Source organism: Bos indicus, chromosome 13 (assembly GCF_029378745.1).
Source record: "Bos indicus isolate NIAB-ARS_2022 breed Sahiwal x Tharparkar chromosome 13, NIAB-ARS_B.indTharparkar_mat_pri_1.0, whole genome shotgun sequence".
Classification (NCBI taxonomy): domain Eukaryota; kingdom Metazoa; phylum Chordata; class Mammalia; order Artiodactyla; family Bovidae; genus Bos; species Bos indicus.
The window spans coordinates 64589229-64717117 of NC_091772.1; the positions used below are offsets into that span (position 1 = coordinate 64589229).

Below are 127889 nucleotides of genomic sequence, written 5' to 3' on the forward strand. Positions count from 1 at the left end.
TTGTGAGAAGTTTCCTACCCTACTCATTGCTTCACACTTAATAGGGCTCCTCCCCAGCCCCACGCACATCTTCAGTCCTTTCTTGTCCTGAAAACACCTGCTCTCCTAACTCCTACCCAATTTCCCTCCATTTCTTCTCATCAAGAGCACCACCCAAGATTTCACAACTGTTGCCATAACCTGCTCCCAGAAGTCTTGACCCTGGAACAGTATAAAGCACTTAAGCTTCACCCACTTACTCCCAGCCCCTAGGCTCTGCAACCTGCTGCATTAAGAGGCTCCTCCTTAGGGAAGCTGCCCGCTCCCAATCCCCCCAACTCCCCCCCACCAGCCCCACTTCAGGCTTCACCTGCCACGCTGATTCCTGCTCTTCTTACCACAGCCCCCACCCCACCCGCATCACTGTGAATGCTTTCTCCCCCACCCACCCCAGGCCCTGGTCTACCTTCATCTCATTCCTGGGAACACATCCAATTTCATAATTTCAAGTGTCCCAAAGTCCTTGGCCCTGAGGCCTTAACCACCCCCACCCTGAGATCCAAGCCTGCCCTATGCCCTCGCCCTCCTGTGGCATCTTCCACAGCCCAACTCCCCTGCTAACATTCGCACCAAAGCAGCGGGGTGGGGCTCAGAAGACACAGAGGCTGTGAGCTTCACTCTGTGATTTCTCCTCAGTAGACCTCCCTGGCCTGTCTCATAGGATAATGTAATTAGCACTTGAAAAAAACAAACCCACAACAAAGAGGATTCTTCAAGTTCCCCTTTTCTGCCAGACATCTCCCCGCTCCCAGGAAAGCTCTGGAAGGCTCCTCTTCAGGCTCCAGTTCAGTCAGGCATGAAGTCCTGACAATTTTATTCTATGCACCTTTGGAGTTTGAACTCCTTTAAATTTCTACCATTGCCCCCAGGCCCTCAAGCCAAGATGGCCGGAATCCTTGCTGACTATGTCCATGCACCCTGCACACGGCTGTGCATCCTCACTCCCACCAGGTCACAGTCCAGACGCAGTTACCAGGCTTTGATTCGTGGACTCACCTGGATCTCTGCAACCTTTTCTTCCCTTAACCACCAACTCAGTTGGCCCACTCAGTCTGAAAGTTTCCAGCCCTATGCCACAGATGCTCGCTTCCTGTTTTCCTTTCCACCTACCTAAACCTTGCCCATCCTTTACATCCCAACTCCTTTCAAGGCTTTTCTGACTCTGGAGCCTGAACCCTGTACTGACTTTCCCCGTTAATACGCCCGCAGTAACCCAAGAAGCTGGAATACCACTCTAGGTTTCCTTTTGCTTTTCAACGGAGCACAACTGGCCTTCCCCATGCCATGTTCCTTTTCTAGAACTCAAAGCATTGCACTTGAGTGTCAGACCGCCTGAGTCCACATGCAGGATGAATTCGGACCTCTCCAAGCTGCAGTCCTCCTCAGCAGTTAAGACGAGCTTATAGGTAATACTTACCTCACAGAATTGTCAGAGGATCAAATGAGATACTAAGTGAAAATACCAAGCAGCATCTGGCACAGAACACGAAAAATACTGGCTGAAGGGTGGGCTGGGCTTTAATCATAGTTTGATGTAAGAAAGCAATACTTGCAATGTTTAAATTTTTAGGCAATACTGAAAGCTTAGGGGAACTATTTGCTACACTGTTCAGGGTTTCTCATTTAAAAACCCTACACTGTTCTCTGAGATTAAGGAAAACATTTGTTTTTTCTGATTAATAAGCGTAATTCCTTTTATGTGACAGTGGGAACTATACAATCTTCGGCCGGCCTCACTTCTGCTGTTGGCTTCTAGGGAGCCCAGAGCAAGGTTTGTTTCTTTTTAAATTATTTTTGGTTGTGCTTGGTCTTCACTGCTGCACGCAGACTTCCCCTGGTTACATGACTTGGGTTGCTCATTGTTGGCGGTACCCAGGCTTCTCACTGAGGTGGCTCCTCTTATCGCAGAACACGGACTCTAGAACACAGGCTCAGTAGTTGTGACACACAGGCTTAAGTTGCCCACCGCATGTGGGAACTTCACAGATCAGGGATCAAACCCGTGTCTCCTGCATTGGCAGGCGGATTCTTAACCACTGGACAACCAGGAAGTCCCAGAGGAAGGTTTTATCCTCAACTGCAGGTTTCCTCACTGACCTGCGGGAGGCAGTGTTGGGTGGGAAGAGAGCGAGAGCCCCGGGGCTGAAGATGAGGGCTGGGTAGCCTTCCAGGCCTCTCTGAGCCATAGTCCCCTCACTTGCGTAAACAGGAGAAAGACCAGGAAGAGGAGAATACCTATTTAACAGGACTGCTTGAGACAACTGATAGACTGCCCCAAAAGTCATGTGTTAACATGATTTTTTTCCCCTCCCAATACTTGTATCTTATCTTTTAAACTTTGTTTTGCAGTTTTTACACCTGTTATCTCTTAATCTGCTGTTATCTTTTCTGGAAGTATGCAAAAGTGTTAAGTCACTCAGTCGTGTCTGACTCTTTATGACCCTATAGACTGTAGTCCGCCAGGCTCTTCTGTCCATGGAATTCTCCAAGCAAGAATACTGGAATTGGTTGCCATTCCCTTCCTCAAGGAATCTTCCCAACCCAGGTCTGGAAGTATACAGAATACAAGTAAAAGACAAAATTATTCCTAGAGAGCAATATCCCTGATGGCAAGAAACCACCTCTCTCACTTGTTCTGTATAACAATCTGCAATAGAAAAGCATTTAGCTATAGAAAGAATGTTTGGCTTTCATTCTTATTTGAAGGCCAAGGGAGGCACTTCATACTGAACTGTTAAAATAAGCTGAACTGTAGTACAGACTGAGAACAGTCCAGAAAGGGGCTCCTGTTTGGTGATTTAGTCATTGATTCCTTCTTTCATTTATCAAAGATCACCCTGATGCCTACTAAGGTCCAGGCATGCTGCTGGATGCTGGAGAAACAAAGCGGACTGATCCAAACACCAGCACCCACTCTCAAGGGGCTCACAGTGCAGGGTGGAGGGTGGGTATGTAAAAAAATAGTTCCACTGGAGGATACTGCCTGGGGTGGACAGGAGAGGTGGCATGGGGATATGTGGATTTCTATACACAGAAGAGGGGAGAGGATTCCAGGCAGAGAAAACATACAGGGTTGCCCCAAGTGGTTCAGTTTGCTCAGAGAAGAAATGGGCTGCTGCTGCTGCTGCTAAGACACTTCAGTCGTGTCCAACTCTGTGCGACCCCATAGACAGCAGCCCACCAGGCTCCCCCGTCCCTGGGATTCTCCAGGCAAGAACACTGGAGTGGGTTGCCATTTCCTTCTCCAATGCATGAAAGTGAAAAGTGAAAGTGAAGTTGCTCAGTTGTGTCCGACTCTTAGCAACCCCATGGACTACAGCCCACCAGGCTCTTCCATCCATGGGGTTTTCCAGGCTAGAGTACTGGAGTGGGGTGAAATGGGCTAGAGACTCACAAAAATAAGAAGAGCCTGGCAGCCTCCAAGATGCCCATGGCCAGGAAGCGAGGGCTTTGGAAACATCACAGACGTGACAGATCGACATGGCTTTTTGAAACATGGCTCTGAATTACAAGTTGCAGTGTTTAATGATTACTCATCTTGTGGATACAGGACTTGGCCCTGCAGGTGGAGACCATCTGCTGCTGGAGGCATTCACAGAGGGCCCGTATGGACACAGGCCAACAGGGATGTTGAGAAAGGGAGTCCAGTTGTGGACCAGGGCTGAACTAAATGACCACTAATGTTCCTTCCAAATCAGAGATTCCATGATTCTAAAGCAAGCCCGGTAGCTGAACCGGGGCTGTGGGCTGGGCTCTGTGGTTAGGGAGCTGCCCTGGGCAGCAAATGGGTTAAGGCTCAAATAACTTTTATATATAAATTAATGTGTAGAGTTGGGAGCCAAAATCTGTTCCATTAATTTTTCCATCCATTCCAGGAGCAGTTAGGTACACACAGTAAAGTTTATTTTGGTGCATGGTATACTTCACTCCATTAAAAATAAATTAATCAGCAAATTCCTGCCTGGCTCGGCTCTGGTTTATGTAAATAGTGCCCAGCTGTAATGAGTTACAAGGTGTTATTATCTCACACACACAGAGGAGGCTTCACTCTGGAGCTCCGTGTGCAACAAAAGCATCTTAAATAAACTCAGAGAAGGCCGTTTGATTTGTAATGTTTTCACAGAAGTGGGATATACCTCATCCATATAGAGTTTCTTTATATGACTCATTTTATAGCAAGTTAAATGAAGGAAGTTTGATGGGGGTGGGGGGAGGGAGGGACAATATGGTTCTCCACCCCCTTCTTCAATTTAAAGAAAATCCCCCCAAAGATGACCCACACTCAGGGGGAGGAGACTAGTCCTCAGGGGCTCAGACCACGAGGGCTCTGCAGCACGTGCTCCGGAAGCTAGGAAGCGGGTGGTAGGCTGAGCACGGAGCGGGGTACTGGGGTGGTGCGATGAAGCCAGGAAGCATTCTCTTCCCCCCAGTATCTCATGTAAGGGGAGCCAAGGGAGGAAAGACAGCATGACTCTACCCCAGTCCAGTGGGGGCCTTGTGTGACAAAGGGAACTGTCTTGAGGCCTCAGGATGTGACAAGCCCCCTGGCCAGACAGGCCTCCTGGGTCCCCGAGGACGGGGTCAGCAGGAAAGAACAGTGACATTTCTGTGAACTGGAGACAGAAGCAGCGGCAGAGACCCCACCCCACCCGAACTTCCCTTGCTCCTGTCTCTGAGCTGGCACTGCTTCTCAACTCATGGCCTCTGCCACCTCAGGTGTGTTTCTAAAAAACCTGGGAATAAAGAAGAACCATGGCAGAGAGACGTCTCTGGGTCTTTTAATGGCCAACTCAAGCCCATGGCTCAAAGCTGGAGGACAGTGTGTGGTTACCCAGCCTGATTCAGCAGCATTACTCACTGCTTCTAGGCCACGGTGGGTCCTTGGGGGGAGGCAGCTGTCCCCTATCGAACCTACCCCCTTTCCCTTCTGTGGTCAGTTACACGGTTTCTGGAGGGCACTTGGGGAGCGTGTGAGGGAGCTCCTGCTCAGGGCTTCTCTTGAGGGAGAGGACGCCTTAGAAGGGCTACGGGTTCTCTCAGCACTGTACCCCACCCTATCAGACTCCTGGGCGTACTAAGAGGAAAACCAACACAAATGGGGCCAGGTATTTGACAGATGCTGTTCAAAGGTCAGTTCAGGCCACTTCCTGCAGGATCCTGAGCCAAACAGGCACCTCTCTTCTGGCAGTTCCTCAAAGCTAGCTGGCCAGCTGTTCGGAGGGACCAGCCCATCAAAGACCCTCGTCGTTATAAGTTGGGGAATGAGGCTTCAGGATGCTCTGAGGATTCTTCTCCACTAGAGGGCGCCAGCTCACCTCCCCTGTCAGAAGCAGATCCTCACCATTCATGGAGTCCAGGTACTGTATCTGCAACCAGACGAGAAAGTCACAAGAGCAGGACAGACATGAGGCGGCGCGTGAGGTGGTGGAAGGAACGAGCCTCCCAAAGGAGAGGACAGGGTTGGGGCAGGAGGGGCTTCTGACTATCCCAGCTCCCGAGCCCAGGGATCGGGGGAGGTCTCTGATTGCCCAGATTATTTCATTTAAGGGGGTTTGAAGAAACAAGTCATTAAGGAAGCTTTCTCAGGCCTTAGGGAATTCCCCGCTGTACTTCTGAATGGACACATGTCTGACACACAAGCACTGACTTTCTGAACTGCAAGGACTTTCCATGGAGTGTGTGCTGGGGGAGACATGTCCTTGGTGTGTTTGTGTATGTGTCTGTTAATTTCTCTTGTCTGAGAAAGGGGCCCATAAATAGTGATGTGTGTGTGTGTGTGTCTGTTAATTTAAGTTCCCTTGTCTGAGAAAGGGACACATAAATAGTGATGTGTACCCCACAGGTCTTAATAAGCACACCGCTAGTTTGTTCTTTAGTTGCAAAGTTGTGTCCAACTCTTTCGTGACCCCATGGACTGCAGCCCACCAGGTTCCTCTGTCCATGGGATTTCCCAGGCAAGAATACTAGAGTGGGTTGCCATTTCTTCCTCCAAAGGATCTTCTCGACCCAGGGATTGAACCCACATCTCCTGCATTGCCAGGCAGATTCTTTACCACTGAGCCACCAGGGAAGTCAGTAACTGCTAGTTACTGGAACTTAAAAGGATGCTTCTACTCTCCTCGAGTAGGCTCTCACCGCAGGGTTAGTGGGCGCCAGCTTCACCCCTCTAGGATGGCTCAGGGGGGGTTATCCCCCTGAACAATGTGGAGATGGGACACTGACAGAGAACATGTACAGCTGCAGGGAGGGGTGGTCGGGCAGTTGGCAAGAGGCAGGGGCTCTAACGAGTGGCCAGGCCTTGGGTGATAGAGGCCTCCTCTGGAAGGATTCCCAAGCTCCTCCTAGTAAGGAGAAGAGAAATGCTTTACAGGAGACAGGCAAACTCCAGGGCAAGAGCTGGATCAGGGCAGGAGTCAGCACTGGATTCAAAAGATGAGGTTCCACTGTGGAGGTGAGAAGGCAACTGGGGGGCAAGGAGAGGTGGCAGGAGTCAGGAACCTCACCTTTGCCTCAGATCCAACTCCCTATCCCAAGAGACCCTCCACTCCTGCTGCTTCGTTTTTAGCCTTCGGACCCTCGTGCTCACCCTGTCATATATACCTCACGCCTGGATCTCCAATCTCCAGATCTGCTCTGCTGTCTTCCAGGGCAAGAGATCAACCGACACTGTTATCTTCCCTAAAACCCACTCTTCTTTTCAATTACTCCATTCTGTCCTTAATGCCACCACTTTGCCCATCTCCTGGGTAGAAACTCTCAATTTAATCTCTGATTGGGTCTCGGGTGATCTACCAACTGGCATCACGGCCAGGACCAGCCTCCTGGTCTTCCCTGATTCACTCGCTCAGACTTAGTCCCTCCTTTCTTCAGCCTTCCACAGCACTCTGTTCCTGCCTGCATACATCACAGACTGACTTATTCCAGGGGAGCCTTGTGCCTGACTGGCTTGTCAAATCATGAGCTGGATCCTTGAGGGCAGGACTGGGTCTTAGTAATTTCTGCGCTCTCAACAGAGTGGCTGGCACAATAGGTGCTCAAAAGCTTTGCTGACAGAACTGGGTCCCCACCAAAGCTCACTGCTTGCCCAAGAGTTCCTTCACTGCTTTCCTACTGCCTGCCTCTCATCTGGGCACCAGGGGACTTCTTACGGGGGCACTGGTGTGGCAGTCCCTTCCTTCAGGGCCCTCAGAGAGGTCCCAGCTGTGCCCTTGCTGTGGCCCCTGGCACAAGCCCACCACAGCCAATGGAAAAGTTGGGCTGGTCTCTCAGAAAACATAGCATTTGCTTTGCCAATTGCTGCTCCTGTCTGAGGGCGGGTCCAGTCAACAGTGTGAGCCTCAGAGTTCTCTGTGGGTGGGGTCCTCTGGCCACACTGCCTTCTTCCCGGCTCTGGCAGATCTGAAGAACGGTCAAACAGAAGTCCTGGCTTCTGGGGTTCTCTACCCTCTGGGTCTGAAGAGCCCTAGTATGTAGTTTTTCCAGTAATCACCCAGCTGGCCCTGTCTTCTCCTCGGAGCCAGAGCCTGGCCTTCCCTTTCCTGGCTGTTGGAGGCTTGAAGGCCATGGACACAGGTGAATAAGGGAATGACTGTGAGGTGAGGCCCCTTCAGGTCCAGGAGCCAGGCCTACAAAGCAAAGGTGTGACTCATGGGACAGGCTGAGCTGGTGAGCTGTCTGGAGCAGCTGAGCCTCTAGTGGCCGTATGAATCACCCAGCTGTGCAGCCTGACTCACTGGACGACCCTGGAAAAGCCTACATGTGCCTCTTGCCTGCCACTCAGCTCCCTCGTCCCTAACATATGGATTTCTCATCAATACAGAATTAGGGGGGCAGAGAGAACAGGAGTGAATTCTCCCTGGGCTCAAGGAAAACTGTGTAGTTAAGCAGTCCTCACTCGAGAGCTCTCTCTTAGAAGCTTTGAGAGCCCTGGGCAGCCAGAGGAGTGAGGGATGAAGCGGGGGGACCCTGCTTGACGACAGGTAGCAGCACCCAGTGGGGAAAGGATCATGGGATGCTGCCTGGAGCCCAATCCTGCTAGAAGCCAGGGGTTCAAAGTGGGTAACCCAGGGGAGCTGCTCTGCACCCCGTGCTGTGGCCTTACAAGTGGACTGTGTGCGCCCAGGATCCAGCATAGCACTGGCACACGGCAGACAGCCGAGTGTGCAGTGAATCAACAACTGCAGGTTTATGAAAGCAGCAGGCCACTCTGCCCTTGTTCTTCTGTTCCTACTCCCCGCCCCCTGACCTAGCTCATGACTGGATCCAAAGAAGGGGCTCTTTTTTTTCTGGGGAGGGGGTCAGTGAAGTAGAAAAGGAGAGCTTTATTGCTTTGCCAGGCAAAGAGAGACACATCAGGCTTCTGCCTCGAAAACCTCTGTGTCTCCCAGAAGGTGCTCTTTGTCTATGCCCGCTGCTGATGTGATTTGGTTAGAACTCCCTCACACTGGAGTCTGGGAACTCAACCTCTCATGACCCTCTGAACTCCAGCAGCCACAGACCTCAGGAAGGGCCCTGGAGGGGAGGCCCTGGAGGGGCTGCTCACCTGTTTCCTCACATACTCTACCAACAATTCAAGTTGTCGAGGGTCTTCGCATTTCTGGTTGAAGAAGGTTCTCCAGAGGGCGGCCGCCAGCCCACGGTCATCTGAAAGGATCCCCTGGAACACACAGCACAACTGGTCTTTTGGGGCGAACGGCAGAGCCAGGAGACAGAAGCTGGGGATATCGTGAAGATGCGGGCAACCCTAGGATCAGCTCAGAGGACGTGACACAGAAACAGGGCAAGTGCGTGGCAGAGCTGGGAGGGGTCTGAGAGGGCATGTGGCCTGCCCCCTTCATTCAATAGAGGAGGAAAGTGGGACCCAGAGGAGCCAAGCGGCTGGATAAAAAGGTGGAAGCAGAGATGTGGTCATGTCTGATGGGCCGTCCTGGCCACAGCTGCCTACAGCATCGCCAGGCCCAGCCAACACCCGAGAGGAGAGATGGGAGCAGCAGTAGTTCTGGTGCCGTCCACAAGGAATGGGGTCAGCATATTGTGAGTGTATACTTTCTCTTAAGAATAGAGTGTTACGTGTTTTGCTCTCCTGGTCCAAGGACACACATCTGAACAGCAACTAGGTCTTTGGGGATGGGAGCCTGGCACCTTGGCCTCACTGTCACCCAGCTTTGGGGTGGCCCGGCCTCCTCCAAAGCAGAGGAACAGGCTGTCCGGCAGGACTGCCATGGGCCACAGGGGAGTGCTCAGAACCTGTGTGTGCCTACCATCGGCTGTCCTGGCACAGCAGAAAGCACACTGTTGGGAAGCCCAAATATCACAGAGGCCTGCATCATGGACTAGGGCCATGTTCTAGCTTAGAGCTCTGAGGAAGGAGAGGGGAGGGTCCTGCTTCCTGGGCAAGGGTGACTGAGGGACAGGCCCTGAGGAGCTGTTCTGTCCAGGTGCTAAGGCAGCATGTGGAACCAGAGGAAGTGCTGACTGGGCCTTGGAAGTCAGCTAGAAGGCCAGATCATGTCCTGGCCCTGTCAGTTCCCAGCTCAGAGATGGTGGGCAATTTACTAAACCCAAGTCTCAACTTTCCCATCTGTTAAATAGAGACTAAAATTGCTGCCCTACTTATAGCATCTTTGAATTATAAGACAGAACATAAAGGCATTTTGTGAAGTGTGATATGAAGATTAGGCTTTGACATGGAGCTGTGAACAGAACTGAAACAACAGTGGGATCTGGGGACTGGACTGCCTGAATTCAAATGGCAGCTCCGTCACTCGGCAGCTGTGTGTCCTTTGGAAAGCCACTAGCCCTTCCTGAGCCCTGGTTTCTCATAACCTGAATGAGCCAAGTAACACCTGTGCCACAGAGTTGTGAGAATTAAGAGACAATGGTCATGGAAGGCTCTGTAAGCGGTAAGGACACTACACAAAGGGCCAGGATCACATATTCGAGGTCCTGCTGTGGTCAGGCCCCCGGGGCACTATGGTGCCTGAGGTTTGGCTTTAGGGCTGGGGCCAGGAAGGGCTGGGGCCAGTAGCGGGTACAGGCAGTTTGAAGGAAAAACTGTTCACCTGTCTCAAATGCCCCCTTGCTAAACACCCCCCACAATTCCACAGCTTAAGAGACTGTCCTGGCACAATGGCTGAGTCGGGAAAACCAGCTTCTTCCGGCATATGGGGGACAGGAGCCAAGAACAAGCTCGGGCACATCACCGTTCTCCAAGCTATTTGCTAACACAACAGCCTGCCTGTGTCTGAAGTGCCCTGGGCACATGCCGGAGTGCTGCTGGCAGCAACTCATATGTGCTACATGAGAGGGAACAGGAGTGGGAGCGAGTATTATGAGGACTTAGAAAACGAGCCCAGAGCACAGGACAGCAAAAGCCCTGGGAGCCAGGGCCTGCCACAGACAGGCAGCCTCGGCGATGGGTGAGATGGCTGGGAAGGGGCAAATCTATAATCAACTACGAGGAACAGGATGATTCAGACTCAGGTTAACAATGATAGCAATGTGACTGGTTCAGACTGTCAAGAGCTTCTTGCCACACCTGGCTCTGATGACCAGGTGGAAACTGTATGCCGGGAAGAAATTGTTACCCTGGCTGGGAAGATAAGTGCGCTCAGAGGTTCTCGAGCGAAAGTGGTTAATGTGAGGTCACGGGATGGTGCTGACCAGCTCGAGTCAGGATATGGTGGCTGGCACAGAGCAGGAGCACAATACAAGAGGCTGAATAGATCAGTGAGCCCCACTTCAGCCCTCTTCCCACCACAATGCTAGTAAGCTGAAGACAAATGGGAGACTGGTCTGAGGGAGGAAGCAGGAAAAAAATGGGTGCCTAGAAGGCAAAAATTAGTTTGCCTAACAGTTTTTCCACAGTCTACTAGAATAGTGACTTGTTTTCCCTCACGACACAAAAAAAGCATCCTTCCAGAAACTGAGATGCCTAGGTCTAGAGGAACTGAGAGGAAGCCAACAAACTCTGGCCCTGGAGGACCCTGGAAGTAGACTGTGGCCCAGAGGAGGAGCGGAGAATAGGAGAATAGTATTTACTATTTACTGGGCACAGAGTTTCCATTTGGGAAGATAAGAGAAAATCCTGGAGATGGCTAGTGGTCATGGCTGCTCAAACGTGAATATACTCAATGCCACTAAAATGTACACTTTAAAATGGTAAATTTTATGTTATGTAAATTTTGCAATAAAAAATGAGACAGATCTAAATGTCATTAGGTAGGACATCCAAGATATACTGCGCAGTTAAAAAAAGCAAGTTACAGAATGGTGAGCGTAGTATAACTTTCATTTGCATAAAGAAAACAAATCCATAGGTGCTTGTGTATGTACAGGTAACAACTGTAAGGACACCCAATAAACTATTAACAAGGTTTTCCTCTGGGACAGGGAGCTGGGCAGGCGAGAAAAGGGGCCTTCTATTTTCTATTTCAACCATTTAGGCAGAGTTTCATGAATTTTTAAATGAGTGCGTACTGCTTTTATAACTGAAGCCCCCAAAAGCGTGTGACTTGTCTGGCAGACCGTGCTGCTGATGTGGGCATGCCTTCCTCTCTCTGGAGCATCTGGGGCTGAGATATTGACCGACCTGCCTGTGTCCCTCCATCCAGCACCCCACAGGCACTCAATAAACGCCAGCTAGTTGAATGATCTGGCCATACTACGTAGTGCGTGCTTTCTCAAGTACCAGGCAAACTGCTGGGCGCGCTCATTCTGGTTGCTGAGTCAATGAAGGTGAGGAAATAGTAAAATACTAAGTAAAACAGTAAAATAATGGCAGGCAGTGACGACGGCCCCTGAAGCTTCTTTCAGAAGTTCTCATCGACAGCCTTTGTTGGGGGAGGTCACTGTTCTGTCCAAGGCTTGGTAAACCATCTTACCTCATCATATCCTAAGATTGCGGCATAGAAGTTATTTGTCATAAGCATCATGTTCTTCTTCAGGATATAGGGATTAACCTACAGAAACAAAATGGCAAAAACAAAAGTATAAAAGAAAGGAAAAAAACCATAAAGTATGATTTTTGGCTCCTGACTGACACGGACAGCAGAACCAAGAAAGAAGGCCCCTGACAGGTCAAACTCCCACCCCATCCTCCTATTTCCCTGCTCTGTCAGGATTCTCCCCAATTTGACAACTTCTTTTAGACTTTGGTCCCGAATTATACAAAGCAGTACTCAGTTTTATGAACTAAGCCCCAACTACATGTCAGGCTCTGTGCTGGATCCTATGAACACAAAGAAAAAGAAACGGCTTCTTGACTGGAGAAGCACATTGTCTAGTAAAAACAGACCTGTATTAATAAAAAAAAAAAAAAAAACACACTGCAACACGTTACCTCCAATTCTATCCCCAAAGTGGGGAGCGATAAGTAAACTTTAGTACAAATGGTCTCTGCTTGGGGCGGGGGTGGTGGTGCTGCCGCGAAGTTCTCTAAGGAGGCGATGTTTAACTGGACCTCAGAGGAAGAGTAGTCTGACGAGAGAGCTGGGGGGTAGGAAAGAGGACATTCGAGACACAGGGCATAAGCTGTACAAGGTGCAGGGGCAGGAAAGAAAATGAGGGAGGGCGAATGGGCAGGAACAGCAAGGAGTCTGATGCAGCAAAAGCACAAAGGAAGTGGCCAGAGGTGGGGAGAGGGGGAGAGAGGCCGGGCTGTGAGCGGGATGCTGAGGGGAAAGGCGAGCCCCTGAGGCTGTGAGGAGGACGGGCACAAAGGAAGTGGCCAGAGGTGGGGAGAGGGGGGAGAGAGGCCGGGCTGCGAGTGGGATGCTGAGGGGAAAGGCAGGTGGGGAGAGGGGGGAGAGAGGCCGGGCTGTGAGCGGGATGCTGAGGGGAAAGGCAGGTGGGGAGAGGGGGGAGAGAGGCCGGGCTGTGAGTGGGATGCTGAGGGGAAAGGCAGGTGGGAAGAGGAGGGAGAGAGGCCGGGCTGTGAGTGGGATGCTGAGGGGAAAGGCAGGTGGGAAGAGGAGGGAGAGAGGCCGGGCTGTGAGTGGGATGCTGAGGGGAAAGGCAGGTGGGGAGAGGAGGGAGAGAGGCCGGGCTGTGAGTGGGATGCTGAGGGGAAAGGCAGGTGGGGAGAGGAGGGAGAGAGGCCGGGCCGTGAGTGGGATGCTGAGGGGAAAGGCGAGCCCCTGAGGCTGTGAGGAGGACGGGAGAACAGGATGCGCTGAACTAGTGAGACTGTTCATGTGAACGGACTGCTCCAGAAACGCAATGTCAGTGAGACTGTGGAGCCTCAGGTAGAACTCCTCTCAGGGAACAGCCAGGTGAGCCTGAGGAACCCAGAGTGCAGTTCACGAAACCTCTTAAACAGGATAAAACTTTGACTCTGGGAATCTGACCTCCAGGAATATGCTTAGGGAAAGGGGTCCATGTTTCATTCCTCTCTGGCATCCCAGCAGAAAACTTGGTGTCAAACGTAATACATAGAAAGGGCTCGTTGACTATTTAAATGGACAAGTTTCAGAAACAACCCTGTCATTTGGAATTTTATATGGAGAATAAGGTTTGTGCTTAACAACTGTGACCGTTGCCCACCATCATCTTCTCCATTTACTGAGCACCTGTTATGGGCCATGTGCTTTACGGACATCATCTCTTCTGCCACTGGAGCTCAGAGAGGTAGATGTGCTATCATCATGCCTTTATAGACACAGAAAACTGAGACTCAGATAGGTGAGGTGACGTGCTCTAGATCCCACAGCAAAGTAGTGATGAAGTATCCAGGTCAGTCTGAATCCCAAGTCCATGTGCCTGACATTCCACCAGGTTCCTGCCTCCGGGAAGATGATTTTATTTTGGGTCATAAATCAAATACTGAATGATTTCATCCTGTGGTTTATCACTAGTCTCTGAAGAAGGGCAGAAAGGAGTACTGAAAGGATCTGGAGTTAGTCAGAAAACCTGGGTTCAAGTCATAATTCTGCTGTATACCTAGGATGCGATCTTGGGCAAGTCAAGCAACCTATCTATGTCCTTGTCTTTGAAATGCCCTACACAGAGGACTGGTTTGTAGAGCAAATGAATTAGCATGTACTTCATTCATCTGTTCACTCATTCATTTATTCCACGATGTATGCTGAAAGCCTTGGTAAGCTGCAAAGTGCTCTGCAAATGCAAGGAATTATGAGTAATTCCTTCTGGTTTGTTTATATAAAACTAAAACCAGCTCCAATACTTTATAGTCATGGACAGTTTTCAAAAAGAGAGAGAGAGAATTGTGAGACTCAAGACTGGAAAATGTGAGACTGGACGCAGCCAGTGGTGCAACCCATGACCTTTCCCACCCCACCTTCACCCAGGCCAAAACAGCCGTCCGTCTTTTGTGTTCCCAGAGCTCTCTGTCCACACTTCTCCTGGAGACACACCTGTCCCCTAGGGCACCAACCTGTCCCACTAGTTTTCGAGCAGCCCAAAGGCCATGAGGAACTCCGTCTGATGAATCTCAACACCCCCGACACCTAGGCTAGTGCCTGGCCAGAGCAGGGTTTAGGGCTGGCATGCTGAGGACTAAATCCTCACAAGGCCTGAGTGCCACACAGAGTGTGTTCTATCCAGTCACATCCTTCTGTCTGCTTCCCTTTATTGCTCCTGAGTACCTTCCGTGTTTCAGAGATTTCAGAACTGCTGAACTTCTTACTGTGCCATCTTCCACTATGGGCTAAGGCAGAATCAAGAAACAGGCCAGAGCTTGAGTTACTTCCTTCTGCAAGGAGATGGTGGGACTACAATCCATCCTCCTGCTGAGGGGCTCCTCTCCCTCCTCCCGTATGAGTCATTCTAACTGTGCAAGAACCAGAGTGGGACACCCCTGAGGGTCCAGTGGTTAAGACTTTACCTTCCAATGCAGGGGGTGCAGGTTTGATCCCCGGTTAGGGAGCTAAGATCCCACAAGCCTCGCAGCCAGAAACCAAAACATAAAACAGAAGCCAATGTTGTAACAAAGTAAATAAAGACTTTAAAAATGGTCCACATCAAAAAAAATCTTAAAAAAAAAAAAGAATCAGGGCCACAAGGGATGATGTCAGAGATGTCGAGCACAAAGGCAGCAAATGTCCGAGGTAAACATTCACTGACCTGCTCAGCAGAGCTGGCTTGTGTGCTACATCAAACCAGTCAGCTTTAGAGCTGGAAGGGCCCTCAGACGTCACCTTGCTCATCCCTTTGAGGAAATGGTGAACTGAGACCCCAAAGGGGAAGGGACGCCGCCCCCCAAGTACCACATCAACTTAGTCTCAGAGCCAAGATTAGAACTAATTTCACCATGTGCAAGGCATTTCCAGAGATCACCAACACATTAACATGCAAATTTCAATTCCTGCTTTCCAATAAGGCTCATTTACATACAGCATCCTTTCTCCTCTTGGGATGCACCTGAGTTCTGGCCCACTATTGCCCAGAAGGAATGGAGAGGAGCAGTCCAATTCCTTATAAGCAAGGATCCTCTACCTCCTGGTTCTCTATTCTAACTCTGGTGACCTATAAGCTGCCTTTCCCCTCACCTCCAGCTGAGAGGTGGCAAGCTGCCATAGCTAGGAATGGTTTTTAGATCTCATCACTGAAGCAGGATTAGATCATGAAAGGGGCCCTTCCTGGAAGAGGGTGGAAGCTCCATCAACGCAGACACATGATCTGCAGGCAACAGGTGAGGGTAAGTGACAGCAGCTTCCTGAACTACTGGACTCGCCCTTCAGGGCCCTTCTAACCAGCCTAGCAGCCCAAGGGGGCTGGGTATTCCCTCTGGTGAATCTCCGCTGAGGCTTCCCAGGTGGCTCGGCAGTGATGACTCCGCCTGCCAACGCAGATGTGGGTTCAATCCCTGGGTCGGGAAGATTCCCTGGAGAAGGCAATAGCAACCCACTCCAGTATTCTTGCCTGGAGAATTCCATGGAGAGAGGAGCCTGGCGGGCTACAGTCCATGGGGTCACAGAGAGTCAGACCTGACTGAGCAACTGAGCACAGACAACACACAGGACCTCTGCTGGGATCTTATTCCCTCACTTAAGCTTTTGTCTGCTGGTGTGCAGGTCCTCACTGCCAGATAATTCCATATGGAGCACCCTGCCCATGAATACATAGACAAATCAGATGAGAAACTCTCCCCAGCTAATGCTGGGCTGTTCTCTTATTAAACGCTTCTCCTTTCCATAATGCTTTGCTTTTTTATAAAAACCCATACATATAGCACCACCACAAGGAAAAGGTTCCTTTTATATCAGTTACTCATATTTTCCCATTTATTTAAGCTATTAAAATTCATGCAGATATTTTATAAGCCATCAGGATTTGGTGACTGCTATTACTGAATGTTTAATAATAAACGAAACAGAAGAAATCAGAGGGTTAAATGATGACTGCAATTCCTGTAATGACTTAATTAAATTTTTATTGAGTACATAAACTATGATGTCACTTCTAGCCAACCATGGGTCTGCTTTCCTAGCATGTCACAGGGTGGGAGCACTCGATAGGAGGCTAGGCTAAATGAGCAGCAAGTCTCAGCTGAAATGGGGAGGGGAGCGAGGCTCATGTAACACACTCAATAAATTATCCGTTCATTTTTAAACAAAGTCCATGAGTTATAATATATTTGCCGTGCACTTTTTATGACATAATAAAAACGTTACCTTAAGGATTACTTAACACATACTACAAATGTTACAGCAGAGGCAGGCACAAGGGGCAAAGAAAACAAACACGCGCGGGCCAGGGACGGGCTGGAGTCTGCGTCCCGGGGGGCAGCACAGTGCATTAAAAAGGCAGTGCAAAAATGGTGGGGGGCGCGGGGGACAGGAGTTCAGGGCTACTAATCAGCAGATTAATGAATGAGACAACCAACAGGGAGCACAAGTAGAGCAATAATGAATCTTGCAAGGCACATGCTTAATTAATGTAGTATTCTCAAGGAGGAATACTTGCTTTAAAGAGATGCCAGTTCGTCTGAGGCCAGTTTGCTGCCCTCTTTCCCCTTTTCCCTGTCGCTACTCTTAAAGACATTTATGTGGCTCCTTAATGGAGGAACTGATGATGGAGGGACTGATGGAAGATCAAGTTGAAACTCTTCCGTGAGCTCTGTAAGGTTCCTAGTGTTCCTAGTTCTTGGTCGTCTTTCCTGCCTCACCTCCTCCCGTCTCCCTACTTCTATCTCACCCTCTGTCAGAGTAAACGATGTGCAATTTCCACAAACATGTCATGTTCTCTCCTGGGTCTCAAGCATACTGCTGCCAGGAATCCTCCTTTCTTTATCCACAGGGATGCTAAGTCCTTCTTATCCTCTAAGACTTAGCTTACAAATGATGTCTTCTAAAAAGCCTCCTCTCTCCCCAGTCTACAGGTGCCACAAAAGTGTCTCAGAAACAGTCCCCATAATTCACTATTTACCACGTGCCAAGAACCACGCTAAGAGCTTCATACACATAAGCTCACTAAATCTTTCCCAGTGACTGAGATAGGTGCTATTAACTATCCCCACTTTAGAGAAGAGGAAACTGTTATCTGGGAAGGTTAAGGTTATACAGCTAGGAAATAGTGGGTCAGGATTAGAATACAGGGCAGTTCGACTTCGATGCTTACCTATGCTGGAACAAACACCATAAACAATGTGGCTGCCCTTCCATGTGGCCTGCGTCTCAGGTTATCAGTGGAGGCAGGGCTAAAAGCTCCTACGTGTGGGCGTTGTGTGTGTGCTCAGTCACTTGGTTGTGTCCGACTCTGCAACCCCATGGAGTGTAGCCTGCTGGGCTCCTCTTGTCCACTGAATTTTTCAACCAAAATACTGGAGCAGGTTTGCCATTTTAAATCCTCTTCCAGAGGATCTTCTTGCCCCAGGGATAAATCCCATGTCTCGTGTCTCCTGCACTGTCAAGCAAGTTCTTTACCACCAGTGCCGCTATGGTTGTGGGTAAAAACAACTCAGATATTCCCAATTACAAAGGTAGCTAGGAGTGGGCTACCAGATGGGTGATCAGTGGCCAATTACTAATATTAAAACATCAGACGTCTCCAGTAAAAGCTAAGCCCCATTCCTGGGTAAACTGGGGACAAAGGTATAATTATGGTGCAGGAGAAGAGAATGAAAGAAAGTCAGCAAGGGCAACACAAGAACTGATGAGCGTGAAGGTAATAATAAACGTTAAGGCTACTGAGGCAAAGCTGCTAACAGGAGCAGGCTAATAAGAATTTATTAGAATGAAAGAATGATAAAGGGTGCCTAGAACTGCTGACTGAAGCATAAGTATCAAATTCAATGTAAGGCTATAATGCAGCACAAAAGATAGCGAGTCAAGTCTCAGTTGTCTTTCTAGGGATTAGTAATGACAACACCAACACTGCAATGTCAACACCACAGGCTATAGTTATTGCGTGGCAACAGGCTAATGTGCACCGAACATCAGCCAGTGTAATGTTAGAAATGAGTTCACTGTGCAGTATTATGAGAAATACACAGCAACAGTGAAAACAGAAGGGCGCATGGAGAGACCAAATACACGTGTGCATGTAACTCACTTGCATTATAAATGAAAGGTCTACCGAAGATCTTTTAGCAAGGATCACAAAACCCAACAAATACAACTCTGTGTGTTGTGTGTGCATTCAGTAGGTCCAGGGAAAACTGTGTTAAGACCAAGAAGAAAAGGAAAAATCATAAAAGATGGACATTTTCTTTTCCTTTTTTTTAAAGAAAATGTGAACATTTGAGTATAACATGTGCCAGTTGTGATGAAAAACCAACTTAAACATGGCATGAGATAATCCTTACATCTCATCTTAATAAATAATTTCAAACGTTTAATGCACAAAGAGAAGCTTGCTACACTGAAATGCCTTTAAAAATATTTTTCCTTATTATTTATTTGTATGTTTTGAAAGTCCCAGTTTTACTGCTTGGGATCTGAATACTCAAGATCTGTATAGCTTGATAATGTTCTAAAAAACAAAGCTGTGAATTTCTCAATATGAAATTCTGAATGGTTACAAAGTACAGGAGCCTTTTCCTCAGGCTTGGAAAACAGCAAAGCAAGAGATGGCTGTCTGTGGAAGTTAGTCATTTACTCTCTTGACAAGGCATTCAAACACATCCGCAAGCCCGTAATCACCCTGAAAAGAAGCTGATGGGGTACAGTAAGGTCCTGGGAAGATCAAACTATCACGCCAAGTTAATTTTCTTCCATGTCAAGACATACAAGGTGAGAGGGAGATAGCCATAATCTCTAATTTCTGAAGTTTCTGAACACATCTCATGCATATTGATAGCGGTATCAACACCGGCTTCAAAGAGTGGCTCTTTTAACAACAGCACTGATAGCACGACATCCTAAAGGAAACAATTCGGGGGCGGGGTGGGCCCTCTCTGTACTGCTCATAATTATGATAGTGGAGGCAGCAATGATGAACATACATCACATTCGATTTGACAATGTTTCCATGTGTATGATCTTATTTGCGCCTCACAACCATAATAACCTTGCCCTCCAAGATCTCATAGACTGATTGTTGTCCTGAATCTATAAACAAGGAAACAGAAGCTCAAAGATGTTAAGTAACTTGCCCCAAAGTCACACCCTGCTTTTGTGTTAGCAGTCAGGGCTGGAACTTTTATCTCAGACAGCTGGTACCTAAATCTAGCGTCTTCTCTCCAGTTATCACACCTTTCTGTATCTGATGAGTCATATCGGAAATGGAGAATCACATAAGCAAAAAGCTCCAACTGCTAATTTCAGTACTTTGGAAAACAAAAGTAAAATGGAAATGACTCTGAAGTGTTGAAAAATCATCTTAGAAACAAGACGAGACTCAACAAGGTCAAATGCACAGTAGCACATCTAGGACAAAATAACAGGATGAAGGAGGGTCTGACTATGGAGTCATAATTAAGACCCAGAGCAAATTCCTGATCATGAGCTGAGAAGTGTGATAGGGATAATCATAACTGAATATATCAAAAGAAATGCAGTCTGCAAAGCTCCGAAAGTTTTCCTTCCTCTATTATTGTAATAGTCAAGTCTTTTGTTTTAGCTACAGTACTTAAGAATAAACATGAGGAAACCAGATAAATATCAGTGAAGAATGTCAGATAGGAATGATCACACTGCGTTGGCACCGGTCACAAGGCAGGACAGTCGATTCTATGGCCAACAGAAATACTCAAGAGGCTATTCCGCAGGTTGGCCTCATGGCTTATATCATCAGCCTCAATGGATCAGCGGATCCTGAAGTATCTGATACTACCTGAATGGACATCACTCATTCTTTCTGTATCCCTTCCCTGGGGCCTTCCTACTCCTCTCCCACTCCATGAGCTAGTAGGCCGCTGATCCCAGAACTTTGTTTCCTCATCACAGACAGAGACGGGCCCAGAATCTAAGCTAATCTAATCAGACTGTTGTTTCTGTCTAGAAACATCCAAAGATAAAAAGACAGCTAAAGCTGGACCATCCCAAAGAGGATACTAACTCCCTATTGCTAACACTAGGATCCCTGACTCCCTTGTATGTTTCCTACCTGAGGCGGTCCTTAAACTGTCCTTTCCATCCTATGAGCCTTAGTTAGCCCCCAGTAATCCCTTGCTTGTTTAAATTAGCTGTGGTCTCTGTTGCGTGCTCATTCATCAACTCAATGAAACCTCTCCATAATAATACCATTAGCTAACATTTGCTGAATGCTTGCCATGTGCCAGCAACTGTATTAAAAACTTTGTATGCGTTATTTCTTTAATCTTCACAATAATCCTAAAAAGGGGGTGTTACTGTCCCCACTTTATAGAAAAAAATTACTGTTTTCTGTTAATATTTTTATCAGGAAGACTTACTGTATTATTTTAATAATCTGTTTACAAGTTGTCCCCCTACCCATTCATTGCCTTAGACTGCAAACTCCCTGAGGGCAAAGATGGCCACACTGCTCAGCACATGTCTCTAAAATGAATCAGTATAGTACTTCCTGTCATGATTACCTCTTATATTATTGATGCCCAGGCACTTTACCAATCTTAAGATGATTTCCTGAGTACGAAGATTTGGGAAGGCGTTGAACAACTCTGATACATGCTGCTGCTGCTTTCGTGGTTTTCAAACACAATTCTACTCTAGCTTGAGGACGTCCAACTCCTGTTCTTTCAGTCTGTTTTCACATCACCTCTGAAACGCCATACCTCTCTCAAAGCAATCTCTTCCACTGAAACAAGTTTCAAGACCACTTTTAGTTCTATTACTATCATCTGCTTGAATCAAAATGCATACACAAACAGTTTGAAGTAAAAAGGAGTTTGTGATTGAAATTCAGAGAAAGAATTTTGTGGTTACCAGGGTAAGAAAACATCAAGTGGGCGACTGAAGTTTTTTCTTCTCATGCTAACAAGATAAAGCTGATTAACTCTGTGATGTGAACAGATTAAACATTAACAGGCCTTTGATCCCTACCTGCTCTATCACAAGTGCTATAGAAGAGTAATTCGGAAACTTTCGAAGAAGTGCTTTTCTGCTTATGTTTCCAAATTGAAGAAAGGACTTATGCTCTGCAAACAAGTGCTAACGCATTGGTTTTCTGTCATTAAATACAAGATTTGGAAAGTGAAAACTGTTTAATTTTTCAGTGGTCACTGATGGCCAATAAGCAAGTTAAAACCAGTTATCAAGACAATTATCTAAAGCATAAACAAAGGATAATTCCATTTACACCTACTAGGATGGCTATAATTTTTTAAAAAGAAAAATAACAAGCATTGATGAGGATGCAGGAAAATGTGAACTTTCATGCATTACTGGTGGGAATGTAAAATGGTACAGGTGTTATGCAAAATAGTTTGGTGATTTCTCAAAAGGTTAAACATAGAACTACCCTATGACTCAGTAATTCCACTCCTCACTATATATCCAAAAGAACTAAGACTTGAGACTGCAACAGATATTTGTATACCAATGTTTGTATCAACATTATTTACACTAGCTACACTATTTACATTATTTACAACAGATGGAAACAAAGTGTTTATCAACAGATGAATGGATAGACAAAAAGGGTATACACCTACAATGGAATATTACTCAGACATAAAAAGGAATAAAATTTTGATATACGCTATAATATGGATGAATCTTGTTTTTTTCTTTTTAATTTCTTTATTTTAGTTGGAGGCTAATTACTTTATAATTTTGTAGTGGTTTTTGCCATACAGTGATATGAATCAGCCATGGGTTTACATGTGTTCCCCATCCTGAACCCCCCTCTCACCTCCCTCCCAATCCCATCCCTCTGTGTCATCCCAGTGCACCAGCCCTGAGCACCCTGTCTCAGGCATCAAACCTGGACTGGAGATCTGTTTCATATATGATAATATACATGTTTAAATGCTTTTCTCTCAGATCATCCCAACCTCGCCTTCTCCCACAGAGTCTAAAAGACTGTTCTATACATCTGTGTCTCTTTTGCTGTCTTGCATATAGGGTTATCATTACCATCTTTCTAAATTCCATATATATGTGTTAGTATACTGTATTGGTGTTTTTCTGTCTGGCTTACTTCACTCTGTATAATAGGCTCCAGTTTCAATGGACGAACCTTGAAAACATCATGCCTAGTGAAATAAATCAGACACAGAAGGACAAATAATGTATCATTCCCCCATAGGAGGTACCCAAGACAGGGAAATTCATAGAGACAGAAAGTAGAACAGAGGTTACCACAACCTGGGCAGAGTGGAAATGGGGGACTTCCTTAATGGGCATGGAGTTTTTACTAGGAATGATGAAGAAATTTGTGGTGATGGTTACCCAACATTGTGACTGTATTTAATGCCAATAAATTGTATACCTATGAGTGGTTAAAATGACCACAATAAAAGATAACTCCAAGTGGTTCTTCCCACACAAGTATTTCAATCTGTGACTTAACCATGTATATGTATTTATTAAAACCTCTCAGGGTATTTCTCGATTCTGAGCTGTAGTGTCATGAAGCAATTTATATTCCTTGCTAGACCATAAGCTGTCTGAATGCAGAATTCTTCATCGCCTTCAACATGTTTGTTAAGTATATACTGAGTGCCTATCATATTTTAGGCATGCTGGGTGTATAAGATGAAACCAGGTAAAACCCAGTACCTGTCCTCAAGAAATCTGTAATCTTATGTGACAACAAATGACTGGAACAGCATACCATAGGTTAAAAATGGCAATGGTGAGTCTGGGGACTCAAAGGCTTCAGAGATGAAATAATATTTATTACACTGGGTATTAAAGCATGAAGAGGGATCTGTACTTTTCAGACCAAAAGAATAGCATGTGTAAAGTCACAGAGAGCTGAACAACTACAGCATCCTCAGAGGAAAATCTATAACAAAGAGCTCATGATGGGAAGAAGAAGGCAGAGCTGGAAAGGCAGTTTATGTCTGACTGCAGATGGCCCTGAATGCCACATGAAGAAAAGACAAAGAAGAGTTCTAAGCACAGGGAAGCTGCATGGAGAGGTCTGTTGTTATTGTTGTTTTATTGAAGTATAGTTGATTTACAAAGCTGTGTTAGTTTCAGGTGTACAGCAAAGTGACTCGTACATATATAAATATGGATAATTATATTTAATTCTTTTTCTGATTCTTTTTCCATTTTACGTTATTATAAGATATTGAATATAGTTCCCTGTGCTATTGGATAGATTGGGGTTTCCTTGTTCTTTTTGTGTTTTTAATTAATTTGTTCTTATTTTTGGCTGCACTTCGTCTTTGTTGTGCGTGGGCTTTCTCTAGCTGCAGGGAGTGGCGGCTACTCTTCATTGCGGTGCACGGGCTTCTCCTTGCAGTTGCTTCACTTGTGGCGGAGCATGGGCTCTAGGTGGTCAGGCTTCAGTAGTTGCAGCTTGGGGGCTCAGTACTTGTGGCACACAAGGCATGTGACATGTTCCTGCACCAGGGATCGAAACAGTGTCCCCTGCGCCTGGCAGGCAGATTCTTAACCACTGGACCACCAGGGAAGCCCCTGCGTAGATTTGTTTTTGAGAAGTAACCTGGCAAGTACAAACCATATACCTGGGGAAGGGTTGGAGGCAGGAATACCAGGAGGCTGCTGCACTGGCTCAGGTGAAAGTTGGTAAGAAACTGAATTAATGTAAGTGACAAAAGGAATAAAGAGGAAAAAGTCCAGCAAGATCAACAGGATTTGATTATCAAGTGAATGTGGAGCAGAAGGTGAGACTTGCACAGAATCAGACCTCACTGAGTGCCAGCTGAGAAAAAGAATGCAACTGTTACATGCAATCCTCGGCTGCTGACTTGCTGACCCTGGCGGCACTAAGCACAGACAACCAGTCTTGCAGGGTTTTAGCAGTCACGGTGCCCTCAACGTCTCTTATGTTGGGGTAATGGAAAATCTTACTTGGACAAGATGTAATACGAGCAAGATGTGTATTTAGCTTGAGCCTGCAGGCGTCTCCAATGGAGCAGCAGTATAGCACACCAGGGCCGAGGAGCCCGGGCCCCTTTCTCTCACTAATCTGTTCACTATGGGTCAGTGATTGTCATTCTTCTGGGTTCTCTGCATTCTACCTGAAACCATGAGATCTGATTTGAGTCAGCAAGAAGATATGGACACATGGGGTTTCCAGAGACACTTGCAGGCTCCCAATTGCCCCTTGGACCTCATGACTGCCATCTGTAAGTGCAGAAAAGCTGCAGGCACAACTTAGCTTTTTTAATGTTCTTCTATTAAATTTAGGCAGACTGGAGACAGTGGAAAACCAGAGGATGCTTGTTCCCCCCTTCAATGCTGGCCATCTCAAGTGCATAGACATACAAGCCAAACAGCTGAAGATGGATACTTAAAAAGTTCAAGAGCTCTTTGCTAACAGAGCCTGGGCACTCTTCACTTGCCCTGGGTGCTGAGGATCTAAACAAATAGAGGACCTAAAGGCAACACTGGGCTCACAGGCCCCAGCCAGAGTCTGTTCCCACTCAGCGACTCCAAGACAGACATCATGTTACCTGGACCACAATGGTTTTTCAGAAGATCCAAAATCTAGTCCCTTCCTGATATTGAGATTCCTATCCCTTTTATCAGTCATGAATTCTCCTTCTATGCAGGAATGGGGAACGAAAGAGACAGGCAACCCTAATTAACTGAATCATACATGTTAACTGGTGACCCAAGCAGGGCAGAGGAAGTCAGACCAAAGTCCACAGCCCCAAACAGAAAAGTGGACATTTCCATTGTTCTGTTTGGATCACAGAATGCTTATCTGTCACTGTTTTTTCCTTACTGCTTACTGTTCAGCACCATACAACTTCCAAAATACTGACTCGGTGGTAATCTGAGAAAGAAGTTGTTCCCTGTTGTAGAGATGAGGAAACAAAGGCTCAGAGAGGTCAGATGACTTGCCTAATTATCGCTCAGCTCATAAACGCTCAAGATATTCACAGAAACAAGGTGTTCTGACTCCTAGTCCAACATTTTTTTAAGGCTCAAAACAGATGTGCTGTTCAGCTGGTAGCTTATAGAACCTTGACTCCCTGGTGGCTCAGATGGTAAAGTGTCTGTCTACAATGCAGGAGACCCGGGTTCGATCCCTGGGTTGGGAAAATCCCCTGGAGAAGGAAATGGCAATCCACTCCAGGACTATTGCCTGGAAAATCCCATGGACAGAGGAGCCTGGTAGGCTACAGTCCATGGGGTCGCAAAGAGTCAGACATGACTGAGCGAATAATTTCATTAATTTCAGGAGTATCTTGGGAATGGCTGAGCCTGGATTCTGAGGAGGAGTGATATGATTAATCATGCTCGAGTAATGAGGGATCCATGGGTGAGGCAAAGAATGACGTCCAAATACCCCCTGACAATGGAAGGACACTTAGCCTTATAAGCTCTGCAACCCCATCTCTTAAGGTAATTCTTTTTCCTTTTTCCCATACAACATTCTTAAAAGGATAGGCATTTTATAAAAGAAAAACAAATGCTGGAATGCTATTATCTGTTTAAGAGATGCTCTCTCTCTAGTATTCAAGCCCCACTCAAACCTAAGAAATGCTCTGAAGTCTAAGTAAATTCTGGGCCCAAAAGCTCCATTTCCCTCCTTGTGACTCAGAAAGACAGATCTCTGAGTCTCTGTTTTTCCATTCAAACTATGCAAAATTGCCTTTTTTCTTTTTAGATTATTGCATGAGAAAAAAAAAATGCTTAACAGTTAAGTAATAAAGTTTATAGCATCAAACACCTATCTCAGTCCCAGGCACTGTTCAGAGAGTCTCCTGTGTGTTGACTTGTTCACCCTCCACACTGCTGGAAGGTGAGGCAGGTAACACAGCTACTCCTATTCTACAGAGAGAAAACGGAGGCACACAGATTAAGACCGTGCCCAGGGACACATAGCAGGCAGGACCTGAGCCCAAGCGCTCTCCAAGTCTATGGCACTGCCTTGGACAGGAGGTGACAAGCCCGACCCACTCCGCCATGAGCCCAGGGCCTGACAGTCTCCGTCCCTCCGTTCAGCACTGGGGGCTGCCTAGCTTCCTGCACCATCCTGTCAGCACGCTCAACCCTGCCCTGGGCCAGCTTCTCTAGGTAAAGTCTGTGGCAAAAACAGAACATAAGGCAACAAAAACCAGGTGAACTCTATCTTACTTGTTTATCTATTGAGTTTGGGAATTAACCTATGAAAGATTCAACTTCATTTCTCTTCTTGGCAGAGACTAGATTGTAAACCCTGTAAGTTCATTTCTCTATAATATACTCTCTACCAACAGCATTTAGAGATTAGCATGTGGTTAAAGACCAAATAAATGAATGAGTGGATAAATGAATACTACGTGAAAACAATCCTTAACAGAGCCATACAAATTAATAATGTTGCTGGACCTCAAGGAAAAAAAAATTCAACTATACCTTCATCATTCAATAAATGTATATTTGTGCTAACCATGTACCAAGCACTGTTCTAGGAGCTGAGGTGACAGCAATAAATAAGACACGATTTCTGAACTCCTGGAGCTGACATTCTAGGAAGGGAGGAGGGCTCACAATAAGCACAACAAAACACACAGGATGCTAGATAGTAATTTAGTGCTATTACTCCAATCCTGTCATTCAAGATCCCTAAGATGAGAAGTGCCTGTGTGTGGTGTACAGATATGGGGATGGGCTGGGAGCCTGCTGTTGCTAACAGCTGGCCAGCAGTGATGTGAAGAACTACTCAAGGACAGAACCAGGGATGTTTGATGGAAACTCCACTGTAAATTCCTGGAAGATAAGGCCATGTGGTCCCAACACAGAGCAGGCACTGAGAGAACACCTGATGGTGCAGGGGATCTGGGCACTGTAGGAAGGGAGATTGGGAAGCCCCAGGCCTCCATGTGTATCACTCTGCTCTGCAACCCTGCCAGATGAGAAGGGGTCAGGGGAGTAGCTGAGGAAAATGTATCAAGAAAATGTGATTCAGAATATACTTTACCTAGCACAGATATCTCAATACACTTGTTAGTTTTTAAAAGGATTATCTTTACTTCAGTCTTTTCTTCCCCTTGAAGCCCCTTACCATGCAACAAAATTACTTGTTAAATTAAATCAAATCAAGAAGCATTTCCTGTATACTTATAATGTGCCATGCTCTGCACTGCCCACTAAGGAGGTTACTCAAGGATGCCCATGATCCTAGTACTTAAAAAATTTATAGGGCTTCCCAGGTGGTCCAGTGGTTACGAATCCGTCTGCCAATGCAGGGGACATGTGTCTTCCCTGGTCCAGGAAGATCCCACATGCCCTGGAGCAATTAAGCCCATGGGTCACAATTACTGGAGCCCTACAAAGCCTAGAAACCATGCTCTACAATGAGAGAAGCCACAGCAATGAGAGCCCACACAACAATGAAGACCCAGTGCAGCCAAAAACAAATAAATAAGTAAACTTAAAAAAGGAAAAGGAATTTATAGTCACACTGGTAGAATAAGACACAAATGTAAATCTGGATGAATTAGGAAAGAGTCAGGCGAAGACAGGAAGAGACTGGAAGAAAAGTGGGGCAGGCAGGAAAGAGAAAAATGATGGTGAATCACAAGGGGCCTGAAGACAGGTTGAGGGGTGCGGTGCACATCTAGCAGGCCCTGCGGGGCCACTGGGTGTTGCTGTGTGATGAGTATTTGGCGTAAGTAGCGTTTAGGGAGATGAACTAGGCTGTTAATTGATTTGCAGGATGGATCTGAGGTGAAGAGAGTCGAGAGGCGGGGAACCAGTGAAGCTGCTGACAGTGAATTTAGGTGAGTGTAAGGCAACTGAAGTCTGGCTAGTGGTTGTTTTTAAGAAGCACTCCTTGTAGTTCTTCCTGCCCCTTTGAGCAGATGTCACGGTTGTAACACATATTGCGAACATTCAAAATCAGCTCAATAGATTGCAATCGACATGGAGAAAGTTATTATGGAGAAAGAAGTCCCTGAATGAGTTAGGAAGACTTGGGTAAGTTCATTCACTCATCCACTAACATCTGATAAAGGCCTATTACGTGCAAGGCACTGCCCTGCACATAGGAACACTGACCTTAAAAGAATAACCAATGAGGTCTGTAAGATAGGAAGACAAAAATGGAGGGAGTATATGGTAGTTCTAGGGATGGTAAAGGTAGCAGGATTATGGCAAAGGTGACAGGATGATGTAATGAAAAGAGCAACCGAGGGAATCAGCAGTGAGTTTTAATCTCTGCCCTGCTACTAATATGTGACACTGAACAAGCCATTTTCCTGGCCAGGACTAAGTATCCTCAATTTGAAAAGGCTGAATTGGGATTATCCCTGTGGTTGACAAGCATCTAGGAGATTGCCAGTCACTGAACCTGCACAAAATATAATCAGTGACTGCTTTGCAAATCTGATCAGCTAGCGCTAGTCCTGATTGGGGCTTCCTACCCCCAGCTAGAGCAGCCTGGACTTCCTTTACACAGTTCCTGAAGCAGGGTGGGGCGGGGGGTCATTGCCAAGTGGGATTCTTCTGACATCCACATTTACCCACTGCTTCAGACCAGACGACTCTAGCATGTCTGAAACCCACATTTGTTCTCAAACCACTCTGGTCTCTCATGAGCCTTTGAGTTGAGGCTATTAAGAACAGGGCCAGTTCTTTCAGGGTTACAGGGCAAGAGAGGCTTAGCAAACACACAGGAGTTGTAGCAAACTACCATTCATTCTTGTAAATTCTCCCCTGGGTTGAAAAATTCTTATCTCACAGATTTTTTTCCCCCAAGCTGGAAAGATCTTTAGAAATGAATTGGTCCAGGGACTCTTGCTGATGGTTCAGTGGCTAATAAGACTCTACACTCCCAATGCAATGGGCCCAGGTTCGATCCTTGGTTAGGGAACTAGATCCCACACACGACAACTAAGCGTTCACATGCCATAACCAATATCCTGCATGTCGCAACTAAGACCTGGTGCAGCCAAACAAGTAAATAAAATAAGTACTAAAGACAAAAGAAAAGAAATATCCTGGTCCAAGTTCTGCATCTGCTAACTAATGGTAGAACCAAGTTTAGTTCCCTGCTCTTCTAGCTCCAAGACTAGTGAATGGTTTTTCCCCTCTCCCATCCCGTTTCCTCTAGAGAGAGGATCCTCTCTGCTAGGCAACTCAGCTGGGGACCTAAAGTAGAGCAGATGATAAACATCTTCTGTCTTTGAAAGAAAAGAGGTACAGCCATAAATGTGCTCACAATCCCCCAAAAAACAGAGTTCATGTGAAAACTGAAGAATTTTAGCAAAAGGGCACAGGAGGCAAAGGAATGGGAGTGGGGGAGACACTTAGAATACCACTGAGCTCTTAATGGGAATGGTCTCCTACTTGCCCTGTAACCAGGTACAAACCACAAGCCCGCTGATTCTTAACCCCAGAGGCTGAACTACTCCAGGCCCAGAAAAAGGGCAACACACACAGTTTACACCTTTTATTATTCTGATAGAAATTTCTCCCCTGGGAGCAGAGAGGGGTCAAAAGTCCAAAACCAAAATTATATATAAGTTACAGCAAAAAAGCATTACAGCAGACAGTTATTATTATTATTTTTAAAAAGCCTCAGTGAACAGAGCAGAATAGGAGGTGTTAGAAAACTCACTCCAAGTAATTTATTCGCTGGGAACCACAAAGGGCTTTCCCAAGAACAGCAAAAACACCATTAATTTCCCCACTACCTTCCTTTCAAAGGACTCCAAACACTTCACACATATCGCTTTAAATTGTCCTCAAAGGCTCCAAAATAAGGGGTTACTATTTCCCCAGGTTCAAATGGAGAAACTAAAACAATCATGCCGGCCCTGTCTGTTCAAGACATCCTAATAGATTCAGCTAGCAGTGACTGAGTGTCTGCTATGCCCGTGACCCAAGCCAAGCAAACATGTGATACAAAGACAAAAGATACGATCTCTATCCTCCAGCAATCAGAACCCAGTGGGGCGTGACAGGTATGTACACAAATCCTCATGAAATAAGGCAGCCCATGCCAGGTGCTGTAGAAAAGGTCCCAACACAGTGCCTTTATCCTATCAAGTCATTAAAATATGCCAAGTACTGTGCTAAGTCTTTACCAGATCATACTGTTTAAATCACACACTGTGTGGTGAACAGAGAAAGAAATGCAAGGTAAAGAGACTTTCTCAGGGTCTCAAGGCCACACTACGGTTGAGCAGGAATTAGCACCCAGGTCTGTCTGGCTCCAAAGCCCATGTGATGGGAGGTAACTGCTTGGGAAAATGGTTTCTGGACAGTTAAGCACAAAGTGCCCATACCTTACAGGGGGAGAGCAGGACACAGGGGCCCTCACGAGGCTGTTAGGAAAAGACCTGTTTCCTCTGCCCGAAATTGCATGTGCACGTACTCCTCTGGATTCTCCATCATAGGCACTGCTCTTGTGGGTCAAGAAGCCAAAGGCAGTGTTTTCCAAAAGGGAAAAGAGCTCACTGAACCAAGGACTGCAAGGTCCTGAGCACTTCGTCTTCTGTTGGTGGGCACTGAAAGCTGATCTGGGCTAGAGGGTGCGGGATCCCTGGCTGGCTGTGACAGAAAGTCTACAGCCTGTGGGAGCAGGGCGTGGTGGTTGTGGTACCCATGCCAGCGGAGCATCCTTTACTCGGAGCTGCAGTGGAACTCCTGGAGAAGGAGCCCCCTGCTGGAGGTCCCTGGAGAAGGGCCTGGCCTGGAGACAGCTCGGCAGAGCTCACCTGGTAGGGGTAACCTCTGCCTCTTCTGCCAAGGCTCCAATGTGGAGGCCAAGGAACAAGGTGTCAGATTTCGAGGAAGAAAAGCTTAGGGACAGCAGGCTACTGTCCCCAGCCCAGACAGGTTACAAAGAGCATCACCAGCCCTGGGGAGCCCCTGGGTCTCAGCAAGGGCCAGGCTAATATATAGCTCTATTTTAAGCCCCCAGGACACAAAGCAGATGGGGGAAGAAGAAGGTCCTCCAAACTCTGGGAGCAAAGTTGGACCTGGACCTCAGGAAGCCCAGTCACCAGCCTAGCAGTCTTCCCATCTCATGTGGGATCCTTCTGCAGTTATTTTCAAATCTTAATTTCAACCTAACAAGACAACAACAACAACAAAAATCCTTTGATCGATAACAGTAAAAGAAAAGAGTTAAGTAACAAAGTGTGTGTGAGAGAAAGGGGATAATGAACAATTATATCAAAATATCCAAATAAGGGAAGTGCTATACTTTCTGGCAGCCACGGCAACAGGAAAGCGGGATTGTTACACCCTTCTCATTGTTAAATAAAGGGAGGCACAGAAGTTCATCAGGGCAGAGAAAGTTCTTAATTGTCAATGCAGAGAGGCTCATATATACACAAGTGAATGTGTATCTGCACACGCACACGTATGCAGATTACACCATTTCTCTTTCCAACAGGAACGGGGCAAATGGCTCTCCAGAGTCCAGCTGCCGCTCTGACGCCACACCACCACTGCATGCAATGAAGCACTTCAACAGTTAAAACATTTTTGTGCCAATATTTTAAGAGTGCAGAAGGTTCCAAATTACATGTAAAATAAACAATGCCAGACTGTGAAAACTCTTGGCTGCAACGTTCTCTGATGTTAACAAGAGTTTCTTTATTACTGTAACCTTTCAGAAGTGAATAAAAATTATTTCTCTGCCCTAGTTTTGCCCTCCAGTAAAAAGGAAGAGAACAGTGACCATGGAAAGAGCTGTACAATGACCTCTCCTGAAGGCTAGGAGGCTGGGAAGGGGGCAGCTTAAAACACAAAGCCTTCCATATATGTGTTTCTAGTCAAAGGTGAGAAATTTAGTTTGTGCTATGCTGATCATATTGTAAAATTTTATGCTCCTAACATTTTTATGTAGCTAAAACCCTTAGGGGGATGAAAGGGCATTTTCAAGAGCAAACTAAGCTGGTATGATGGAGAAAACCCAAATCTTGATCAAAGTTCCTTACCCACTCAGTGAATCTCCTGACTCAGAAATTGAGTCTGAAGTGCTCTTAGAAAAAAGGGAAGAAGACCTATAGGTGGTCAGGACTTAGACAAAATATGTTCTTCTGCAGGCCATTGAGTTGGTGAGTCTATGGATACTGGACACACAGAAGGATCTCAAAACGGAGCTAGTCTGAACAGTCTGTTTTCACCACTTCAGGAAAAGAAGGAAAAAAACCATCTAACAAAGGCAAACATGCTCTTGTCCTCTCACACCACTCTACCTTTACCTGTACCATTGCTCTAACCAAAATGTTCTTGTCTAGCAAACACTCATCCGAAAAAATACAATGCAAACGTCATCTACCCAGACTTTTCTACTCTGGGCAGAGCAATTTTAAAATATCATCATCTCTTAACATTGTAATCACCTGTTTATATGTTGGTCTTCTCCAACTAGACTGGGGATTCAGGGACAATATCTTTGTCATCTTTCTATCTCCAGTGCCTAGCATAGTACCTGGAAGCTAGCAGACCACAATAAAATGGATGGATGGATGGGTAAAACTTTGTTTGTGTCTGGGAACAGAAATCAGACAGAGAATGATGAACTGCTAAAAAAACAGAACATAAGCTCTGGGATTTAACACAAGGCTAGCTTTTCAGACTTTCACAGAGTTGCAAATGTTAAGTCTGGAAGAGAATTTAGAAATCATCTAGCCCTCCTCCCCAGAGAGGTGAGGTGATCTGACGTACTCAAGCTCACCCACAGAATAGCCGGGCAGGCCAGAACTCCTTCTATTATACCACACCATCCTTTCTCTTTACTGTCAAAAACTGTAGGTATAAATATTTATTTGGCAATTAGATCAGAAATATGATTAAGATTACAGGTTATGAGAATATTACTTCATTATGAACAAATGAACAATGTCACTCTAGGAACTCAAATAACTTGATATGAAATACAATACCTGAGTTGCTCAAAAAGCTAAACATAGCATACCGTATGACCCAGCAATTCCACTCTTAGGTATATACCCAAGTGAACTGAAAACATATGTTCAGTTACATGAATGTTCACAGCAGCATTATTCAAATAAGCCAAAAGTGGCAACAGCCCAAATGCCAATCCACTGATGAATGGATAATAAAATGTGGTATATCCATACAACAGATTATCCATAAAAATTAATGAACTACTGAAACATGCTGCAACATGGATGAACCATTGAAACATTATGCTAAGTAAAAGCCACTAGACACAAAAGACCACATATTATATGATTCCATTTATATGGAATGCCTAGAATAGGTCAGTCCATAGAGACAGAAAGCAGTGGTTGCCAAGGGCTGAGAAAAAGGAGAGTAACTGCTAACAGGCACAGGGTTTCTTTTTGAAGTGATGAAAATATCCTGGAATTAGACACTGGTGATGGTTGCATAACATTGTGAATTTACTAAAAAAAACACATTCAAAATGGTGAATTTTATGATATATGAATTATTATTATATCTCCATTTTTTTAAATGTGTGTGTGTGGGGGGCGGTGGGAATACAAGCTCTGCCCTCTAGTAATTTAACTGAAGGAGTCAGGGCCAGAGCTGCTTAAGGATGCAGAGGTTCAGAGTTATGTGACAAGTAATATTACACAAGTTTGGGGAAGAAGGAAACATTAAAAAAAATCTAAAGCTAATGCTAGAACCATAGTTTTTAGCAGTGACCTTTTCAGAAAGTACAGAGTAAAGGTTAAGAGCATGGGCTCTAGAGTCTGGCAGGCTTGGGTTCCAGTCTAGGCTCTTATATTTACTGTGTAAGTCTGGTTAAGTTACCTAACCAGTAGGCTGAATACTGGTCTCCTAAAAGATAGCTACATCCTAATTCCTAGAACCTGTGAATGTTACCTTATATGGCAAAAAAGGACTTGGCAGCTGTGATTAGATTAAGGGTCTTCAGATGGGAAGATCAGTCTGGATTATCCAGGTGGGCCTAATTGCAATCGCATGCACCTTTATGAGAGGAAGAGGGTACTTAAACCCAGACAGAAGAGAAGACTGCAACGCGACCACAGAGGCAGAGATCAGAGTGAAGTGGCCACAAGCCAAGGAGTGCCAGCAGTTACCAAAAAGCTGAAAGGGGCAAAGAACAGGTTGAGCACAGCCTACTGAATATGATTTCTAGCTTCCAGACCTATGAGAGAACAAAGCTCTACTGTTTTAAGCCACCAATCTGTGGTAAATTCTTACAGCAGCTATAGAGAACTAATATATTAATGCTAACTTCTCTGATCCTTAGTTTCTTCATCTGTAAAATGAGGATAGGATCTCATAGCTAAGACTGTTGTAAACATAAATTGAAATGGTGCTTAAAAAATGCACAGCCAAGAGAAAGTGCTCAGTAAACATTAGCTGTTACTATTGGGGAACTCTTTCTGCATTAGCTGAAACCCTCCCCTTTCACACGTCACTAGTCCATGCCCAGATCCTGCTCTTCTTCACAGGGAGAGGAGTAAGAGCTGGCCGTCAGGAGCCCTGAGTTCTGTTCTTCAGCTGGTTTCTAACTCAAGCTTACTCAGCTCTCCCAGAGCCAGCTTCTCCACCACTTAAATGACAGGATCAGACTTGAGCAGTAGCCCTCAGACTGAAGGGTATGTTAGAATATTGATTGCTTAGAGATTCACACACTTAGAGAACGAACTTATGGTTGCCTTGCGGGGGGGTGGGGTAAGGGGGAAGAAGGATGGAGGAAAGGGATTAGGGAGTTTGGGATGGACATGTACACACTGCTACATTTAAAATGGATAACCAACAAGATCCTACTGTATAGCACAGGGAACTCTGCTCAATGTTACGTGGCAGCCTGGAGGGAAGTTTAGAGGAGAACGGATACATGTATATGTATGGTCGAGTCCCTTCGCCGTTCACCCCAAACTATCACAACATTGTTATCCACTATACCCCAATATAAAATTAAAAGTTTAAAATACAGATTGCTGGGCCCTGCCTCCAGAGTATCTCGCTCAGCAGATCCAGAGTGGAGCCCTAAACATGCATTTATAACAAGTTCCTAAGTGGTGCTGAGGCCGCTGGTTTGGAGGCCACTTTGAGAATCCTGGATTAGATTACTTCAAGGTTCTTTTCCAGTTTTAACAGTCTAAGATTCCCCAGGAATGTCTCATAGATGTACTACTCCAGTAATAAACATAGCTGTATCAGGCTGAAATAGCCCTTAGACTTAAGTTCTTTTCCTAAACAGACAGTGGGGGATGGGAGAGTATGAGGTTATATGGTCAAGACTACTTTTAACTTTCAAACGAAGCAGAATGAAAAATCTTAAGCGATGGTGGGAACAGGAAGAGGCTGTCCCCTGATCCAACATGCTGGCCCCATTTTAATTTATCTTAATCCCACCTTTCTGCCTTTGCACCAGACCCCTCCCCCTCATGCCCTCCTCTAGAAACACATCTAGGTGTCTCCTGAATTCATTTATTGGCTCTGCCGTGCACAGTATAATACTGCCTTTGTTAGTCTCCCAGCCCAGCCTTTCCAAGCACGGTGTTCCTCTAGTCTTTAAAAAAAAAAGAAATAACCAAGGAGTCTCTGAAAAATAATTGTAAAATCAACTAAGGCAAATTCAGACGATGTGGAGACATTCAGGCTCTAAAGGCTGGAAAAAGAAACATTCAGAACATTGTTCGCATTCTCATCTTTTTTCCCCTCCCTTAATCTCTATCAGTCCTGTGGAGTAGGAAACCTCTGCCGTATTGGATTAGAAATTCTGAACACAGGGGCCTCAGGCGTGGGACTGCACTGGAGAAACAGAACACTTCTAGATCCAAGGAAAGCTGTCCTCTGGGTCTTTAGAAGTCTCCGGTGCAAAGACAGGGGGGAAGGACCCTCCCATGAAGTTGACTTCCCCCTCCCCCGACCCCCCAAGAGGTGTCATCGTACAGTAAGGCAGACGCTGGACAGGAATCAGCATACCCTAGTTTTGATCCTCATGTTGCTGTCGGCTAGCTGCGTCACCTTGGGCAAATCAATGAACTCTCTGAAACTTCATTTCCTCACCATGGAAGTGAGAGGGTGGGAACAAATCTATAGTCCTTAACCTGATATGAGCATCAGAAATCTTCTGGGGAAGTTTTCCAAAATACCCACACCTGAACACCTTCAGACCAAGAGAATCTCTGAGGCTCCAAGTCTCATGTTCTAAGGTTCATCTATCCTACAAAGTAGATTAAAAGTATAAATGATGAGAGAGCCAGAGAATCCATGAAGCTGGGCAGAGAGTTAAACATGAACCTTTTTTGTGGGGGGGGCAGGTGGAGGATGGGTCAGAGAAACCAAATCCAGGTACAATAAGCGATCTTTAAGTCAGTATTTGGGAGATAGTAGTGGCCAGGGATTAATAACAGAAGCAAGCTCATACACCCAACAAGCATCTGAAGGGTAACTACGTTAGGCACTCTGTGTTAGGCACTAGGGATCCTGGGATCCTCATTCCATATAATGGGTATGACCTACACAAACCCATAATTATAGTATAGCAATGATAAGCCCTATTTCAGAAGTTTGTGCAAAGTGCTGGAGGAATACAGACAAGGGAGTGGCAAGTATACTAGTATTACTGGGGGTTGCTGGGAAAAGCTTCTTGGAAGAGGTACTATCCAGCTGTGTCTTAGAGTGCCATGAGCAGAAGAGACAGGGTTACGACCATTTCAGATAGAGGGAAGTGTGTGAATGAAGGCATAAAGGAACACAGAACATTATAGCACCAGTTAAACTGCAGCATGAGTGGAATGTGTGTTTCAGTGTGTTTGTGCACATGCTCAATCGTGACCATTTGCATGTAGGAGAAGTTTGTTGGGAATTAAACTAGAAAGGTGGGCTAGAGACAGAATGTGAAGGCCCCTCCCCCGATTTTTCACTTCAGAAAGCTTCAAACTTATTTTTTTAAAAGGTGTAGAGTAATATATGAGAGTTGGACTGTGAAGAATGCTGAGCGCTGAAGAACTGATGTTTTTGAACTGTGGTGCTGGAGAAGACTCTTGAGAGTCCCTTGGACTGCAAGGAGATCCAACCAGTCCATCCTAAAGGAGATCAGTCCTAGGTGTTCATTGGAGGGACTGATGCTGCAGCTGAAACTCCAATACTTTGGCCACCTCATGTAAAGAGCTGACTCACTGGAAAAGACCCTGATGCTGGGAGGGATTGGGGGCAGGAGGAAAAGGGGACGACAGAGGATGAGATGGCTGGATGGCATCACCGACTCGATGGATGTGAGTTTGAGTAAACTCCAGGAGGTGGTGATGGACAGGGAGGCGGGGCATGCTGCGATTCATGGGGTCGCAAAAAGTCGGACACAACTGAGCGACTGAACTGAATACATCAAAAACTTGCATGAACTTTAGATTCACAGTTTTTAGTATTCTGTGACATTTGTTTGACCTTTATCCATACACACATACCCTTTCTTCTTTTGCTAAATCATTTGCAGATATCAAAACATTTCACCTCTAAATACTTCAGCAGGTATCTTCTAAGAACAAGAACATCCTCCAATATAACTACAAAGGGTTCTATATGTCACTGCTAAGAAGTTTGAATTTTGTCCCTCAGAGATTTCTAGACAGAGGAGGGATATGATCAGATGTGGGATTTAGAAACATCTCTGGCAGCTTAAATGACAGCAGGGTTCATGAGAGGAGGAAAGTCCAGAACTATTAATAGATAGGAGGCCATGCCCATTAAAGAAGAGATGATGAGGACTGACATGAAGCAATAGAACAGAAGAGAGGATAAAATCCAGAGGTATTTGGGGTGGAAAAGTAACAAGACAACTGAATGCAGAGGATGAGGCAGGAGTTGAGGACAACTCTAAGAATTCTAGCTTGGGGGACTGGATTGGTGGTGATGACATCAGAAGTAAGACAAACACAAGAACAGGCAGACTGCCAGGTTCCTCTCCATGGAATTCTCCAGGCCAGAATACTGGAGTGGGTAGCCATTCCCTTCTCCAGGGGATCTTCCTGACCCAGGAATCCAACCAGGGATTCCTGCATTGCAGGTGGATTCTTTACCAGCCGAGCTACCAGGGAAACCCAACTAACACACAGCATTAGCAACCCCTAAAAGAGAGGTATGGAAAATGGCTTTAGCTGTGCCTGAGAAACATGGCTCTAAGCAGTTTTAGAACTATGGTACAAAAGACACTGGAGGCAAAAAAAAAAAAAATGATGGGTTGGAGAGGTAAATAGTTCTGAAATGATAAGCTGAGTTGGGAGTACTTAGCATGAGGAGTACTTAAGAAGGTATTAGGGAAAGGCAGGACTCTGTCAGTGCACCGAGTTAGCCAGGGCTTTGAAAAATGGAATTTTCAAATGGAAAAATTCAAATTCAAAAAATTCAAAATTCAAATGGAATTTTCAAAAATGGTCACTTTTCTTCTACAGAAATTTCAGGAGGTAAACTGAAGATAAAAGGGTAGGTATCAAATTCACTGACTCATTTAGTCAAGAAACACTTACTGAATGCCTACTAAAGACAAAGCTCCATTGAGGCACTGTAGAAATACAAAGACAAACAAGTAGGAATTAGACCTCAGGAAACTCACCATTTATAATTTCAAATACAGAAAGGTTTATAACTTCTTTGAAGGACCCTCCCTGAAGTGGAGTGAACCCAGTATGTCACTCAGAAGGTCAGATGCCTGAGCCATTAGGCAAGCATCCTGGGTGTAAACACCCAGGCATCCCATCAGTTAGAAAACTACCTAAACGGATGTCCCTGGTGGTCCAGCGGCTAAGACTCTGCACTCCCAATACAGGGGTCTCAGTTTCAACCCCTGGTCAGGGAACTAGATCCCACGTGTTGCAACCAAGACCCAGTGAGGCCAAATAAATGTTAAAAAACACACCTAGAAAGAGGAGAGTGAAAAGGTTGGCTTAAAGCTCAACATTCAGAAAACTAAGATCATGGCATCTGGTCCCATCACTTCATGGGAAATAGATGGGGAAACAGTGTCAGATTTTATTTTGGGGGGCTCCAAAATCACTGGAGATGGTGATTGCAGCCATGAAATTAAAAGACGCTTACTCCTTGGAAGATAAGTTATGACCAACCTAGATAGCATATTGAAAAGCAGAGATATTACTTTGCCAACAAAGGTCCATCTAGTCAAGGCTATGGTTTTTCCAGTGGTCATGTATGGATGTGAGAGTTGGACTGTGAAGAAAGCTGAGCGCCAAAGAATTGATGCTTTTGAACTGTGGTGTTGGAGAAGACTCTTGAGAGTCCCTTGGACTGCAAGGAGATCCAACCAGTCCATTCTAAAGGAGATCAACCCTGGGATTTCTTTGGAAGGAATGATGCTAAAGCTGAAGCTCCAGTACTTTGGCCACCTCATGCGAAGAGTTGACTCATTGGAAAAGACTCTGATGCTGGGAGGGATTGGGGGCGGGAGGAGAAAGGGACGACGGAGGATGAGATGGCTGGATGGCATCACCGACTTGATGGATGTGAGTTTGAGTGAACTCCAGGAGTTGGTGATGGACAGGGAGGCCCGGCGTGCTGCAATTCATGGGGTCGCTAAGAGTCGGACACGACTGAGCGACTGAACTAAACTGAACTGAACTGAAGGTACTCTATGCACTCTTGATACCTATTATGGCCTAAGGATAAGAAACCTGTGTTGAGAAAGGAACTTATCCACTAGAGGTACATCTTCAGTTGGTCCCTGCTTAAACTCATGAGCCAATTCCAAAATAGAATTGCTCTGCCTTCTAAGAATTTAGCCTTCCCTCCCCTAATAACTAAGTATCCATTCCAACTGCTCAGGACATTTACAAAACATTCAAAAGAACGATTGATACTGGAAAACAAACATGTATTCTTATTTTAAAGGCTCTGAGCCCAGGGGACTGCTCTGTATTTACACTCAACCATTCATATTATTGGCCACAAAAAACTATATCTTTAAAGTGGTCCTTGCCTTTTAAACAATACCTTTGGCAGTGAGCTTTAACTCTGACCTAGAGATATAGCAAACTTTTTTACCTCGTGGTAAAACAGAGGAGTTTGAATGAAGATTTTTGTGGGGGGAGGGAGGACATGGCAATGGAAATATAGAAGCCTGGAAGGAAATTTCCAGAAAAACTAAAGTATAAATAATTCTACTACCTTTTATAGACTCAAAACCTTTGCTGGTTTAGAGACATAAAGTACTTTGTGTATAAATTGTTTGTTTTTTTTTTTCCAATCAAATAATTCCACCAGAAGATTGAGAAAGCATAAACAAAGAAAAAGGAAAACTGAGAATGGAGATAATTTCTCATTTCTTTCTCTTCCCACATTTAAGACTAATGAGTAAATAAATATTCTCAGAATAAAAAGGATACTTCCCCACTCCACTTTTTCCAAAATTTATAATGGGCTTTCAGAACTGTCTTCTTTCATCAGAAGAAGGCATACATTCAGCCAAGGAGCAATGACTAGCACTTTGGAGAGTACAAAGAAGGATAAGTGTGATCCCACCCCCCAGGAATTCACCCAGAAGGTGGTCACGAATGACAGTGATGCAAAACAGAAGCAGTTAAGAGCCAGAAGAAGGGTATGTTGTTGTTCAGTCGTGTCCGACTCTTTGCAACACCATGGGCTGCAGCACTCCAAGCTTCCCTATCCTTCACCATCTCCCAGAGTCTGCTCAAACCCATGTCCATTGAGTCGGTGATGCCATCCAACCATCTCGTCCTCAGTCGCTCCCTTCTCTTCCTGCCCTCAACCTTTCCCAGCATCAGGGTCTTTTCCAATGAAGGGTATAGGTAAATCAAAAAGGTACTTACAGCTAGGGGAAACCATGATTGGCTTCCAATTTGAAGTAAGGGGGAGGGATGTGGAGGAATTGAGGCTGGCATGTTAGGGCAATCTAGTATACTCATACGGCGTGAACAAAGACAAAACACAGGAAGGGCAAGACATTCAGCTTGGCTGCAGTGAAAAGGATGTGCGGCAACGACGGAATGCGATGTTCACTGCGTGCTTACTGTGTGCCAGGCACACGTGCTAGAGGTTTCTCATATTTAAGGCTCAAGAAGAGCTAGGGGAAATGAGTTTGGAAAGGTAGTCTGGAGTATGATCACAGAGGACCTTGCAAAGCAAAATGCTGGTTCTGAAAAGCAAAGTAGAATTTTACAAAGGAGTCCAGTTCAGCCCACAGCTCCTCTACCTCCTTCTAGGCCCTCTACACCATCCCCCATCAAGCAGCTCTGCTAGAGCGAGGAGCAGGAGAGTGTGGTCACAGGAGGTTCATCCTGATCCCAGAAGGCTGCTAGCAAGAAATCACCTGAGGCAACTGTCCTCAGCAAGTTTTCTTGTCCTCAGCAAGAAATGTTGCTGAGGCAACTGTCATGCCAGGGACCACTGATAGAGATAAATGTGCAACTAGTTAACTAAAGCCCATCCCCACCCCCTCCACCTTGTCTCCACAGTTTGGAAAGCTTAAACCTGCTCATTGTAAGCCACAAGGTGGAGATGTCTGGCAGGGCAGAACTGAGAGGAAGTCGTTTAGCCAGCCTAAGGTTACCATTAACACTTTGAGCCACTGCCTTGAGCTAATTTTTATGTTTGTTTTTTAAGTTTGGTTGAAATGTCACAAATGGAAAAATTAAGTAAAGCGCCCCTGGTTAGCCACAAGACTGGACACACCTGGCTGCAAACCCAGCAAAAGAAACTTACTTCATTAGTAGGAGAGGCAGAAAGTGAAATTTACATCTGAAATCTGCCTGCACCAGGAGAAAGCGCTGAGGCCAAAGGCGCTGTCTGTTTTTACAGCTGTGTCAAGTCTTAGCTCTCTACTCTTACCAACACTCAGGAGTGAGGCAAGGGCCCAAGGAAAAATGGTCTCCAACCTCTTCAGCTGCAACTCAGCTCACAAAGGTTTTTAAGAACCAGTTAATGAAATAAAACAAGACCAGATGAGGTGATATAATGAACTTTATTTCCACAGCTAATTTATATGTTTAAATCCCAAATAATGTTTTTTTAAAAGTGAGACCTCTCTACATTATTGATGTGATTTTTGTAACCTCAAATTTAACACTTGCTTTTTATATACCAGCTTCACTGATGATATATGAGGCTGCCTTATTTTTCACAATAGTTGGGCTCCTGAACAGCTGGTAAAAAGCAAATTTTTGGAAAGTGAAAATTTTCCCACCAAATGAGACTGGAACTCTAATTCAAAGGATTTCTTGACCCAGATTTCTAATGTGTCATTAATTCACATTCTCAATCTTCCTTACACCAGTCCACTCAAGTAATGTAATGGCTCTAAGAATTCTTTGGCAGAAGAAAAATCACCACTACATTGATCAGTCTTATAAATTTTACTTTTTAGATGAGTTTTCTTAAAGATGCCAAATAACACAGAAGTAGATTTGCAAATTACCACCTTCACATCATAGACTTTCAAAGCTTGGAAAAGAAACTTGGAAATCATGTAACCACCCGCCCCCCCCAAGTGTTTTTTTTTTTTTAAACCAAGAAACTGAAGTAAGGGAGGAGAAAAGATTTGCCAGCCAGGGTCAGAACCAGGCCAGACTGGCTGCTTCTGCCTACTACTTTTCTCCAGCCACATGCCATTCTTGTCCAGCCTAATCTTCCCATTTCTTTAGGCTGTACACATACCAAAGACTGAGGTCCCCTCTACACACACACAATCACACTCACAACTCAGAATTGGCTAACATATAATTGTCTTGCCTGTATAAAGGGTGTCTATTTATAGCATGACATTGGAAAGGGAGGAGCGAATCAGTTATAATGGAAATATAAGAATAGTAATTCCCCAACTCTTTCAAGTCTCCATTATTTTTAAATCATCGTCTTTTATACTCTTTGTAAGTAAACCGGAGCTTGGCATTTCTCTCATGAAGACAAATTTAACAGTCTACACTTGGGGAGCATTATGGATCATCTAAAACCCTGCTATTCAAAGTGTGCTTGCTCCTTCCCCATCCTGCCCTACCAGTGCTACTGCCATCACCTTGAAGAGTTTAGAAATGCAGAGAGACTCTCTGGCCTCACCCCCAACCTACTGAATCAGAATCTATATTTTAACAGGATCCCCAGGTGAACTGCAGGTACACTCAAGTTTGAGAAATGCTGATCTAACACACTTCTCTCTAAGACAGCATAATATCTAGAACAATTCAGACAGAAAAATGGTTGGATAAAATGGGGTGGGGGGGAAGGAAAGGCTAATTCCTGCAGGACTGCATTGATAGACAACTGAACCAGAGACTAACGAACTAAGTATGATCTATCTGACAAATAAGTTGGCTTTAAAACAATTTCAGAATAAATTTCAATTTATTCATTCATTCAACAAGCATTTATTCAACCACTTTTCACTGTGTGAACAAAAAACTGTGGATAAGATAGGTTTCCTGCCTTTATAAAGCATACAGTCAAGTAGAAGGGATATATAAAGTAACATGGGAGAAGGTTCAAAGTGCTGAAAACTGCGATGGAGATAAATATATGTGTGTGTGCATGCATGCTTAGTTGTTCAGTCAGGCCTGACTCTTGTGACTCCTCTGTCCATGGGACTTTTCAGGCATTGCAGGTGGATTCTTAGCCCGCTAAGCCATCAGGGAAGCCCCATTTATATGCAGATCCAAAAAGAAATTCACTTGGGGGTGGAAGTGGGGTACAGTAAAAGGTTCCTGTGGTCTAGCAATCAGCAACCTACGGTTCATAAGGCTATTCAAGCCGGGGACAGCTATGGCCCACATGGTTCCAGTGGTTCAACTCCCAGAAGAGTTTAGACAACAGTGATAGGAAAACAGACTAACAGAACCACCGTGTAACTGCATGGCAGTCAGCACAGACTTTGGCTGGCCGGGGGGTATCACTGGTCATCATTAAAAGGGATGATTTGAGACCACCAGCACTACGGTATATCCACTGCGTACTGCCACAGAGTTGGCTGGTAAGTACCTGAAAGAATGTGGAACACTCAGCAGGATGAATAGCTTAAAGGCTGTTGATCCCACTCTGGGCAGCAGTAAGGCACGACAGGGAGAAACATGAAGCAAAGAGTACATTACAAAGACAGGGGAATACTGACTCCACTGGATGGATCATGATGACGATGATGACAGCAGCTGAAACTCTGAAAGAGACTATCATCTTTTTAGAATGACTGGAAATGCTGATGGTCTGTTTTCCCAGAGAAAGGCATATAAGTGTCAATGAAGCTATCTAAAGGTGAACCCATGTCTCCTGTGCTTTCTGTATACCTGGTTCCTTCAAAGACAAGAGAATCTGAAAATACCCTCAATCCAAATTCTCCAAAGGAAACCATCATTTCCACCATTTAGTTTCAAAGACTACAATTTTACACATAGGGTAAGCACATGATACCATTAGACAATAACATAGGAAGTGTGTGAAAATAATTACAGTAGATAAAAGTGAAAAAAGGGAGATCTCCCATTTAAATCCCATGCAGCATGCAAAGACCTCCAAGACACATTTAAAAAAAAAGAAAGTTGCAATTAAGTGCACAGAGAATGATACCATATATAATAAAATACATACACACAAAACCACAGAACTCTCCTCTGTAATGAAAGAAATCAGGTCACCCCACTGCATGACCCTGTCTAATGGTTTGGCTTTAGATGCTCCCAAGCTGTGAGGCAATGATACGGGAAAAACCAAAGAATTACAATCTATTAAAACATGGTATAGATACACAAAATATACAATATACACAAAGGAAGAGATTGGTACTTATATAATCTATTGTATTCTAATGTTTTGGTTCTGGCTTTCTATTGTCATCATATTCTATGTTATACATACACGATAGGTTCTCCTTTCTCAGGTTATTAAAGATACTAATGGACCTTTTCAGTATACACCTTGCCAAAGTATTACAGGTTGTCAGCGATCAAGGAGCTTGTTCCTGAGGACACTGCAGGCCCCCAGTCAGGATCTTTCTATTCAAACTAATTGTGAACTGAACAATGAACTGGTATCAGGTACAGTATCCTAAAACTGGATTATTATTTGATTTCATCTATTCACGAAATCCATCCCTCCTATCACCATGATTTACTTTTTAATAATGCCATCTCTGAACACAGGATGTCCTCACACTGACAAACCATGATAATGTGTGCAAACACAGAAAGTATCCAGAGCTTGTCAAAATCCATGGAGGCAAAAGTGAGTTGAGTTCAATTACCACTTGACATCAGAACTTCAACTCAAATTCTAGAACTTCAACTCAAGTCAGGCAATCGCTCAATGGAGTTTTCCAAGACCAGAATCTGACAGCAGTCACTTACCCCCATGATTCTGCCACGCTGCTCAACATCCTCCCACATAAAATGAACTATGATACGACACATGTATTTCCCACTCCGGCCTTCCTGCTTCATTCGGACTAGACACATCCTGGGTGGGAAGAAGACATAAAGAGTCACTGGCTGTTGGCATTTTTCATGTCACATGTTTCCACTGAAGGTCAGTTCATCTGAGAAATTTTATCGAAGGGCACAGAATCAAAATAATCAGAAGTGATTTTATAAGAAACCTTTTATTGAGTGATAACATGGATACTGAAAAGTACATGTATCTTAAGTATACAGCTTGATGAGTCTTTACATATATACCCATATAAGTACCACTCATGAAGACACAGATTATTACAGCACCTTGCATGACTCCCTCATACATGAAAAGGACCACTTTTAGCTGTTTAAAGGTAAGTCTTAATCCTTCATTTTACTGATGAAAACAGGAGTTCTAAATAAGGAAAGTGATTTTCCCAATACCATAGAGCAGTCTATAAAGGTGGGGATAGTATTTTGCTGGCCAGTATGAAGGCCACTAGCCACACATGGCTATTGAGCACTTTAAATAGGCTAGTTCAAACTGAGATATGGTATAAGTTTAAGATCTCAATGATTTAGTTCAAGAATATAAATATCTCAAAATTTTTTATATTGTTTACATGTTGAAATATTATCAGGTATACTGAGTTAAAGAAAACCCATTATTAAAAGTAGTTTCATTTTTTTCTTTTCACTTTTCAAAATGGAGCTACTAGAAACTTTTAAATTTGAGTGTGTGACCTGTATTTTATTTCTGTTGGACAGTACCTGTCTAGAAGATAGATCACAGAAAGTATTATGATTTCATCTGTATAATTATCAAATTGTTTCCCCATTTGAATGTACGTTCCATTGATGGCAAACACAAAGTCTTGGTTGGTTTTTTTTTAAAATCACTGTATATCTAAGGCTTAAGTATAGTATGCACACAATATATATTTGCTGAATAAATAAATGAATAAAACATCTCAGGGCCAAGTTTAGGGCTCCTTCCCCTATACCATATTGCCTCTAATCAGTCCAGAATGTTCTCTGCTTAATACCTTACATAAGAATAGAAGAAAGAAAGCGTCAGTCGTTCAGTCATGGCCAACTCTTTCTGACCCCATGGACTGTGGCCCACCAGGCTCTACCTGGATTCTCCAGGCAAGAATACTACAGTGGGTTGCTATGCCCCTCTCCAATGGAACTTCCTGACCCAGGGATCGAACCTGGGTCTCCCACATTGCAGGCAGATTCTTTACTGTTTGAGATGCCAGGGAAGCCCCAAGAATGTAAGAATTATGTTTTATTAATTAATAAATGTAATACTATATTTATCATATATAAGAATATAAGCAGGGTCACTAATTTTCCAAGCTAGTTCCTAATCTCACTCTTATGACCATACATAGTTCTATTATCTCTTGTTAAACAGTTACTAAGCAGCTACAATAAGACTACTCACCTAAAAGACAATTTCTATTACAATTATGGAGTATTTGATCTAAACTGACAATCCTATCTCCATACACAATTAATGCCCATTTAAACCTACTAGCAATAGTATGGTCCAATGGAATGATTCCATCCTGGCCTGCCTCAACATCTCCATGAATGACTAAGATGGAGAAGAGAAAACAAACTTATCAAATTCGTAGACTGCAAGAAGTGGGGCAGGAAGACAAATATGTCAGATGACCTAACCATGAACTAAAAATACTTCATAGACTCTTTCAATGGGTTGACTCTAATAGGGACACATCTAAGACCCTGCACTTGGGCCTAAAAGAACAGCTGTAGGGTACAGGATAGGTGTGCCACTCCTGTCTGGGTGTGAGAAAGCCTCACAGGCTTATGATGACAGTATACATTCAAGGGAAGTCAAGAGGATAAGGCTGCCCGCCGCAATTAATGTGATTTTTAGATACAGTAATGCAAATATAATATCTTCATGTACAAAGTGAGATTTTTGTTCTGTTCAGCAGAGGTCAGACTCCACTTTTAGAATATGTCTACAGTTCTGAACATTATATTTTAAGAGACAAAAGGAAGCAAAGAAAGATCAGAAGATATTTCACCTGGAGAAAAACAGGACAGTTGCCTTAAATATTACAGAAAAGTGATTAGACTGTCCAAAAGGTAGAATGAGAACCCATGGGTGGGTCACAGAGGGAGAAAGAATTACTCAACATTGAATGCTGGAAGTAAAAACTTTCTAACAGGAGAGTTTCTGAAGATTCAAATAACAGAATGGATGACCTCAAAAAGCAGAGAATTCACAACTTGGCTATCTATCTGACAGAAGGCTGACTACATGATCTTTAAAGTCCCTTGTGACCTTGGGATTTGCTGATGCTGTGATTCTAAATTTATAACCTCAGAACTCTGTTAAGTGCCTAAAAAATAACATTTTGTGACAATAGAAACAGGTCATGGAAAAAGATGTGGCCACTTTATATGATATAGAGTATATTCCAAGGCAGAAACAAACCAGGGAAAGTTCAACAGTCCTTTTTTCATAAGATTTTTCTTAAAGTTAACCAAATCTCTCATGTCAGCCTCTCCACCTGAAAAGACGCTGTGCATTTTGATGCTTAAGTGTTGTCAGAGGCCAATTCATCAACAGCAATAGTGAGGTAATGGAATTCGTTTATATGAAAATTCTGTAGTTTTGTTAATACACCTGCCCTCTGAGGTTTAAAAGGCACAGATTTTCTCAGATCATAAACTTACTAAGTATATCAACACGGAGTGAAGTGTTTTTTGTTCCAGAGCAGTTTGTTCTATAGCCTTTACAGATAACAAGTCAAATGGTTATCTGGGTTGAAAAAGTAAAGCAAATTAAAGACACTTTCAAGATGCTGGCTGACATTTAATTCACTCAGTGAACATATGAGTTTCTACTCATTTAGTTTAGAAACTCATTTAGAAACTGAGTTTCTACTATGTGGAGATTAAAGTGATGGTTAACAAGAGCCCAGCTTCCAAGGACCAAGAGCTCTAAGAGAGAACTTAGTAAGTGTCCCAAAAGGAACACAATGTGCCATGGGCTGTGAGAGGATTACTTTTGGCTGAGTGGGGTCAGAGAAAACTTCATGGAAAATGAAACACTGCATATTCATTGCAGCACTGTTTACAATCACCAAGACATGGAAGCAACCTAAATGTCCATTGACAAAGGAATGGTTAAAGAAGATGTGGTATATATATATATATATATAATGGAAGATTACTCAATCATTAAAAAGAGTGAAATAATGCCATTTGCAGCAACATGGATGGACCTAGAGACTGTCTTACCAACTGAAGTCAGTCAGACAGAGGAAGAGAAACATTGTATGGCATTCCTTACATGTGGAATCTAAAAAAATGATACAAATGAGCTTACGAAACAGAGACTCACAGACTTAGAGAAGGAACTTATGGTTGCTGGGGGGAGAGATGGAGAGAAGGCATAGTTAGGGAGTATGGGATGGACATGTACACACTGCTATATTTAAAATGGATAACCAACAAGGACCTACAGTATAGTACATGGAACTCTGCTCAATGTTATGTGGCAGCCTGAATGGGAGGGGAGGCTGGGGGAGAATGGATACATGTATGGATACATGAACGGATATACATATGGCTGAGTCCCTTTGCTGTTCACCTGAAACTATCACAACACAGTTAATCAGCTATATCCCAATACAAAATAAAAAGTTAAAAAAAAAAAGAAAATGAAACTGCACCTGGGGCTTGGAAAGGTGAGCTGAAGTTGGACAGGTAAAAGATTAATAAGATCATTTCCAGCAGGCGGAACATTATGAGCAAAAACAGGGCCATGGAAAGCTCAGCACTTGTAAGGAAACAATACCTAAATTTTGTGGAAAGACAAGTATAGGAAACAGAAAAATATGCCAGAAAGGTCATGAAGGGCTTTGAAATGTCAGGCTAAACAGTCTGGGCTTTACCAAGTAGACAAAGGAGAGCCACTGAATGTTTTTCAGGAAGAAGGGGCATAGTTAAGATTAGCACCTTGGCTTTAAGAACAGATGAGTCTCTCAGAAGTTAACCCTTTCTTTCTTCCCAGTTGGAAACCCTTCCTTTCCAAGCCTGGAAAATGACAAGAATGTTTTCTTCAGGAGAACTATGGTATTCACAACAGCCCGATGTAGAAATTTCAGCCAAGTGTGTATACCTGCCTTTTGAGAGAAATGGAACAGCAAAGTTTGCTGCAACCTCCACCTAATTTTGCTGATAACTAAGAGTTTCAAAAAATATAGATTCAAGCATGGTAAATGGAAGAAGGGCAAATTCTAATTACTCCTAAAACACTGAACCTAATTAGTTCAGTAGACAATTGATGACAATTTGAAAACACTATCAAATATAAAGTTCTACAGTAAATTTCAGCGCACATAGTTACAAAAATAAAACAAGCAGTCTTCTCATCAACAGGAAGCGTGCTGAAGATAACCACGAGTTCTACTGGGAAAAGAAGATGCTAATCCACAGGGCTGTCCATTCATCCACCATCACCAAATTCAGCTAACTAAAGGTTCAACTTATTTTTGCCCTGAATTTGTGAATCAAATTCTCTAGATAGTTAAAGACAGAAAAGTTGTCTTGTTATGAAGAACTTTTGTGTTTGTCTCTTCAAGGAAAAAGCACAGTTGAAGGCTGGGGCCCACAACTTAGACAAGTCAGCTGCCTGGAAGGTCCAGACCAAGATGAAGGTCAATTCTTAGGACACTTAACCTTGAAGCTTACACATTCAATCTACTCCTTTCTTTGTTTAGTAACTGTTTTGAATAGATAATACATGCACATGTTAAAAACAAACAAACATAAGTTCTGTCCCAACCTACCTCTCCTAACCACCAAGTTCCTTCTTATGAAACCTTCCAGCTGTAATCTATACACACACAAGCTTATGTGTATATGTACTCTTTTTACATAAATAGTAGCTTCCCCCTTTTCTCTCCATTTTCCATAGTGATAGCGTTCTCTACAAACTTTTCTTATACTGAAAAAACAATCTGTTACAGAAGGATAGAGGTGAAGATATCTCAACTCCAACTCTATGTTTCATCCACAGACACTACAGTTATCCCAATGAAACTCATTAGGATAATAGTACCGTGGTCATTTACTCAGCAATTGTCAGGCTAACATCTGATCTAGGCTGAATTCAGTTTATCTGGCAACTTTTTCCTATTCTAATATGACTAAGAAATAGGAAGAAAGCAAAAAAAAAAAAATCCTTTAACGGCAAAAATGGACAAATGCTATATAATTAACAGCTAACACAAGCATATGCCACACACTGTGCTAAGTGATTCAGATACATTATTTCATTTAATCCTTGTAACAACTGTAATAAGAGACTGGTATTCTTCTGTCCCCACTTAATAGCTGAGGAAACTGAGGCTTAGAGAAAAGTAACTTGCCCAGAGTTACAAAACTAATTAAGTGTCAAAACTAAGATCTGAACCCTGATTATCTAATCCCAGAGTTACACTGTTTTTCTGCCTCTTTAATGATTACAACAAACCTTCCAGAATCCATTTCCTCTGTTTTTCATTTAATCCTCACAAGGGCAATAATTTAAGTTTCAAAACTAGCATCATATTAGAAATAAAACACCAGAAGGGGAAAGACTGGCTAATCCGAGGCAAATATACCTACAACAGTAAACAGGAACTCCTGGCAGCCTAAAAGAACCTAAAAATGTATTTAGAACAAACACAACAGCAGTTCAACAAGGAAGGTATAGCTACCCAGTGCAAGTTAAAAGAGAGCCTAGCAAAACACAGTTACAGAACCTCCTGAATGATTAAAGAGGTTAAAGTATGTTGGAAGGTAAGAAGAAAATAAGTAAAATGAGTTCAAAATGGTAAACAAGAACAAAAAGAGATGTGATGGTCACGGTACCCACTACCAAACAAAGCCAACACATGTCATAGGCTCCGTCTGTACAACAGTAATGTTCGAGTCATTAAGTCAACTATTCCACAATTGAGAACAGTAGGTTTAAATAAAAGATCAGGACAGCTTTACTTCAATTTATATCATGGATGCATTTCTCATAATAAAGCTTAAATGTTGAGAGGTCAAATTACATTTTGCTTCTGATTAAACATCATAATTTCAGAGCCGTTCTGGAGGAGGAGGGGGAGGGGAGACTTCAATGCTAAAACATAGTAAAAATTGCCTTTAGAATGCAATAGACACTTTAAAAAGTGACAGTATTCTGTTCAAACCTAAAACTGCCCTAAAAAATAGTCTTTTAAAAAAATTCTTTTAAAAAATTCTTTTTAAAAAGAAACAATCTCGTAATCTTTATATTCCTGTGTTAAATAATTTAACCATTCATTCAACAAGTATTTACAAAGTACCTAACTCTGAGTAAAGACTTAATCTATGCGTAAACTACTCTCTGTTTAGAAGCAATTCCAGTTGCCCCTCCCAAGTTTGATGATGTTCTTAAACCCACAATTTATTATTGAGGTTTTAAGCTTCACAGTACTATCCTTGTCTCTCAGTGATTCCAGTGCCTCATAAATAATACTGATCTCTTTTACATATAAGGAAAGCAAATAACCCAGCTAACAAAGTAAAGGAAAAAAAAGAGTGTTCAAGCCCTAGTCTGATGGTTCTCTAGTATCTCTAAAAGATGGGTTGTTGTTGTTTGTTCACTAAGTCAAAAAGACGGGGTGGTGGGGTGGACCTCACTCACTAGTGAGTCTCAAAATATAAAGAGCTAAGACGTAAATTTTGCCTTATGGCAAATAGTAATGATGATTATTACCATTTATTAAGTCCTCTGAGACTTGTCACTGTAAGATACCTTTGCATTCACTGTCTTACAATGTACCTAGTATAACTGGCCATCTACCTAGTATAACTGTCCCCATCTCACAGGAAAGAAAACTGACGCTCTGAGGAGGTGAAACTTAAGGGTGCTCAGTGGAGGAGAGGGGAGCTGGAGTGAGGCCTGAGCTCTCTGTCACTCCCTCCAGCCACAGTGCCTCCCAGGGCAGCGTCAGGGCTGACTGCTCCCCTAGCCTGTGACAGCACAGCTCCAAGGGCCCCTTCCTGCTAGATGAGACCCAGAGGAAGACAACAGCACTGCCTGGAGAGTTCAAAGGAAGGAGGGTTTCCTCGCCACACTTTCCTCCTCTCTGCCTAATCTGGGAGGGAAGAATTCTTGTTATTTCTGACGCTGACCTCCTGCCATGTCCTGGCGGCTCCAGCATCCTGTCTTGCTTGCTCTCTTTGGGCCTCCTGACAATGCCAGTTGTGTTTTGGCCTTGTTTCTCCCTCATGGTAGTTTATAAGCTGCTCAAAGAGGATCTGATTTTGAATTCAATGAAGATTAGTGGGCACTTGGGCGGGTTTGTCACTCTGGCTGCTAGGAAGGAATCCCAAAGGGACTTTCACGTAGCCTGTCTCCCCGACTCCACCATCAGTCGAGGCCAAGAAAACAGGGCTTACATGGCCACACTCAAGCCTCCGCAGCGTGCTAATGAATGAGTTTATTTATTAGTGAGCTGGCACACTGACCCCTTCCTGGGGCTGTATGCATGGCTATCTCCACCTGGTTTCCTAAACTCCCTCCCCACCAAGCCTATCCTTTATGTGGGGAGCACAGGGGCCAGACGACAGTCTGTGGGCAGACAGACAAGTGGGGCGAGGCATTTCCTGAAGCCATCTCACCTGACAGAGAACCTCCTCCAAGAGCTACACCTGGCCTGCGGCCTGCCTGTCAGATCCACTGTAAAGAACAAGCTCCTGGGTAGCAGGTACCAATGTGCGGAGGTTATGCAATGTTGGTAAAATGATGCTGCCTAGGCCTTTCCTTTGGGCAAAAAGCTACATGTGTGGGTGTTTGAACAGAGCGACTCTGGCTGGGGGAGACAGAGAGAGGATGTGCACATGGCCAGGGCTCACCATATATAGCAGGTCTGGAGCTGCTGGAATCCAGCATGAGCTCGAAAGCCCTACAGCTACATCAAAACTGCTGTGGTGGTTTTAAAGAGCCCTCTTGCAAAGGCCGGGAGTGCCTGCCAGGGCAGTTCTCTGGCTGGACTGAGACGAACTAGTCTGTTTTCCAACCCGTTCCACCTCCACACTTTACTTCTTTCTCTTCTTTCCCAGAGGCTTCTTCCCTTAGGCTTATAAAAATTTTCCAGTATTCCCCCATCTTAAAATAAAAAACAAATAACAAAATGCTTCCCCTCTTCATCCTGCTTTCTCCCTCTAGTGACCATCCTCATTTCTTTCTCACTCGGAACATCTTACAATTAATTTTTCCTCTCCTAATAATTTCTCAAAACTCCATGTCCTTCAGGTCTAGACCCCAGAAGGCTCCTTGACTATTCCAGGCTGCCCCATGGCCCCAAGCTCCCATAAGATCGGTGTGTCTATCAACAAACAGATCCTATCAAACACAGCACCTGGCACCCTATACAATTCCCAGGTTTACTTGTTGCCACTCCCAGGACACAGAGCGTGAGTGCTAAGAAACACAGTTTCAGAGAGTTGGTGGTCAGTGATGTGCAGCTCAAATTCAGGACAAGAGACTCCCATCCCATGACTACCAAAAGGGGACACGCAGACAGGAAGCATAGTGTTGCACAAAGAGCAATTCACACAGTCAGTTTTGGATTTGAGTCTCAAATCTTCCATTACTGATAAAGAAGCCTGTGACAAATCCTTTAAAATGGCCAGAATCATCTCCCCATTTGTAAAAAGAGGAAGCTGGATTAGATCTGTGGTTTTTAAACTGTGCTCTGAGTTTCTATGGAACTACATAAGAGTCCCCTACCACTGGGCATGTGGCGAACACCTGAAGTGAGCAGACCGGTCCTTTTATCTATTCACACACTGTGGATGAGCATAAAACCTCATCTGTGAAAAGGGCTCTCCTGGTAAGATGACTAAAAACAATGAGGCCCTTCTGCCTGCAATGGCTTTTCATTCACTCTTTGACTTGCTAACTTCCACTCCTCATTCAGGTGTCAGTTTAAATGCCATCTCTTCAACAAAGCCCTCCCTGAGTGACCCACCCACCTCCAACTAAATTCTGGACCCCGCTTCTTCCACAGAGCCCTGTCGCTGACTCCCACAGCATCCATCCCAGTTCTATTTTATTAATGATTTGTTTAACGTGTCTCTCCCGCACCCTTAGCCCCATGAGGGCAGGGAACAAATCTGCTGCATATAGTAGGTTCAATCAGAAAATAAATGCTGTAATTTTACGGATTTATGTTTAAGAACAAGCAGGTATTGGGACTTCCCTCGTGGTCCAGTGGTTAAGACTCTGCGCTTCCAATGCAGGGAGTATAATAGGTACAAGCCTTGGCTAAGGAACTATCACACATGTCATGTAGTCAAAAAAATAAATAAAATTAAAATAAATAATAAAAGAATAGTTTTAAAAAACTTATTTGATATAAGCAAATACTTATATCAGTTATTAATAGTATTAGTCAAGTCACTCAGTCGTGTCCAACTCTGGGACCCTAGAATTCTCTAGGCCAGAATACTGGAGTGGGTAGCCTTTCCCTTCTCCAGGGGATCTTCCCAACCCAGGGATCAAACCCAGGTTTCCTGCACTGCAGGCAGATTCTTTACCCACTGAGCCACAAAGGAAGCCAAAGAATACTGGAGTGGGTAGCCTATCCCTTCTCCAGCGCATTTTCCGAACCCAGGAATTGAACCCAGGTCTCTCCTGCACTGAAGGTGGATTCTTTACCAACTGAGCTATTGGGGAAACCCCTATAAATAATATTAATTAATATTAAATATTACTAGTACTAATTAGTAATAATTATTTAATTAGCTACTTTGATAGTTTCAGTTACCACTGAGGAAAGGAACTTAACACTCTGAGTTAGTCAGATCCATATTTGAATTTCCTCTCTACCATGTACTAATTAGTTCTATGGGCAAGCTCTCTGACTTTTCTGTCTCTGAGCCCTCATATGTAATAGGAATAAAGTAGTTATAAAAATTTGTGAGATAATATATGTAAATAAATTTTAAAATAATACTGTAAAGGACCTAATAGTTACTATATCTATGATATACCTGACTTTGATAATTTTAAAAAATACAATCTGTATTTTCCTCTCCACCCCACCTCCATCCTAGGCATATTCTAATTTTATTTGTTTCACTTCTTTTTTTGTTTTGGCTTGCAGGATCTTAGTTCCCTGACCAGGGATTGAACTGGGGCCCCCTGCAGTGGAAGGTTGGAGTCCTAACCATTGAACCATCAGAGAATTCCCCATTTCCTTTTCTAAAAGAAACTTCTGTATCTATGGAGTACTAGTACTCCATAGTACTAGTACTATGTACTAGTACTAGTAGTACATGACAAATGTTAAAATCAGGGTCTCTACAAATCTATTAATACTTTGAACACTAAGATGAATTCCATCTATATACATCTAACCACCCAGGGAAACTTATGTAGGAGCAGAGCTTTGTCTCTCTCATATGACCAACAGGCAGTGGCCAGGACCCTTCCAATTGCCATAGGAGCCAAGAGAGATTTCGGGCCATAGATTATTTAATCAACATTTATCAATGTGAACTCAAGTAAGATATGGGACTGAGGGAAAAAAGTATCTCATTTTTCCAAAAGAATAATAAAAATAATTATTGCTCTCAATAAATTCACCATCCACGAAGAAGATAGATAATATATGATAAAATTAAAAAATGTCATGTGCTAAGTGCTATAATAGAGGTGTCCAAAAGACTAAGGGAACTCAGAAGAGGAACTAACTCTGCCTTTGAAGGGAAGGGAAGGCTTCAAAGAAGAGATGATATCTGAGTTGGCTATTGAATGAAAAACAGGAGTTTGTCAGGTGGAGAGGAAGGAGAAGGGCTTTCTAGGCAGAGGTTTGTGCAGAAGACTTGATATTTCTATCATACATAAACATTTCTATTTATTTTTTCCTGCAGGGGAGGGAGTGTGGTGGTAGTGGTACCTAGAATGGCACCAGGTTGAGTGTGGTAAAGGTAGCATATTTGGTGGAATATGAATGCCATGCTAGGAAACACACTGTATCCTGAGAACAACAGAAAATACTAAGGAGGGTGCGTGTGTGTGTGTGTGTGTGTGTGTGTGTGTGTGTATGAGAATTCAATCTGTGTTGAGAAGATCTATGGCACAGGAAGAGGGAAGTTGAAGTCCAAATACCTGTTGCTTGTAATTCAGTGAAATCAATTAGTGGATGATATCTTACATTTCTGTTTTAAATGAATTCAAATGAAATAGAAAATATCAGAGATTATTTCATACTGTAAGGATAAGTTCTATAAAATTTTTGCATCATATATCTGTTTGTTCTGGACGACAAGGTAAAATACATTTGTTACTATGGGTCATGGTCAAAAGAGGTTGAGATGAGTGACTGGTGCCTGACGAGATAAAGGGAATGAGGGAAAAGCTGGCCTTCCAGGTTTCTGGTGTGGGTACCTGAATGGATCTCAACACCACTGCCCCAGACAGGGAACAGAGGAGGAATCCTGTTTTCATCAGGTCCATGTGGAGATGCTAGAAAGCCCCCACAGCAACCTCTATCAGCATTTTTTCAGCAGCTGTAGTGAATACTAACCTTGTTCAGCAAAGACAAAGGACACATAGCCACCACAGCTGCACGTTCACAAGAAAACACAACTGATAAGGGCCGTCTGGGAACTGAAGGGTTCCCAGCCCTAATCCCAATACACACAAAAATTGGGGACCTAGAGAAAGCAGCGGAGAAGGCGATGGCACCCCACTCCAGTACTCTTGCCTGGCAAATCCCACGGACAGAGGAGCCTGGTAGGCTGCAGTCCATGGGGTTGCTAGGAGTTGGACACAACTGAGCGACTTCACTTTTACTTTTCCCTTTCATGCATTGGAGAAGGAAATGGCAACCCACTCCAGTATTCTTGCCTGGAGGATCCCAAGAGAAGGCGGAGCCTGGTGGGCTGCCGTCTATGGGATTGCACAGTCGGACACGACTAAAGCGACTTAGCATAGCATAGCATAGCACAGAGAAAGCAGAATGGATAAGGAGGACATCAACACCTCCTCTGGGGAACTAACAGGCTATGAGAAATCCTGTCCCTATTCTGAGATCCAACAGGGCATCATCACCCTGGGGTACTTAAGCGAGAGTATTCTTGTGTTTGGGGGGGCTTTTTCGGAAGTGGGGAATTCTTTCTGTTTTTATGACTGCTTTCTAAGCCTCCCCACTTCTTTCTCCCTCATAGTACCACTCACAGGAGGCATTTGAACCCCACCCACTCGTGGCAAGTCCACTGAGCCTGGTAATGTTGGACTTGGTGAGCCCTTAGTTAACCTCCTAGAGTTTCAAGCTAGGAGAACAGGACTAGAAGAACACAGCTTTCCCCCAGTCCTGGGGTGAATCCCTTACTTCCTCTAAGAACCCTAACCCCTAGAAGAGAGTTTCCCTAACTCTTCTTGGAGGATCATGGCACACTGGATCCTAAACTACTCTTCTGCTGACCCTTTTCCACTACGTTCCTAGATGCTACAGACAACGTGGCTGCCCTCAAATACTCCACGTTCTTGTACACGTTCTATGTCTTGCCCCTAATACTCCCGCAACTTCGAGTGCCTTCCTTTCTATGACAGAAATGCTACTCACCCTTCATGGTACATCTCATATGTCACCTCTACCACACAGCAACTCTTTATCCAATACCCTCCCCATCCACTAAAGTTGGACTCAGTCACACCTTCGTGTCCTTTCGCAGTACCTGTGTGTGCCTTGGGCACAGCACTTCTTTCACTGTCATCCATTACAGGCAATTGTACTGGGTCTACTTTCCACTCAACTAAGTTTCTTGAAGGTGCACACCATGTCACATCCTTCTCTCCAGTGCCTGCCAGTCCTTAACACAGAGTCTGCTGATTCAAACTGAAAAGCTACTGATTCATCTCACCAATGCTGCAGACCATGAGAACCAAGGACGAAGGATGGAAGAGAGGCCAAGTGTAGACAAGCCTCCCTCCCTCTACTTACCTGGCGATGGTACTCCCCACGCCTCTGAGAAATTAAGCCAATCTCAGCAAGGGGGACTCAGCAGGCACATTTGGAAATCATGGCCAACTTGAAAGAACTACAAGTAGTTTACAAGGTTGCCCCAGCTGCTATTAGTCAGGTACTGACCTTGGGATGTGGTCACAAGGATTATATTTTTCATTTTGCCATCCACTCCCTCTAACATGCTGATACCTCTGGCTATTGGGCAAGAAAGAGTCTTTCATACTGGCTTTGAATATTATCTTTGAGCTCCTCTGGGAACAGCCTAGCCTCCTCTCAACCCTTCCACCTTTGCAGTGGGTAATTCCCCAGGGCCACCTCTGCAGTGCCCTCCTTTTGAAAAAGTAGTTTTCCTCTCAGTACATCTAGCTTCCCCGCCGAACTTCTCCTAACCTTCACCACTCAGACCGAAGGTAGTTTGCCTTTGCAGCTACCTGACTAAGACACAGCACATTTCAAAAGCCAGGTAAGGGTTTTGAGAGTTGCTGCCTCCTCTGTGATCCCACAGGCACTACTTACTCAGATTTATTATAGAACTTGGCCATTCCGATTTATAACCAACTATTACGCATGTCTTATCTCCCTCACTAGACTGGGAGCTTCCTGACATAGCTTATTGACTGCCCAGGACACAGTGTACACTCAATAAACTACCGGTTTAGGAAAAAACAACATAAACTGCCACCTTAGACCCCTGAGCCAATCTCACTGACTATGCGAGTTCAGAAGAAATATTTCAGAGGTGATCAAAACCAAAAAGTCTTTATATAGCAGTCAGTCCTGTGATGCAAAGCTCAGCCTCAAACAAGGGTCCTTTTGACAAGGCAACCATTCCCCACGTTCCTCAGATGCTCACTATGGTCAAAGTAGTAAACTTAGTTCTCCAGAATTTACTTTCCCAAGATCTGGCAGTTCAATAAATACATTCCCCAGCCCCCACTTCCAACGCCTCTCCTATATCCTTCTGACCTTTAATACTGTGTAACATTAGATGAAAAATTGATTTTTTTTGGCTACGTAATTTGCAGCTGAAGAAAAAATATACTGTTTAAGGTGTTAAATATTTTTACATGCAACAAACCTGGCATGAATCTAACCTGTATGCACATTTTAGAGGTACAGGCGTAAATGTCAGTGCTATAATTTGTTATAGGTTTCTGATGACCAGCAATGAAAATGACCACGGATGCTCACAATTCAAACCACTTTTACGTAAATGTGAACTTTCCTAAAACAGCCAAGGGAAAGAACTTTCCACCCAAGCCCATAGGGTCTCTTAGAGATACTGATAGCATTGTTCACTGGATTAGGTGTTCTTTGAGAAACTCCTACAAATATTAGTTTCTTTCTGGGACTATGCTTTGACCTTTAATAAAAAATGTGCCATAAGACACCAGTTTTTAAAATGAAAGGAACAGTTTTTAATGCCTGAACAACTGCCATTTCATATAATCAGCTCTACTGAAGGCTATACCTTAACAAGTCAGCAGTGTTAAAAATATATATATAGTGACTTCACTTAAATTTCTCACTTACCAGACATGAAGCAGAGTTATAAGAAACCATGAATTGAATGTATCAGGCATCTGACACCCTAGAAAATAATAATGAAGTATAAATATGTGAGGGTTTAGAAGAGGAATATGGATTCTATTTGAAATATTGGTAGGGATTTGTTCAATCAAAATATACGGCAGTCACAGCGCTCTCTGAGAGAAGGCCAATGGAACCACAAGGCAAGCCTACGGGTTGAAAGAACATTGAATGCAGTCAGACAACTAGGCCTCCAGTTTCAGCCCCATCACCACCCTGCTGTGTGGCCTTTGGAAAATCACTTCTCTGGGCCTCAGTTTTCTCACTTTGTGTCGTGTGGCCTGGACAATCTGTAATTCCTTCTAACTTCCACATGAGTCAATGTTATTTTCCCTTCCTGGTCTCCAATTCTTTTGGAAAGCTAGGCAGACACCACTTGCTACCCCCACTTAAGTATAGGCTTTTTTTTTTTTAACGTATTTTTTAAAAAAACGTGTTAATTTATTTGGCTTCCTTGCATCATAGGTGCAGCACATGGGATCTCCCTTCCATCATTCAGTATCTTTCATTGTGGCACGCAGGCTCTCTAGCTGTGTGAGGGCTCAACAGTTGCAGTACGTGGGCTTAGTTAAGCACCTCAGCATGTGGGATCTTCATTCCCCAACCAGGGTTCAAACCCACATCCCCTGCACTGCAAGGTGGATTCTTAACCACTGGACCACTAGGAAGTCCTATGTATAAGGTTTTTTTTTTACTTGAGCTCTGCCAAGAAATTAAGTTCTTCTTGTATCCTTTTCCTGTTTTATTTCTTTAAGGTAACCTAATGTGCTACAAACATGAGTATGCTAAATGATGCAACCAAAATAAATGACTGGGAGAAAGAGGGACAGCTCTAGGGAACTGCAGTTGAATAGAAAGCAGATGATATCTAACAAAACACTGTCACCACCCCCAAGAATGATAACCCAGGCAGGACTTCTCCTTGGTTTAAGATACCAAATATCAGGTCAGTGCTTAGATATCCAAGCCTCTCAATTCTCGGATCCTTAAGAAATGCCTCTGGCTTGGTAAAGGGTCCCCCACTGAATATGCCCTCCTTATTACATGACAGGGAGAAATGGTGGAGCAAGAAAACAAAAAGAGAATCAGTGGGAATCTGATTCTGTCCCTTGGATTAATGACTCAAGAAAGAAATTAGTATCTTCTGCTCTTCAGCAAACAATGAAGTATACTATGAACTAAATGATCACAAACAGGGGCCACTAAGATAGAAAACACAGAGCAGGACCCTTGCTCTGTTAGTGAGGCACACTAACAACATCAAGAATAATAAAGAGCTATAATTCATTTTGGGCTTACTATGTATGTGCCAGACTCAATGAAAGGTACATGCATTAGCTCAATGAACCCTTCCAACATTCCTATGAGGTAGGTATTGATATTATCCCCATTTGACAGGTGAGAAAACTGACAGAGAGATCATGACAACTGCCCAAGGTCACACAGCTGTGAAATCAGACATCTGGGATCAAATTTAGATCTGCTTAATTCCATATACTATGGCCTAATCACTAACGGCCTAATATTAGGATCAGAAACTAACATTCACTAAAGGTTCAAACTTCCTGCCAAGTCCACTGTTAGTCATGTCAGTATATTATCTCACTTAATCCTCACTTTAACCCTGAAGGAAGGCATTAGAAGCCTCATTCTCGAGATGAGGAAACGGGCTCCAAAGAGCTAAGGAACTTGTGGGCAGCCACAATATTAACAAGCTAGTGGCTAGGATAGCGTTTAAGTCCAGGTCTGTCACAAACTGACACCAAAATACTCTGGTGAGCTTACTGGGAGGTGCCCAGGAGCTGTCAAGTGGACTTCCTCTTGGAGCCCGGCAGGAGGGAGGTGAAGGCTGGCCTGGCTAGTCATTCAGCTATTAAGACACATGCCATCTGAGAGTGGGCCAACCATCCTCCACCTAGAACAAGAATAGCCATGAGAAACTCTCGAGCCCGGATCTGAAGTTGGGTCTTTTTTGGATGCTAGAACAAAACATTAAAAAGAAAAGTTTTCTTGGAAGTCTGTCTTTCAATCTGGAAAATGAAATTTGGCTGCTTCTAAAGGACAATCTGTTCAATTGCTACCTCTACATCAAAGCTTCTCAGCAGCCACCAGGAGCCTTTCCAATTTTCTCAAAGAGGGAATCAGTTCTTGAGCTGGAAAGCGCAGACAGACAGACAGGCCAGCAACTGGACCTGGGTCACAATTTTCCCTCTGGGGGACAGCTCAGAGCTGAGGATGGGAAAAGAGCTGGCATATGACTGACTCCCTCTACCCACTGGGGTCAGAACAGAAAAGCACGGGCTAAAGCCCTGAAAAACAAGATCACTGAAAGTTTGTGAACAACTCAACAAACAGCAGATTCTTTAGCTTTATGAAATGTCTTTAAACACTTCAAAGTTAAAACCTGCTATAGGTCCTCCCATGATCACAAGGTATTCCCATAATCACATTTAGCTCCAGTACACATTCAGTGCACTATTATGTGAAGCTAGATACTTTCTTCCTCAACATCAGTTGAGTAAAATTAAATTAATTCATTACTGCTATGAGGCAGCAGTGCTAACATAGTTGCATGTTTTATGAAGACACTGGGGTCAGACATCCTGATTCAAAACCTTAACTCCACTTCTTTCTTGCTATGTGACTCTGGGCAAAGTTACCTGTCAGTATCTGTTTTCTTCTCTATAAAAATGGGAGAATAAGAGAACTTACCTTAAGAGGGTTTTTGTGAGGAATAAATGAGATAAGGCCTATAGAACATTTAACAAAGTGGTTAATGTTTAATAGGTACTCAATAAACACTCACTTTTGTGAACGTTTTTTGAATTTTGTGAATTCACCAGAGTTCCCTGGTGGCTCAGTTGGTAAGGAATCCACCTGCACTGAGGGAAACCTAGTTTCAATCCCTGGGGAGGGAAGATCACCGGAGGAGGGCATGGCAACCCACTCTAGTATTCTTGCCTGGAGAATCCCCATGGACAGAGGAGCCTGATGGGCTACATCCATGGGGTCGCAAAGAGTCAGACACAACTGAGCAACTAAGCACAGCACACAAACATTCACTATTGTTTTTTAGTGAATTGTTTAAACAGTAGTGTTTAAACTATCTTTGAAAAAACTCATTCAGATTTCATCTATTGATGATGAACCTCAATCTTTTTTTCTTCAAGTGTTAAAAAAATACATCATAAACTTATACAAACTTGATATTTTGATAGCTGAGTATTAGTAGCAGAAAGAGATGAAGGTAGAACCTCAATTTTATTAACTCAAAATTGACTCATTAAGTCTCCTCTCCAAGGTATGAGGGCTCTTAGGGCTAAAAACAAAGCAGTTTGCAGACAACAGTGTGGTTTTAGGCACAAGCTTTACTGACTGGCTGACCACCTCTGCCCCAAAAGAGCTCTTTATAATGGAACTGATCTCCAAAACACCAGTTAGCAAACACTGCGTGCTCACAGAGGGTACACTAGTTTATGCCACAGTGACATCCTCAGAACATCTTGGAAACAACAGTGGACTATTAAGGTATCTCCCCCGTCAGAATCCTCAGCATCTAGGTCTCTAGATCAAGACCTCTGAACACTTTGGCTCTGACATGACAGAGTATTTGTAGCTTTGGCATTTTATGAGGACTTGTCCCAGAGGCTGACAGGCATACGTTTACTAAGTAAAGAACTCAACCTTCATGACATACAACTGGCCTCACTTTTGTTGGAAGAGTGAGAATGACACCTACCACTACCTAAGGCTCTCTATCCTTTTAAAAAGCTACTGAATTCACAGGACTCTAAAAGTAAAGCCCTAAAATACCAAAAATCCAAGGCAGCAATAGCCACTTAACAGATGTAATCTTGGGAAGCAATACACACACACACTCTCTTCTTTTACCCCAAACTTGTCTGGCCTACTCTTTAGAATCCAAAATGCAAGAAAGTCAGTCTCATTACTTTATAGATACTCTTTGTCTGCCTCTAAGTGGTACTTTTCAGATTTTCTCCCTTTGTATTCACTGGCCACAATTTGGAACCACTTTGGTTTGATTCTGAAATTTAATCTAACCGCAAATGACAAAGAAGGACCACAATGGGGCATAATACAAATGAACGTAAGTCTGAAAGGTAATTCTCAAAGTGAGTCTCAGAAAACCTGAAATAACAGTGCTATCACTGAAAAATGTACTGCCTCCCCAGGTAACTACTTCAAAGGGTAAGGTTAGAACAAAGCTCACTGAGGTGTACACATTTTAATAATATATAAACAGCAGTTCCCCAAATTAATAGAACACATCATAGAGGTAGTTCTCAATTAAAAATTATAAAATACAAAGAATTATAAAACACAAAATGTTAAAATGTACTATAATTCTATCTTGCAATTGTATTCATTCACAGGCAATAGGTTATAGCAGAAAAATTCCTGGATTTTAAGCCAGATGACATAGGATCAAGGCTTGAGTAGTAAGCAACTTTGGGTAAATCACTTAGCCTCTTTAAGTTTCAATTGTTTCTGAAAATAAAACAAAAATTAAAATAAGAATATAAGCCCTCCAGTCTTCCAAGGTTTTATAACCCCAAAAGGAAACAAATGTAAAAGCATGTAAGTGTGAATTATTAAAATGTAATGGATACTCATTTTAATTAACTTTTATTTTTATAAGTAGTCTACAACAGATTATAAATTGAAACATGATACATTAAGTATGTAATAATAGTCTCATTACTTAATATTATATTAACTCAAGAATATTTAATAAGGATTAGCTAAACAAAGACAGCTAGTAAACATCCTTTCAAAATAATTTTAAGTTTATGAGATATTTAATATTAAATAGATGTCTAGGAGGAAGTTTTAAAAAGATCTAAAGAAAAATACTTTAGCACACAGACCTAAACTACTTAAGAAAAATCCAGCTTCTAAAATTAATAGTTTCTTCATCATGTAGAGAAAGAATATTTTATTTCAGACTAATTTCTCCTAAAATAAAAAATTGCTAGAGGTGAAAAAGCAGCAGGAAGGTTTTCTTTCTTCACTATGAGTAAATAGGAAATGGAAGGCAGATACTAAATTAGGATTACAACTCAGCATAGTATTTTAAGTTTCTAATACAATATCAATCTGCTGAAAGTAAATCAACAAAACAACTTGCACCTAATTTTAAAAAATAGTAAATAAAGCTGCATCTCTTTCTTCATTGTTGTTAACATAATTAAATATTAATTATTTGCTGTCCATAAAAAATATGAAGAACATATAGTTAAGTGTTTGTTGCTTTGAGGATAATGGCTATTACCACAAGAGGTTCACAGCACACATTTCCTTCCAAAATCTGTAGAACTGGAAACAGTTGAAACTTTCCCAATGACTTTATAAGTATCTGCTTTAAATGACTTGTTTATAACAACAACAGTTTACAGCATCAAAATGATTTTTGTATTGATACAATCAACTGCTAGTGATGATCATCTAAACCAGAAAAACTTACAGAAAGTAATTTATCAATGGGATAAAAATCATAAAATTATACGTAACTTTTGACCCAACAGTCCTTTTACAGAAAGAAGAAAAATCATGACGCATATTCCAGGATTAACTAAAACAATTATAAACTAGAAATAAAAGAGGAATCACTGGCTAAAAGTTCATGTCAAAATTGCTACGTAAAACATCCAGAATGTAAAACGGTATGTTTACTCTGAATACTCTTATGTAAAACATGCATATGTGGACAAAGGGGATGATAATGTTGAAGTACTGGACGAATTTTTACTTTTTTTTTCCCCAAATGCTTAATTTTTCCCAAATAAAACATCTTATTTATAAGGTTCTTTTGGCCTCTGTTTATTTGATTAGGAGAAAAATAGGAAGCTTTTATTATATATCCTGTGCAAGAAAAACTGTTTCACTAGTACCTTAAAAAAGAGCACTATCTGACCAAGACACAAACACAAAAATGAACAGTAGATTCATTTTCCTTTTCAGAACTTTCAAAAACAGTAACTTACTTAGAAAGAATTCCTCGAAGTCAGTTTTCTCCACACAGCTGGTATACATGCGCAGGGCTGCAATCTTAATTTTCTAGACAAAGAGAATAAAACAAACTCAAGACATGACCAAGTGAATGCTCTGGTACCATCAGATGTGGGTCACAGAATTTTATACATTTTCAACTAGAAGGATGGGTCCAAACCTGTCTCTAGGCAAATTTAATCGCTAAACAATACAGGTAGCTTTATTTTATTAAATCAAGACATTCAGACTTCAAAAAATCCTAGATTTTATGATTTTAGCATCAAAATGTCAAAAAGCTTTTTCTAATCTTTAGAGGAAATATATCCTTTAATTCAAACCCATTTTACCACATTTGAGCCTCTAAACCATAGTTCAGAACCATCCATATTAACTCTTTATAATCTGAAACCCTTTATATTAAAAAGAAAATTACCCATTCTCCTGACCAAAATCAAGCAAAACCCTCAATCATTTGATCATCCCTCAGACGCACTATTATCTATTCCATAAGTCTTTTTTTTCCCCTGAAGAGAGGGGGTCATTTTTTCCTGTATTTTCCCTAGTTTTATAGTTTGCTGATCCTAACAGAATACTATGTTTATAAATTTGTTGGATCATGGAGAAAGCAAGGGAATTCCAGAAAAACATTTACTCCTGCTTCATTGACTGCACTAAAGCCTCTGACTGTGTGGATCACACAAATTGTGAGAAATTCTTAAAGAGATGGGAGTACCAGACTATCTTACCTGTCTCCTGAGAAATCTGTATGCAGGTCAAGAAGCAATAGTTATAACCAGACATGGAACAAGAGTGGGAAAGGAGTACATCAAGGCTGTATACTGTCACCCTGCTTATTTAACTTCTATGCTGGGCTGGATGAATCACCAGCTGGAATTAAGATTAAGATATCAACAACCTCATATATGCAGATGATACCACCGTAATGGTAGAAAGTGAAGAGGAACTAAACAGCCTCTTGATGAGGGTGAAAGAGGAGAGTGAAAAAGCCGGCTTGAAACTCAACTTTCAAAAAACTAAGATCATGGCATCTGGTTCCATCACTTCATGACAAATAGAAGGGGAAAAAGTGGAAGCAGTGACAGATTTTATTTTCTTGGGCTCCAAAAGCACTGTGGATGGTGACTGCAGTCGCGAAATTAAAAGACACTTGCTCCCTGGAAGGAAAGTTATGACAAACCTAGACAGCATATTAAAAAGCAGAGACATCACTTTGCCGACAAAGGTCCATAGAGTCAAAGATATGGGGAGCAGTCAAGTATGGGTGTGAGAGTTGAACCATAAAGAAGGCTGAGTGCTGAAGAACTGTGGTGCTAGAGAAGACTCTTGAGAGTCCCTTGGACAGCAAGAAGATCAAACCAGTCAACCCTAAAGAAAATCAACACTGAATATTCATTGGAAGGACTGTTACTGAAGCTAAAGCTGAAGCTCCAATACCCTTGCCACGTGATGCAAACAGCTGACTCATTGGAAAAGACCCTGATACTGGGAAAGACTGAAGGCAAAAGGAGAAGGGGGCGACAGAGAATGAGACAGTTAGATAGTATTACTGACTCAACAGACATGAATTTGAGCAAACTCCAGGAGATAGTGGAGGACAGAGGAGTCTTATGTGCTACAGTCCATGGGGTCACAAAGAGTTGGACAAAACTTAGCAACTGAACAACAACAATAACCACAGCAACTCTTTTTAAATGAGTTTCTAATGAATATAAAATATAGTAAAAGGATCAACTGTTTACTATTCCCCAAAACACTAAGAATTCTCATAGAATCTTAATCTGAGTGATTTTAATTTATTCATGAGCTGTATACTGAAGATTTGTATATTTTACTGTATGTACATTATATTTTCAAAAAAATAAATCTAAAAATGAAAAGTAAATTTTTATGAACTGTAGGTCTGAAGACCAACTCAGTGCTAAAGGAACAAGAATTTCTAAGGACTTTCAAAATATTTCCTTAAGGATACAATTAGTGTATCAACAAAAGACTTGTAGAAGCTTATTTTTCTTTAAAATGACAGAGAAAATTACTCAAATATGCACAGACTAAATATATATATATATATGCAAATGATGTAGCAACTGAGGAAAAACCAACCTAGAATTTTAGCAGAGCAGTTTTGTTATTAAGGTTCAACGTCACCAAGGATATACTATATCCACTACTACATAATATTCATATCTCAGTTTCTCATGGGCAGAAATACCTGTTATAAAATAAAGTATTATGTCTTTGATTGCAATTAAGATTTGTTATTTGCTAATTTGAAATGTTATATTTTCAATGTTTTTTAGCCTAAAGTTCATATGGGGGAAAACCAAACAACATATAACCAATGGAAATTAGGTACATTTTTATGGGCAATAAATCAGTGTTAGAAGCCCACATTTAAACAAAACTCCAAGGGAAGAGCAATTTAAACTTAAAAGCAAGCAGAATGATACATAAAGATAAGAGCAGAAATTAATGAAACTGAAAACAAAAATAATACAGAAAATCACAGGCCAAAGCTGATTCTTTGAAAACATCAATAAAATTGACAAGGAATAAAAAGAAAAAACAGGGACTTCCCTGATGGTCTAGTAGTTAAGACTCTGAGCTCCCAATGCAGGGGACCTGGGTTCAATCCCTAACAGGGCACTAGATCCCACATCCGCAACTAAGAGTTTGCCTGCTGCGACTAGAAGATCTTGCATGCTGCAGCTAAGATCAGAGATCCCTTGTGCTGCAACTAAGACCCAATAAATAGATAAATACATATTTTTCTAAAAATAAAAGAAAGAAAAAACAGAGAAGACATGAGTTACCAGTATCGGAAATCAGAGAATAGAGGGAACATCACTATATATCCTAAAGATGGTAATAGGATAATATTATGAACAACTTTAAGTAAATAAACATCATTATTTTAGATGAAGTGGACAAACTCACTGAAAGATACAAGCTACCAAAGCTCACAAGAATAAATAAATAACATGAATAGTCGTATCTCTGTTTTTTGGCCACTACATGTAGCATGCGAGATCTTATTTCCCCAACAGGGAACCCCGAGCTCCTTGCAGTGGAAGCATGGAGTCTTAACCACTGGACCACCAGGGAAGTCTTCCTACCTCTATTTTAAAAACTGGATTTGTTGTTAAAAATCTTCCCAGAAAGCTCCAGGCTTGAGGGCATCACTAGAGAATTCTATCAAATATCTAAAGAAATGATGTCAAATCTACATAAACTCTTGCAGGAAAAAAGCAAGGAATACATCCCAGCTCATTCTATGATCCAACATTACCCTGGTATCAAAACCAAAGACATCAAAAAACAAACAAACAAACAAAAAACCCTAAGATATCAGAAGAAAACAAAACAGTAAAACCATAGTCTTCATGAACACAGATCCAAAACTCCTTAACAAAATACTAACAAATCAAATCCATCAGTATTTTTAAAGGAGAACATATGATCAACTGGAATTTATCCCAGGAATTTCAAGTTAATTCGACATTCACAAATCAGTGTAATTCACCATATCAGCAACCTAAAAAAGCAGCATGTTTCACTTTTTAACACCTACAGGTTGGGGGAGTATTTTATATAGAAGCACTGGTCTGTACCATTGCCAAACTAATGATATCCTAATGATACCATTATCCAAATGACTTGGCCTTGACAGGCCTATTATTATCCTTGAAACAGAGTGTTTAGGACATCTGTAGGCTCTTCATTTCAGTCAACAAATAATTTATTGAGCGCCTAATTCAGTGCCTAACACTAATTTGGACACTAGGAAATACAGCAATAAACAAAGCAGTTAAAAACTCCTTTCATGGAACTTAAGGCCTAGTTTAACTATCATGACACTTTTAAAATTTTTCTTTTTTATTTTAGGCCTCACCTTGTGGCATACGCCCCCTGCATTGGGAGCAAAGAGTCTTAACCAGTGCATGGGTGCCCAGGGAAGTCCCAACACAGTTATAATTTCAAGTAAAATTCCTAATGGCCTATGTCAAAATTTTTTTTAAATCTGCAGTTTCCTTTCAATTCTTATATACAGTCTTCTGGTTCATAATTAATGACTTTGCCTAAGGAAAGGCACACTTGCCTGCAAGGCCCCACATCATTCCTTGAGAAAGAGGTTTTTCCCCACCACACGTTCATGAAGCAAGCATTCATTACAAATAATGAAGACCTCACCAGATTGGCCAGTGTATTTATACAGTGCTCATACTGTGGCAATGAGGAGCATTTTATAGTTCCTCACTTTTCCTGCAGCAAAGCCAAGCCTTTATACTTGGGTGAGCCATTTTCCTGGACAAATCTCTAAAGCAAGTCCCTTAAGACCATCACACAGGGACTGGAAATAACAACTCGGGGAAAGAACCTCTTCAAGACTCATGTGTTAATATAAGTTAAGGAAGTAGGTGGACTAAATTTCCATCCAGTCAATACAAATTGTTCTGGTCCTCGGATGACTTCATGTTTATTTCATTCTAACTTTGGAAGACTCCATCAGTCTAATTGACTAAAACACAAGCACCTAAGACAGTTTTGGGAAATGAAAATCAGCTTTCCCAATAACTGATGCCGTTTGTACCATCCTACAAGATGAAAAACGAATCTAGTAAAAGGCTTGCACTCACAGCTATGTGAGTTGGAAGGGGCTTTGAAGTCATTTGAACTTTCTCTTCTGTACTGGAATTCCTTCTCCAGCATTCTTGATTCATGGTCAACTATCTGGGCCCCTGTTCAAACAAGCCCAATGACCTTGTGAGGCTACCTAGTCCACTGGAGGACAATTCTTGTTAGATTTTTGTTATACTGAACATAAATCTGCTTCATGTAACATTCATTAAACATGATCTGCACGCTGGAACACCTCAGAGTAAGTCTCTCCTTTTTTTTTAGTATATTTATTTATGTATTTAGGAGAAGGCAATGGCAACCCACACCAGTACTCTTGCCTGGAAAATCCCATGGACAGAGGAGCCTGGTAGGCTGCAGTCCATGGGGTCGCAAAGAGTCAGACACGACTGAGCGACTTCACTTTCACTTTTCACTTTCTTGCACTGGAGAAGGAAATGGAAACCCACTCCAGTGTTCTTGCCTAGAGAATCCCAGGGACGGGGGAGCCTGGTGGGCTGCCGTCTATGGGGTCACACAGAGTCGGACACGACTGAAGTGAGTTAGCAGCAGCAGCATTTATGTATCTGGCTGCACCGGATCCTAGCTATGGCAAACGGGATCTTCAGTTGTGACACTTGAATTCCTAGTCATGCCATGTGGGATCCAGTTCCCTGACCAGGGACTGAACCCAGGCGCCCTGCACTGGGAGCAGAGAGTCCCAACCACTGGACCACAAGGGAAGTCCCTCTCCTTTTTTTTTTACATTTCTTCCTCAAATATCTGAGAAGAACCATTAGTCTCCTCTTTCCAGGGAAAGTATCCCTATTTCCTTCAACCACTCTTCATTCAAGTTTCTGAAGGCTTCACAAGGCTCACTGCCCATTTGTGAATGCATTCCAGTTTGTCAGTGTCCTTCAGAACAGGAATAACTTTTGGCTTAATGCTAATCTGGAAACTGCCTATTCAATGACATGTGGCTAAATCTGTTAAATGTTATCCTTATCTTAACCTGATACTGTTCCATAAAGATAATGAAAAAAAATGGTTATTTCGCGATAGTCAAATAGGTAAGGAAAAGCCACATTTAAATTCCTGAATACGCATCTAGAAAAAAAATGGAACCACACTCAAAAACATTACATAAAAAGATGGAGGAAAGATGGCTGACAATGCTGATGTGGAGAGACAAGCAGACATTTTATTCCCTAATGAAAGACATGTGAAAAGACAAAATTCAAAGATTCTTGCCAGTGCAACCCCAATACAAGTGTCTGCCACAGACTTCTGAGTCAACATTTGCTGAAAAAGGCTCTTTCAAAATGGAAAGCTGTACCTACATTTTCCCACCCAAATTATACTAGAATGTCATACTTTGATGTTTTGATGTCACAAAAATGAAGGTTATATGGCAACAGATGCTGCCACATCACAAAAGATTTTTTAAATGCAATTAGAGACTTAGTTGAGGTCACAAGGGAACCAAGAAAAATTAGAGACTAACTTAAACTAAAACAGTGAAGAAATTTTCCTGATGATTTAGTAATCCTCCAAATGGTAGCCAACTTTCCCTCTGGAATCATAAAAATACAGACGAGACAAAGCATATGGAAGCAACCAAGTGGAACTCAACCATCAAGAAATTAATAAAACAGTCAATTTTTTTCTCTTCTCTTTTTTTCTTTCTGCTCTTATTTCCCTTTTAATTTCTTACTTTCAAACAAAACACTTAAGCTTTTAAATCCAAATGCTAGGATTGCAAATCTTTTTTTTAATAGAAGAAAAGATCCTGCTTAATATTACCAAATATACCAATGACTATCATTTGTCAAGGAATTATGATGTAAAAAGAGATAACTTTAAAGAGCATAAATAGTATTTCATTAATGATTAAGAAGGCACTTCATAACCTTAGGGTCTCAAGAACATTATTATAACCGAGTATATGTGTCTTATCTTCTATACTTTTCAAAGCCCGTTATAGACAAAATGCTGGTAGAATCACTGTTTAATTTATGTAAAAGGGAGGGTATAGAAAAAAGCCTGTATGTGTTGCAGTTAGAACTGTTAGGAAGACAGCCAGATGTTTTAAGAGAAAACTAAAAGTAGAGTCCACAATAAAACTGAAGTTCTATAATAATTTGACTACAACTTGTTAAAATGGTGTAAGTGAAATAATTTAGTCATTCTGAGGAAAGCTATGGTGTTTTCTAGAAAAGTCTTCTCTACTGCTTTGTATTGGTTTGCTTTGATTATGACTTATGACTATAACTTATGACTGATCAGGCTCATCCAACATTCTAGCAACCTTGAAAAGTATTAAAAGGTACTTTTGCCATAACTGTAGAAAGAAATGGAGAAGGCAATGGCACCCCACTCCAGCACTTTTGCCTGGAAAATCCCATGGACAGAGAAGCCTGGTAGGCTGCAGTCCATGGGGTCGCTAGAGTCAGACACGACTGAGCGACTTCACTTTCTTTCACTTTCCACTTTCATGCATTGGAGAAAGAAATGGCAGCCCACTCCAGTGTTCTTGCCTGGAGAATCCCAGGGACGGGGAGCCTTGCTGGGCTGCCGTCTATGGGGTCGCACAGAGTCGGACACAACTGAAGCGACTTAGCAGCAGCAGCAGTAGAAAGAAACAGTAGTACTAGAAGATAACTGGGCTGAGAAAAATCCAGTGACTTGTATTTTATTACTTTAATTGGTTAGAGCATTTCTATAAAAGTCCAGAGGCAGCAGCACCTGATGCAAAGAGGACATTCACTCATTTATAGCAAGTACTATATAACAGATACTGTGCGAGGCCAAGATCTCATGAGGAATGACACAGCAGACAGCCCTCCATAATATGAATTATAATAAATCACAGAATTTTAAAAATGCTCATTAACAAAATTTTAAAGAAAATCACTACCATGACATACAGAAAATCACTTATGAATCATAGAAAGTAATGTTTCCTTAAGAACACTGCCCATCAGAACATTTGGCCCATCTAACTTCTTAGAACTTATTTATATAGCATTCACGTGGCAAAGATCTGGAAAGACCAGTCTTATTCGATTGCCTGCTACTGAGATACTTCTAAGGAATCAAGTTAAGGGAGTAGAGGCAGTCTTTCAGCCCTACATGCTATATAGACCTGACTTAGAATGGGAGACAAGGGGATACAACATGTTTTAAAGCTCTCAAAATAATACATTCATTTCACAAAAAGCAAAGCAGAAGCTTTAAAAAAAAAAATCTTCTGCAAGGAGAAGAAAGCATAAAGCTCAAAAAGAAAAATGAGAAAAACTTAGACTTTACCCATTTACTGTATTTCAGAGGTCCTGTGAATCCCATGGCTTCTATTATCTTTGTGAAAGCACCAACCTTCTCCTCAACAGGCTGTGGTGAATCCTTGGTAGAAGAAAGCTATTTAATAAAAAAGAAGAAATCAAAAATCAGTTGCAAGAAAAATTTCTTAAAAGAATGCTTTTATTTCTCGTTAGGTCTAAGGGGAATTTTTATTGGTTAGCTTTTTTTCACCCAGAATTTTTAATTCTCATTTTTATGGGTACTTCTTCACTCAGTACAAACATATCTGGAATCCTAATCGATGTCCTCCAAATTCCAAAGCAAACATACCCACCCCATTTAGGTTCTATAGAAAAGAGTATTTTAAAAAAGAAATCTTGACCGCCCCCCAACTCCCAAAGAACAATTCTGAGAAGAGGAATGTTCTATGTTTATTGACATTATAGGAAAAGGAAAGAAAAATATTATCTGAAAGCAGACAAAATCAAAGACATAATCAACCAAAGCAAGCACTGAAAACATGTTTTTAAATTCCTGTATTTTTAGTATAACAAATTTTATTAAAGACTATAGATACATTTGTCTAGTCAAGGCTATGGTTTTTCCTGTGGTCATGTATGGATGTGAGAGTTGGACTGTGAAGAAGGCTGAGCACCAAAGAATTGATGTTTTTGAACTGTGGTGTTGGAGAAGACTCTTGAGAGTCCCTTGGACTGCAAGGAGATCCAACCAATCCATTCTGAAGGAGATCAGCCCTGGGATTTCTTTGGAAGGAATGATGCTAAAGCTGAAACTCCAGTACTTTGGCCACCTCGTGCGAAGAGTTGACTCACTGGAAAAGACTCTGATGCTGGGAGGGACTGGGGGCAGGAGGAGAAGGCTGGATGGCATCACTGACTCGATGGACGTGAGTCTGAGTGAACTCCAGGAGTTGGTGATGGACAGGGAGGCCTGGTGTGCTGCGATTCATGGGGTCGCAAAGAGTCGGACACAACTGAGCGACTGATCTGATCTGATAGATACATTTTGTAGTTCACAGAAAAACTCCATGGAAAACCTTTCTAATGCTAAGCCTCTCTAAATGAAGCCAGGCTATCTAACTAATAAGAAATTGTCCAGAAGTTAAATATTACATTAAAAAAAAAAAAAAAAAACCTATGAATTTTCCTCTCAAGTGCTTTTTAAGCTAGAGAGTATAATGGAAGAAATACAAGACATGGGATCAGAAGCCTTAGGTTCCAATATTCAGCTGGTCTGTCTCCTCCCATCCTTGTGACCCTAGGCAAGTTACTTTACTTCCCTAAACTTCATCATCTGCATTCAATAAAATTTCTTGCCTCATCCAGGTAACAATTTTGCTGAATTTCAAATAAGAATACTTGTGTGAAAGCATGCCACTGACATAGAAAGAACTCATTAAAGTCTCACCTTACTCGTGGTATGATACTTCCTCCTCAGCTCAATGTCTACTCCAGGAATTTGTACTGATCCACCACATGCTAGGGCCTGGCTCATCTGGAGTCCCAGGAGATATGAGGGAAAAAAAAAAAAACCAGATGTAAGCAACACTGAGCACACACTTAGAAGGTTATTGTGAGCAGAGATACTTCAAAGTAAAAAATATAGAATCTTTCTAACCTTCCTTAACCCAGTTCCTAATGGTTATCTGGTACATACTCAACAAACATCTGATGAATACCTGAATAAATTAAAGAATATAAAATACCTTTCACAAAATGCTATGCTATGCTATGCTAAGTCACTTAAGTCGTGTCCGACTCTGTGCGACCCTATAGACGGCAGCCCACCAGGCTCCCCCGTCCCTGGGATTCTCCAGGAAAGAACACTGGAGTGGGTTGCCATTTCCTTCTCCAATGCATGAAAGGGAAAGTGAAAGTGAAGTCGCTCAGTCGTATCCGACTCTTAGCAACCCCATGGACTGCAGGCTACCAGGCTCCTCCGTCCATGGGATTTTCCAGACAAGAGTACTGGAGTGGGGTGCCATTGCCTTCTCCTTCACAAAATATGTACACAATAAGTAGTAGAAGTTTTCATCATCATTGTCAACATCACTGTTGTGCAGATCAGAATTGTCTTCCTTCTACATTTGTGCTGCATTTGAAAGCACTTTGGCAATATAACAGCCACTGAAAGTGAAAGTCGCTCAGTCCTGTCTGACTCTTGGTGACCCCACAGCCTATACAGGCCATGGAATTTTCCAGGCCAGAATACTCGAGAGGCCTTTCCCTTCTCCAGGGGATCTTCCCAAACCCAGGGATTGAACCCAGGTCTCCTGCATTGGAGGTGGATTCTTTACCAGCTGAGCCAGAAGGGAAGCCCAAGAATACACGAGCGGGTAGCCTATCCCTTCTCCAGCAGGAATTCCCAACCCAGGAATCAAACCAGGGTCTCCTGCATTGCAGGCGGATCCTTTACCAACTGAGCTATCAGGGAAGCCATTATCTACAACTATTATGTGCCAGGCACTATGTAAGTGCCTTACGATGAATGTGCCTTGTATATAAGTGCCTTATGGAATCCTCACCATAATCCTACCAATATTGGTAATGTTATAATCAAGACCAATAAATATAATTTTGAAAATAAATTCCTATGGAAAAAATAATATGCAAGCAATCCTCCTTCTACCATTATTCACAAGAGTGAAAACTGGGGAATAAGTCCAATGAGAAATGAGGTGGTTAACTAAATTAAGGTTCAGTCACTCAATGGGAAATCAAATTATCAGATTTTTACTAGGCTTTATTTCTAAAGGCAGTTTTAGGCTCCCACCAAAGTACAGACAGCTCCCACATACCCCTTCCCACACATTTACAATATCTGCCACTATCAACATCCCTCAATACAGTGGTACATTTGTTACAATGGATGAACCTACACTGATACAACATTATCACCTAAAATCCACAGTTTACAAGAGATTATTATTTAGCAACATGAAAACACATTTATGCATAAAATTATAGGTAGATACACAAATGCATATGTGCAAGTCTAAAACTGGAACCTATTATACAGAGTGAAGTAAGCCAGAAAGAAAAATACCAATACAGTATACTAACGCATATATATGGAATTTAGAAAGATGGTAACAATAACCCTGTGTACGAGACAGCAGAAGAGACACCGATGTATAGATCAGTCTTATGGACTCTGTGGGAGAGGGAGAGGGAGAGGGTGGGGAGATTTGGGAGAACAGCATTGAAACATGTATAATATCATGTATGAAACGAGTCGCCAGTCCAGGTTCGATGCACGGTACTGGATGCTTGGGGCTGGTGCACTGGGACGACCGAGAGGGAGGGTAGGGGAGGGAGGTGGGAGGAGGGTTCACGATGGGGAACGTGGGTATACCTGTGGTGGATTCATTTCGATATTTGGCAAAACTAATACAATATTGTAAAGTTTAAAAATAAAATAAAATTTAAAAAAAATAAAATAAAATGGAATACACAGAAATGAATTATTTCACTATGCTGGTAGAATATGCAAGAGTTTAGGAACCTAGTTTCCATACTCTCAGTACTATTATATTTTCTTTACAATATAAAGTGGTGGGGAAGGAGTAGCAGGAGGATTCCTTTCTGTTTTATTCCAAGAGAAGGGACACACTGAAATGAAAATGATTTTTCCTTTAATACTAATGAAGGAAAAAATGGAATTTCTAAATGTGGAGAGTTACTATTTACTTTTCTTTCCAAACAAGAATATTAAAAGATTAGTCAGGATTCTTCTGGTCAGTGCCAAGGACTTACACTTAAATTCATAGGTATCAAGAAGGCTGTGTAACACTAAACACAGAACAACGCCTATTGTATCTCATACATCAATGTAATGGCCCACTGGAACATGAAACACTTAAACAGGTTCAAGGAACACAACCAACAGCCTCAACAAGCTGTGCTTTGGGGCACATTATATTAAATGACATGATCTTTTTCTTCCCCAGAAAACATCTAGTTTCCCCACACCTAAACATACCTATAAACACATACATTTACTTTTTTGTACTACCCATTCTTGCCCTTGCCCCCTAAAAAAGATTCCCTTGACCTTTAAAAACATTAATTTTTCCTCTGTTTAAACCAAAAAGATATCAAATAACTTTTTGTAAAGAAAAAAAGAGAGAGAAAATACCCCAAAATACTCACTGTCACTTTTTCAAAGAGGCCTTCTCTGACTGTTGTATCTAAAACAGTTTTTTTGTCATCCCATGATTCTCTATCATAGCAGTAGCCAGTTCATTTCATTCACAGTACTCATTACAATGTACAAGTATATTTTTATTACACATATATTTATTTTCTATCACCACCACCAAAAACATCCATGAGGGTAGGAACTAGCTGTATTACCAGAATCAAGTACAGTGCATTATACACAGCAAACACTTAAATATTTGTTGAATGAACAAACCTAGCCACTTGTAAGGTTACTTCTTATTATATGCTTCTTCATAAATGTATTTATTTTATGTTTTAGCTACACTGGGTCTTCCCTGCTGCACAGGGTCTACTCTTTGTTGCAGTACACAGGCTTCTCATAGCTGTGGCTTCTCTTGTTTCGAAGCACAGGCTCCAAGCCTGTGGGTTCTGTAGTTGGGGCACATGAGCGTAGCTGCCCCTCGGCATTGTGGGATCTTCCCCTACCAGGGATGAAAGGGATCAAACCTGCATCCTCTGCATTGGGAGGCAGATTTTTATCTACTGAACCACCAGGGAAGCCCTTATTATATATCCTTCTTCTTCTTATCTACACACATATCATGCACACATGTTTCCTCCAACTTTTATTAAATACCCATAATATGCCAGCCTTTGTGCCAGGTTTTAAGATAAAACAATCCCTATGGAGCTCATAACCTTGTGGAGAAGAGAAAGAAAATTCACTTTACTTTCGTATTTTAAAATGTTTAAAGACCACCCACCAAACACACACACACACACACACACACACACACAAAGCATCAGAAAGGATATAGAGCAACTAGAACTCTCATACTCTGCTGATGGGAGTATAAAATGATACAATCACTTTGAAAAATTATTTAGCAGTATCTATGAAGCTGATGGAGAAGGCAATGGCACCCCACTCCAGCACTCTTGCCTGGAAAATCCCATGGACGGAGGAGCCTGGTAGGCTGCAGACCATGGGGTCGAGAAGAGTCGGACACGACTGAGCGACTTCACTTTCACTTTTCCCTTTCATGCACTGGAGAAGGAAATGGCAACCCACTCCAGTGTTCTTTCCTGGAGAATCCCAGGGACGGGGGAGCCTGGTGGGCTGCCGTCTATAGGGTCGCACAGAGTCGGACACGACTGAAGTGACTTAGCAGTAGCAGCATGAAGCTGAATGTATACACATTCTGTAAGATTCAACAATTCCATTTCTAAGTATATACCCCAATAGAAATGGGTATATATGCTCACAAAAACGTACACAAGAATGCTCAAAAGAGCCCTATTTATAAAAGCCCAACTAGAAACAATCTAAATATCCATCAATACATAAGTGGAAAAATTAATTGTGGTACAGTCAGACAACAAAATACTATACAACAATGAGAATGAATACACTACTACGACACAGAGTGACATAGATGAATTTCTAAAACAAAGCTGAATGAAAGCAGACAAACAAAAGAGAGTACATACCGTATGTTTGAAAGGCAAAACTACTCTGGTGTTCAAAGAGAAGATTGCTTAACTTTGGTTAGGGATAGAGACTAGAAGGGGATCAAGGAACTTCTGGGGTTCTATTTCTTGATGTGGGAGCTGGTTACGTTCACTTGGGGATAATTCATTGAGTCACATACTTATGACTTATGCCTTTTTGTATTTTTATTATACTTCAATAAAAAATAGAAATTTAGAGATCAAAAAGATCTGCAGTCATCAGAAAAGAGATCATGGGTAAGCCTTAAGATGACAGCAGCATAGAGAAGGTGAGTGAAAAAACAAAGGTGAGAAGCATGGGGTAGTGGAAGATAAAAAAACAGGGTTAGAAGCTCCAGCTCTGCCTATCTCATATGTTTGTTTTAGAACCAAATAAAATAATCTATGTAAAAGAGATGGGTAAACTTCGATGCATAAAACAAATATGAAAACCTGTTCCAGACAAATCCAATGGCAAACTCTTATGCAAGCAGCCCCTCATTAAGTGAAATGCTAAAATTTCACTCTTCTTTTTTGCTTCCAAAAAGGTTCTAAAAATGAAAAGACCTTCCTGATCTGAAAGAAATAGAGAAAGAGAGGAGGGAAAGAAGGAAGGAATGAATGGAGGGAAGGAGGGAAAAAGGGAAAAGGAGAGAAAGACTCAGCAATTCTTGAATATCTGGTCCTTTTAGCAAAACTATAAGCTCCACCAGGGCACAGTATATCTTATACTTATTTTATTTTCTGTCCCACTGCTCAACACCATTCCGGGCATGGAGTCAGCACTCAATAAAAACTAGGTGGGATTTTTTTTTTTTTTCTAAATAGAAGGACAATCTGGAGAAGGTCCAGAAAAGAACCACAGGAATGATCAAAGAGATGAATAAAAGGTCCTAGTGGAAAGGTTAAAACGAATTGAGGCTGTTTAGCTTGGAGAAAAAGCAATTAAAGAACTAAGGAGTAACTTAGAATAACAACACTTGAGCTGGAAGGAATCTCAGAGATCTTCTAAGTCCAACCTTTTCCTTTCACAGATGAGGAAACTAAGACCCAGGGAGAGGCTGCAACTTAAGGTAGTTTTAGGACAAAAAAAATTTTTTTTAAGTTTCCATTTACAAGATGAGGAGAAAATTTACCCAAGGAGCATGAACATAAATAGCAACAAAAACCATAGTTACAATTTACTAAAGATCTCCCATATGCCCAGCATCTGTATGCTGCTGTTTTACTTTTGTTATCTCACAGCAATCTTGCAAAGTTGATACTATTTTTTCCCCATTTTAGAAATAAGGACTCTAAGGCTCAAAGAAGTAAAGTTCATTAAGGGGTAAAACATATATTCAGAATTCTCTTCTTTCCCCTAGCTGATTTCAAAAACCTAAGTAGAGTTCAACATTGGCTAATGTACACTTAGCACCCAGATCTTAATTTCTAAATATTCCTAATATTCTTCTCCAATAAAAGGAACCAGTGCTCCCCAGGGACACTGTTGACTCTAGGACTAGAGCAAATTAAATACAGCATGAACCTGAAACATTTGTGGTGCCCAAGAAATACAGAAGTGTTCAAAAACTGAAGGAATATAGAAAAGAACTTGAAGAAGCTCTCAACGGCCAAACATGGGACAATTTGATCGACAAAATAAATAATGAGAATAGATTATAACTCACAGAATAAATATCCATTAGCTCATACTGATACAAACAAAATAATTGAATAAACAAATAAATGGAGAGGAAGTGACAGCTCATCGTTACAGGAGAATTCCAGTCAACAAATGGAGTAGGTATTGATGGAATTAGAAAATGACCATCAAGCAAACACCACAGTAATGACTACTGCAGTCAAGAACCATAAATAGAATTATCACATGATACAGCAATACCACTTCTAGCTAAATATAAAAAAAAAAAAAAAATTAAAAGCAGGAGCTTGAAAAGATATTTGCACACTTATCTTCACTGAAGCATTTTTCACAATAGCCAAGATGTGGAAGTAATCCAAATGCCCACTGACAGAACAATGGATAAAGAAACTGTAATATATAAATACAATGGAATATTATACAGCTTTAAAAAAAATCTTATCACATGCTGTAACACAAATGAACTTTGAAGACATAATGCCAAGCAAAATAAGTAACAAAAAGACAAATACTGTATGATTCCACTCATACGTAGCATTGTACTCAGTGTCTGACTCTTTTGTGACCCCCTGGACTGTAGCCTGCCAGGCTCTTCCGTCCATGGAATTTTCCAGGCAAGAATACTGGAGTGGGTTGCCATTTCCTACTCCAGGGCCAACCCAGGGATCAAACCCACATCTCTTGTGTCTCTTGTATTGGCAGGCAGGTTCTTTAGCACTAGCGACACCTGGGAAGCCCCACAGGTAGCATTAAAGCAGTCAAAATCATAGAAACAGAAAACTGGAAAGGTGGTTGCCAATGGCAGGCAGGGGTATACACTTTCAGTTTTGGAAGATGAAAAATCTCTAGATATATACTGTTTAACAATGTGACTATATTTTACACTACTGAATTGCATACTTAAAAATGGTGGTAACTTTGTTATGTGTATTTTATCATAATTTTTAAAGTAATTATTACATACCATTAAAAAAAAGAACCATCAATGGGCGCTAAAAGTAATGAGCAAAAAAGTATAAGAAATATGTACCATCTCAAAGTATCTTCTCACAAGACACTAATTACAAAGGGGAAAACAGTGACTTTAATTAATAACCAAGTGACCAAGGTTAACATCACCAGTAATAAGACATATTGGCATCATGTATCCCCTGATATGACACACTGAGAAGGAAACAATGTCACTTTTTCCAAAAATGCATAGGCTTAATCTAATTTTAAGAAAATATTAGACAAACCCAAACCAAGAACCAAAAAAGGAATTAATGGGGGGAAAAAACTGGAATAGGTATACAGATTATTTAATAGCATTACATCAATGTTGACTTCCTGGTTTCAATAACTGCACTATGGTCACATAAGATGTTAACATTAAAGGAAGCTAGATGAAGGATATATGGGAACACTACTCTTTTTATCACTTTTTTATAAGTTTATTTCAAAATTTAAAAAAAAATTTTAAGTAGACTCATCAAAGTATGATAGAACTTCAAGAGGTTATTTAGAAAAGATAGTTGAGAATCCAACATCCCTAGCCTTTTGAAAACAATAACAGGATTATAGCAATGGACATTACCTTAGAGATCTTCTGATACTACCATTCACCCAATGAAAGATACTTTTATGTCATGCCCCTAACACAGTCTTCCAATCATTGCTTGAATATTTCCAGTAAGAGTAAATTTACTTTGCCAAATATAGCCAACACATTCCATTACACCACAATTTTAGTTAACACAAGGTTCTTCCTCATTCTGAGCCAAATCTGCCTCCCTCTCGGACATGCGCCTGAGGATGTCATTCTGAGGCAGAGTTTTCCAACCAGAATTCAAAACTGGGAAGATGTACCAGCAAGGTACGGTCAACATGACAAAATGTCCAGTTTATTTACAATGGCTGAAATTACATTTTGTCAGTATGAGATAAACAACTACAAGTTATTTACATGGATGCCTTGCTATAATGCTGTCCGAGAACCTAGTACAGTACCTGGTATGTATTAGGTACCCAAGAAATGTTTATTGATTCAAAGAATGAGGCCCAAGTCAGAGACTGATAGAATGAGCTCCCCCTTCCACCTTCTATACACACATTATTTACAAACGACTTAAAGCTACAGGACAAATTCTATTAAAATTTTCTAGGACTTCCCTGGTGGTCCAGTGGTTAAAAATCTCCCTGCCAACGCAGGGAACACAGGTTCAGTCCCTGGTCTAGGAAGATTCCACTTGCCTCAGGGCAACTAAGCCCATCGCCACAACTACTGAGCCCCAGTGCCGTAGCTAATGAAGCTGCCTGCTCTAGAACCTGCACTCTGCAACTAAGAGAAGCCCAGGCGCCCCAACTAGAGAGTAGCCCCTGGTCTCTGCAACTAGATAAAAGCCCAGGCAGCAATGAAGACCCGGCCCAGCCAAAAATAAATAATTTTTCAATGCATACAAAGACAAAAGCAGAACACAGCCCAAAAACTTCTGAAAAGAAACAGCTACCTGACTATCTAAAACAGACCCCTCTTCTGCACAAATATATTCTTCATTCATTCATTTATTGCCTCTTCTGTGCCAGACTCAATGAGAAGCCCAGGAAATACAGGGACAAACAAGACATTCTCAGAAGGGCAAGACTTATATACTAATTGAAGGGAATTACTCTGCACTTTAAATATTTTAACATATTAATATAAATAAATTGCATAGTATATAATTTATACATCAAAAATAAATTTTCATTGCATTCAATATGAAGATCAATGGCTACAAAAGGAATTTACATAAGTTGGTAATAAAAATAAATTCCCAATAGATAAATGAAGAAATGATAAATGCATACAGTTTTTACAAACCAGAATACAACTGATAAACACAGAAAAATGTTTAACCCTGATAAAGAAATGCTAAGCAAAACAAAGTAATATTTTCTACCCAATTAGTTTAAATTTTTAAAAAACATCCAATGTAGGGACTTCCCTGGTGGTCCAGTGGTTCTGCCTTTCAACGCAGGGGACGTGGGTTCGAACCCTGGTCAGGAAACTAAGACCCCACATGCCTCAGGGCAACTAAGCCCACAAGCCACAACCGGAGGGTCTATGCACAGCAACGAAGATCCCGCATGATGCAACTAAGACCCGAGACAGAAGATAAATAAATTAAAAAAAAAAAGAAAACAATTTAGGGGAAGTAATGATGAAAAACTAGTTATATAAACATTGCTGGTGGCAGTATAAATTAAAACAACTTTTTGGAAAGGAAAATTCCTCACACCCTTTGACCTAGGGTGTACTCTGCTAGTTTATCCTTAATAAATAATTTAAAATAAGAAAAACTATACAGCAAGAAAATGGTAACCACATTAAAGTCTACTATGGCAAAAAAATTGGAAATAATTTTAACATAAATAAAGGCTAAATAAATAGAATAACATGTAGTCATTTCGAAAATTAATTATGGAATATGTCTAAAACATGAATAATGTCTGCTCTAATATGTGAAAAAGCACCAGAACATAAAATTCTGTAGATATTTGTTCAGGTACCTAAGGAAAAAATTAGCGTACACACACATACTCAAAGACTGGAAAAGGACCAGCAGATGTTTTCAGGTTTGAAGTCATGGGTGATTTTTATTACCTTTATTATTGAATTATTTGTACATTTAGCAAAAATCAGGAAAAGAAATCCTCAATGAGGGTCCAAAGTAGACTACATTTTAATGGATCAGGTGATCAGTGGTAAACTAAGGCCTCAAATAATTGTTCCTCTAATTTCATGTTCATAAAAAGGAAAAAAAGAAACATTTTCTTACTCCAGGTAAAAGTGGCTACAAGAAGAAAACTGAAGAAAGGTTAACTCTCAGATGAATACCTGGAAACACTCCCAACAGTAAAAATCATCAGACTGTACCATGGTATCCTAGGCTAAGTTCCACCACTGGGGTATTTAGAAGCCACGCCCTAGACACCATACAGTAAGGATCAGTCCTGAGCTGGCACCACAGAGGCCCAGAAGTGGTCTCATGAGGTTTTTCCATCACACAATTTGGTTGGTCAATCTATAAATACATGACATTTGCACATTCACACTAAGGTTTTTTCATAGCAAGCAAAGGAACAACAAATCTTACCTGGAAAGTACCAGACAGAGTCCTGCCCTGCTGTCCCTGTGTACGAGATGCAAGTAGCAATCGGCTGCATCCTGGAACCCACTGGGAGATACTAATCTGGTTCCTCTAGAGAAAGAAAAACATAGTCAGGAATCTGTATCAGACTCCATGTGTAGAAGGCAAAGAGTGTATCTAAGTCTAGAAATCCTTCTAGAACAGGGCAAATGAAAGGAGAACTTTCAAAACAGGACCAGGACCAAGGCTGCCCATGCTCATCTCTCCAAAAATGCACCCCTGCCTACCACAAACTAAAAGGATTCTGATAAGAGCTGACTCAAACTGTAGGACATGAGCTTCCTCTTAGAACAGTAACAAAATAAACCTACTTCAGGCATTTTACAGTTAGCTTATCATTTAGTTTGTGATTCCTTTCCATAAATACTGATTTATCTGCTCTTCATAAAATCCCTTTACACGAAACAGTGCTGGCATTACCATTATCCCCAAAAGGATGAAGAAACTAGGGCTTAAATTTTTAGGGTGGGAAAATATACTTGGGCAACTTGACTTCCAAGACAAAGGGATACTAAATGGCTGTTAGAGCTATGAGTGAGGTCCAATTTTCCCCTCTGGCATTAACTGACCTCAAAAAGGTCTCTGGACTAAAGTGAAAGGTTCGACTGGAGAAAGGAGGAGCTCTATCTTGCTCAATGAGAAGAATGCTTTATTTTATGAATCTGAAATGCAATCCACTGTATAAATGGCATCCCTGTACACAGCACTGGAAATCTCTATTCTAGGAACCAACTCCGGGGAATCCAAGGGTTTCTCTCACATGACCTGTAGACCTGACAGGGCCATAATGAAGAGTGGATACACGAACTGAAAACACTTTGCCAAGCATCAATTACAATGTGTGCCTGTGTGTGTGAGCTCAGTTGTTCAGTCATTCAGCTCTCTGCGATCCCATGGACTGTAGCCAGCCAGGCTCCTCTGTCTATGGAATTTTCCAGGCAAGAAAACTGGAACGAGTTACCATTTCCTACTCCAGGGGATCTTCTCGACCCAGGGATCAAACCCACGTCCCCTGCATTGGCAGGCAGATTCTTTACCTCTGTGCCACCTGTGAAGCCCCATCAACTACAATACTAGGAGTCAAAGATCCAGATTCTAGTTTAAACTCAGCTACTTTAATATAATCTTTAGAAGTAGCAGGTCAGGAAGCAACAGTTAGAACTGGACATGGAACAACAGACTGGTTCCAAATAGGAAAAGGAGTACGTCGAGGCTGTATATTGTCACCCTGCTTATTTAACTTCTATGCAGAGTACATCATGAGAAACACTGGGCTGGAAGAAGCACAAGCTGAAATCAAGATTACCAGGAGAAATATCAATAACCTCAGATATGCAGATGACACCACCCTTATGGCAGAAAGTTAAGAGGAACTAAAAAGCCTCTCGATAAAAGTGAAAGAGGAGAGTGAAAAAGTTGGCTTAAAGCTCAACATTCAGAAAACTAAGATCATGGCATCTGGTCCCATCACTTTATGGCAAATAGATGGGGAAACAGTGGAAACAGTGTCAGACTTTATTTTTTGGGGCTCCAACATCACTGCAGATGGTGACTGCAGCCATGAAATTAAAAGACACTTACTCCTTGGAAGGAAAGTTATGACCAACCTAGATAGCATATTCAAAAGCAGAGACATTACTTTGCCAACAAAGGTCTGTCTAGTCAAGGCTATGGTTTTTCCAGTGGTCATGCATGGATGTGAGAGTTGGACTGTGAAAAAAGCTGAGCGCCGAAGAATTGATGCTTCTGAACTGTGGTGTTGGAGAAGACTCTTGGAAGTCCCTTGGACTGCAAGGAGATCCAACCAGTCCATTCTAAAGGAGATCAGTCCTAGGTGTTCATTGGAAGGACTGATGCTGAAGCTGAAACTCCAATACTTTCGCCGCCTCATGTGAAGAGTTAACTCATTGGAAAAGACCCTGATGCTGGGAGGGATTGGGGGCAGGAGGAGAAGGGGACGACAGAGGATGAGATGGCTGAATGGCATCATCGGCTCAATGGACATGAGTTTGGGTAAGCTCTGGGAGTTGGTGATGGACAGGGTGGCCTGGCGTGCTGCAATTCATGGGGTCGCAAAGAGTCGGACACAACTGAGCAACTGAACTGAACTGACTGAAACCTCTATGATGCTCATTTTCCTCTTAACAATCATTAGTAATATTTATTGTTGCTGTTTAGTCTCTGAGTTGTATCTGACTCTTTTGCAACCCCATGAATTGTAGCCTGTCAGGCTCATCTGACCATGGGATTTTCCAGGCAAGAATATTGGAGTGGGTTGCCATTTCCTTCTCCAGGGATCTTCCTGGACTAGGGATCAAATCCATGTTACTACTGTTACTATCCCACGTATATGGATAAAGAAATGGAAGTAAGGATAGGATAAGTAACTTCCCAAGATCATATGGTTAATAAATGATGGGATTAAGCTTTGAATCCAAGCAGCCCAATTCCTGGATTCAAGCTCGTTTATGGAATGAAAAGGTAAAGGAAATATCTCCAAAGTCCTAGCTCTAACACTCTGTGACCTAGTCTTGAACCAATTAAAATACAGCATAATACTATGGGAAGAGTCCTATACTTAGAAAGCACTGATTTGACTCACAGCTCCACTATCAGTGAACTATGAGTCTTCACTGCCTCTTCTATAAAATAAGTGAAAATCCCTACCTTTCAGGATTTTAAGGGGAAAAATATACTTTGCAATATGTCCAACTCAATAAAATATTACCTTGAAGCTGAATCTCCATTTCCTCATGAGTAGGCAGGAAGGGCCAGGGGTAACGGGGAAAAAGATGTTAAGAATTTTAAACCTAGAGATGCTTTCCAAAGTATCTCATTTCTAAAACTGTGTAACTGTTTCTAATAGGCTACTCACAGCAACTTATGTTTCAAATGAAAATTAAAGCTTAAAAACAGAATTTTATTTCAGCAGAGGTTTCACCTGCTGGAATCATTTTCAAATGAGATACAATTATTGGCTTCTTGTTTTCTAATAGCTGACACATTTACCAGATCATTCAGTGTCAGACAGTTCCTTTCCTTAAAATGTAAATATGTGGTAAGATGAAACTTCAGCAGATTCAGGCCCAAACACAGGGAGAGGAAAGGGTAAGAGGAAATTACAAGTAGGAACAATGCAAATTTTCAGAGTTTCTGAAGAATTTCATCATATGTTTTCCAACATCAACAAAATTTTCTCTAATATTTGATTCCATTTGGTCTCATGCCAATACTACTTATTAGAAGAAAAGAGCAATCAGCTCTGTCCTTTCCTTCTCTAATCCTATAACAGTAGTTATTTGTCCAAATCCTATTGAAACTGAGGTGTCTGAATTGCAAGCCTACCATTAAATAGCTATGTGACCATGAACCTGTCACTTAACACTCTGGACCTCCGTTTCCCCTATGTAAAAGTGAAAATAGGGACTTCTCTGGTGGTCCAGTGGTTAAAAATCTGCCTTGCAATGCAGGGGACTTGGGTTCGATCCCTGGTCGGGGAACTAAGAATCCAAATACCATGGGGCAAATAAGCCCATGCGCCACAAATACTGAGACCATGCAAGCCTGCAAGCTGCAACTAGAGAGAAGCCCGCCTACATGCAGAATGAAAGATCCCGCCTGCCACAACTAAGATCCGACACAGCCAAATAAATAATTTTTCTTTTAAAGTGGTAATAATAAAAGCTACCTCACAGGAGTATCCCAAGGACCACTTGTAAAAGCACTTAAGTAACACTAAAACACACCCACAAACGCTTCATTACTGCTATTAATAACTGTTACTGGATTGTGTAAGAAACTCCTCTTTCCCCAGCAAATCATCACAGCAGCAAGAACCATTTTCTTAAAATACTGTTTTGAACCTGGAATTCCCTTTCTCAGAAGCCTGCAGTGCCTCCAAGTACCTCTGTAGTCAAACACCTGATCTTTACCAACTGGACTCTTCTAGACCCATCAATATATTTACATATCCTGCCCTGCATTCTCCACTCAGTAGTTCCAAAACCTGACTCATATTCCCTGCTTTGAGAATTACTGCTCCTCTCCACACAAGCTAATCCCTGTGTAGTCAATTCCTCTGAGACTCTCTTCTTCACTTCTACCCAAACCATGAGCTCATTTGTTTCAACCTAGATGCCAAATTCTGGTTCTACTGGGAAAAGGACTCTACTAAGTCCTTTTCCCTTCCCATCTCTCCCAACACTTCATTTATAAATATATAAATCTGTGGAGTACCGATCATCCTCTTATAGGTACTAATACATCAGGTCTACAACAATTAGCAAACTTCAATTCTCCTAAGTTCAGAAAAAAGTTCCAGTGGTTTAAAATTATTATTTTAACTTAGGATAGTATAAATACCATTATAAGTGGGAACTGGTTTTATCATCCTTTTGTGTCATCAACATTTCAAAACCAAAATTTTGAAGATAGGTTTTATGTTTGCATTTCTTGTATATTTGCAATTTGCAGGTGATTTTACATTGTATTTCAAAATATTCTGACACATTAGCTCTTTTTCTGACTACACTTTAATCAACCCACAAACTGTTTCTTCATGTGGTTTTAAAGACACACAGTATTTTACTTTGCTCACTCATGAGCTGTGAAAAGACTTTACAGATAGTCGATTCTCCTACTCCCCATAGTTACGTTTTACAAAGTGAACACAGAGTTAGCAAACACTGAAACACTGCTCCCAGGAGAAATAGAGAATTAGGTTCCTGCAAGCCTCTGGTCACAACGTTTTCATCAGCCAATCAATATTTGATCTTGTTTTATGTGTTTCTGTTTAAAGACACCTTATTTAATACATGTTAATTCATTATGTCAAATACGTTGGTTCACTAACATTGAACTCACGGCGAACAGAAGTATAACTCACTCCTGAATAAAACTTCTCTAACATAGGAATTTTCTCCATAAGAAACATCACAGCCTTCTTGCACTTAGCAATACTAGACAGCACTTTAGCACTACATGTGGGATGTATTTTACACAGGCAAATCAGGAACAAAAGCACAAAAATGCAAAAAAAAAAGTCACTAAATAGACTATGAGAAGGATATCTGTTTACGGTATAAGAGCTGAAACAGAAAGTCAAAGTATCACTTCAGCTAGTAATACGAAAGTTACAGTCAAATTTTTCACCCCTCTGCACATATCCACAAATAACTGCAAAAGCACAAGTATTGATTTGGGTTACAAATAAATTTTACCAAGTATGTAAATTCACAAATGCAGGATTTGAGCAAATCAGTAAATATGTTAAGGATGAGGGGTCGGGTTTCTATCGGAGAAAGGAGTTAACCTATGAAAGGGCAAAAGGACAGAATAAACCCTGTGCTCCTGGGCTGGATTTAGAGTAATTGCTATGAGTTTTTAATATAGAGAGATAAATAAAGAAATCAATATATATGTGTATTTATGTATATGTATATTGTTGTTGTTTAGCTGCTAAGCCAAGTCTGACTCTTTTGTGATCCCATGGACCACATCCCACCAGGCTGCTCTGTCCATGGGATTTCCCGGGCAAGAATACTGGAGTGGGTTGCCATTTGCTTCTCCAAGGGATCTTTCCCAACCCAGGGATCACAGCTGTGTCTCCTGCATTGGTCAGCGGGTTCTTTACCACTGAGCCTCCAGGGAAGCACATGTATATGTACACACACACATGTATTTCCTACCCCTGTACTGATAAAGCCTGGAAGCAATGAAACCCCAGTTGCAATGACTACATATAGCATCCAAACTTGGCTTCCAAACAGCAATATTTATTAAAAGGAGCCAGTCTTCTCTGGAGAAAAGTTGAATCCTGAATGGGCTTGAAGCTCCTCAAACCTTATTCACAAATGTCTGGAATTATTTGATCTGTCTAGCAGTTCCTTGGAAGATTCCATCTGTCTAAGAGGAACTCTCCCAGTATGAAAACCATTTTCCCCAGGAGCTCCCCAGGAGCTATTTGTTTGTTGTTGTTGTTCAGTCACTCAGTCATGTCCAACTCTGCGACCTCATGAACTGCAGCATGCCAGGCTTTCCTGTCCTTCACTATCTCCTGGAGTTTGCACAAACTCTTGTTCGTTGAGTCGATGATGCCATCCAACCATCAAAACAGAGGCAACTGTTTAACTTTGTGACTGCCTGAGGCAGTAGATAATACTTGGGAAAATAACAGGCTAACCAAAAGTTTAAAGGAGAATCAAGGGAATGAGATATTCATAGGGGTCTTGAAAAGCTCTGACACATTCCTGGGAATCTGAAGGCCATGTGGATGCTCAGGTCTGTGTACACACCCAGAAAAGGAAAGACCTGAGACTGCCCTAAAGCTCTCATCTCCGGTTGACCCTGAGGTACCGCACAAGCAGGAAGTGAGGGTTAAGGCAGAACAGTCAAATGACCGGCAGAATATTGAAAGCATGCTCCAAAATGCACACAGAGCCCCTCAACAAATACTGAGAGACTTACTGGTTCCACATTTAAGGAAATCTCCATCCAATCATTACTTGACCACTAAGCTAAATGAGCAGAGAGCACACAACAAAGAATACAGACTTGACAGAATTATCCAGAGAAGTCCCTAAACAGAAAAGTAACAGCAAACTCTGGGGAAAGTCCTCATCTCCAGAGCTGCCGCATAATATTATTTAAAATGTTCAGTTTTCAACAAAAACTTGTGAAATACAATAAAACAAAAAGTATGATTCATACAAGGGGAAAAAAAAATCAACAGAAACTGCCCCTGAAGAACCCTAGACATTAGACAAACTAAACAAAGACTTTGAATCAGCTTTTTAAGAAATTTAACATCTAGAGGAAATCATGTCTAAAGAATTAAAATGAAGTATGAGAACAGTATCTCACCAAATAAAGAATATCAATAAAGAGAAATTTTTATAAAAAGCCAAATAAAAATTCCTGAGTTGAAAAAAAGAACAAAGAAAATGAATGTGTCACTAGAGAAGTTTAACAGCAGACTGGAGCAAAAGAAAGAATCAGTGACCTTAAAAATACATTGAGATTATCCACCCAAGAAACAGAAAAAAAATTAAGAAAATTTAACAGCACCTCAGAGAGCTACCATCAAATGTACCTATACCATCAAACATATCAAATTAAGTATAATGGTAGTGTCAGCTGGAGAGGAGAGAAATTTAAAGAACAACAAAAAAAAAAAGTGAATACTGGCAGAAAATATGCAAAATTTGATGGAAAACAATCTATAAATTCAAGAAGCTCAACTAACTCCAAATAGGACAAATGCAGAGAGATTCACAAATCAAAATATCACAATCAAGTTGTGGAAAGCTATAAATCTTGGAAGCAGTAAGAAAAGGCACTCATTGTGTATGAGATCCTCAATAATATTAATAGCTGTATTTCTCAAAAAACATGGGGGCCAAAAGGCAGTGGGATGAAATACTCAAAATGTTGGAAGTAGAAGAGGGGAGAATGTCAAACAAGAATTCTATACCCAATAAAACTATCATTCAAATGTAAAGGGAAAATTAAGAATTTCTATATAAACAAAAACTGAGAGAATCTGTCAACAACAGACCTGGCCTACAACAAATACTAAAGAGAGAACTTCAGGCTGAAATGATACCTTTGACAGTACAGAAACTCAAACCCACATGAAGAAATAAATTGCACTAATAAAGGTAAATATTTGGATAAATTTAAAAATAGTATAAATATTTTGCCCATAATTTTCTTACTTTCATTTTTAATTCAAAAGACACTGCATAAAACAATAATCATAAATCTGTACTGAAGCACACACAATGTATAAAGATGTAATTTGAATGACAATACTGGCACAAAGGCAGAGGGAAGTAATGAAGCAATATCGAATTGTAATTTTTATATATTATTGAAATCACACTGGTATTTAATTTAAATTATTAGAAATTAAGATATTAATTGTAATTCCCAGAGCAAACACTAAGAAAATAACAAAAAATATAGTAAAACCTTACATCTTATATAAAAATTAACTTAAAATGGATCTAAGACCTAAACATAAGGTCTAAAACTATGAAACTCTTACAGTAAAACATAAGGGAAACATTTCATGACCTTAGATTGGGCAATGATTTCATAGATATATTACCAAAAGCAGAGGCAATAAAAAATAGTTAAGTTGGACTTCATTAAAATTAAAAGCTTCTGTGCATCAAAGAATACTACCAGTACACTGAAAAGGCAACCCATGGACTGGGAGAAAATATTTGCAAATCATATACCTGATAATGGACTGACTAAAAACATAGAGAATTCAGACAATTCAAAATCAAAAAAATAACCTGATTTAAAAAAACAGACACAGGGCTCTCCTAGTGGCTCAGTGGTAAAGAATCCACCTGCCAATGCAGGAGACACAGGTTTGATCCCTAATCTGGGAAGATACCACATGCCAAGAAGTAACTAAGCCCATGAGCCACAACCACTGAGCCTGTGCTCTGCTGCTGCTGCCGCTAAGTCACTTCAGTCATGTCCGACTCTGTGCAACCCCATAGACAGCAGCCCACCAGGCTCCTCCGCCCATGAGATTTTCCAGGCAAGAGTACTGGAGTGGGTTGCCACTGCCTTCTCCGCAGAGCCTGTGCTCTAGACCCTGGCAACTACCGAAGCCCCTGCACCCTAGAGCCCATACTCAGCAACAAGAAGCCACCACAATGAGAAGCCCAAGCACTGCAACTAGAGTAGTCTCTGCTTGCCACAACTAGAGAAAGACCGTGCAAAGCAGTGAAGACCCAGCCAAAAATAAATAAAATTTTAAAACATTAAGAAAAAAAAGAATCCGCCAGCCAATGCAGGAACACAGGTTTGATCTCTGATACAGAAGACCCCACATGCCTTGGAGCAACTAAGTCCATGTGCCACAAATATTAAGCCTGTGCTCTAGAACCTGGGAACCACAACTACTGAGCCCATGTGCCGCAACTACTGAAGCCTGTGCACCTAGAGCCCACGCTCCACAAGAGAAACCACTGCAATAAGCAGCCCATGCTCTGCAACAGAGTAGGCCTCCCAGCCACAGCTAGACAAAGTCCACGTGCAGCAATGAAGACCCTGAACAGCCAAAAATAACTAATTATTTTTTTAAATGGGCACAGAACTTGAATAGACGTTTCTCCAACGATATACATAAAGGCCAATAAGCATAAAAGAAATATGCTTAACAGCAGTAATCACTAGAGAAATACAAATCAAAACTGTAAGGAAGTATCATCTCATACCCACTATGATGGCCACTAGGATTAAAAAAAAAAAAAAAAAAGGAAAGTGAAAAAGCTGGCTTAAAACTCAACGTTCAAAAACTAAAATCATGACATCCAGTCCCATCACTCCATGGCAATAGATGGAGAAACAATGGAAACAGTGACTTTATTTTCTCAGGCTCCAAAATCACGGCAGATGGTGACTGCAGCCATGAAATTAAAAGACGCTTGCTTCTTGGAAGAAAAACTATGACAAACCTAGACAGCATATTAAAAAGCAGAGACATTACATTGCCAACAAAGGTCCATATAGTCAAAGTTACAGTTTTTCCAATAGTCATGTATGCATGTGAGAGTTGGACCATAAAGAAGGCTGAGCGTCAAAGAATTGATGCTTTTGAACTGTAGTGTTGAAGACTCTTGAGAGTCCCTTGGACTGCAAGGAGATCAAACCAGTCAATCCTAAAGCAATCAATCCTGAATATTCATTGTAAGGACTGATGCTGAAGCTCCAATACTTTAGCCACCTGATTCAAAGAACTGACTCATTGGAAAAGACCCTGATGCTGGGAAAGATTGAAGGCAGAAGGAGAAGGGGATGACAGAGGATAAGATGATTGGATGGCATCACTGACTTGATGGACATGAGTCTGAGCAAGCTCAGGGAGTAGATGATGGACAGGGAAGCCTGGCATGCCACAGTCCATGGGGTTGCAAAGAGTTGGACATGACTGAGCGACTGAACTGAAATTTAAAAAAAAAAAAACAGAAAATAACAATGTCAGCAAAGATGTGGAGAAATTTAAACCCTTGTGCTTTGCCAATATAAAATAGTGTAGTTTCAGCAATTTCTACTATTGTCAAAGAAAACTAAAAATTATTACCAATGTCCAGAACAGCTCATAAAACCGTAAGAAAGTCCCAGTGCACTATTTAAATGTTCATTTCCTCTGCTAGAGCTACTCAGCAATAGTAGTGTTTCAGTTTACTCCTCCTTCCCAAAGCCACTGGTGAAGAAGGGTAAAAACTGGTCAAAAAGACAGAAAGAGGAAAAAGTAAGGTGAGACTAATGAGAACGTTCCAGGAAAACTACCTTTCAGTGGTTCGATTTTTTTAATCTGCAAAATGAGATAATAGTGCCTACCTTTTCAAAGGGCTGTCATACGGATTTAGTTAAGTTCACATATATAAAGTATTTAAGAGTAATTACTGCATAGCAAACACCCTATAAATATTAGCTATCAATATTATTGCTCGAGAAATCACAACTTCTTGTTTCAACTACAACCTATATTTCAGTTGAGAATAAGGTCTATGTTTTCAATTTTTGGCCCACTGGAGAGTTCCCAGGATGTAGTTAACACTCAAAATAGTTGCTGAATAAAAGGGAAGAAAAGCATTTAAAATATCACTTGTATCAACTGATTTTCTGATCAACCCTATCAAATTTACCCTTCAGAAAACCTGATGCTCAGAGAAATTAGTTGACTTGCTCAGGGCCATACCCATAGTTGGTAATGGGGCCAACCTTTCAAACAAGGCCCTTCCAACTCCTGCTGCTGCTATGTCACTTCAGTCGTGTCCAACTCTGTGTGACCCCATAGACGGCAGCCCACCAGGCTCCCCCATCCCTGGGATTCTCCAGGCAAGAACACTGGAGTGGGTTGCCATTTCCTTCTCCAATGCATGAAAGTGAAAAGTGAAAGTGAAGTCACTCAGTCGTATCTGACTCTTTGCGACCCCATGGACCGCAGCCTACCAGGCTCCTCTGTCCATGGGATTTTCCAGGCAAGAGTACTGGAGTGGGGTGCCATCGCCTTCTCCGTTCCGACTCCTAGACAGGTGCATTTTCCTTTTATTTGTGAATTTCTCACCACGCCTAACCCAAATGCCTCTTCAGCATAAGGGATCAATAAATATCTGCTTCTTTCACGTTTCCTGTTACTCTCTAGTCCCAAGTTGCTTTGTCACATACTGCACTTTAACACATGATAAGACTTCAAAGAATTACACTATACAGTATAAAGTGAGAGAGACATTCCTTACCCAGTCTTGGTTTTTTACTTAAAAAGACGACTAGAAAGAGATAAATGGGGCGAGGGGAGATTCAACTAATAGAAGCAGTTAGAGAGGCGGTTTCCATGGATGCTACCAACTAAGAAGGAATGAACCTGCAACTGTGCACAAGCTCAGCAGCAGGCTCAGCTGGGGCAGCCACCAACTTCCAAGAGGAGTCAAGGTATTCATTTCACATCTACAGCCCAACAAAATTCTCATCTTCCCCGCCCCCGGCCCCAAATATCCATCTTAAAAACACTTCTGACATCCTAGTTGCCATTTCTTCAGCAGTCCTCAGATCCAAATCAATTTCTGCCCTGGCATCAACAATTACTTCAGTGAGTGACTTTCTGTTTGAAGGAGCTACTCTTCAAACAAACATTTACTACAGAACAACAGGGGACACTGTACTTTGCAAGGCTGACAAGAAACAAAAGTAAAATGTGGTCCATACAAGCCACATACAAAAAGATTAGAAACAAGTGTCCCTAATATCATAACTCAAGGGAAAGCCAGAGACAGGAATGCAAAAAAAAGAGGAAAACAACAGAATGGGAAAGACTAGAGATCTGCTACAAAAAAAATAATGCCCTTGGCCCAGTTTTTTAAAGACTTGCTGACAGTATAAACTCTCCCATCCTTCCATAACTAGGAACCAAGCTCTGTATCCTCCTAATTTTTGTTCTATTTAATTCCTAGAAGTAAGAATCCACTAGAAAGACAGGACTGAACCACAAGAGGTGCAGCAGCTTCCCATATGGGTGTTATTTAGTCAAGCGTATAATAGTTCTTACTAACTTATTTCATTCCTTCCTTCAACAGCCTACTCTTTGCGACACCGTGGACTATAGCCCACCGTGCTCCTCTGTCCACGGGATTTTCCAGGCAAGAGTACTGGAGTGGGTTGCCATTTCCTTCTCCAGAGGATCTTCCTGACCCAGGGATCGAACCCAGGCCTCCAGCATTGTAAGCAAGACGCTTTACCGTCTGAGCCACCAGGGAAGTCCTGCGCCTAGGGACTCTGAAGCCCTAAAGTGACTTGCCCAAGGTCACCCTGTGCATTAGTGACAGAACAGGAATTAAAACGCGGATCTCTCTCTCCCTGAAGGGAAGGAGTTACAGGTGGTGACCGAGGAAAAGCAAGTTTCGTCAAATTTAGGTCTGAAGTCACTCTCCTCCCTTCTCCAAAGATGAGGAAGACACGGGAAAATCGAGGGTCGGGGGAGTGGGAAGCTGCCTCAGTTTCCCCGCAGAAAGGCGGCCGAGTAGCCCCGCTACCGCACACACTCCGCTCCTGCACTTCCGTCCAGTTGTTCCCGTCCCGCCCTCTCCAACTCCAACCCGGGAGTCCGGCGGGCGACCGCACATAATTACTCCTTCACTCACAAGGACTCGCACCAGCAACGCCATGTTTCTCGACAACCATTTCCGGGTGAAGGATGGGCTTCCGGAATCTCCGCTACCGCCACCCCTCCGCTAGGTTGTCTTTTCGCCTGTTGGTGCCCGGCAACCGCAGCGCAGACGCACAGAGGCCACTGGGCGCACGAGCGCGCGCTTTCCCCGCTGTGCACGAGAAGGTAGGGCCCGGGCGCGCGGCTGGACAGTCGGAACGCGAACGCGCGCCTCCCACTCTGTCTAGTCTCGGTCAGGAGCGTCACAGAGGCCCGAGTCGTCTCCGCAACACCAGTCCTCTGTGACATCTGCCTCGGGCTTTTCGTAGCTTTCTCCTTAACCCGCCTGACTCCTCAGAACTTCTTGTCGGAGTTCCTCTTTCCCAGACTCTGTCCCCACTAGGATTACCACCTTTTTACCAGCGGTTGAAAATTACAGGATCTTTGGGGAAATCCTAACACTAAGACTCCCTGAAACGAGCCGGAGGAGAAGGAGGGACATAGGACACGGCTGAGTACTGAAATTCAGGGGAAGAGGGTGATCACATGCTGACTTGAAACCTGAGAAAGGAACGTTAGGAGTTTCTGGTTGGTTGGTTGCAATTGGGAGCATCTTTGAGTATTGATAGGAAATTATTATAAAGTTGAAGAAGATATAGAAGATGCAAGGATGCAAGACGTTTCCTCCGAAGGTGAGAGAGAATGGCTTTAGCCAGAAGACCTCTTACGTTCATTGTACTCCAGGAACATTAGAGGAGAAAAGGTGTGGGTGTTCTTAGGGTTATGGGGGGCAGAGGGGCAGAATGTTACTTTTCATTCAGTCAACATACAGACCCATTGACTGTAGGCGTATGACCAGTTCATTGTGTGCTGGACCTAAGACAGGTGTGGATACTGGCTTCCTGGAGCTCATAGATATGGTAGGAGGGCTGGGCACACAAAAGTAAGCCAATGAGAAAAATAAAATAGTTTAAAATTGCGTTAAGTGCTATGAAGGAAACAACAAGGAGCTTAACTAGAGAATAACATGGGAAACTACCCTTGATATGCTTTCTCCACTCAAGTGAGTGGTTTATGTGTTCGGAATTGAAAACAGTGGTATAGTGCTCCTACGGGCTTCCCTGGTGGCTCAGTGGTAAAGAATCCACCTGCCAGTGCGGGAGCCTCCAGTTCAATCCCTGGGTCAGAAACATTCCCTAGAAAAGGAAATTACAGCCCACTCCAGTATTCTTGCTTGGGAAATGCCATGGACAGAGAAGCCTGGCAGGCTGCAGTCCATGGGATCGCAGAGTCGGACAGGACTTGGTGACTAAACAACAACAAAGTGCTCCTACAGGGAAGTTAGGCAAGTGGCACCGCATATTATAAAGGATAACAGCGATATTCTTGTTAATCAGTTTAAAGATCTAAGTGTGATACAAAAACTATACAGGTTTGAAAAGTGAAAGTGTTAGTCACTCAGCTGTGTCCGACTCTTTGTAACCACACAGACTGTAGCTCACCAGGCTCCTTTGACTATGGAATTCTCCAGGCAAGAATACTGGAGTGGGTAGTCGTTCCTTCTCCAAGGGATCTTCGACACCCAGGGATCAAACCCAGATCTCCAACATAGCAGGCAGATTCTTTACTGTCTGAGCCACCAGGTTTAAGATCAAGTAAATAATTCACATAAGAGTTAATGAACTAAGATGTAGAAGACAAGAGAAAAGGCTGATATTTAATTTCCTTTCTTAAGGCTTCTATTTTCTCTTGGCAGAATTTTCTACTCAAAGGATGGAAGATGGTATGAGATTGTAGTTCAGAAGAAGAAAAGTTTAACAGAGACTGAAAGAAAAAGGGGCCACTGAAATATGGAGGATCTAGTTGAAGTTTTGGCACCCCACTCCAGTACTTTTGCCTAGAAAATCCCATGGATGGAGGAGCCTGGTAGGCTGTAGTCCATGGGGTTGCGAAGAGTCGGACATGACTGAGCAACTTCACTTTCACTTTTCACTTTCATGCATTGGAGAAGGAAATGGCAACGCACTCCAGTGTTCTTGCCTGGAGAATCCCAGGGACAGGGGGAGCCTGGTGGGCTGCCGTCTGTGGGGTTGCACAGAGTCGGACACGACTGAAGCGACTTAGCAGTAGCAGCAGTTGAAGTTTGTAACTCTGCTTTATAAATTTTAATTTATTAATTTTAAATTAAAAGTCAGATTTATACTTATACTCTCTTTTCTTAAAATTAGCATGTTACAGATAAAGCTACAGTCCCTTTTTACCACCACCTTGAATCCCAACTTTCCACCTTCTCTAAAATTGAATTCCCTTCCAGATTTTTTTTAATGCTTGTTTTCACGTACTTATACATGTTTCCTTAGAAAATATTAGGTTGGGGCAAACGTAATTGCGGTTTCTGACCGTGATTTTTAAATCATTATAACTAGACTCAAACACAGCTTTATTAATCAAAGTGGGAACCATTACAATCAATACATTTTTGCCAATAAGAAATAAGTTTATTTATTCCTGTAGAGTAAAAATCTGTGCCTTGGGATTCAATGAACTCTTAAAAAGCATTTTCTGCCTCCTGCTGGTTATGGAAGCATTTTCCCTGCAAAAAGTTGTTAAGATAGTTGAAAAAGTGGTAGTCAGTTGGTGAGAGGTCAGGTGAATACGGTGAATGAGGCAAAACTTCGTAGCACAATTGGTTCAACTTTTGAAGTGTTGGTTGTATGACGTGCAGTTGATGTTGTCATGGAAAAGAACTGGGCCCATTCCGTTGACCAATGCTGGCTGCAGGCACTGCAGTTTTTGGTACATCACATCGATTTGCTGAGCATGCTTCTCAAATGTAATGGTTTCGCTGGGATTCAGCAAGGTGTAGTGAATCAAACTAGGAGCAGACCACCAAACAGTGACCGTGACTTTTTTTGGGGGGGTGCAAGTTTGGCTTTGGAAAATGCTTTGGAGTTTCTTCTTGGTCCATCCACTGAGCTGGTCATCACCAGTTGTCATATAAAATCCACTTTTCATCGATCATCACAATCCAATCAAGAAATGATTCTTTGTTGTTGTGTAAGAGTAATAGAAGACAACACTTCAAAACAAAGATTTTTTTGATTTGCAGTCAGCTCATGAAATACTCACTTACCAAGGGTGCTTTTTCACCTTTCCAATTTGCTTCAAATGCTGAACAATGATACAATGTTTGACATTGAGTTCTTTGGCAATTTCTCATGTAGTTATAAGAGGATCAGCTTCAATGATGCTCTTAGCTGGTTGTTGTCAACTTCTGATGACTGGCCACTACACTCCTCATCTTCAAGTCTCTCGTCTCCTTTGCAAAACTTCTTGAAGCACCACTGCACTGTATGTTTGTTAGCAGTTCCTGGGCCAATGTGTTGTTGATGTTGAGAATTGTGCCTGCTGCTTTATGACAGATTTTGAACTCAAATAAGGAAATCCCAATGCAGGGGACCCAGGTTCAATCCCTGGTCAGGGAACTTGATCCCTAATGCCACAACTAAAGATTTCTTGTGCCACAACAAAGACCCAGGGCAGCCAAATAAATAAATATGTTTTTTTTTAATCCTACATTACAAATATATATGTGCTGAGTATTTACCATGATCCAGGCTCAGATCTAGATTCTGAAGATACAAAAGAGAATAAAACAAAGTTCCTGCCCTCATGGAGATTATATTTCAGTGGAGAAGACAAGCAATAAGCAAATAAATAGAATGTCAGGTATGGTAACTGCTAAGAAAGGTAAGAACAAAATATAATAGGGTGCTGTTTTAGATAGAATGATCCAGTAAGGCCATACTGAATTTGATCAAAAATATGAATGAAATGATAGAGTGACCCATGTAAAAGAACATGCTGGGCAGAGAGAACAGCAAGTACAAAAGTCCCAACGTGAGAGAATGCTTGATGTTTCCAAGGAAGAAAAAGGAGCTTATTGGCTGGAGCCAAATGAATAATGAAGAGTATGATAAGAGATGAGGTTGACAAGATGGTCCTAGGAGCCAGATCCTGAGGAACCTTGTTGACCATGATAAAGACTTTAGATTCTATTCTGTGTGTTATTATAGCTGCAGAAAAATCACTGGAAGGATACACAAGAAACTGGTAGTGGTAGTTATAGTGCCTGATTCTGAGGAAGAGGGTTAGGGGACTAGGATGTTAGGTCTGGAAGGGAGACATATTTTTTCCACCTATATCCTTTGTCTTGTTTGGACTTTGTACTGTATCTATATAATCCCCTTTAACATTGAAAGAAAAACATCCAAACCACTCTTAAAATCTTCTGCCAAAAAAAAAATTTTTTTACTTGTTGGTTTTATGGGAAATACAAAGAAGTGAAACTTGGTCCTTGCCCTTAGCATATTATGATTGTGAAAGTATAACACATACAACAGTTTTTAAAGACAATGCCAAAGGATGGCATTTTATTGCTATCTCACACCATGTGGAAATTAACTCAAAATGAATCATAGATCTAAATGTAAAAAATTAGCTATAAAGCATAAGAGTAAGTCTTTGTGACTTTGTTTTAGGCAAAACCTCCTTAAATACGTCAAAAGCACACAAAAGAAAAACTAGGTAAATTGGACTACATGAAAATTTAAACTATTCATTGCAAAAGATACCATCAAGAAAGTGAAAAGATACAAATTAGGAGAAAATGTTTGCAAATCACCTATCTGATAAAGGATTTGTATCCAGAATATACAAAGAGCTATACAACTCAGTAATAAAAAAAAAAAAAAAACACCCAGTCAAAAATGAGTAAAAGATTTGAACAGACATTTCTGCAAGGAAGATACACAAATGGTCAATAAGCGAATGAAAAGATGATCAACGTCATTAGGGAAACACATACACAACATAATGAGATTCCACTTCACATCACACCAAGTGGCTATAATCAAGCAGATATGTAATACAGGAACTGGCAAGGATGTGACAAACTGGATAACTCATGCATGGGATTGTGAAACTATACAGCTGCTTTGGAAAACAGTTCCTGCAAATTAGAAACATAAACTTAACAATTCTTGGGCATATATTTAAGAGAAATTAAAACAGACGGGTGATGCTAGTGGTAAAGAGCCCACATGCCAGTGCAGGAGACATAAGAGACTTGGGTTCAATCCCTGGGTCAGGAAGATCCCCTGGAGAGAGAAATGGCAACCCACTCCAGTATTCTTGACTGGAGAATCCCATGGACAGAGGAACCTGGTGTGCTACAATCCATTGGGTTGCAAAGAGTTAGACACAACTGAAGCGATTTAGGACAGACGGGATGGAAAACATATGTCCACATGATAACTTGCATATTTATGTTCATCACAAAATTATTCAAAGTAGCCAAAACAACCTAAATATCCTTCAACTGATGAAATGGATAAATAAAATGTGGTATATCCAGAAAATGGATTATTACTCAGCAACGACAAGGAGTTAACTACTGATATACTTCAATATGGATGACCCTTGAAAACATTATGCTAAGTGAAAGCAGTCAGTCACTAAAGGGTATTGTATAAGTATGATCCATTTCTGTGAAATGTCCAGCTGCCTAATGCCATGGCCAATTCCTGAACTTTACCACCAAAATTAGTTATGAAATTTTTGATTTATTCCATTCCAGAATGGAATTCTCACCACTATTTTTTTGGTCATGCCGTGTGGTTTGTGGGATCTTAGTTCCCTGACCAGATAATGAATCTATGCCCCCTGCAGTAGAAGTACAGACTTCTAACCATTGTACCACCTAGGAATTCTCTCATCATCCTATTCTTTAAGCATCCATTCATTCCTAGTACATTTGTCATTCTACCCCACTGAGACCTCCAGGCTTTTTATCTCTCCTCTTTACACAGTTGTCTGTCAACTTTCTCCCCTTTCCTCCTGTCTAGCTTACATCATACAGTCTTGTCAATCGAATTGCCTAATTGTCTTTTGTCAGTGTAACTCCCTTGCTCAAAAGTCTTTCTCCCCACCCCATCTAGAGAGACTTCCTGCCTCTAATTGTCCATTTGTTCCATGCTTGCATCTAGATTATTAAGTTCTACTGGAGAAAACCATGCAAAGAGCCTGTTGATACCACCAAATATGGATACCAACCTTTATTATGCTTAACTCTGCTCTCTTCTCCAAAACTAGTTTATTAATAACACTGTATTAGATTCCTAAGGCTGCCATAGCAAACAACACACACACCAAGTGGCTTAAAACAATGGAAATGTATTGTCTCCCAGTTCTGGAGCCTAGGAGTCCAAAATCAAGGTGTTGGCAGGACCACATTCTATCTGAAAGCTCTAGGGAATCTTACCTTGCCTCTTCCTAGCTGCTGGTCATTGCTATAAATCCTTGGTGGGTTTTTTTTTTGGGGGGGCAGGTGTTTGTTTTTATATTTTGGCTGCACTGCACCGCATGCCCGACAGTCTCCAACCAGGGATCCAATGAACCTAAGCCTCTGCAGTGAAAACACCAAATCCTAACCACCAGGCCATCAGGGAACTCTGGATCCTTGGTGTTTCTTGGTTTAGAGCTTGCAAAACTCTGATCTGTGCCTCTGTCATCACATGGCTTTCTTCTGTTCCTGTCTCTGTGACTCTCCTCATCTTGTAAACGCATGCATGCCTGCTCAGTTGTGTCCAACTCTTGTGACCCATATGGACTGTAGCCCTCCAGGCTCCGTTGTCCATGGGATTTTCCAGGCAAGGATACTGGAGGGGGTTGTCATTTCCTCCTCCAGGGGATCTTCCCGACCCAGGGATAGAATCCACATCTCCTGCATTTCAGGAGGATTCTTTTATCACTGAGCCACCAGGGAAGCCCCACATCTTATAAGTACTCCAGTCGTATTGGATTAGAGCCCACCCTGATGATCTTAACTTGATTACATCTGTGACGATCCTTTTTCCAGATAAGGTTATATTCACGTATTAGGAGCAGGGAGGTTGGACTTTAACATATATTTAAAATTTTTTCAGTCTTGACGCATGACACATGGAATCTTAGTTCCCCAACCAGGGATCAGACCCGAGCTCCCTGCCTTGGGGGTGTGCAGTCTTAACCACTGGACCACTGGGAAGTCCCACTTAACATATTTTTTTGAGGGACACCATTTAACCCATACCAGGAACTTGTTTCACATTTCTTGACTCTGACCCCTTCCTATTGTCTGTAAACAATTGGCCTCACCTCCTGCTTCACAGAGGAAATAAAAATTAGAAGCCAACAGAAAGAAACTCAGCTTCCTACCACCCAGCTCACAAACCTGCGTATATCACATACATATGTCCTTTCTTCTACATATCATTTCATGGAAGAATTGCTCTTTTTCCAATGGCTATTTTAAAGCCAACCTCGTAAAATTTCTTCAAACTTGACATGTTCAAAACTGACCCCATTATCTTCCTCTCAAAATCTGTTCCTCCTTCCGTATTCTTTCTTTTCATTGTTGTTGAGTGGCACACCGTCCCTTCAGTTTCCCAAGCTAAAAACCACAGGATTCATCCTTGACTCTGCTTCTCCCTCACACTAACCATCCCAACACTCCCCAAGTCCTGCTAACAGAGCAGAACCACAGTTCCCTTGGGTTTTGTACAGTGCATGTCTATTAATGAAGCCCATACTTGTATTTGCACTTAGGCACCCACATTATATTCAGCTGATTCTACTGAATTCATGGCTACCTACCGCACTGTCTCTTTCCCGTCAGAAACTGTGAGATCACATTTCAGTTCTTGTACATGTACCGTTGGTTTCATGCATTGTGATGCATAACTTGACTTTTCCCTCTGTCTATTTCATTTCCTTTGATTCAGTATATTATCTTACCATTCTAGTATCCTTTGGGATCTTTATCTTTCATTCATGCATGGAACTTGAGGGCATGAGCATTGTAAGATAAGAGATTTCATGTAAAGTGCTAAGAACAGTACTTGGTACATAATAAACCCTCAATAAACGTTGTAGTTGTTATTATTATCCCAACACTGAGCACAGTTTTGGGTCACAGCAGACCCTCAATAAATATTTATTGGTTAATAAATGAATAGATGGATCAAAGATGTATGGAATGAATGAATAGCCCCTTTCCTGAATCCAAGGCCCATAAAATTTGATATTTTAAAAAATAATTTTATTTATTTTTGGCTGTCCTGGGTCTTCATTGCTGCACGGGCTTTTCTCTAGTTGCAGCAAGTGGAGGCTACTCTCTAGTTATGATGCCTCCGGGCTTCTCATTGTGGTGGCGTCTCTTATTTCAGAGTACAGACTTTAGAGAGCAAGGGCTTCAATAGTTGTAGCTCCCAGGCTCCAGAGTGCAGACTCAATAGTTGTGGTGTACAGGCTTAGTTGCTCCACAGCATGTGGGATCCTCCTGGACCAGGGATCAAACCAGTGTCTTCTGCATTGACAGGCAGATTCTTTACCACTGAGCCACTAGGGAAGCCCCCTAAATTTGATATTATTATCCTTCTTTTATGGTTAGAAAAACTGAGGCTCAGATAAGTTAAATAGCTTGCTCAAAGTCATCCAGCTGGAAAGTGGTAAAACCAGAACTGGAACCCAGATCAGCCTGACTCCTACTGTATATGACTACTCTGCTTCCTCACATCCATATTCCGATCAGAGGAACCAATTGTGAGGCTGAGTGAAGTCTCAGACTTCCCAAGGTCGTGTGTTCCAAGCCTTAGAAAAGCTGATTCTCCAGCTTGTTGTGGCCCTGTGGCACAGGGATGTGGAAAGAGCCAAGAAATGGCATCAGAGGGCTGGGGTTCTCATCTCTTTCCTCCCCTATGGGCTTTCCATTTTCCCTGTCCTAAGCTATATGCTTAGCTATTTCTCCCTAGGAACTAACAGCAAGCTATGTCCCTAAGGAGATACGTTTAAGACCAGGAAGCCAAATCCCAGGAAGATAATCCGATTAATTTCCAAGACCAGGGTCAGTGGAACTGGATGTCCAGAAAAGTAGCAAGAATGATGCAAAGTATACAGAGACCTGCAGTTACTTCTCTGGTTTGTCAGTTTCTCCTCTGTAAAAATGGAGGTGGCTAAGATCAAGTGTAGTACGGGGGCTTCCCAGGTGGCACAATGGTAAAGAATCTGCCTGCCAATGCAGGCGACACAAGAGATGCAGGTTTGATCCTTGGGTCAGGAAGATCCTCTGGAGTAGAAAATGGCAACCTGTTCCAGTGTTCTTGCCTGAAAAATCCCATGGACAGAGGAGCCTGGCAGGCTACAGTCTATGGGGTTGCGAAGAGCCAGACACGAATGAACAACTGAGCATAAGGAGTAATATTCTTTGCCCTGCCTGCTTCACAAGACTGTCTGAGGCACGCTTATGATAACAGCTGATATTTGTGGCATCCCACCTCGGTGCCAGCTGTGTTGAGTGTCTTTTGTATCCTAACAGCCCTATGAAACAGGTATATTGTTTTACCCTTCCCCTCTCTTTTCTTTTTCACCAAAGAGGAAATCAAGGTTGGTGGAATTAGGCTACTTGCCCAAGGCCTGTAACTTGAAGTGACAAAATCTTGAAATTTGAAACTGGGCTGCCCTTTGAGCCCATCAGTGCTGCCACAGCATGACTCAGAGTATTTGTGAACTCTAAAGAATGATATAATTCTTGTACCCCTTGGCTCGAGAATATCCTATACAAGTATGCAGCCTGTTATGACTGGGACTCGAGGTGGGTGCCTGGTGGCCATAAACGTCCAAGGAGGCAGTTCAATAAATCAGATTAGGATGGAAGGGCTGTTCCCACCCACAGTTATCTCTGATTGGCTCCTCATAACATTCAGTCCCATCATTACATGGCGAATAGATGGGGAAACAATGGAAACAGTGACAGACTTTATTTTCTCAGGCTCCAAAATCACGGCAGATGGTGACTGCAGCCATGAAATTAAAAGACACTTGCTTCTTGAAAGAAAAACTATGACACACCTAGACAGCATTTTAAAAAGCAGAGACATTACTTTGCCAACAAAGGCCCATATAGTCAAAATTACGGTTTTTCCAATAGTCATGTATGGATGTGAGAGCTGGACCATAAAGAAGGCTGAGTGTCGAAGAATTGATGCTTTTGAACTCTGGTGTTGACTCTTGAGAGTCCCTTGGGCTGCAAGGAGATCAAACCAGTCAATCCTAAAGGAATCAATCCTGAATATTCATTGGAAGGACTGATGCTGAAGCTGAAGCTCCAATACTTTGGCCACCTGATGCGAAGACCTGACTTACTGGAAAAGACCCTGATGCTGGGAAAAATTGAAGGCAGGAAGAGAAGGGGGCAACAGAGGATGAGATGGTTGGATGGCATCATCGACTCAATGGACATGAATTTGCACAAGCTCTGAGAGATGATAAAGGACAGGGAAACCTGGTGTGCTGCTGTCCACGGGGTCGCAGAGTCAGACACGACTGAATGACTGAACAGCAGTCTAGTTGGGAAATGTACACAGACTGATTGGTTCTTTTGTGGAAGAGAATTATAGGACAGGTGGAGGTGGGAGAGGAAGCTCCCAGGGTATCAAGCCAGGGCCACAACAGTCAAATCAATGCCCAGGCCTTCAGCAGGAAGAGTACCATGGCTGAGATGCCATGAGCCTCTCTGATAGGGGTAAGGCAGGAAGACCTCTGATCTTTTAGACTTTCCAAGAAACTAGGGATGTACTGTCTTGGAAATCAGGGCCCTGCCTCTCTGCCCTTGAGTGTCCAGCCACCTTGCTTCTACACTGCTCTCTCTGTGTCCCCAGCCCACCGCGTGGCCTCCCTGGCACCTCCTTTCCAGGCTCACTCTCCTCTCACATACACCAGAACTCTGTCTGCCGTGGCAGCTCCTTTGTTTACTTCCAGAGCTTGCAGGCCTGCCCCCCAGCCAAACACAACGAAACCCAGCCAGGGAGGGCTAGGCTCCAGGCTCAGGCTGGCCTCTCAGGGACAGGGAATGGCCTCCAAGCCAGGGAGGCAGCTCGAAGGTACACTACCCACCCCCTCATCCCCCGCCCTGGGCTCTTGCTTCAGGATCTGTCAACCCAAGTTTCAGGCCTTGAGGGAAGGGACACAGGATCTGCCCAGAGCTGGGCAAGCATCCTTACTGTTGAAACAGCTTTGGCTAGGAGCCCTGGGAATCAAAGCCCCAGCTGGAGAGGGGTGGGGAAAATTTTGAGGCCCCCTGGGTGGGAAGCAGAAGCCTGGGTTCTCCTCTTCTGGTCCTCCCCCTCCTCAGCCAGGCAGAACCTGGTCCCAAGCCCTGAGAATGAGGACTCAGATGCCCACATTTCCCTACCAGAGGGCCCTGCTCCCCTCCCAAGAGTTCATGCCTTGCTCCTCCCCAAAGGTTCTAGTGGAAGAGAGAAGTGGGTCTTGACTCTGGGCCAGGCCCCAGAAGGAAACACTGTCAGGCTGTGTCTGGCATTGGTCTGTCTAAGGTCGGTAAGGTCAATGGGGAGCTTACTTGTCTAATGGATAATTATGTATCTATATCCTGTATAGTGGAAAGGGGAGGGGTTCCAGTTGTTTCTAGAGCTGGGGTAAAGGGGTGGAAGGGGTGCCAAGCTGGAGGGTAGCAGGGCCGCAGGCAAGATCACGTGAGGAATAGTGATCAGTGACAAAGGAGATGCCCCAATAGGTGAAGAGGAGGTCGAGGGCCCCTTTAACTGGTGACCAGTGGATTCTGAGTATGAGCTGGAGGGTGAGTATGAAATGGGGATGATTTTAGTGGAAATTAAATCCTCAAGTTCCCTCCCACTTAGGGATTCATTTTGGAGACAACAAACTTGACTAAGGAATGTCGAAAAGGAAACCCGGCAGAAACCGACCTCTGTTGCCAGGCCCCAGAGGAGTAGACAGAGCTCTCGGCGAACATCGGGAATAGGGTGAGAGGTGAAACCCTGGCCCAGCTTAGCCTGTGCTCTGTGTCCCATTCTGCTTCAGGCAGCCCACGTCCCCTCTCTGGGTCAGTCTTCTTTGAAGGGTCGCTGGGTCCCCAAGGGTAGACAAGAAATCTGCCACAGTTTTAGGCACAGTTTTGCTTTTTATCTCATCAATGTACATTTAAGTCTAACAGTCTAATAGCCTCCCACTCCTCACCCTGCCCAAGCCCGCTCCCCTTCTTTCCCACCCCTGCCTAATTAGCATCCATCTGCCTCCAGGGGCAGAAAGTCACCAGGTACAAGGGGGAGATGGCACCTGTGGGTCTCCCAAGGAGAGGCCTCCCTAGAGAGTGCCAAGGTCAAGAAGGCCCAGGAAAGGAGAGGTCATGGGCTGAGTCTCATTGGAAAACAAGGTCCCCTGGGTCTCAGTCCCATTCCAAGTCTGTCTCCCTGGGCCTGTGTCTGCCAATCAGAGAAGCAGAAGGCAAAAATCCCCAGGCAGGGGGACTTGTGGATAGAAAGGGATCTTTAGCAACTGAGCAAGGCTGTTGGCATCCCCTTTCACGGGGGCTGCGTAGATGCTCCTGGCTGTAGCTTCTGGATCCCCCTGTGATTCCAGGAGTGCAGGGAGGGGCTCTGGTGACCAGCATCCTGGGGACGTGCCGCCCGGGAAGACAGAGGCCAGTGTTGCTACCTGCAGCCACAAGACTCCACGACCATGTCCTCATACTGCTTATAGACCACGTTGTTGGCCGAGTCGATGAACAGGATACTGATGGGACTCAGCCTCGTGGGCACACAGCAGGTGGGCGGTGTGGACTCGGGGTCCATGGAGTTCATCAGGGTCTGGATGACCGCGTGGTTCGTGGGCTCCAGGTGGGAGCGCAAGGGGAACTCACACAGCCCCTCGCAGTGGAAAGCCTCGTACTCCAGGGGCGCGATAATCCAGTCATCCCAGCCCATGTCCTTGAAGTTGACATGCAGCGCCTTCCGACTGCAGCGGGCCTTGGGGTTCTTGCTAGGCCGCTTGCCCTGGCGCGTGGCCAGGGGGGCCCGCCGCTTTCGCCGCTGGCTGAACAGGTACTCATACACGGTCTTATCATCCTGGCCGGAGCGGGCCTTGATCTCATTGAAGAACAGGTCCCGTTTCTTGGTGCGGCCAAACACCAGGAACAGGGCTTTCTCGTGGACCTGCCGGGCGGCGCGGTCAAAGCCCAGGCCACGGAGGTCCATGGCCCGGCCCCGTTCCCAGGCCTCCAGCTCCAAGCACAGCTGGGCTGAGTTCTTAAAGTTTCGGAAGAGCTTCCAGATGTCGAACACCTCCCAGCCAGAGCCGTCCAGGCCTGGCACGGAACGCACATCCAGCAAGGCTGCCGGCTGCCGGCCGCTGGGGCAACTGGACAGCTTCAGCTGGGCAGCCCGCCCGCTACCGGGGGCCACTGGCTTGGCCGCATCCAAGGGCTTCTTCCGCAAGATCCGCAGCTCGGCCCCTAGTAGCCCATCCTTCTCCAGGGCACTAATGTCAAACACGTACCTCTGCTTCCTGACCGCGGGACCTCGGTCATCTAGAGAGAACACCCAGAAGTCATTGCCCACAGCCTCACCAAGGGAGCCAGTCACCACACAGCCTAGGGGAGGGCCACGGCTCTTCTCCCCCAAGAGAGCTCTCTTTAACCTCTTCCCCACTTCAACAGAGGCCAAGACCCAAATCATGGAGAGCCTTTTCCAAAATAAGGAAGCTTCCCACACAGTCAACCAAATAGGGCTGTTCACCTATAGATGTGACTGTGGAGGATTTGAGTGATTCTGGGTGTCTGTGTCAATGACACGCATAGCAGAGGTCCGTCAGCCTTAGAACTGCCTCCTGCCTGTCTCTCTCCCATTTGCTATCCAATATGATATCTCTTTGGTAAGAGAGGCAGGGTGATCATTATAATGACCTGCTCTGTTTTTCCAGAGGAGGCACCTGAGGCTCAGAGAAGTTAGGTAACTTGCTCAAGGTCACCCAGCTGGCAAAAAGCACGGTTGGAACTCCAGCCTAGAACTTGTTATGCCTGATCCTGGGCTGCTTCTACTATACTATGCCTTAAAGAAGATCTTAGTGCTCTTGTTTCACAGATGAAGCACAGAGAGGGAGAGTGACTTGCCTAAGGTTACACAGCGAGTTAATGACCAAACTGGTCTATGATCCAATGTTCCTGGCTAGTCTAATGATTTGTGGTGTGTGCTTCTTACTCTGCTTGGTGGGTGAGTGTGTGTGTGAATGACAGTTTGTGTGTGTATATGTATGACTGGGTCCACATGTGAGTATGGAAAGCAACGCCTATTTGAGTGACAGGTTACATGCATGTATGATTGCGCTTGTGTGACTGTTTGAAGGGTATGTATGTATTGGGTTGGCCAAAAAGTTCTTTCGATTTCTTCTATTAAATGGTACAGAAAACACAAAAAAAACTTTTTGGCCAACCCAATATATGTGTCTGTATATATGTAAGAAAGTTCTGTGTGTATATGTCAGGTGTGCATGTGCACATTGTGTATGTGTGTGTGTATGCGATTCACCATGTATTTACAAACATAAGGCTCTGCGTGTATACAAGAAGCTCAGTGGTATGTCTGAATCAGCATGCCGTCCTTCCTAAATACCAATTTGCCATTGGGAAGCATTCATAATATTGCTCTAGAAGGTGACTAATTAGGCCTTTAAACTCCCCATCTCTCCCCCTCCAAGCTCCCTTAGAGCTGGGGGGCACAAGGACTTACTTTATGATTCCCCGAGGGGTCACAGCTTTCTCTGGCTGGGCAGGCAGCCAGACCACCTCCCCCACCTCAGCAGACCCGCTGCCTCTGTGCCTCCCCCGCCCTCTGTCACTCCCCCACCCGCCAGCTCTAATGAGGAGCCTCTTCCCCTCTCTGACCCCTCCCCCACCCTGCCAGCCAAAGTCCCAAGACTCCCAGAACCAGAGCATACGAGCCTCCAGCAACCCTAGCCATCAGGTCAACCTCCTTCTTCACTCTTATGGATAAACTCAGGCCCTGAGAGGGGAAAGGACTTGCTGAAATCACATGGCAAGTTGAGGGGACAAGCCAAGACAGTGATGCTAGGAGGGCAGATTGTCTCCTGGGTTCATGATAAAAATGATCTGTGTCTAGGACAGGACATAAGGTTTTCATATTGGAAGGGCTCTCAGAAGTCACCACATCCAACCTCCATAGAGTTGTACTGATGGGAAAACTGAGACCCCAGAGGGAGAGGGGGCTTTCCCAAGGTCACACTGTGAGTTAGACCCTAGGTCTGTTGTCCACCCCACCCCATATATCTGAAGATCATTCCATGACTCCAAGATGCCTCATTTCCTGCCTTCACCTATCTTACCTTCTCTGCCCCCTTGCCTGAAGGGAAAGTGGCAGAACCATGGGCATCTGAGATTCATTTCTCTCTCTGCCATCCAAGAAAACCTACAACCCCATGCAGCCTAGAAAGTCTGACCAACTCAATAAGAACAGAGTGTGGCCTGGTCATTATGAGTTTAAGAGTCTGGTCCTCAATTCTGCCACCAACCAGAAGAGCTTGTCTCCTTTCCAGGCTTCAGGAACCCCCTCCACATCTTGCAGGAATTGCACTTGGGGATCCCCAGGTGCCCTCTGGCTCTGACATGCCAGCAGCCTGGGACCTGGTGTGAGTGAGGTTAATCCCAGATACCACCCCGGGCCAGAAGCACACACCATCTCCCCCCAGTGCAGTGTCTGGGCTCTAAAGCCCCCTCCATGCATGCAGATGCCCCTCCCTCTGAGCCGTGCCCCAGCCACCCCGCCCCCTCACCTTGCCCTTTGTCAATAAAGCTGGTGATGGTGTTGGCCAGGCCAGCCTCCAACTTCACGCTGCTGTTGCCTCCCTTTCTGTCAGCATCGGACAGCGTCCTGTACAGCGAGAGCATGTACTCGTGGGGCGTGATGGGGGGCGGGCGGAACGGCTCCTTGGGCTCACGCGGGGACCCAGGCTCCCTGGCCTTCTTCAGCAGGAAGGGACTGGGGACAGAGCCTGCCTTTGAGGGTGCCTTCCCCCCAGGAAGCTGTCCTTTTGGGGTCACCGTCCGCGTGGCCCCCTGCCTTGTCTGGGGAGGGTGTCCTGGCTTGGGTTCAGGGCCACCCGATCTGGGGGGCAGCTTTTTGGGTTCATCCTTCTTGGGCTGTGTCAGGCCTCCTGTCTGCCCGGTGCCCCCCTTGGCCCTGGCATTGGTGGCCCCCCCACCGTAGCTGTGACCCCCTGGCCTGAAGATGTTCTGGGCCAGAGGGGGTCTCTCCTTGGCTTCTGCTTTGGCCAGTCCTGGCCTGGCCCCCTGGGGTCTCTGGCCCAAGTCAGGGGCACCCAACACAGTGCAGATGAATTCCAGGTCCAGCCAAGCCAGGTGCCAAAGCAAGAGAGTGAGGAGTTTGGGGAGTCTCATCCTCTGGCCAGCCGCTGAATGATGCCCAAGAGAACAGCGGCAGTAGCGAAGGTGCCTCTGGTTTGGCAGGAAAAACCATGAAAGGAGCGGACCCTCAAAAGCAGCGGCAGCAGCAGTAGCAGCAGAAGGAAGGGCTTTCTCCTCAGTCTGAGACTCTTGAAGTCTGCCGGGTGTGTGTTTGTATCCAGTCCCATAGTGGAAATGCTCTCCTATCCAGACGTGCACCGTCTCCAGTCAGCAGCTGAAAATAACTCGTTCTTGAAAGGAGAAAGCCGACCGCCCCCTTTCTCCTGCACAACTGACGGAGGGCCTGAAGGAGGCTTGTATAAGGCTCAGGGATTTTTCCAAGAAGGAAGAATGGCGTAATGCTGCTAACTTTTGAATCCTTTCCAGTGAAAATACTTACACACACTCGCGCGCGCGCACACACACACACATACACACACACACACACACAAGCCTGCAGGTGCTCAGAAAAATCTTTTACAAACCTGAACTCAGGAATTGGAAACGGAATTCCAACCCAAACCAATTTAATTACTCTCTGATGTCATGCTGTCTAAACTCATTTAAGTGCGATATATTTATGTGAAAAAAATCACCGCTGCCCTCTGAGGCCATGGCTCACGGGGGCTCTTGGCACAGAGCCCCGTGGGGGGATTCTAGAGTGGAGCGGGGTGGGTGGGGGAGACTTTCAGTCCCATGCAGCAGACTCTGGGGTCTTCACCTCCACATCACGGCCCACCCCACCTTCCCAAGGAGAGATGCTAAGGAATGGATTCAAAGATCTTAAACCCCAGAGGCATGAGAGTGTGGTTTTCAGTTAAGTCCTTGGGGTGTTTTTAAAGCAACCTTCGCATCTAGTCTGGGACCTGTTCTGTTGTTGGTGTGTGGGGGGTGGGGGAGGGCAGCACAGATGGCAGAATTCACCCACAGTTTCTTTTATTTTAATAAACTTGTGGTGACCCAGAGCCAGAAAAATATCGGTACCCACCACACCCCTCCCCCAAATGCCATTGACTGAGCTCAGATGGTTTCTCCAGGATTTGGGGGGCGCCCCCGAGCCCACTCTTTGGACGGAGACACATCCAGAGTGTCTATACCTCACCGCCACCCCAGCAAAGACAGGCTCAGTTTTGTTGTGAGAGACTGGCTGAGTCCCAGAGGTGGCAGCCCCAGCCTGGGGCAGCAGCGGCCCCTGCAGGAGGCAGAAAAAATGATTTCCCACACAGTGCTTTTCTGGTATTAGTAGCTCTGGAAGAAGTCTGAACTCCAGCTGGCTCAGCGGGGGAAACTGTTCCCTTTACCTAGAACATGCTCCTTTTACTCCCACGACAGGAGGAAGCTCCTCTTATCCTGAGAGCTTCAGCTGAAAATTCACCTCCTCCAGGAAGCCTTCCCAGATCCCCAAACAGAACCAATTACCCCCTTTTTGAACATTTCACTGCAACAGACTGTGAGAGAAATAGAAGTGGTAGAAGCAGTCATCAGGTAGGCTTCCTTCTTTCTTTAATTTTAATTTTTAGCCCTGCCTTGTGGCATGTGGGATCTCTGTTCCCCCACCAGAAATCAAACCCGTGCCCCCAGCAGTGGCAGCACAGAGTCTTAACCATTGGACTCCCAGAGAAGTCCCTTTATTTTATTTATTTTTTAGGCTTCCTTCTTAACCCTAGATTCTCTGAGCCTGCCTGATAGAGATCTGTTTGTACCCTGAGGTCACCAGATTGGTTTCCTAGCACACCTGGCACAGAGTAGAAGCTCAGTAAGCATTCAATGAAGGAAGGAAGATGAAACTCACGGCCGGGGTGTCCAGGTGCCCAGCCAACGTTTTCATGGTGATATGTCCAGATCCTCACTGATCCTCAGAGCACAGCTGCATAATTTGGCCTCTTGAAGCTTCATCTGGTGCTCCTAGGTCAGAAACGCCAGGAGATCTCCACCTCCCCATCTCCAAGAATCAACGCACCGCCAGATACTCCTTTGCAGGAGCTTTAAGGAAGAGCTGAGGTGGTCAAGTAAGTGGCAACCCGCTCCAGTATTCTTGACTGGGAAATCCCATGGACAGAGGAGACTGGTGGGCTACAGTCCATGGGGCTGCAAAGAGTCAGACAAGACTGAGCATGCACACGTAAGCTCTAAGTTAAATACTGTAGAAAATGATTGAGTATTTCTTAAAATCTTACAAAATAAGAATTAAGGGTAATGATTCCATTCAGATAAAATTGAATGATAAAAATTTTTTTTAAAAAGGCAAAGCTGAGGGCTTCCCAGGTGGTTCAGATGGTAAAGAATCTGCCTGCCATGCAGGAGACCCAGGTTCGGTCCCTGGGTCAGGAAGATCCCTTGGAGAAGGAAATGGCAACCCACTCCAGTACTCTTACCTGAAGAATTCCATGCACAGAGCTTGGCGGGCTACAGTCCAGGAGATTGGAAAGAGTTGGACACAGCTAAGGAACTAACACTTTCACCTGAAGAAGAGCTGAATCCCTTCCTATCCCTCCAGTTGCCCAGGTTCACAACACTTGGCTTCCCTTTTGACTTGTCCCACTTAAGCCATCATCTCTGGCATTCCTTTCTCCTTTCCACCCCCACAGCCTTGCAGTCTCAGTCCTCTTCACAACCCGTCCTTAGAGAATTCCCTTAGAACTGGCTTCCAGACTGCTCTGTCCCACCTCCCTCCCCCAAAACTGCCCATCGAAAAGCGCCAACTTGTCTGCCCTCTCCTCCATGAAGCCTTCCCTCTTCCACCAGAAAATACACACTTCTGAATTGCCATCACACATTTTGTGTCTCCACTTTGGCACACAAAATCATCCAGTTCTGCCTCTAAACCACTCCCATCTCAGACACAGGTCATTTCTTCTACTCGGTGTCCTTTTCTCATATTTAAAAAATCATAGCCTAATTCCTTAGGGCAGTAATAGTTTATTTACATACCTGCCTACCCCATTAGATTATGACTAGATGACACCATATTTATCTTTCAATTTTTCCCAGGCCTGGGTACAGGGCCCAGCACATAGCGGGTTCTCAACATGTCATATGGATGGATGGATTTCTAACCAGCCCTTATATACCAAAGTCACAATTTTCTACTTTCAGGTATAGTTACTTTTAGACATATTGTGCTTTCCCTGCCAGACTCCTGAGTTCCCTATAGGGAAAGATTCTGTCTTGACACTTATTAGGTACTTTGTAAGCTTGAGTGAGTGAATAAATGAAGGGATGAATAAAACAAACCATCAAGCTGTTCCTGGGACTTCCTTGGCAGTCCAGTGGTTAAAATTCCATGTTTCCCATGTAAGGGGTGCAGGTTTGATCCCTGGTCAGGGAAACCCACATACCATGCAGTGCAGCAAAAAAAAAAAAAAAAGGAAAAAAAAAAAGATGTCTCTAAATATGGCTTGATAAGGACTCAGGGCTCGAGATAAACAGGCCTGATTTTGAATTCTGCTTCTGCTTTATGGTCTAGTGCATTATGTGATCTCTGCTGCTGCTGCTAAGTCGCTTAGTCATGTCCGACTCTGTGCGACCCCAGAGATGGCAGCCCACCAGGCTCTGCCGTCCCTGGGATTCTCCACGCAAGAACACTGAAGTGGGTTGCCATTTCCTTCTCCAATGCATGAAAGTGAAAAGTGAAAGGGAAGTCGCTCAGTCGTGTCCGACTCTTAGTGACCCCATGGACTGCAGCCCGCCAGATTTCTCCATCCATGGAATTTTCCAGGCAAGGGTACTGGAGTGGGGTGCCTAGGTGATCTCTGGAAGCCCCTAAACCTCTCTGAAACTCTGATCAGGGATCATGACAGTGCCTACCTCACAGGGTGTTTGTGGGGATTCAATTACATAAATTATAAAAAGTGATTAGCCTGGTACCTGGCAAATCATAATAGCTGCTATTTGTTGAGCCATGTACTAAAGTAAACTAGACTCTGGCCTTTGTATCCCACTGTATTTTTATCTTATTTATCTTCATAATAACCTGTGATGAAGGCACTCTCAGTACCCTGATTTTGCAGATGAGGAAATTGAAGTTTGGAAACATTAAATTACCTTTAATGTCTAATTGCCAACATCTGCTGGATCATCGAAAATGTAAGAGAGTTCCAGAAAAACATCTATTTCTGCTTTCTTGACTATGCCAAAGCCTTTGACTGTGTGGATCACAATAAACTGTGGAAAATTCTGAAAGAGATGGGAATACCAGACCACTTGACCTGCCTCTTGAGAAACCTATATGCAGGTCAGGAAGCAACAGTTAGAACTGGACATGGAACATCAGACTGGTTCCAAATAGGAAAAGGAGTACGTCGAGGCTGTATATTGTCACCCTGCTTATTTAACTTATATGCAGAGTACATCGTGAGAAACCCTGGGCTGGAAGAAGCACAAGCTGGAATCAAGATTGCCGGGAGAAATATCAATAACCTCAGATATGCAGATGACACCACCCTTATGGCAGAAAGTGAAGAAGAATTAAAGAGCCTCTTGATGAAAGTGAAAGAGGAGAGTGAAAAAGTTGGCTTAAAGCTCAACATTCAGAAAACTAAGATCATGGCATCCGGTCCCATCACTTCATGGGAAATAGATGGGGAAACAGTGGAAACAGTGTCAGACTTTATTCTTCTGGGCTCCAAAATCACTGCAGAATGTGATTGCAGCCACGAAATTAAAAGACGCTTACTCCTTGGAAGGAAAGTTATGACCAACCTAAATAGCATATTGAAAAGCAGAGACATTACTTTGCCCACAAAGGTCCATCTAGTCAAGGCTATGGTTTTTCCAGTGGTCATGTATGGATGTGAGAGTTGGACTATAAAGAAAGCTGAGCGCCGAAGAATTGATGCTTTTGAACTGTGGTGTTGGAGAAGACTCTTGAGAGTCCCTTGGACAGCAAGGAGATCCAACCAGTCCATCCTAAAGGAGATCAGTCCTGGGTGTTCATTGGAAGGACCGATGTTGAAGCTGAAACTCCAATACTTTGGCCACCTGATGCGGACAGCTGACTCATTTGAAAAGACCCTGATGATGGGAAAGATTGCGGGCAGGAGGAGAAGGGGATGACAGAAGATGAGATGGTTGGATGGCATCACTGACTCGATGGACATGGGTTTGGGTGAACTCCAGGAGTTGGTGATGGACAGGGAGGCCTGGCATGCTGCGGTTCACGGGGTTGCAAAGAATCGGACATGACTGAGCAACTGAACTGAACTGATCGTCTAATTCCTGTTCTGATACATTTTATACCAAAGAATCTTTTTTTTTAATATTTATTTATTTGACTGCACCAATCTTAGCTTTGCTGCTCCATGGCGTGTGGGATCTTAATTCCCCAACCAGGCATGGAACCCATGTTCCCTGCATTACAAGGCAGATTCTTAACCACTGAACCACTAGGGAAGTCCCATACCAAAGACTCTTAACCTGGATTCTAGAAACATAAGAAATGAAAGAGTGGTTGGGGCAATTGTGGTCTTCTTGGCTTTTAGTCAAGTGGGGACATTGGAGGAGTTGGAGCAGGCCTATTATTTGAGGACCAGAGAACTCCAGAAATGGGGTGGGAGCAGGGAAAGGGGATTCTGAGCTTGCTCCTCTCCAGGGAGGAGCCCAGGGGACCCATCTGGATCTCACTATAAAGGTGACTAATCACTTCAGTCCCCTCTGGTAATTACAACCAGATGCTGCTGCTGGCAGCGCTTCAGTCCCAACATGTTTAATTACAGGGATGCAGAGTCCCTCGGTCCTCCATGTCCCCCTACCTCCCCCTCGCCTGTCAGTGATATTAATGTCCAACTCGAGGTAGAGGCTAGGAATGTTGGGAAGCCATTGGCATAGAAATGACCTTCTACTGTCTAGAGCCTTTAACTTTTATACCTGTTTCCCCATCCATCTCATGGGCACTCCACAAGACATCCTCTTAAAGTTGGCAGGCCAGAGCATTATTTATACCCATTTCACAGATGAGCCAATAGTGAACTGAATCATCAGCATTACCATCATCATCTTTTCCTTTCTTCATGCACTTAGCAGTTTGCAAAGTGGCTTTGTATTCTTTAAGCAATCTCTCTCTCTCTCTCTCTCTCTCTCTCTCTCTCTCTCTCCCTGTGTCTCTTTTGAGGGGAGGGAGTATAGTTGGTTTACAACATTCTGTTAGTTTCTGCAGTACAGCAAAGTGAATCAGCTACATGTATACATATATCCCCTCTTCCTGGATTTCCTTCCCACTTAGGTCACCGCACAGCCTTGAGTAGAGATCCCAGTGCTATACAGTCAGTTCTCATTAGTTATCTATTTTATACTAAACTATCTGAATCTCTTATTTCTTGGAGTCAATCAATTCAGCACAGCTCAGTGGCTAAAATCTTGGGTTACCAGATCAGATAACTCAGTTTACATCCTGGCTCTGCTATGAACCAATTGGATGACCTAGGGTTTTCATTCATTTATGTATTCCTGGGCCTGAGCACTGGATATCTAACAAAGGACAAGACTCCCAAGTCTGTGCTCACATTCTGGTGGAAGAGACAGAAAAACAAGCAAATAAATGTATAGCTTCAGAAAACTCTAGTGCTGTGAAGAAAAATTAGGCAGAGTCGAAGAGATGTCTATTTTATTATATTTATTATTATTAGTTTTTTGACTGCACTGGGTCTTTGTTGCTGTGCATGGGCTTTCTCTAGCTTCTAATTGTGGTGAATGAGGGCTACTCTCTAGTTTTGGTGCATGGGCTTTTCATTGAGGTGGCTTCTCTTGTCGCAGAGCACAGGCTTCAGGCATGTGGGCTTAGTTGTGGTGCATAGGCTTAGGTGCTCCACAGTACTGGGATCTTCCTGGACCAGGGATTGAACCCATGTCCCCTGCATTGGCAGGTGGACTCTTAACCACTGGACCACCAGGGAAGTCCGAGAGGTCTATTTTAGATAGGAATGTCTCTTTGAGGGGGTGATATGTGAGCAGAGCTCGAGATTTAGTGAGGGAATGAGCAGTACAAAGGGAGATCTTCTGGGAGAAGATCGTTCCTGGTGGAAGGAACAGCAGATTCAAAGGCCCTGAGGCATGAATATGCTTGGCATATCAGAGGAACCAGGAGAAGCCAGTGCTGTTGAAACAGAGTGCAGAGGTACTGATAGGAGATGAGGTCAGATCATGCCAGCACCACAATAAGTATGGCCTCACGAGCCAGAGAAAAGAGGGTGGATTTTATTTTTAGTGCAGTGGGGATTTGGGTGCACAGTTTTCAGCAGGAAATTTGTCTAACATAACAATTAAGAGCTGGACTACCTACAATCAAATCCTGGCTCCCTAATTTACCAGCTGTGTAATCTCAAGCCAGTTATTTAATCTTTCTGTGCCTCAGTTTCCTCATATATAAATGAGGCTAATGATAATATTCTTGCCTCAGAGTTATTACAGATTTTTGTTGTAAGTTCTTAGAACAGTGTCTCGTGCATAGTAAGCACTACATAAATGTTACTTATAATTACTGTCTTTTTTTTAAAAAATCACTTCTCTAAATCTGTTTCTTTGCCTGTAAAAATTAGTATAAAAATATCTGCTTCAGCCTCTCTTGCCTTTCTGAGATGGCCCACACTTTGTGGAGTGTATTTCTCTCTAAATAAATCCACTTCTTACTTTTAAAAAAAGAAAGTAAAGAAAATCTGCTTCACAGACAGCTTATAAGAGCCAAATGTATTTATGCATGTAGAGCACCTTTCTTTCAGTGACCTGCATATAGTAGGTGCTCCATAAATCATGGTTTAAAAAAAAAAAAAGAGAGTTGTTAGTATTTTCCTTCTTCACGAAAAAGAAAACTGAGTCTCAGAGGAATTAAGTAATTGACACAAGATCACACAGCCCAAAATGATCGGGGTAGGACTCAACTCAAACACATGATTCTGAATCCAGTGCTCTTCCCCACAGCAAACAAGGATTGATTTTTCCTGGCATCACTCTACATGAAAAGGATTGGCTGAGAGAAGGGCCCCTGGCCCTCCATCTGTGCTTCTTATAATCTGTGGGACCTGGTCATCCCCATCCAGGGAGCCCAGAGAGCCCCAGCAGGTGCAGAACCACTTAATCCTCCCTGCAATCATCATTCTGGTTTGTGTTGGTTCAACTTCCCTGGAGCTGCCACCCCTGTGGGCTCTCCTCCACTGAGTTCTCAATGGCTCCCCCCGCTGAGCTGCTCAGGAACTGCACCTTGTCAGAGTACTGTGGGCCCTTCAGCCAGATCAATTCATTCCACTCCCTGCAGATACTGTAATCTGGAAACAGGTCAGTTTATCCCACTCCCTGCAGGGTAGTTAATCTGGGTGTATGTATATTTTTACCTGTTATGGGTGTGGTGCCCAAAATAACCATACATTTTCAATTTTATTCTTTATTTAAAATATTTTATTTTAAAACTTTTTAGTATTTAAAAATATTTTTAGAAATTTAAAAACTAATGCATAATAGAAAGAAAGGTAACACAAACTCATGATGAAAAAAATTCAAATAGTATGAGGGAGTACACAGGAAGTCCCCCTCCCACCTCAGACTCCCACTTTTTCATTTGTTCTCAGAAACAACCACTTTTATTAGTCTCTTGGATAACTTTGTTTCTTTCTTTTTAAAAATTAAAAAAAAAATCTTTATTGAATTTGTTACAATATTGCTTCTGTTTTATGTTTTGGTATTTTGGCCGTGAGGCACATGGGATTTTAACTCCCTGCTGCTGCTGGTGCTAAGTCACCTCAGTTGTGTCCCACTCTGTGTGACCCCATAGACGGCAGCCCACCAGGCTGCCCCGTCCCTGGGATTCTCCAGGCAAGACCACTGGAGTGGGTTGCCATTTCCTTCTCCAGTTCATGAAAGAGAAAAGTGAAAGTGAAGTTGTTCAGTCGTGTCCGACTCTAGCCTACCAGGCTCCTCTGTCCATGTGATTTTCCAGGCACGAGTACTGGAGTGGGGTGCCATTGGCTTAGCAGAGATCAAATTCATATCCCATGCATTGGAAGGCAAAGTCTTAACCACTGGACCACCAGGGAAGTCCCTCCCGGATGACTTTCTGTGCAAAATAAGTTTTGAAAAAACCTTTTTATTGAAGAATAACACCTGTACTGAATATATATTTAATTACAAACTTGAATCATGCTCTTTGTAAAAAAATAAAATTGAGACAACACCAAAGTTTGTTAAATTAAAAGAGGCCGCTCTCCAATCTCTCTCCCTAGAGGTAACCACTATTAATAGTTAGGGACCTGGAAACCCATTGCCATTCTTGAGCTCAGAAACCTAGGATTCTTGCTAGACTCTTCTCACTCCTCCTTCCCTTTGTCTACTTGTATCTCCCACTTTTCACTCTAATAGGTAAGTGTTATTATCCCCATTGCCAGCAAAAGAATTTGAGACTCAGAGAGGGAAGGTGGGTTGCTCCAGACACAAGGCAGAGCCCAGAAGTTCAAACCCAGGGGAGTGTGTCTGCCTCCAAGTCCAGTGTTCTTCCTGGCATGTTCCTCTTGGTTCCTGTCCAGATTCTTAGAGTTTTAATCGCTGTATCACCTGAAGCAGCAGATAGAGTCTCAGGTTAGAATATAATTACGGGCTCATTTAAATTTTTATTTATTTATTTTTGGCTGACTGGGTCTTCACTGTTGCGTGCAGGCTTTCTCTAGTTGTGGCATGTGGGCTCAGTAGATATGGCACATGGGCTCGGTTGCCCTGTGACTTGTGGCATCTTCTCAGACCAGGGATTGAACCCATGTCCCCTGCAAAGGACCTATGGGAGCTGTCCCTGTACATGCTTTTACTGCCCAGGCTCTGAATGATGGTGAGCAGATGGCACTCACATCAAGAAATGTCAAGCTTGGGACTTCCCTGGTGGTCCAGTGGCTAAGATTCTGCATTCATAATGCAGGGAGCCCCGGTTCGAGCCCTGGTCAGGGAAATAGATCCCACATGCTGCAACTAAAAAATCCTGTATGCTGCAATGAAGACTGAAGATCCCACATGCTGCAATTAAGACCTGGTGCAGCCAAAAAAAAAGAAATGTCAAGCTTGAGTGAGTGGGTACATAGAGCTTGACTTGGTCAGTGAAAACGGAAAGGAGTGGAATGAGACCTGCCCACTGAGTCAGGGTCAGGATCGAGGGGAAGAGACCCACTTGATGAAGAGGACTGTATTATTATCTAATTATAAATCCAAGGAGACTCTTAAGATCCAATCTAGAGGCAGAATCAGCCAGAGGCATGCACAGAGGAAACCCCCAGTATTCCCCAATAATCCATGCTCTTGCATGTCACCGTTTCATGCACATTACCTGGAACACCCTTCCTATCTTTGTCTGCTCAGCAGATTTATCCTTCATAATCAGGTTGTAATGTCACCACCTCTACAAAGTTAGCCACTCCATTTTTTATAGAATTTACTACCCTGTAGGTTGTGAAATATACATTACCCACCAGCCTTCATGTGAGTCTGTGGACTGAGGCTTTAGGCACAGTCCATGTGTTATTATTCTTTCAGTCTCTCCCAGAGTCTAGCATAGGATTTGACACATTATGGGTGCTTAATCAATATTTTGTTTAATGATATATGAATGGACTCTGATGGAAAGCAGCAAGTTGTTCACAATCTACACAAGATGCAATATTCTTTTTAAAAAATTATTTATTTATTTTGGTTGTGCTGGGTCTTCGTTGCTTTGCCCAGGCTTTCTCTGTTGGGGAGAGCAGGGGCTCTTTGTTTTGATGCTCAGGCTTCTCATTGTGGTGGTTTCTCGTGTTGCAGAGCACAGGTTCTAGGTGCATAGGCTCAGTAGTTGTGGTGCACAGGTTTAGCTGCTCTGCAGCATGTGGGATCTTCCTGGACCAGGGATTGAACCTGTGTCCCCTGCACTGGCAGGTGGATTCCAACCCACTGCACCATCAGGGAAGTCCCACAAGATGTTATACTCTTTTGGTGCCCCCAGCGCTGCTTCAGGCAGTTAGGTTGCAGTGAGAAAGAGGGGAATTATTTAGAGTTTATTAGCTTTTGTTTTATTTTTCAACTTTTCCCCTCTGTTATCCTTAGCCCACCTTAGTCACTCAGGCTGTTGACATGGAGAGGAAAATGGAGAAAGGGGTCAGAAAAGTCTTCTTCGAATTAGTATCGTAGCTGACTTTGTGCTTTCTGGATTTGGCAGATGTTTATAGCTGTTCCTGTCCATCAACAAAGCATCACGGGGAACTTTTATGGGTCCTCCAGGGGTTCCCTGCTGGACCCATCTCCTGCACTCCTCTTAGCAAAGGCATCTCTTCCTGTCAGTGGTCATTTGTCTTCTTATGTCTGGAGTCCCTTTATTCCTCTAGGAGGCTCTGCTGAAGAGGACCCAGGATAGGCCTATGGAGGCTCTCTTTTACTTAGTCCACATCTGGCATTCTGGGAGAGTAGGATAACCCCGATATAGCAGCACTCTCCTAAGTCTGCCACCAAAGCAGTTAACAGGCTTGTCTCTTGTTGATAGATTTCCTGAGCAGGAGGTGGATCCAGTCATTATGCTCCCCAGTTGCAATGGGTTCGATGTGGTACCTCAAACCCTCCTAGAACTCCTCTCTTTCAATCATTTGTTTTGAGCATTACATCTCCCAAGAAGGGTGAGGACTCACAGCCAGAAATGTTTCCACACAAACTCTCTATCCTCCATTCTCTTGACACCTTAGATAAAGGATTTAAGAACTTTGAAACAAGGATTTTTCTGGTAGTCCAGTGGCTAAGACTCTGTGCTCCCAATGCAGAGGTCCTGGGTTTGATCCCTTGTCAAGGAACTTGATCCCACATGCCACAACAAAAATCAAAGATCCAATGTGCCCTAATTGAGACCCGGCACAGCCAAATAAATATTTTTTTTAAATAACTTTAAAATAGATTTTAGACTATTAGAAAAAAATATATGTATATGTTTTTTTAACCCCTCACTTTGAAAGTTCACATATATAATTTTAAAAAGAAAGAAAGTCAATCAGTCCAGGCAGCCTCTTGGCATGGGGTAGGGGGAATATCTATAAATAATGAGCAAGTCTGGGGTTCAGAATCCACATTATAGCCCTGGAAAAGGGTTACATTATAAAGCATATCCCCAGAGATGGAATTTATGGCACAAAGGAAGAACCCCAGTTCACTTGGAGGGGACCAGAGTTGTTTTTCTTTCAACTGGTTTGTTACCTCTCTGTCCAATCCACCCTCCTTTGAGGCCTTCCCCCAACTGTAGTTCATCAGACAGGTTTGAACATGGCCAGGCTCTAATTGTAGCTGGATTAAGTCTTTCCTACAGGGCTCTTGGATCCTAAGCGATTCAGGTGTTGTAGATGAACAGTTTTTGTGGGTTTTTTTCAGTCTTACTATGCAGTTTGTGGGATCCTAGTTCCTTGATCAGAGATCGAACGCAGGCCCCCTGCAGTGAAATTGTGGAATACCAACCACTGGACTACCAGGGAATTCCCTGAACACATTTTTCTGTTCTAAACGTTCCTGGCACTTAGGATAGGATAGTTGAAGGCTGATGTACTCTCAAAGCCTACAGTATCTCTAACAGGCATGTTGTCCGCTCTCATATATCAGCTAACTCCTCTTTCTGTTCTGGCCCAGACAAAATACCCACTTGTACTATCTCGTTATGTTTTAATACAATTTCCAACTTGCTGTTAATACCTTGTATTATTATCCAATGCTAGTACAGAATAGATATTCAGAATGTTTACTGGGTGAATGAGTAAATGAATAAGAGAATGAACGAACGAATTTCCTTTTGCAAAGATCAAAGATTACTGTTTGGTTTTAATCTTGTGTGTGTGTGCTAAATTTGTGTCAGTCGTGTCCGACTCTTTGAGACCATGTGGACCACCCCATGGGATTCTCCAGTCAAGAATACTAGAGTGGGTTTCCATGTCCTCCTCCAGGGGATTTTCCCAACCCAGGGATCAAACCCACGTCTCTTATGTCTCCTGCAATGGCAGGCTGGTTCTTTACCACTAGCGCCACCTGG

At 43.0% G+C, this 127889-nt stretch overlaps 2 protein-coding genes and 1 non-coding gene across 4 annotated transcripts; 1 reads left to right on the top strand and 2 right to left on the bottom strand.

The window, feature by feature from the left end:
- Positions 1-3920: 3920 nt before the first annotated feature.
- Positions 3921-98675, bottom strand: UQCC1 (ubiquinol-cytochrome c reductase complex assembly factor 1). 2 transcript variants are annotated; one of them, XM_019972314.2, is made up of 10 exons: positions 98561-98675; positions 85842-85946; positions 75832-75918; positions 74413-74520; positions 66462-66534; positions 60400-60457; positions 45776-45884; positions 11922-11999; positions 8582-8695; positions 3921-5405 (listed from the first exon to the last, which is right to left on the bottom strand). In XM_019972314.2, exons 1-10 carry the CDS (start codon positions 98582-98584, stop codon positions 5271-5273), a joined length of 891 nt encoding a protein of 296 aa, XP_019827873.2. In that variant the 5' UTR covers positions 98585-98675; the 3' UTR covers positions 3921-5270. The 2 variants fall into 2 exon arrangements, with proteins under 2 accessions (XP_019827873.2, XP_070657665.1); XM_070801564.1 differs by lacking the exon at positions 75832-75918.
- An 11924-nt stretch (positions 98676-110599) lies between these two features.
- GDF5 (growth differentiation factor 5) lies at positions 110600-115141 on the bottom strand. The gene is made up of 2 exons (XM_019972779.2): positions 114265-115141; positions 110600-112006 (listed from the first exon to the last, which is right to left on the bottom strand). Exons 1-2 carry the CDS (start codon positions 114887-114889, stop codon positions 111132-111134), a joined length of 1500 nt encoding a protein of 499 aa, XP_019828338.2. The 5' UTR covers positions 114890-115141; the 3' UTR covers positions 110600-111131.
- A 9600-nt stretch (positions 115142-124741) lies between these two features.
- Positions 124742-124814, top strand: TRNAM-CAU (transfer RNA methionine (anticodon CAU)). The gene has a single exon. It is a non-coding gene; the product is annotated as a tRNA-Met (tRNA).
- Positions 124815-127889: the final 3075 nt, after the last annotated feature.

Bases quoted from the DNA above. Each gene is read 5' to 3' on its own strand.
- GDF5 (XM_019972779.2), bottom strand. From the start codon at position 114,889: ATGAGACTCCCCAAACTCCTCACTCTCTTGCTTTGGCACCTGGCTTGG. The intron at 112,007-114,264 runs GTGAGGGGGCGG...TGTTCTCTCTAG, and splicing joins CTTTATTGACAAAGGGCAAG to ATGACCGAGGTCCCGCGGTC.
- UQCC1 (XM_019972314.2), bottom strand. From the start codon at position 98,584: ATGGCGTTGCTGGTGCGAGTCCTT. The intron at 60,458-66,461 runs GTAAGTTACTGT...ATTATTTTCTAG, and splicing joins CTTCGAGGAATTCTTTCTAA to GGTGTCAGATGCCTGATACA. The intron at 5,406-8,581 runs GTGAGCAGCCCC...GTCTGGTTGCAG, and splicing joins TAGAGTATGTGAGGAAACAG to ATACAGTACCTGGACTCCAT.